This window comes from Chamaea fasciata, unplaced genomic scaffold, assembly GCF_029207755.1.
Source record: "Chamaea fasciata isolate MVZ Bird 193981 ecotype frontalis unplaced genomic scaffold, bChaFas1.0.hap1 SCAF_6, whole genome shotgun sequence".
Classification (NCBI taxonomy): domain Eukaryota; kingdom Metazoa; phylum Chordata; class Aves; order Passeriformes; family Sylviidae; genus Chamaea; species Chamaea fasciata.
In genome coordinates, this window is record NW_027094091.1 from 49,298,441 (window position 1) to 49,423,252 (window position 124,812).

General features: G+C 44.0%; 6 protein-coding genes across 8 annotated transcripts; 4 read left to right on the plus strand and 2 right to left on the minus strand.

Annotated features, from left to right (window-relative positions):
- Positions 1-3,329: 3,329 nt before the first annotated feature.
- LOC136290670 (uncharacterized protein HI_1625-like) lies at positions 3,330-8,080 on the minus strand. The gene is made up of 5 exons (XM_066185008.1): positions 7,330-8,080; positions 7,035-7,176; positions 6,832-6,877; positions 5,199-5,285; positions 3,330-4,118 (listed from the first exon to the last, which is right to left on the minus strand). The coding sequence occupies exons 1-5, from the start codon at positions 7,462-7,464 to the stop codon at positions 4,022-4,024; spliced, it is 507 nt and encodes a 168-aa protein (XP_066041105.1). The 5' UTR covers positions 7,465-8,080; the 3' UTR covers positions 3,330-4,021.
- A 10,515-nt stretch (positions 8,081-18,595) lies between these two features.
- Positions 18,596-20,795, plus strand: H2AZ1 (H2A.Z variant histone 1). Its single transcript, XM_066186313.1, has 5 exons — positions 18,596-18,751; positions 19,081-19,158; positions 19,549-19,662; positions 20,116-20,245; positions 20,398-20,795. Exons 1-5 carry the CDS (start codon positions 18,749-18,751, stop codon positions 20,457-20,459), a joined length of 387 nt encoding a protein of 128 aa, XP_066042410.1. The 5' UTR covers positions 18,596-18,748; the 3' UTR covers positions 20,460-20,795.
- Positions 20,796-21,927: 1,132 nt separating this feature from the next.
- Positions 21,928-48,224, plus strand: DNAJB14 (DnaJ heat shock protein family (Hsp40) member B14). 2 transcript variants are annotated; one of them, XM_066186314.1, is made up of 8 exons: positions 21,933-22,253; positions 27,860-28,034; positions 37,057-37,202; positions 40,190-40,375; positions 40,715-40,809; positions 41,463-41,572; positions 42,782-42,954; positions 44,614-48,224. In XM_066186314.1, exons 1-8 carry the CDS (start codon positions 22,121-22,123, stop codon positions 44,736-44,738), a joined length of 1,143 nt encoding a protein of 380 aa, XP_066042411.1. In that variant the 5' UTR covers positions 21,933-22,120; the 3' UTR covers positions 44,739-48,224. The 2 variants fall into 2 exon arrangements, 1 of the variants encoding a protein (XP_066042411.1); XR_010721499.1 differs by lacking the exons at positions 40,715-40,809; positions 41,463-41,572; positions 42,782-42,954; positions 44,614-48,224 and adding an exon at positions 37,918-38,027 and having other exon boundaries at positions 21,928-22,253; positions 40,190-40,279.
- A 2,726-nt stretch (positions 48,225-50,950) lies between these two features.
- Positions 50,951-55,471, plus strand: LAMTOR3 (late endosomal/lysosomal adaptor, MAPK and MTOR activator 3). Its single transcript, XM_066186318.1, has 7 exons — positions 50,951-51,035; positions 51,273-51,329; positions 51,520-51,554; positions 52,208-52,266; positions 53,071-53,204; positions 54,284-54,347; positions 55,057-55,471. Exons 2-7 carry the CDS (start codon positions 51,321-51,323, stop codon positions 55,128-55,130), a joined length of 375 nt encoding a protein of 124 aa, XP_066042415.1. The 5' UTR covers positions 50,951-51,035; positions 51,273-51,320; the 3' UTR covers positions 55,131-55,471.
- A 1,406-nt stretch (positions 55,472-56,877) lies between these two features.
- Positions 56,878-112,543, minus strand: DAPP1 (dual adaptor of phosphotyrosine and 3-phosphoinositides 1). Of its 2 annotated transcripts, none has more exons than XM_066186316.1 (9): positions 112,266-112,543; positions 69,421-69,543; positions 66,101-66,234; positions 63,316-63,446; positions 61,954-62,001; positions 61,651-61,713; positions 59,656-59,741; positions 59,042-59,129; positions 56,878-58,078 (listed from the first exon to the last, which is right to left on the minus strand). In XM_066186316.1, the coding sequence occupies exons 1-9, from the start codon at positions 112,541-112,543 to the stop codon at positions 58,028-58,030; spliced, it is 1,002 nt and encodes a 333-aa protein (XP_066042413.1). In that variant the 3' UTR covers positions 56,878-58,027. The 2 variants fall into 2 exon arrangements, with proteins under 2 accessions (XP_066042413.1, XP_066042414.1); XM_066186317.1 differs by lacking the exon at positions 112,266-112,543 and adding an exon at positions 78,094-78,173.
- A 10-nt stretch (positions 112,544-112,553) lies between these two features.
- On the plus strand, positions 112,554-120,241 carry CUNH4orf54 (chromosome unknown C4orf54 homolog). The gene is made up of 2 exons (XM_066185086.1): positions 112,554-115,276; positions 119,777-120,241. The coding sequence occupies exon 1, from the start codon at positions 112,554-112,556 to the stop codon at positions 115,266-115,268; it is 2,715 nt and encodes a 904-aa protein (XP_066041183.1). The 3' UTR covers positions 115,269-115,276; positions 119,777-120,241.
- Positions 120,242-124,812: the final 4,571 nt, after the last annotated feature.

Consider the following 124,812-nt stretch of genomic DNA (forward strand, 5'->3'; position numbering starts at 1 on the left):
AGTAAAGAGGGCTACCTGGATAGGTCACTCACCCAAAATACAAGACCATGTATACCAATAAGGAAATTACAGCTGATATGTTATATTCCAAAACAGCTTTTTTTGAGAAAGCGAACAAAAGAATTACACCTTGTCACTGAAGCGAAGGCAGTATGAACCTTGAGGCTGACTTTTTGCCTGGTAGCTGCAGAATCTTATGGTTGGTGCTGATGCCCATTTTGTTGCTGGGTGATGATGTGGTTCAGGTGGGAAAATGGATCAGCATACAGAAACTTGCTCTCTCATTTTGGCTGGGGGACTGAAAAAGGTGATTTCTTAAGTTATGTGTAGACTGGGTTTGTGTGGTCATATTTTGATAGTAAGGGGGGTTATGGGATGCATTCTGTGAGAAGCTACCAGAAGTTTCCCTCATGTCTGACAGAGCCAAAGCCAGCTGGTTCCAAGGAAAATGTACTGCTGGCCAAGGCTGGCCTAGTCAGGAATGAGACTAATGCCTTCGTGATAGCATATTTAAGAAGGGGAAAAAGTTATTGCACAGATGTAATTGTGGCCAAAGAAGAGCAGAAGGTGACTGCACCCTGTCGCCCTGATTCTTTACCCTTCTGATGATGTTTAAATATTTCTAATGGAGTCTCTCATGAATGTAACATAAACAAGTAGATTGTTTTCATACCAGTCTGTGATGGACTGGTGAACTGACCACTAGGGTCAGAAAGGTGTTCCTCTCATCTACCAATCCTTGATCAAACTCCAAATTCTATTTAAATCCCAAATCATAATAAACTTCCTCCTTCTCTGCTCACCTCTGAACCTGAGTGAGTGTGGCTCTTTCATGTCCCTACTGGTGACAGCACCCCTTGAAAAGTGACCCACATTGGAGCAGCTAATGGAGAACTTGGTCCTCTGGGAGGGACCCCACACTGGAGCAGGACTACTCTCCCTGAGGTGGCAGCAGTGGCAGAAATACCTGTAGTGAACTGACCATAACCCCCATTCCCCATCTCTATGCACTGCTGAGAGGAGAGGAAGGAGGGAGGGATGAGGAAGAAGTTGGTTTTAAAATTTATTTTCTTTCTAATTATTCTCCTCTGTGGAGGCCCCTAAGGAAAACTGAGGGGGAGCAGTGCTCCCAGCCCTTCCATGGAGGGCATCTAGTCCCTAATGCAGTTGGTCACGCCTCTGTTGCTCAGCCATCTGAGTCTGTTAGTATGCAAATGTCTCGGCCTGTGATTGGCTGTTGTAGTACCCATTGGTTCTCCCCTTTGATTGGTTCAAGTTCTCTCCCCTGATTGGTTCATTTTGGATCCTTCCCCTGATTGGTTAGCTTTTGAATCCTTGTCCCTATTGGTTGTTTTGATAAACCCTGCTCCCTTTTGTGTTTATATAACCCCGGCTCTCAGGAGCTTTGAGGTCTTCAGCGTTGTCGGTTCCTGGGAATAAAGAGGACTTCTGGAGACCATTCTGCCTCCCGTATTTTCTCCTGCACCGCCTGAGAGGAGCCCTGCCTAGAAGATGCTACAGAAGCAGCAAGAGCCTGAAAGAGCTGACAGGCTTGGTTGCTTCGACAACCTTCACAAAAGAGCTGGTTACAGGGCAGGAGTGCCTGTGCCCCTGGGATGGAAGCCGTCATTCTCAGGGCGACTCACCGGGAAGGTTGTGGCACCCAGAAGACCCCCGCCAGGGCCTGGGTGGTTGGCAACGCTGCTCTGATTTTTTTATTAATAAATCTAGTTAATATCCCCAAGTTCAGTCTGTTTTGCCCATGACAGTATTTGAGGAGTGTTGTCTCTCGGTCCTTATCTCAACTCATGAACCTTTTGCTATATTTTCTCTCCCCAGTCCAGATGCAGATGGGAGTGAGAGAATGACTTTGATGGGTGTCTGGCATCCAGCCAGGGGCAATCCAGCACACCATGAAATGCAACGACCCTGCTCACCAGGCCCTCAGTGTATTTGCTCCTCACATATCCAGGTGAGCCTTAGCTCACTGGGCTTATGTCATATCTGGGCCACTAACAGCATCATCCTGGACCCAGTGGTAATAGGAAAGGTGCATGAGTTTGGCCATCTGGTTGGCAGAAGTGTGCAATAGGATTTGGCTCTCTGCAGCCGTGTCTGGATGTCCCTCTGACATTGGCTGCTGCAGTATGGGAGGATGGAGGAAACAAAGAGGATGATTTTGGGGGTAAAGTGGCAGCACACACTGGTTCTGGGTTTCAATAGGGTTTTTGAGACAGCTCCTCATGTTACTCGCCCAGTGGATGCTGTTTTGTGGAGACAAAGACAAGGTTTTCCTGCTCCCAGGCACAGAAAAGAAAGTACCACAGGCCTGGAAAGGATGCCTGGTGCACTTAATTGGTGCATCTCTCTATATATGAGATGTAAAGCATAGGTCTGGTTTCTAAATCAGGAGCTACTGTTCATGCACGTTTTGTCTATGAGAAAAAAAAGAGCAGGGTATGAAATGTGATGCAGCACAAGCCTCACGTCAAGGAAAATATTCCCCTGCCTTCAAAGGGTCCTAGTTCAGGGCATGGACCACAGAGGCCATGGAAATAAGCCCCCTTTTGAGTTGGCAAATAGTGTCTTGTTTTTCTGCTTGAGGAGTAGGAGACAGAGAAACTCACCTGGAGCCCTGCTCTGCTGTGCAGTTCGTGGTACCAGATTCAATAAAGGGCTGTGTAGGAGAGAGCACAGAAGGGAAAGGAGACAAGGGAAGAGCAGGCAGCTGCACTGCACCAGAGAGCATTGGTGTGCAGCATGCTGACAGGGATGAGCTGAGGGAGGCAGGAGAGCCTGGCCATAGGCCTCCTCTCAGTCCTCTCCTGTTCGGAGCAGGATATAGATCTGGCCCTGAGGAGCCCAGCCTGGGGACAGCCAGCTGGAGAAGAGGCAAACCCTAGCCATTCCTTACTTAATGTGTAGCCACCACACCGCCTCCATCAGTCTCCACTGTGCAGGGTGCTGGCATGCTGTGCCTGTGGGATGCCCCCCAGTTGTTGCCAGCATCACTATAGGAAGATACTGAGGCTGACATCCAGGAGGGGACAGAAAAATGGGACCCTGGATAAAAACCTTCATACCTTTGCCTACAAGTCATGGCACAATAGCAATTCTCAAAAACCAAAGCTTGGACCCCTCCATGGGCTTGCTGTCCCATTTGTTCCCTCAGTGGCAGCCCCTTGTTCTCAGGCTCACCACTGTGGCCTCTGGTACCCAGGGGGAGTGCACAACCTTATGTCATGCAACAAGTGAGCTGAATAATCATGGTAGGAGGAAGGGAAACATTGCACACCAGCCAAAGCCCTGGGAAACAATTTTATTGCTAGCAAAACTCTGCAGGTCCTTATTTAGTGAGTGCACCACCCGTGAAAAGCAATTGCTCACTGTGGTTTTAAACTGAGACCACCCTGAAAATGAATGCAATTTCCATTAAATTGAATTACTTTTCCCCAGAACTGTCATGCCAGAGGTAATGTTGATAAGAAACAATAGCTATTAAGTGAGAGCATCATTTATATTTTCTATTAAATCACTGTCATTTCCAGTACAAATGGATCATGCATGCATGTCATGCGGATTTACAGTGATAAAGCCTTAGTCGGGATCAGTTATCACAATGCCTAAACAGAGCATGAAAGGTGGAACAAACATGCAAGCAACACTGCAGATCAATATTTGGATCTTACTTAGCATTAACAGATGAGTTGATGCAACAGCAACGGGAGTTTTTCAAAAATATTCATATGCTTTTCATCAGTATAACCTTGAAGACTATTGGTCTCCTCCACTTCACTTTTCCAGTGGTCTTCAGAACTGGCAAGCTAGGAAGAAAATAGAGAAGGAGCAGCAGCAGCACATGACTGGCATAGACCTGACCATGTAGATGCAGCACAAAGTGAATGGAATGTCCAGTGAATGATTCAAATTTCTGAAGACTAGACACTCAGCAAGGAGAAGCTGGGCTTGCTGAGTGCAGAAGGCGGCAAGGTTGTTGCAGCATCGGTGTTGCAGCAGTCATTCAGGGAAGGTTTCTGCTCTTGAAGATATTTTCCAAAAGTTGCTGAGCTTCTAGGAGCCCATGGGCTGCTGCCACACTGAGGAGTTTCTCCACTTCCCTGAAGGACATGAAACCTTCATCAAGAAAGTCTAGGAGGAAGTCCTAAATTCATTCCTAGCTAAATTTTAATTACACAGGCTTTTATGAGAGGAACACAGCCACTAAGTATGAAAACATCTGTAAAGTTAACTCTCCCCTATTCAGAAAATTATCTGATTTCCCTTCTTTTTCCTGTGGTCTGAGCACTCATGTTCTAGATTTGGTGATTTTCTCATCTTAGTTGAAGGAGAAATGGTTTTGAAGTTTTGAAATACCACCAAATATGTGAGTCTGATCATGCAAAATGCAGTGGAGACTGAAACAAAATCCACTGGCTTCAAATCAGTAGGTTTGTCCAAGCAATGCTTTTTTAGCTTCATTTAGCGTACAACCACTCTCTCCAACCAAAAAATTTTAATTTTCAGATTTGAAGCAAATGAAAAGAATCAAAATGAAACAATACCCCAAAATCAAAAAAGGGCTGGGTTTCACTGTGATGGGATCAGCTTCACTTAGCCCCAGGACAAGTCATCACAGTGACTGTACGAAGCACAAGGCAAGTTTTCTTTATCTGTGGGCCTTGCTGGGAACACTGGTGTGCAATGTGCACATGCACATCAGGGAGAGAAACTCATCCCAGGCAGTTTCAACCCAATCCCCAGAGAGTCAGTAGGAACCTTCTCATCAACCCCACTAGATGGAAGGAGAGTGAAAAGGGAACTCCCTTAAAAGAGAAAGACAGGTCTTTTTAGCAGAAAATTCACATGTCAGTTCAATAGCTGTATACCAGTACAGGTCTTGTTCCTTGCCTTCTTTAAGAAATCATCATGCAAAAACATATGCAATCAGACCATGGGTGTTTTAGGTACTGTGACACCTAATTTTTAAAATGTCATTGGACTAACGGTGTTTTTCCATTTCCCTGCTGCAGGCAGGGCTGCATTACTGACAATACAAAAAGAGGGCATTAGAAATGCTGGAGTGGATTCATGCATGGAGTACCCACAGCACCAGGTTTTCTGCCCCCCCCCTCCGCCCCCCCCCAAGAGAAACTGGGAATTAAGCTGTAATGGGAAGGAAGAGGATTATCTCAGGTTACCCTTCTTCAAGTGCCACGGTCATGTTTCTGAGTGTCCCTACTGCCAGGTTGAAGGAGGAGTGGGGATGGCCCTGCCCCGCAGCCTGCCTACAACCAGGAAGAGACAAGCATGGTAAGAGAAGTACAGAAGAAGAAAACCAGAGTTTGAATATTTTCAAGCAAGGTAAGAGTTGGTTTTGACTTAGAGTTACTTTTCTTCCAAGCAGCTGATACAGTCCTGTGCTTTGGATTCAGGATGAGAATAATGTTGGTAACACGCTTATACTTTGGCTGTTGCTGAGCAGTGCTTACCCTAAATCCAGGATTTTTCCATTTCCCTCACTTTGGCAGCAAGCAGGTGCACAAGAATCTGGGAGGGAGCACAGCCAGGACAGCAGACCCAAATTTGTCAAAGGGATATTCAATGTCATGGAGCATCTCGTGATCAGTGTATAAACTGGGGAGGTTGGTCAGGAGCTGCCAACTGCTTGTCAGGGACAGGCTGGGCTTTGGTCAGTGTGGGGAGCAATTGTACTGGGCATCACTTCTTTTTCTTGGGGTTTATTCCTCTCTTTTATTACTATTGTTATATTTTACTTTATTTCAGTTATGACACTGGTCTTATCTCTCAGCCTATGGGTTTTACCTTTTTCCAATTCTCCTCTCTATCCCACAGGAGAGGGAGAGGAGGGGAGAAACCAGTGAGCAGCTGCATGGTACTTGGCTGCTAGCTGAGATGAAACCAGGACAGAGCAAATAAGGGAAAAGTTATGTATAATTCACTTTTTGAAATGTGACTCCTTTGAAATTTTAGGCTCTGATTTGGGAAACATTCTTATTCAGAAAAGCATGAAGGCTTCAGCATGTCTCAAGGTATGGATATCTTCAATGATTCCTCCTTTATTTACATCTCCATCTGTCACAGCCATAGTTCCATCAACCCTAAAAGTCCTGCAGCTCAATACTCTTCTATGCATTGGGCAGGCAGAGACACCATCCAACATGCCTACTCCTCTCCCCTTGCATTTTGGGTAGCACAGTAAATTTGCCTATCCCTAATCCTTTCCATTTCTCACCAAGAATGGTAGGATTTCAGGGGACACAGGCCAGGTTTCCACCACAGGTGTTACTACTATGGGTACCACAGCAAATGCACAGACAGGCATGGCTGTGTCACTCGTAGCAGAAGCCTCTCGGGAGGATGTGCTGAGAACAGGAAAATAATACTCTGCTATAGCTTGATTTCCCATTCCCTCAGTAGCTCCTGGCTCACTCCCCTCCTTCACCTGTGCATTCTTCCTGCTGCCCACCTGCAGCTCAAACCTCCCTAAAAGGCCATACAGCAGCACCAGCATCCTTCTGCACTCATGCTGTCAAGATACTTCCTTTTCTCCCATTGATTAAAAAAAATTAGCAGTAGCAGGTGGGGAAAGTGGAGCAAAGCATAATGCATCCCACAGAGAGAAGTCAGGAGCTCCTGCTGTCCCTGCTGCTACCTGTCAACCTCCTTCCCACCAGCACAGGACAACTCAGTGCAGGTTTCAATCCCCAAAGCACTGCCAGCTTTTTCTTCCTCCCATACCACAAGTAGCCTTTCCCCAGAAGAAGCCAATTTCCCATGGCAGGAATTGCTTGGGGGATTTTGGTGCCTCACCTGAACCAGTACATGGCCACGTCCTCATTTTTTTCCACTCCAGTTCCTGGGTGTGAGACAAGGTGGCAAAGTCATGGATAGGTAATAAAATACAGTGTCCAAAATCCAGCAGCAAGTTGGTGCCACAAAGCCACATCTGTGGTTCTGGCTTATAAGCATGCACACTCTGGCAGCAAGTTAGCCATAGACTAGAGAAATGTTACCTTGCAAATACCTCTGTCCCAGGATGTGCTGGGCACTGGGGTACCCCAGGCAAGCATACACATGAGCCACATGGAAATGAAAATCCTTGTAGCACAGCGGGATGTAGAGCAGGAGGAGGCCAGCAGTGATTACAGCTGCCAGCTGTAAAAGGGAGGAACAGTCATGATGCAAGGAAGAAAATAAGCTGACGGCTAGCTACAGCAAATATTTCATCTGCACTCTGAAGCCTCCCAAAGCTATTTCCCATAGAGAAATGGGAGGAAAAGCCCACACACCGCAGAAAATCAAAGTCACCTTTGATAGAGAGCCGGTTCCAAAACTTCCACTGAAGCTGGCAGAAAAGGCCTTGCTGGATTCAGTGAGCAGTGTATGAGCTCCCAAGTTAATTTCCCCTTTAAGCTCTGCTACAGCAAAAGAAATTACAATCATGTACTTTTCTAGTGGTGCTCTTGTAGAAAGGGAAAAAGGAAACCCTAAGGTGCCATCAGGCTTTTAGAAACAATTCATCAAAGACACTTGCCAGAAGAAGCCTCATTCTCCAGGCACCTGGGGACTTGTGGCCCACCACTGCTCACATAGTTGTCATACAGATGTGAACACTCACATAATCACAAAAAGGGTCAGGCTGGAAGGGACCACAGTGTGTCATCTTGTCCAACCTCCCTGCTCAAGCAGGGTCATCCTAGAGCACATTGGACAAGATTGCATCCAGACAGTTCTTGGATATTTCCAGGAAAAGAGATTCCACAGCCTCTCTGGGCAATCGGTTCCAGGTCTCAGTCAGCTGCACAGTAAAGTTCTTCTTCATGTTTAGATGGAAGTTCCTGTCCATCAGTTTCTGCCTGTTGCCTTTTAGCCTATTGCTTGGCACCAGTGAGAAGTGCCTGGCTCCATTCTCTTGACATCCTTCCTTCAGATACTTACTTACTATACTTACTTATATTCATGACTTCCCCTCTCAGTTGTCTCTTCTTAAGGCTGAACAGGCCCAGCTTCCCCAGCTTGTCCTCATTCCTTAATCATATTCATTGCCTTGCACTGGACCTGCTCCAGGAGCTTCATGTCTCTCTCCCTTTGAACATCCACAGCTCATAAACCCTTTCATTCTGGGTTACAGTGAGGACATGCCCACACCTGAGAGGAGAATAACCTTGAGTCGGAAACTCTTCTTGTATCCGAGGTATAAATCAGTGAAAAGTCTGATGTAATGAACCAGCAGGGAAAAAAGATGAGAAACCAGAATAATACTGTTTGCTTTTTTTGGTGCCAAATTGGATTTTCTTTGTTCAGTGAGCTAGCTATTAGCTTCCAGTGAGAGAAGCTGGCAACTTACGTAACCACATCTTGGCAGAGTCACATGTTCCTGGCTGGGGGAAGAAGAACATACTTAGGAAAAGGCTGTAGGAGACCCATGTGGAGCCTCTTGTCTCCACAGGTGATCAGAAACCCTTTGCCTCCCTGGAGGGGAATGCAGCATGTCTCACCAGTGGTGCCAGCCCTGCAGAAGGTTAGACCTTTCCCTACTACAGGGAAAGATGGACTAGGTGCAGTCCTGAGCGGAAGACATGGCTTTTCGAAAACATCAAGGAGGCAAGTGCTGATCAGTGTCTCTGTGCTACTCTGTGCTGAAAGAAACCATGTTGATGGTGTAGGATCTGCAGAGACCACTAATTCCTTCCGCTCTGTAGCTTTGGTGAAACAGTGATGGACTCTTGGAGCTAATGTTCACGGGGACATGCTGAAGTGCCTGCAGGTGCTCTGTATGCCACTGTCCCTCCCTTGCGCACACAGAAGCAAAACAGACACAAGTAGCCCTTTTTAACAGCCAAGTCAGAAGCGAGCCCCAAGGTCTGTCCAGTTGACCACAGGTGTTGCAGAACAAGTTCACTTTTTCATCTGGGCATAATATCTTGCTTCAGCTACTTCTGCCTAGTGACTACAGCATGTGTGTGCCTTCATCATTGCGTCATGTTCAGAATGAGCCAAGGGGACAAGAAGCAGCTGCAAAGGATGACGAGATAAAAGAGCTTTAATAGTCAGGGGCTCTTCTGGCCACTATGAATGGTTTGATGCAACCGATACAGACAGGTGCAAAAACCAGCTCTCCTTCACTTTTTTAGGGGGTAGGGGGAGAGGGTGTAGTGCTCAAGATATATGCAGACCACTGCAAAGCAAATGATGCAGTTAGATCCTGATCTGCTGCTCAGTTGTCTTTAGAGCTTGAGCACAGAGGTGATGTGGGTCTGCAAGTCCTTGCTGTTGCGTGGGGGCTCCTGTACTCCCACACATCACAATCAGCTGCAGGGATTTCTGGAGGCAGCAGATTGCCAAGAAGTTGTTATTTCCTAATTGGGACCCAGATCCTGGTTTGGGCCCATCTCTAATTGGGATTAGTGAATGCTGAGGATTAAATTAGCCTAGTTAGATAATTAGGATAAATAGATAAAATAGGTAAGCAACAATGGCATGCAAATGCCCCGACATCTGATATTCTGACTGATAAGTTTAGGGATGTAGGAAACTTGGACACACACATACGCATTCAGCCTGTGTGGTGTTGTTCTGAAAGTGCTGATGGGTATGTAAATCCCTGAAAGCCAATGGCAAGCCCAAGGGAAAATGCAAGTCATAGATCAAACTGGTTATTGTTGAATGCTTTTGATCTTATTTAAGAGGAGGAAATGATACTCCTGGTAAGAAGTGCTTCTTGCTGGAGATATGGCTGATGTTAAAGGTCCAGCTCAGGCAAAGCTGAGTATGGATCCATGGTGAAGGGTGGGACAGTGTTTCTGAAGCAATGCAAAAGCTGATGAGTAAGAGTCTGGTTTCACACAGTGTCTGTGGGCTGTTACTGTGCTATTTTGTCACTGTTGCAGTGGCTGGGGCTGGAACACATCAGGGAATATTTCATGTGGCTGCAGGAGATAGAGTGCATCATACTGCAAGAGGCAGTGACAGTGCTCTTATAGGCGCAGATCTGTGACCAGCAAAATGCTCACAGCTCTGGTGTCTCCTTTGTGCTCCATGATAGGTTGCCTGAAGCCTCAGGAAAGGAGTAGGAAATGTAACATTTCGGAGGACCTGTTTCTATTGCAAGTCTGGTACATCCAATAACAGCAAACAAATGACCAAGTAAGCGAAAGGGAAAGGATATGGTCAGAAGCAAGGTCACAGGGGAAACCTCTGTGACCATGCACCAGTGTCATGGGGGTTCATTCTGGCATATGCTCTCTGTGGCACACCACCTTTCCTCAGCAATATGCGTAACGATCAGCCAAGCCCTGCAAGCAGGCTCCACCCTCAGTACTGCAGAGGCACTGTGCCTGGCTTCTCTGAGACAGGCAGTGTAGCGCAGGAACCTCTGGATGTTCACTTCTTGTCCCAAGCTGTTTTTTGAGGGGAGGCCTTCAGCTTTTTGCAGTTGTGTAGGCACTGACATGTATGGCAAGTTCACATTTCACAGGGAGTTCCTTTAGAACATGGGAACATGGAGACCCTGTTGCACTGTCCCAAGCAGAGATGTGAAGCAGATCACTGCACTGAAACAACCTTTGTCGTCTTGGGCTGCACTTCTCAGTTGTTCATCACACTCCTTTCTGTGGTGACACATCAGAAACTGCTTTGAATGTTTTGAACCCTGCATCCTCGGGACTGCTCTAAAGCATGGGAAGCCCAGTGCTGTTGTTAGGGCTTTGCTGGGGAACCAGGCAGTGACGGAGACAAATCAGGCTGTGCATATGTATTTATGCAACCTGGTTCCTACACAGCAGCCTCAGCATCCTGAGTGCACCATCACCCATGTGCCAAAGCCAGGTGAACAGGATCAAAATGATGACCAAGAGGAATGCCTAAAAATCCCACCCATAATCACTGCATCTGAAGATGCTACATTACTTTGTGCTAGTAAAAACCTCTGAGAGAGGCACTGCAAGCCTTGCAGTTTGGAGAGGCTGTTGTGTGCGAGCAGCTCCTGTGGCTTGACCCATTCTGGCACCAGTAGCTATCAGAGGCAGGGTGTGACATAAAACCCGCTGCCAGCACCCCCGCCCTGAGCCCATCCCCACACTCACCTCCCAGCTGCTCCATGCCAAGCTCGAGGGATGGGAATTCCCAGTCTCCGGAGAAGGATCTGCCCCACAGGTATCAACTCTGCCCCTTCCCTGCCATCGCCACTGCGCTGCAGGCTTCATGTCCCCCATCTCTCCCTCCCGCAGGAGGTCCAAGCACCTCATTTTATGCTGCTCTCTCCCTCTCACCAGGCACCACCACCACCGCCCTGCCATAACTCTTACCCATCATCATCCCTTAGTTTTGCTCCTGATTTACAGCAGCAGTAGCCCAGCTGCTTCGCTAAGATAAGAGGGATGGATACATATCCCCTTGAAGAGTCACAGAAAAGATGGTCCTGATGAAAACCTTCCAAACCACCAATGTTTAACTCTCTGTGTGCTGAATATTTCTCTTCTTTCAGACTGCTCTCAGGTATTGCAAGGCCTCACCAGTAAATCATTGTATTTGACAAACTTGTTTACATTTTTTTTGCTTTTTACATGCATGGATTTGGGACAAATGCAAGACCACGCAGGCCCAGGCTGAGGTAAGGAAATTAGAAAAGATGCAATGATGTATAATAAAAAGTTATCAGGACCCCCCCCCCCCAACACCCCCCACAAAATTTGACAGGATGGGAGGGTTTCTTTAAGCTAGAAAAGCGCTCACTTGTTAAAGTCAATTGTTTTATAGCTGCGTAATTATGCCTCTATTTATCTGCAGTGAATCTGCACTAAACTTCACCTAGTGAATTTCACGTGCTAAATTTTGTTTTGCTTTCACATCTAAGGAAAAAAATCCCTTTGTAACACAAGATCCCTAATGCATGTTATCTTTCCTGCTCTGAAGTCTTAGCAGAGGATCTTAACCAGACGGCAGCCAGGCAAGGTCCATCTAGCATGAAATGCTGACCTTGCCTGGTCTCCTGACCGCAAAAAATAAAATGTCTTTCTTTCTAATTTTACAGGAAGATAAGTGCTGTGCTTTGGTTTTAACGGCAACCCCACCCCCAGAGAACAAGGATACCTCTTTGGTGACGATGACTCAGCCTTATTGAAGAGGAAAAAGAGGAAACCCTTTATATTTTCGTATTTTATTTCTTATGTTATGCTGCCACCATTGGGACAGTTTCATTTGGTCAGTCACAGCCCCTTTACAGTTGAAGAGATTCATCTTTATAGCCCTGGTCAAAGTGTGACTCACACTCATGGTATATCCAATTTAACTGGGCAGTAATAGTCATGCTGCAAGATGAAATGCTTCCAAGTGCAAACCTCTGCTTTAAGGAGACTTGGAAATTTCCAAAACAAGTCCAGCACAAAAGGCCCTTCACTGCAGCAATCAGTAAAGAAGAGATGAAAGAAGGTGAGGAGCCTACTTACCTTTTTTTTTTCTTCTTTAGGTACAATCGCTAAAATTTAAAGATAAATTAAAAAACAAAAACAAAGAAAAAAAAACAACCTCTCTGGGAGTTACTGTTCTTGGGAATGAGATGCCCTTAGCTATAATCCCAAATTTTGGTAGAAGTGAACTCCTGAGTTAATCTTACTGTTGTTTGTAAAGGTATGTTGATAACAACCCCCTTGATCTTCGACCTCTGACCCCTCACCTTTGATCCTTAACCCTTACCCTTTACCCCTTATCCCTGACCCCTGCCTCTGGAGCCTGGACTCTGACCTGGACCCTCATCTGGTCCCTAACTACTCTGCCCTGTCTGTACCCAGATCTGCTGCTGTGTCCTGTAACCCTGAACTCCTGCTCTATAACCCTCTCCCCATCCCCTGCCTGTCACTCTGCAGCCTGTACATGTCATCCCTGCCCTTTTGGTGTGGTCTTGTCCTCCTGTGAGGGTTCTGGTGTTGTCCTGGTGTTAGGATTGCTGCTGCTGTTGCTACGAGGGCTAAAATGGCATCCTTAGGGACGGTGTGACTTTCTACTGCTCTTTTTTTATTTTAAACTGGAGAGAAAAATTACGATCCGGTTTAAACACAGAAGAGCAGAGGAAACTAAGTCTCTGCAAATAAAGTGGATCAAACCCAGAAAGGTTTGAAATACACCCAAAAAACATGATTAAAACTAAATAAGGTTGGATGTTGGTGCCAAAATATTGATATGTTTTACATAATAGTAAAAGAAGCAAAGAGGAAGGAAGGAATAGAAAAAAAAGTGTGCATGGAGGGTCAGGGAACAGGGAGAGAATGACAGGGATTAGGCAGAAACATACCACCCTTCCAGGGGTCCCAACAACATCTTGTTTCTCCCCTCCATCTAGTCGTCTTCTTCCCCCACCACTGGGGCTCTGCCGAAAAGTACAGAATCCAGTGGAATTTGTGCTTACACCTCGACCGGCTCTGTGAAACTGGTAATTTCTCAGTATAAAACATGCCCTGAAGTTTGCAGTTCTTTGTTGCAGATGACTAAAAATGAGAACATGTTATTATTAATTATATACTATTCAGTGTGGGCTGGGCTGTCTGTGTCACAAGCCAGGTGTGGTACAGGATCTCATTCCAGTTGTGAGCTTCAGTTACTTCTCTACAAAACCCAATTTACACCATGAGGAAGAAATGATAGCTATAGTAGCTGCCTCCTGCCACCTAAGAAGAGCTGGATCCCTTCTACTTGCAATGACTTTGGCAAGGAAAAAGCAAGACCCTTGATGAATTTTCTCTCCAAACTTCTGAAGGGTAGGTGGCATTTCTTTGTTCCTTTCGTTTTCACAGAACAAGTCGTGTAGAACCATTTCCAGCTCCTGCAAGGGAGCCTTTTGTTTGAAAACCTGGGAAAAGCCACCTTCGGGAAAAGCCACCTTCAGGAAAATGCAATTTTCTTCTCATTTCTTTTTCATGTTTTCCAGGTTGCTTTCTCAGGCAAAGAAATGGGTATAACGAATTTTCTATAGCTGGTAAAAGCTTATTTGATTACAATGTCCTCGGAACATAGGTATCACAAGGCAAATTAGATTCACCCAAGAGCTTCTCAACTTTAACATCATTGGAGTAGGTGCTTTCAAATTACTTTGTAGCCAACCCAAAATATCATGTAAATATAGCTTCAATTACTATATTGAACAGGGCTCAGATATGAGGAAGGGGGAGGACCAAACAAACAGCAAAAAGAGAGTGTTGAGATATAAATTTCGGTGTAAGACAATAGGAAGGATGAGGTTAAGGAGTTCTGGCTGTCACTGTCTCTGACAGACTCTCATTTCACCTTGCCTAACTAGGTGTAGTTTCCTTTCAGAGCTGGCTAAACAAGAGCAAGATAAAAATCTATTCAGGCTGGTCATTATGACACTACTAATGGCAAATACAAGGGTGTACCATGAACAGTGTAGATATAGGGGTAGTTCAAGTCTTTCTGAAATCAGTATGCAAGTGCTATCTGCAGAACTATTACAGAGACTTATATTTTGTTACGAGTATAGAAATTTGTCAGAAAATAAACTCTTCTGCTTTCCAGCTGGTCCTCACAGGGGCTGGGTGCCGCTAGGTTTAATTTTTTTATTACAACCAATTCAGGACTGTAAATTCAGTTGCATTCAGTAAGATCCCCGAGGCACCAATACAGTGGGTCTCATTCACAATTACAGATTCACAAATAGTGCAGCTTACCAATGAGACACTGTAAATCTGGTTGGGTTCAGAAGAACTTTCAAGAACTCAGACTCACAGTGTAGGTTTATTGGAACAACAGATTGTAAATTCTTATAGATTGGCAGTGATGGATTCACTAAATGTGCAAAATACAAATATATAGTACTATGTACAAGTGTTTCCAGGTATGTTCTAGAGGTGCAAACCTTACCAGAGGCATCTCAACTGAGAGAGGAGTAAGCCCTTTGACTTGTCTGCAAGGTGGTCATATTCTCAACCTCTGCCACGGAGGATTAAAAATACGGAATCACCTTTTTGTAGAAGTGGAGGTGCGAATGTAGTCAAATATTATGTTAACTGCTATCACAAAGGGGAGGAGCAGACACTTTATACCTAAATGAGGAATACTGAGAGTTACAAAAAGAGAGATTACAAAGGCTGTATGTCTTGGGCGAGGGCAGAACAGGACTGTTACACCTGAGCGTTACTCCCTCTTCCAGCTGGATTGCAGTGATGAGAATCACCTACAGCCTATAGATAAGATAACCTATCACCCCATCGGCAGGCCATCATGCCCATGGTAATCCCTCCACCACTATCTCCCACCATATCTCATTCTTACATGGTGTGAAGCTGTTTAGAGAAAACATACATCCGTTAAGCTGAACAATCGAATTAATTCATCACAACAAACAATACAGCAGTACAGCCAGAGAGGGTGCGATTTTCCTGAACCCAAATACAGCAGCCAGCAGGTAGACCCCGTTGAGCAGATCCCTGTTATTTGATAGAGATCCTGGAAAAGGGCACATGGGAAGCCCCTGCAAGGGAAAGAACCCTGGGGGCAAATACAAGTCATACTGGAATTCAACTCACCACAAAAACTAAAGCCTAAATTATTTAAGTGGTGTCTAAAAAAAAAAACCCTAACAAAATATATTACTCACCTAAGAGGAGTTAGTTCAGAGTATGGCATACTAAAACCTCTGACTAAAAACTGGGTACTAAAAACTGAACTGCTTAACTGTCGCCTTAAAAAAATGAATTTCTCAAATGCCTTTTGCTGCCTGGATTTTGAAGTTCCACAGATATCCAGATTTGTATCCATGGCAGAGCTGAGAGCCTTGACATGTATTTCTCACCTAAACTTATGCAGGATCCAGAAAATGTCGGGTTCTGAAGGCTGTGGTACAAAGAGCTTTCTGGGAATGCTTCATCAGTCTACTAAAGACGATCTCCACCACTTCTGCAGAAACTAAGATCATGCAAAAAAATGAATTCAGGAAAGTCCAAATAATACCATGCTCATAGCCCAGTACTTACTGAGGGGTGAGAAGTAGCACTTGCTTCAGAGAATTTGTCTATATTTTTGAGGCAATTGGAAGTAAGTCCTTGTTTCTAAGGAAATAATACCAAGTAGTAGGCAGAGTAGAAAAGAAAGCAACACTACACCCCAATTCTCTAAGGCTCTGAGAACATAGCCTTCAGTACAAATACCAGTACAAGTATCTTTAGGAAGATGGAGGTGAAAAGTGCTCCCTTTGTCTCCTTTTGTGCATGTGGGATTGAGGTTGAGTTTTTTGTGCTCACAGCTGGGTCTGAAGTTGCTTTGGGATTGTTCCTGTGTACCTAAGTTTGCTTCGATTTATCTCTTTACATAGCAGAGAGGGGAGTTCAGGTCGTGTTAGCCGGCAAAAGGTGATCTGAGGCTGGTTCCATGTACTCCACCTGCCACGTCCCTAACCTGATCTGTATGGCAAATATACACCCTTGCTTTAGCTTAACCTTCGGTGCTAGGCTGCCTTGGCTGGTAATCCCATCTGTAAGGGGCTCCGAGCAGCTGAAAGCGTGCAGCCGAAGTGAGCTGTGTGGAAAGTTCGCGTGTGAACCAGGGGATGCCGGTGGCAGGATTGTCTCCATCTGATAGGAGGCCTTCTTGTTTCTCTTCCTAGCACTTCTGTGGACAGAAAATAAAGAGGGTTTTTTTTTCTTCCTACATCTTGAATGGTGTTCCACAGGGGTATTATGGCCTGCAACTTGGTTATCTTTTCCTGGAAGGTGAAGGGCAAATTGATCCTTGATTTTTAACAGAAATAGTTTTTAAACAGCACGTTGAATTAAATCGTAGGTTCTGCAGGCTTTTGTAGTATCTTGAGGTTTGTTTTTAAACGTAACCCCTCAACCACCCCCACCACCCCCCCCCCCCCAAATCCTTCAAATCGTCCTGTCTTCTTTCTTGGTGAAGGAGAGCATAAACAACGGATGCTTCAAATAGAGAGAAGCACCAGACAGTTACATAAAAACAAACAGCCAGATCCCTGCATGGAGGAGTGTCTGCTCTCAATTCAGTCCTGCCTCTCTGTGAATGCCTGGAAGTAGGTCTCCCCACCCTGAGGCGACAGCAGCTGGGACTAGATGCCCGAACTGAAACAGGGTGTGGAAGGCATTGATGATGTGCCTTAGGCTGTGTAGAGATTCAAGCAAAGGGTCCTTTGTAGCCAGGGGACCAAGTATTTGCAGTCTGACATTGGAGAAGAAGAGACACGAAGTTTTAAATCTTTATTACTTGCGTGAACAGCTCGAAAGACTTTTAAGTGAAGCTCTAGGGGTCCTCCTGTCTTAGAGCTCTGAGAACTTCGATTATTGTAGACCTCAATAGATGGGGAAAGTTATGGGCAGGAGAGAATCTTCATGAGAACTTTATGCCCTCAGCTCTACCTCCCATTAAATGTCTGGCTGTAAGAGTGTTCACTGTGCTCAGGACCCTTCAATATCAAGGTAGAGGATTTTGTACCTTGTATTTACAAGCTACACCTACCAAAGTGGTGAATTTGTGACCAGATTGGTAAAGTGCCTCACAGATCCAGCTCGTCTTCCCTCTAGAGCTATTCAGCCATCTTAGAGCCAAGTTTTCTCCCTGAGCTCATTGCATGCTCACAGTTGAACAGCCTGTCTCTCAGATAATACAGACTTCGAGTGTTCTGGAAGAGCACAGTGAATTGTTACTTTTTTGAAGCTGAAAGAATTGGATTAACCAAGAACACCCTCAGCTGAGCTCTTCGGTTAAATGGTAACATACCGAAAATGGCACCCTGAAAAAACAAGCGGGTTAAGTCTTCATTTTAGGGAAACACAGGCAGGGATTAGAAGTTCCCAAGGTGAGGAAATTTGCACTGCATTAATTGTTACATTTGGAACAGAATTAATGATAAACTGCTTTTAACTGTGATTTGTGAAATCCGGCGACACAAAGGGGGTCTGAGGCTGGGTGGTCCTAGGTATTGGCGCATCCCCTGATTACGACAGAGATTTAAAATAAAAATCGGTGCACGTGTGTAGTTGTTGGCACTTCCCCACCCCCGGAATCTTGAGGAGTTGATGCGAGCTTTATTCGACGCCCCAGAGCGTCGTCGTGCCCTCGCTAACGCAGTGTAATAGCCCCTCATCCCAAACCCGGGACGTAATCTCCTTCAGGCTGCTCCTGAGGCGCCTTGCACGCAAAGGCAATTAACTCCATTGTGAAAAGAAAGCCTCGCCGGCAGTGCGGCGGCTCTGGAGCCATGTGAGTACACAGGCAAGGCTCGGTGCCGGAGCGGGACCTGGCGATACAGAACCCCGGGAAAATAACTGGAGTGACTCTGGGCAGGGCCTGTCCCGCCGGTAACCCCACGGAGCTCCATCCCCAGCACAGGCTGCCGGGGCCGAGGCGAACCCCAAAACGCGGGCAACATGACCAGGACACCCCCACCGCCACCCTCTCCTGTCTCTTTAAGTGGAGGCGGGGCCTCGCCTGCCCCCCGCGTCTCGCGGCTGGCCCCGCCCCGCCTCTCCATTGGTTGTCGCTGGGGCAGAGCGGCCGCCCCGCCCGCAGCCATTGGCTGACGGCGAGGCCGGAGTTCCCGGATGCGGCCGCGCGGTGCGGATATAAAGGACCGGGGGAAGGCGGGAGTGGGCGCAGTTTGAATCGCGGCGGGTTGGGGTAGGTTGGTCTTGTCGCCCGGGCTTGGTGCGTACGAGACACTCTCTGGTTCAGCCTTCCCCTCTGCGACACTGCGCTCCGGTTCGCTATGGTGAGGAACCGCGGGGGCCGCTCCTGCGGCGGGCGGCGGTAGCTGGGGCCGGGGTGGTTCCGTGCTGCTGATGGTGGGGGGGAACGCCGCGGGCTTAGTGGGGGGAGGGCGGAGGCGATTGGGGGGCCGGGGGATGGTCGCACGCGCAGTGGCGCCCCTCGGACGGGGAGCGGTGGCCGCGCATGCGCGCGGGGAGCGGCCTGTGCCGCGCGGTGCGGTGGGCGGCGCGCACGCGCCTTGCAGCCGCGCGTGCCGCTCTGCGCGGGGTGGGGGTGGGGCGCGTGTGCGGTGGGGGATGTCAGCTCCTGCTCTTCTCTTGGCATTGCCAGGCTGGTGGGAAAGCTGGGAAAGACTCCGGGAAGACCAAGACCAAGGCAGTGTCCCGTTCCCAAAGGGCTGGATTGCAGGTGAGCAGGGGCTGAGGAGTGGGTGAGTGAAAGTCAGGCTGGCTGTCTTTTGGTTTGATTGTGGGAAACCTTCACACTCTGTTGTCTGGCTGTTGTCTGGAATAATGTAAGGATCGTAAATCAGAAAATTTAAAATTAATAAAATATTAGCACACCTGACTGGTTTTAGACCTTTGCATGTCTGCAGGGAGAAAAGTAACTCCCTTGTTGCCATTGCTATTGCTGTTGCTGAGAATCGTGATGTGAGTTTGGCATGCAGTGTCTTAAGCGGATTCTTAAATTCTGAAATGCAGCCCGTGCTTTTGCCACTGGGATTCCCTTGCCCAGGATGCGGTTTTATGCAGAAGCTTTCTGTTGTCACAGCCTGTTCTTACTTCTGTTATTTTCCAGTTCCCTGTTGGCCGCATCCATAGGCACCTGAAGTCTAGGACAACTAGCCATGGGCGTGTAGGAGCCACAGCTGCTGTATATAGTGCTGCAATCCTGGAGTACCTGACAGCTGAGGTAAAGTGCCTGCAAGGGGTGCTACCAAGTTGGTCAACCCCCAAAGGGCATAATGACCAGCGCCTCCTGTATTTGCCAGTTTGGACTGGATTGTGAGCTCTTTGTGTGCTTTGAGACACTATAAGCACATACATCAACAAAAGGCCATGAAATATAACTCCTCCATTTCATGCAAATCCTCCAGTGTGGCTTGCAGGAAAAATGCAGTCTGTGAAATAATTTTTAAAAATTATTTTGGCATTGCATTTCATATCTGCTGTGGAGCACTTACTCTCTCATTGGAAAAACTAAATGCAGAGTTCTAAATGAGGAGCCCCTTCAAAAGAGACACTGTTTGCTGTCTTGGTCTCACTAACAGTGATACTGTACTTGGAAGAGAGAATTAAACAGCTAAGACTGTGCTGTTGGTCTCACTTGATTGTCTAACTGTTGAAAAATGGTCTTATTTCTCAGGTCCTTGAGCTGGCAGGAAATGCATCCAAAGACTTGAAGGTGAAACGCATCACTCCCCGTCACCTGCAGCTTGCCATTAGAGGAGATGAAGAGCTGGATTCCCTGATCAAGGCAACAATTGCTGGTGGTGGTATGTCAGTTGTTTGTTGTTCATGGGTACTTGGGTGGCATGAACTGTCACAGACGTGAAGTTCCTTAGTGTTTTCATTTTATTTGAAGTATGAAGTTTAGGAAAATGGTTAAAGAGAAAATAGCATGGTCTTAACTGTTGTTCTTTCTTAGGTGTAATACCACATATCCACAAGTCCCTCATTGGCAAGAAAGGACAACAGAAGACTGTCTAAAGGATACCAGGATTCCTTGTTATCTCAGGACTCAAAGTACTTAATTTGTCCAGTGTTGGTGATTCCAGTGGACTGTATCTGTGAAACACAATTTTGCCTTTTTTTAACTTTGAGAAGCTAAAGCTCCCTTGAGCTTTCTAACAAACCAAATTTCTGCATTGGAGTCTTAACCATATTTAAGTGTTACCATGGCTTCAAAGAAGCTATTGTGTTTGTAGTGGGTTGTAATTGAGCTGACTGTTTTTAGATTGGTTTACGTAAAGGAAATGTTTGGTTTTGTACAGACTTTTCATCTACTAGAGTGGAAATGCTCAATAAATGTTATGTCAAGACTGATTTGTCTCTTTTCCATTAACTGGGAAATGTGGTCTCTGCTGTGCAGCTCTTGAAGTTTTTTCCAGAGCATTAATTGACAGCCCTTCCTGCTGGGCTTGGGGCATCTTAAAATACAGCCTGAGAATAGTGCAGTTAGTAAATACCATGTAGTGAAAAGGGGCACAGGGCTTTGTCCTGTAAACTTACATTCTTCCTAACTGAACCTGCTGTGTCATGTGCTGAAGTTGTCTTCAGCAGGGCCGATAAAAGGCCGATGTTATTTAAGGCCAGTTTTACTCACTGTCAACCCCCATCGAGGGAGAGGTTCTGTCATGTAGGAGGCTAAGATAAGCTGAAGGGATGTTGAAATTCCATGCTTCACAAAACCCTCTTACTCTTTCAGCTTGCAGAAGTTTTGGACAGACATCCATGACACCAGGGATATGCTGCAGTAGCCTTTAAGTTGTGTCTTGCTGTAGAATTCTCAGTAGCAGTGGAGTACAGGGGGCTGTGGGCACACCTTCAGCTGTCTTCCACTCTGCCAGTTCATTTTGTACAGCAAAGCCCTGTCGGTTGTGGTAAGGGAAAGCTCCTTTTGGTAAGGAGGAAGGGAATGGTTACTGCGTGTGGCTGGGGATAGCAAGCTCCCTGCCTTCCAGAACTGCAGTCAGCAGTGAAATACTGCAAGCAGAGATGCTTGTGCTGAGACGGTAATCTCTACTGCAGCACTGTCGCTGGAAGACGGTGACCTAGATCAGAGAGGATGGTGAGACCTGTGCTAACTGTACTCCTCTGCCGCTGCGGTGCTTCCCTGGATGAGCACCCGAGTGCTTTTCCTTCGTGGCAAAGCAGTTCTTGCCGGGCTGTAATTGGTGTCACTAATTGCACTGAGCCGTTACGAGGTGCTACTGAGCGCCTTAAGGCATAGTCAGGCACGGGAAGCAGTGGCACCGCGCGGACTGCTCTCATTTCTGTGCGGGGCCGCAGTGCTGCGGCAGCGCGCACGGTACCTTCCCATCGCAGCCGGCTCCCTCGGCTGCGCTCCCGGCTGGGACGATCCCAGCGCTTCCAGCCGATCCAGGCCGGGCAGCGGCGGAGCCCCGGGCGGGCGGGGCGGCGCATGCGCGGCGTGGCCCGGAAGGGGCGGCCGGGCTGGCGCCGGTACGAGCGTCGCGCTGGGGCTGCGGCAGCGCCGGGGCAGCGGCGGGATGAGCCCTGCGGAGTGAGCGCAGCCCCGCCTGACGCCCCGCGCCGCTCTCGGCTCCTCCGCCCCGCCCGCCTCCGCTCTGGCTTCGGGCCCCTTCTCTCTGCGCTGCGGCGGGCGGAGGCGGCGGAAGGAGAAGCCCATGGAGGGGAACCGGGACGAGGCCGAGAAGTGCATCGGGATCGCGCGGGAGGCGCTGGAGGCCGGGAACCGCGACCGCGCCCTCCGCTTCCTGGGCAAGGCGCAGAAGCTCTACCCGACCGAGACGGCCCGAGGTGAAGCCCGGCCCCCTCCCCGCCGCCCGCGGCCCGGCTCCGTCTGTTCTGCCCGGGCCGCCCGCGGGGCCCGCAGGAGGGCGGGCGCAGGGGGGGCCCTGCAGGCTGAGGCGAGCGGGACCCGGCCCCAGAGGCAGCCCGGGGCTGTGGCGGGGCGCGCGGCTCGGCTGGGAAAGGAGGCCGGAGTGCGTGCCCAGGAGCAGCGCTCGGGGCAGGTGCCTTCCCCCCGCCAGGGCATGACTCTGGCGTCAGGCGCTGCGGAGGAGTGGGTTTATGTCCCCCGGTGCCAGCGGGGATCTCCCAGGGCCGACCCAGCTCCTTGCCTGCATTCCCCCTCCTCCCTACAGCCATCAGTAAAAGCGCGGCCATACAGACGAGGCTTAGCCCCGATTAACATCAGGACATCTCAGGCCCCAGGCCGAGACAGGCTGGGTTGGCTTCTTTTCTGTCACTGTGAATCACCCCCTCTCTAACAGCTTGCACTGAGAGCTGCAGCTACAGAGTGGACCACGTCTTCATTCTCCCAATATACTTGTGGTTTGGGTTTTCTTGGGTTTGGTTCCCTATTGGTTGTACAGCAGCCACATCGGAATTGCGCACGAGTTTACATTTCCTAGAGAAAATGGAGTATGTGGCTCCCCCCAAGATGTAGTCGGCTCTTCTGACTATTCCATACTAAACACTTGAAACCTTTTAGCAAAAGATGTTTAGAAATAACTGTTTATAAGGAACAGTAGTAAGGTTTCAGTGTATGTAGAGCTGTTACCTGTCTTGGAGCCTTTCTGTCACACAGTGCCAGAAGTCAGCTCAAGACACCTTTGGGCACAGCAGGGACTTGTTACATTTCTCTGGTTCTCACTGGTTTGTGCTGTGGAAGGAGCTACTTCAGTGCTCTATGCCACTTAAAGGCCTCGGCATTTGCCACTTCTGGAGTATAAGTTTGAGGCAAAATCTTGACTAGAAGTTGCTGTGAGGAGATGCATTGAATATTTTTGGGCCATTTATCTCCTGACTTCTTATTATATGCAAACAATAAATGAAGATTTCACTGGCACTTTTTTTTTTTAATTAGTGTTTAATTTTTCAAGTGTTTGTTTTTTCTCCTGCAAGACAGGATGGATGTTGCCATATTCCCCTAAATTTCTATGTCTTGAGAACATGACATGTATGAAAATACTTTGAGCTTTTTGGAATCTGTGTTGGTTGGGAGGCAGGAAGGCAGAGGATTTCAATTCAGCTTCTTCCACCAAAGAGAGGAAATAGCTTTGTCTGCTTCACACAGCTTGTTATCATCTTACATCTCGAAGATAAGACCTAGAGTAGCTTTCAGGAAAAAAAATCTTCATCTGACTTGTTTTGAGCATTTGGTTTTGGTTTTTTCTTTAAGTAGGACTGTCACTACATAACCACAACTATCAAGTATTCAGTGCAAGAAATAGATGGCTAATTAGGCTATTGTCTGTAGGACACTTGTTTTATTCACTGTGGAAATTAGCAAAGTCAATCACAAATGAGGCACAGACCTGGGGAAAAGAAGATGGCCTTGTGGTAGGTAGTGGGCTGTAATCTGAGGAATTGTGTCTTTTAAACGAAAAACTTCACAGAATTTCTCTGTGATGTTAAATAAGTTCACTCTGTTTCCATTAGTGACTAGCTAATTGTTTGTACTTCATTTTTCAGGTATTCAGCTTGAAACAAGGGCCTGATTTGTGGAACTGGTGGGCTGTTAAAACCCCACCTGAAGCTAAAGAGAATTGCAGATGCCCTAACACCACAGAAAAAGCCCTAGGCCTGATTTGAACTAGGTAGTTAGATATTAGGGGACTCTGTAAACTTCTGATATCTCTGTGCTTCAGTTTTCCAGGTGTGGAGGTTGTTAAATCTTTTAAACTCATCTCATTTCCTCCCAAAAAAACACCAACTCATTGAATTTTTTTTGGTTTTAAAGTTTGATGCACTTAAATGGTCCTCTTAAAAGTGCAGTAAGGTGCAAGGACACAAACTTTTTTTCAGGACAGGTTCTGGAAGAAGTGCAATAAATTACGGCTGGCATTTTACACTTAGAACAAATTAAATTGCTCTCGTTGGCATCCTTTAGTGGGGGATCCACTTGAAGAAAAAAATCTAACCCGTGATTCATAATTCAGGTAATCAAAAATCTGTCATAGCACATACCAGAGAGAAAGAAGCACTTAAGGTTTTGTGAGCCTAGTTAGTTCAAGCACAAATCCTTATTCTACAGTCATAATGTGTTGTGTTTATATGGTGCTAGGACTATGTGGTGCAGCCCCAGATGTCACTCTGCTCACTTATTTTTCTCTGCAGTGTGGGTTAGAAGGTAGTTGAACTAATTTCTCACTAAAGTTGCAGATTCTTCATGTGTTGTACCTTTAGCATCATTTTGAGAACAATTGCCCACCATTTCACAAAGTTCTGTCAGTCATAAAAGCAATGAGAATGGTAATGCTGAATCGTTTACTGGTGGGAGCTTCTTCCTCCTCATGTTAGAGTGGATTACAAAAGGACAGAGAATAGGTTTTAACTCTTGTCTGCGAAACAATACTATGTGTGATCTGCTTTTGGCAACATTTACATTTAAAGGGCATTCAGCACTAGTTCAGTCATCAGTGAAGTTTAGTTTTGCCAAACAAAGCTTCTGCCTGAAATACGCTGACTGCAGCAGTGCTATTTTAAGGCTTTACTAGTGTGAAGTGTAAGGTCAGTGCTTATTTAATGGCACTGAGCTAATGACTTCATAGTAGCAGTGTTCATGTTGACGTCACTTTGCTAGAAAATTGTTTTACCCTTCAGCTGTTCAAAAAATGGTTTGGTTTTGATTTTTGCTAATGATTCATCGTGCAACTGAACGGAATCTAATGTCTTATCTGGAAAATATTTTTAAGAGTGGGTTCAAAGACAACAAAGGACAGGATGTCCCTTTCAAACTTAGGTGCCATTCTGTTTGAAGGCAGAAAAGAATGTTAAGAAAAACTTTATTTTTCAGTGCTTCTTAAGATTTTTTTTTTGCCCATTTCTGATGCTGCCTTTAAAAACAATTTTTTGGGAGCATATCAGCTTAGTTTTTAGGCTGTTGCGTTAGGACAACTTCTGAATTACATAGAATTCTTCCATTAGTGCAACTGTGTATGTAGGGGTCATGTTCAATGCATAATGGAATTAAATATTGTCCAAGGATCTTTCATTCGACAGCAGGTAATAGTACCCACAAGAGAGGCGTCAGAGACATTCAGAGATAAGATTCATTGTCTTACCTGCTAACAAAATATGTCTTTGGTTGGCTGTATGCCCTGTTTTGAAATAGTAGATGCACAGTGAAAGTTTTCTTTAATGCACTGTTAGTACTACAGTTCTAACAGCTGATTTTACCACCAGCAGTTCATGGAAGAGTCAGAGGTTTTTTTCTGAATGTCTAAACTATATCTTTTCTTTGAAGGAAACAATGGCCCCATACCCTTTGTGTGATTTTCTTTTTCAGTGTAGGACAATATCATGTTTGTATATGTTGTGTCCTGCTATTTTAAGAAGTTCCCACTGATACATTTGAATTTTATTTTTTTAAGCATCCTGCATTGTATTCTCAGCAATGCAACTCCATTATGAGGTCTGAGAAGGGGGTTAGAATATAGTAATGTTTCAACTATACTGCAGCCAGACCTCTTCATTAAAAGACTTAGAGCCACACTTGCTGTGAAGAAGAAACACTGGATGTTGAAAGTGCAAACCATTGCCCATACCTGTGTTTCTGCCATTTCTGCTCCCACAGGTTCTGCATTAATGTTGGTGCAGGGATGAGAAATTCCTAGAGCAATACCGATATAAAAGGAGGAACTGCAAAACTTTGAATAAGCAATTGTTTCAAGAAGGCGACATGTTCAATAGGATTCTATAGGATGCCATTGTTAAATGTCATATTCACTAGATAGAAAAATAATTTTTTTTTGGTTTGTTTTCTGGTAGCACTTCTTTGGAGCACATTCAGACTGAAACACTTCATTCTGAGGGCACTGTCTGTTCAAAGTTCTGTTCTTAATGGTTCTTAACCGGCCGACCTGGTCACCTCGTTGGACTTGTTATTACTTCATTTACCTCAGAACTTCATATGCCACAACGGAGGATTTAGAACAAAGTATTGCAAATATTGAATGTCCTTCAGTTTTCATCCATATAATGCAACTGTAGCTCTCCTGTTTTCAAACTCCAGATTTCACTTCGAGTGAAAGCATCTCCTCAGTTACAATTAGACATCTAAAGCTTAGTTGTTTCCTTATATCTGCTGTAAGAGCCTGATCTGATAAATGAGACTTGCTGAGGCAGCTGGAGGGCAGGACCGGCTCTGAAGTCAGCTGACTTTCTTGTTCAGGCTGAGTGTAGCTATTCACTAATAAGTGAATGTAAAAGTAAATACTGGGGAGCTTTCAAGAAGTGGTGGCTCTCCTTCTCAACAAAGCTCCACTTTCTTTTCTTCCTGTGATATACAAACTATGATGTGTAGGATCCCAGTTTTCTGCTGCTCTGAGAAATACCATGCTAGGCAGAGGAGAATATTTTTTTTTAATTTAGCAGAAAATTCTTAAGGATTCTTCCCACTGGCTTCTAGAAGAAAGTGCTATGCTTTCACAGGGCACGCGACACTTTTCCTTAGCAGTTTTTATTAGTGCATTTTTTAATGTAGATAATAACTCATTTTCTTTATTAAACAAATTTAGCCTATGTAGTTTTGCCATGTTGCTCTGAAGGAATCTGTTTTCAGGAGAGGTGGACTGTTTACTAATTTGATCTATCCTGTACTTTGTGTGCAGTCCCTTATGTTAGAACGGTATTGGTTCTGATTCATTGCTAAGACAGATACTCCCAAAATACAGGATTATATACAGAAAGAAAAACCAGACTTTGTGTATAATGTTTATTAAAACTGCTAATTTTGAGATCCGCTGGAACATGGAATGAAAGAGGATTTCCAGAACTAGCAGAAGCCAACTGGTTTTCAAGATTCAGGTCTTGAGTTGGGTGTACTTGGCTGATCTGGAGTTTTTTGTGGCATTTTAACAGTGGTTTAAATTTCAGCTGATATTGCCCGGAAGGAATAGACATCAGTTTGTGGCCACTAATGACTCAGGTTACAGATAGGAATGTCGTATAGGAACTGAAATGTGCTGGAGATGGACTTGATGTCTGTGTGGAATAATTTGCAGTTTCTATAGAGTGTAAGGTTAGTTCCTCTTCTTCAATTTACAGTTGCAATTCAGGTGTTCAGATGTTTACACCCCAAGGCACAGGTTCAGTGCCTCTGAAAAACATCTAGAAATGAAGCACATGGAAAATTTCTCTCCAGTGTTACCTTACCTTGGCAGAGATAGATGGGAGCAGTCCAGTCACTAATTTTGCAACACTTTTCCATAGTTTTGCCACGAAAAGGAATTGTTAGACTGGCTGCAGAAACATTTGTGGCACAAAGTGGTAATCGATGAGGAAGGAGGATGTAGCAGCTGATCTTGTAATGTGCTACTCTCATCTAAGATACTTGAGAGCCCTGACTTAATCACTAATACCTGTAATGATACTATGATATACTGTTGTTTTTATAGTTTTGTTGGAAGCTATTATGAAGAATGGAAGTACTGCTGGGGGAGGCGCTTACTGCCGAAAACCAGCCAATAGCAGTGATCAAAGTAAGCCCAATAGCACGAAGGAGAACAATGCATCTGCTGCAGGTGAAAGTGGAAAAGGCTACAACAAAGAACAAATGGAAGGAGTATTAAGGTATGGCTTAAATATGTCACTGCTTTTCATTCTGTGTGTTTTGTACTTACCCTTTCAACTCTATCATGTAAAGGAGCCACAGGAAGTTTGAGGTTAGCTCAGCAGGGTTACTTGTACTGAACTTTGACTAGAAGGAAGAGGAGAGTTTTGCTGGTTTTAAACATCGAATGAGACACTGTCACTTTCTGCAAGAAAGATGCTACTCCTTTCTTCAAACTATCAAGGTTACTTTATGGAAAAATAATAATCAAAATAGTTATTGAGTAGATCTCATGGTAAATCAACAACTTGCAGGAAAGTAGTTCTATTCAATATTTTTATACAAAAGATACATGCTCACTTCTAAAGTTTATTCTCAAGATAATCTTGCTGTACAGACTGGTCTTAGACAAGTGTTAAAATGATTTTGGTTTGGATATAAAGGTGTCTGAGAAACAGTGGAACACATAGTCTTGAGTTGCAGTATAAACTCTGCTTAGTGCAGCTTGATAGTATTAAGATAAGAGGCATCAGGTAAGGATGTGTGAGAAGAAACAAAGGTCAATAAAAATGTACTTTTGAGGCAAGTAACTCTTAAGTCATGTTATCACTGCACACTTGCTGGCTGTAGGAGGAAGAAAAATATTGTTTGATTTGTGCCCAGGTTTCTGCTAAAGAAAGGAAAGGAAAGGAAGGAAAGGAAATCGCGCACCTCAAACCCTGGTATTTTCAGATATGTCTAGGCCAAATATTTTCAAGGGAGCTTGCAGGGAAACCAATAGGTCCCTGTCTCCTAGTTTCTGTATGTTGGATGAACTGTTGTGCACAACAGAAATTTGTGGGGGATTTTTTTATGTGTGCATCTGTGAAATGTATGTTCCTGTTGATACTATCTTGGGATCTTCCTGAAGTTGAATAATTTGTTCAGCTGTGCTAACCAGTGAGGAAAGGAGTAGCTTTCCTTTGTTGATACAGAAGCTCTGCATTCAGGCAGCAGCAGCTCTCACATGGTTATCCTCTTGGTGTTATTTACTAGAGCTTTTAATTTACCATCATCTCTGCTTAGTTAATGTTATTGCCTTTTGTCATACATCTAAACTAAAACCCGGATAAGCTTGTACCTTTTTGTCCACCTTATACCAACTGTTAAAATGAATGCAGAATGTGTGTGTATGCACACGTGTGTGAGACAAAATATCCAGAAAGATGTCCTCTGTAAATGCAGCCTTGGTCAAAATAAGACATGTAACATACTCCCAGAAAGCTGCTGCAGGGAGAGCTGTATTGGTGCCAGTAGTCACTCACCTGTGACCTGCCATTCCGAGCTGCAGTCTGCTTCCACTTCAGGCTTCCTGCAAGATCAGTCTGTTTGTTTGTTTTAGCAGAAGGTATGTTGCCTACTTTGTATCGACTGAAATGCAGAGCTAATGTTTTGCGCTGGTAGGCTTTTGTGGTATTGGGTATTGCTTTCTTGAAGGGATTTGTTAGATGCTATATAAGCTTAATCCAGTTTGTTGAGATCAGGACCAGAGTTAGGGGTATTTGAGAACTGCACATTGAGAATAATCTTGATGCAACATTGCTTCAAGAATATTGAATATTCAATATGGAGTTTTAAAACCTACCAAGATCTTTGCAAAATAAGCAATTGTAATAACTTACAGAACAACCCATGTTTGCTTTACATACCACTTAAAGTCATGTGTTAAAGCAGCATCTTCACCTTTGCTTGTGGAATGCTGCCGCCCTTTAATACAGCAGTTCATGAACCTTTAGAGGGAGATGGAATTTTTTTTTTAGATGTGCAGCGATCAACAGAGCAAGTTTCTAGTTCATGTTGGAAGTTTGGAAATGTTTGTCATGTTATTTGTTAGTGGCATAAACAAACCACTTAAAAAATTTGTGGTTAAGAATTAAAAAACGTGTTTGCCTTGCCAAGGAGAACAGAATTAAATACAAACAATGGGCTAAAACTAAATGGAAAAATATAACACATTCAGTGATGATAACTGAGAGAAAGTTAACATTTAAACCACCGTGAGAATGAGCTTTCTAGTCGGAAACCTAACGGGCAGCATATGATATTGCTTCAGTCAGGCCCCAGATTTTTCCAATTAAATGAAACATGCCCCTTTGGGGAGGGTATTCTTTAGAGAATAGAGTTTGTCATCACCATATGCTTCTGCTGTACCGCAGTGGAATGGTTTTCAGATGTTTGAATTGGTTAAAGAAATAGTGTGTGAAAAGAAGTGGTTTTAAACAGTGTTTCATGCATGATTTTTGTCTTTTTTCCTGTAAGGGAAGAAGTTTATAGACAGCAAGGTAGCAAAATCTCCAGTCTTCAATAAATTCTGACACTTAGCATGAATTTGACATTGGACAAACAGAGTTGCTTTGCATGTGCATGATTCGAAAGGTCATTATCCTCAAATATCCTTCCCTTTAGGAGTTTTTGGTTCAGTAACTGAATGTAGACATAGGGAAAACGTTTCTGTTTTCAACTACACTTCCATGCCATTTGCAATGCTTTTGTTACAAGTTTTAGTGAGCTGTCAGACAGGGGGACTGACTTTGAGCTCCCTGGCTTGGATCACTGATTAAAGTTCCTGGAGTTGTACAGCTATCTTGAATAAGCTTGTGACAGCAGATTTAAGAAGCGTAGTGAAGACATGCTTGGAGCAATGTAACTAATTTAGCTGCATTAATTTTCATCAGGGTTACTCTAGTAATGTGAGTAGGTATGAGTACAAACAAGCACCTCTGTGCTGGCTTCATTTTTTCCACACACACAGGGGACACTGGTCACTAGCAAGTTACCATAACAGTTCTGTAGAGTATTACACTACATATTGTATTACTACAGAATTACTCTACATTCTGTAGGGTATTCTGTAGAGCTTGCAAGTTGCTCAACAGGAAGAAGCGTAAGATGTAACTTATTTCCTCTGATTGCATAAGTGCTTGATAATGATGCTCTTTGTGGGAGCCATGCTCGCTATTTCAGTGTGACAGTTTGAAGCTTGAGAGATACCACAGGACTTTGTTGCTTTTAAATGGAAATGCTTTGAAAATCCCATCTGTAGTACATGCATCTTTTTCTTAATGATTCTTACCTTGTCACTGAGAACTGGATCAAGTTGCCTTATCACCCTTAGATGACCTGCATGTGGGAGATACTGTCAGGAGACTAGCAGAAATATGCTAGGACTCACAGTAGACTTAACGTCTTTTTAGAGCAAGTGCCCTACAAGTCTCTGGGCAGCTGAAAGCTACCCAAGCAATGTCAGCTTAAGACAAATGTGTGAGAATCATGTGCACAACAGAGAAAAAAAGGAAGTGTTTTCATGTTGTATGTTTTATACAGGCTCTCTTTAAATTATATTAAAATGCACATGGTGTTTGATGTCTTTGGTCTCTTTTTTTTTAGTCAATAAGCTATAGCATGTATTCCCTATTGCCTTTTTGACATCTGAAAGAAAACTGCCGTGACTAGTAATATGCTAAATTTGCATTGTTGTCTTGTGAAAACCATGGTGGAATACTGCTTTTCCTGCCTTGCCAGTGCTTGGTTCTTGGAAAAAAGCACAATAATCAAATTTTGTATTTGGACCATTGAGATAGAACCAAACCAAACAAATAGAGCAATGAGTTCTGTAGAAACCTTGCAAGGCAGGATTAAGGGCCATTGCGTAGTGGTCAGGAATAATCAGTAGCTTGATTTGAATTCACATAGTGAACCAAAATATTGCCTCTACACATTTCATGGATCACACTAAGTATAAGCTGTGTGACTGACTTTTTCAAGACATTCTGCTGACACTTTTGTCAATCCAGGAAAAAGATATTGGTTCTTTTCTAGCATGGTGTCAAGAAGATAATTAACTGGAAGTGGATTAATAAGAGCAGTCAATATATGTTAAAAAAAACTAACAACCAAAGCAAAGAAAATCAGGACATGCCTTTAATTAGGCTGTAGAGCCACCATGAACTGTTGAAATATCCAGTTGAATGGTTGAGAAATTAAGGTGGAAATCATAGTCAAAGAGCCTTTCATGGAAAAGTGGCAGAGAAGACATGATAGACTTTGTCAGAAAGCTCATAACTAAAATGAAAGCTTAAATAAAATCTGGAGAAAAGTATGCTGATGTAAACACAGCCTTGACTATTTCACGTAATACACACAGTAGAAACAAACTGATCAGGTACATCCAAGAGCAAGGTAGTAAGACAAGCACCCTAATGTGTTGTTGAATCTATCAGTGCAACAGAGATCTGAGACTTCTGCTGCATTTGTTTCAGAAGCTAGGGATATGCTGGTACCTATCTTGAGTTCCTTGACAATGCTGTGACTTTCTCTTCCCAATCTAGAACACTTCTTTCAGGCCAAATTTATGTCACCCAAACTGTGACTGGCACATTCCCAACTCAGCTGTGAGATACCATTTGCATCAGGCTCTCTGGCATAATTGGAAATTTGACCTGCATAGATTTTGGTCTGCATTTTACTGTGTTTTTCTGCTCAACTCTGGGATCAGAAGTCAGTATAGCTTTCTCTTGTTGGGTTCTTTGTCACTGACATTCACATGGCTGCTCACTGCAGTTCAGATTGCCATTGAGAGAAATAATTGTGGCTCCCTTGATATGCTTCCGATTGAAGTATTTGTCTTTTGGGTTGTTCCTGTGAGGCTTTGGAAGACCCTTTGAAATACATCATACTCCAAATTTCATGATTTTGCATTGCTGCAAGTATTTGATACAGTAAGGCAAGCATCTCTGATAGGTTTTGTTAATCTGATAAAAGCTGGCAGTGCTGACCTAATCTGAATTGTAGATTTGAAAGGTGATCAGACAAGCACAGCAGCAGGATCTCATAATTTTGTAGTCACAGGAGAACCAGTGGTGGTAGCCCTAGGGTTTCTGCAGGTGAGAAAGAGACATTTCAGGACCTTAAAGGCTTCTTCTGCTGTCAGCCATCAGAGCATGGAGAGGAGCCCAGCATCCAGCAGAGTTGTTGGTGCTGCAGTTTGAAGCTGGCTGACCAGTTCTACTGCAGGTGCCTCGTCAGCTGCAAGCTGAGGTAGTGGAGCTTTGCAAGTCGTGAGGAGATACCTCAGTCAACAGACTGGGGATGAATGTAGGCCATCACTTGCTCTCATGCTGTTTGAGAAGTCTATTCTGTAAAAGTCAGCTGTTACTTCAGGAACAGCCAGCAAATCTGTTAATCAGAAGGACAATGCCAGGGTGTTGGCAGGGGACTAACAATTCAACAAAGAAAGAAATTACCTAAACAACAGAAATAATTTGATAGTAATTCAGATACAGAAGTCCAACCAGAAATTAAAAGTACAAGAAAAGCAATTCACAGAAAACGAAACCCCCAAGCAAGGTATCAGTGAAAACCCCAAACTTTAAATATGCCAGAAATAAAGAACAACGAAAATAACCCGTTCAATACAAAATGGGCAGTTAGTAAGCAAGTGATGTGTACATTAGAATTTTCAAAAGAAATGCCTGCGTGGAGTTTACGTATGCAAGAAAATTAGCAGTAGGAACTGCAGCACCTTAAGGGCAGCAAGGCCAAACAAAAACCAATTTGAAATGGAGCATTCAGAAAGTTGTTCATGCTGAGAGTGTTGCAGGGGTTTCAGGTGCAGTTAAAAGACAGCAGTAACATCAGTGATGGGCCTTTTCCAAAACCTCCACTGGTTTTACCCTTAATTTTTTCCCTGCCTTTACTGGCTGATTTGTGTGCCCTGTAATAACAGAAAAAGTGAGAAAGGAGTGGTTCCTTCCATCCACCTGCCTTCCCATGACAATTCTCCACAGTATAATTCAGTGGTGCAGTGATGAGGGATCCTGGCTGAGTGAGGATTGTCAGGGGTCAGTCTACGAAAGAGGTGAGGAATATGTCCAAAAAGGTCTGCATCTTCCGAGGGACAAGGATTGAGTTGGCCATGGCTTCTAACAGCTTCCAGCACCTGGAGACAAATTTCTCATCAGGACAGTGGAGTTTTAGGGGAAGAAGACTTGGAGCATCTCTAAAAGGATGAGGAGGAATGGAGCATGTGAGGCCCTAGTGTGGTGGGCTGCATGCTCCAACAGTGTTAGAGAAGCCTTGTGGCTGCACAGCCATGTATGACCTGAGTCCTGGTGACCCCACAGTTTGTCCTGTGATAAACTGACTTACCAGGTTCAGTTTGTGATGCATTGCAGTTTTGCCACTCAGGAGTACATGACAAACACTGACAACTTTGTTTAACTGGAAAGCACCTTCTAATCATCTCTGCTTGTCCCATCATCCCCAGTGCCAAGTTTTGGTGCAAAACTCAGATGAGCTCAGCTGAGGGGGGGAAAATGGAGGTGTTATCCTGTCATGGTTGCCCTGAACTGTGCTCTGTCAGGAACCTCCTGGCAAGTCACTGACTCCCTCCCAGGAGAACACTGCATTAACCAGATGCTAGCTACTTACAGTCCAGGTGGTTTTTGCCTTGAAGTGGGCAAGCAAAGGTGTAAAACTGTTGGCTAATGGCAGAGTGTGGCAAGGGCTTCATAGCATAAGGTCACTGCTGAAAATTCCAGGTTTAGGTATGGGTTTTGGCCCCTGTGCATTTGTAGAATCATTTAATGTTTTTAGCTTTAAAGCTTGATCTGCCTAATCCAAAGGCTTGCTAAACTGCAAAATTTCCATATGAATATGCATGTTCCATATTTGTGTTTGTAGAATTTTTCATTTACCACTAGGAAAGACGTGCAAAGAAAAAACAAATGTGTTATACCTCAGCTGAACACAATTTTTGATAATAACAATACCTGATCTGTGGACCAGGTTCAGGATAGCTGTTGCATGGAGGTGACTGCATGAATCCTTTAGATCTTTTGGTTTATGCCCACCATTGCTGCTTCTCCTCTGAGGGTTGTCCACTGTGGAACATCCACTGGTTGTGAACAGGGGGGATGTCTCAAGTGGGTTTTGGGGAGTTAAAAGGACAGGTTGGCATCTATTGTATTGTTCTTTTTTGGTTTTTTTTTTTCATATTTCTCCTCTTGGCATCTTAGAGTTGTGAAATGAATGTATATTGGGTCTGCAAATAAATAAACTTTCATGTTAGGGTTTTTTTCATGAAAAATGACAATATGCTATTGAGGGAGAAAGTTGTTCAGCAGGTACAGTGCTTAAAAACACTTGGATGAATCTTTAACACCAGTTTTAATGCTAGAAAAATAAAAACTTTGCTAAACATTGAGGGCTTGCTATGTAATTTTGTATCAACCAAAGTTCTGAAGAGTCTGGCCCACAGACAGATAGCTCAGAAACAATTATTGAAGAGAACATAGATGGGATGCTGAGATAGCAATTTCATGAAATAAAAGCTTAATTTGATACTGTTACACATTTAAATAAAGCTACCTGCTCTTGATACAGTTTTTAAGTTGTCCAGGCATTGAGGCTATGCATTACGGGATTTGTACACTACCACACTTCTTTCTGCTTGTACAGATTACCAAAAAAAAAAAAACCACCCCCCAAAAAACCCGCTCCCAGTACTCAAGAGTATAATTTAATGTATTTTCTTTCCATCCTTTCTTGATGGATTCACTGTGTTCTTTTCAGTTAGCTCTATCAGCTTCCTAATTGAAGCTTATTAAATGTTACTTCAATATAATGAGCTATATTTATTTCACAGGATGTTTGTGTTGGCAGCTGCCTGCATACATTCAATTCAGTGCTCTTGTGAGCATTACACTGAGGCTTCCATAAAAGCTCCTGTATTTGAACACAGGAAACAGGATCCCTCAAATGAAACTTGATTTGATCAATCTGTGAAGTAGGACGGGCCACACATGGTGGTGTGGTTGTACTTGTACTTGCTCACATTCCCTTAATTACGGGATACCCATACTTCTTCCATGAGAATGCCAAAGGCTTGCTTGCCCCCTTTTCCATATGGCTGCCCTGTGTATAGTCTTGGAAACATTAAACCCAAATTCACATAGAAATTTGTGCATATAAGAGAATGCAGATACAATTACAGCCATGTGAAGAGACTCACATGAAGCTTTTAAAATATTTATGGATTTAATTTCTATGTCTTGCTCAGACCAGCCCATCCTTTTGGCATGCACTCAGTGTCAGTGTGCCTCATTTCTGCAGTGCAAGTTTGGGATTCAGCCCTTTTTTTCTGAATTCTTACCAAGTAACGTGGTTTGATTGTTAAGCTGTATTTACTGGTTTGATCAGTTCTTCCTGCCCACATAGAATTAACATTCTCTCTTTCCTGTAAGTGCTCTTTCTTTCTGCTGGGGTATTGTAAAGTATACTAAATCATTACATCATTTCCACATTCTGCTTTTCCTGTCTGGGTTAGACAGCCTACAAAAAGAATATTTCTGAGGTTTCAGTTTTAAAAAATGCTACACTTGTTTATGTGAGATGAGCTAAATGTGTAATTGCTGGAGCTGCTACTGTGACTTTGAATTTACATAAATACTTGCAAAAAGATTATTAAGATCCAGGTGCATTCCCAGCAGAAGTAGTCTCACATGTTTTATTCCCTGAAAAGTGAATGCTTGAGTGGTGATATGATTTGACTTTTGTTTGGAGAAAGGGAGGTATTGTTTGCTTTGTTTCATATCCTTCATACTGAAGTGCATTTGCTGTTTACAGTCAAAACAGATTTTCCTACCTGCTAGTTATACACAGTAAATTTGGGACCCTCTTTTTATGCCTTATTAACAGCAATATTAATGTAGTTGTGGATGAGGAAATGCTCCAGTAATTGCAAACTGAAATCCTTTCTTACAACTGTGGTAGTTCTACAGTAGAAGTAAAAGAAATGTATGTAATTAAGCTCAATAGTGAGTTTATTATGAAGAAATTACATTCTTTATTTCTAGAGTGGATACTTAAAAAATATTTTATATTGAAAGCAAAAGATATAATGTAATACACCAGTGTAGTGTATGACCTCATCTGCAGCTGTGTGTTAACCCATTATTTTTACATCTTTTTGTTTGCAACATTTTGCATCGTTTTCTTTTGCAGTATAAAGAAATGTAAAAATTATTATGAAGTCCTTGGAGTGTCAAAGGATGCTGGTGAAGAAGACCTAAAGAAGGCTTATAGAAAACTTGCTTTGAAATTCCACCCAGACAAAAACCATGCACCTGGAGCAACAGAGGCTTTTAAAAGTAAAACACTATTTTTACTTTAAATTTCTTTTATGATTAAACTTCATCCAAACAAAACATATTTATCTGCATTGGTCACTTGTATTTTTACAAATGTAAATGTATTTTTTAGCTATTGTTAAACTGACATTTTTAGTCAAGAAAATATTTGACCTTTGTTATATTAGAAGTATAGATAAATAACATGGACTTTGGCAGTAGGGCTTGGTTTCAGAAAACGGACTGTAATGTTCAGTACAGGGAACAAATACTTGATCTCTGAAACCCAATTGCAGTTTTTTACTGTTGTTGACTTAATGTAGCCTTTGAATTTTACTACCTTGGATCTTTACTGTACTTGAGCTAGAAAAAAAGAAAGCAATCCTTGATAGCAAAATGCAGTTTTTACTGAATCATGTGCCACAGTAAGTTACCTCTTCCTTGGAATTTCTTGTATGTGTGTACTTTTACTACGTTTTCTGCACAAAACCACCTGAGTTCAATCATGGATTTACTAGTAGTTGCCTTTGACCATTTTTTAGGTAAAATTTACAGTCTGACTTGACCTTATTTAAGGCTGTCCAGCTTAGCCCTGCACAAGGTAAATTGTTGAAGAAGAGCTTTTTAAAGAAAACGACACCTTCATCTCAGATGAAGAAAAATGTGAATCTGTAAGAAATGATGATACATAAACAATCTGATTGTGGTACATCTTTTTATTTTTTTCCTGTGTGAGGTTTACATGCAGATATTTGAAAAAATCATTCGGATAAAACACTTAAATTGGGGAGGGAAAAAAAGAAAAAAAAAAGTCCTGAGCAAGACTTCCGGTACAGACTTGAAGAGGTAATTATAATAATATATTAACAATTCCAGGTGAAAAGTAGATACAGCAGAGCAGGAAAGTTGATGGCTCTTGATTCATTTAATACAGCTAAGTGATGTCTTTATCTAAAAGATGCTATTCCTATAAAATTGTCTCAGGCCTTAGGAATAAAATACTTCTTCCTTGTTAACAGCATTTCAAATTATCTTTAAAATGTTAAAAATCAGTTTCTTAATATTTTATTTAACATGAGCACTTTGTACAAGTCTGATTTCTTCAGCTGATTTTCACTTTCTGGTTTTTAACTAGATGAGTAAATGAACAGAAAACTTTGTAGGTGAATCTCGTTGACCAAAAATTATTTAATGACAATTAGCATTTTCTTGCATTGAAATGATCATAATCCTTTTGTATGGCTGAGTAAATTTATGGTTTAGTTTTCCTGTAAAGGTGTCTGATCAGTTTTTGATATCTACCTGAGAAAAGGAGTTCATAATAATAGTTTTTATTTCATAATAATGCTTTGTTTTAAGGGAAGGTCACATTATGAAACAGAATTGAGTTTCATGGTAGGTAAGGTACTTAGATCTTGACCTACCTAGTACTACCCCTCTATTATATTGAGCACTCTCACTGAAGTGAATTTTAAATCAAAAAGTTTGTGCAAATATAATAAGTTCTGCTGTCTTATACCAATCTAATCATAAATCTTTCCTTTGAAACTTTTAGGCAGTGGCTTTTTTTCATTTTTATGTCCTTTTTTGAAAAGAAAATTATATTGGAATCAAATCTGTTGTGAATTAGCTCCAGATAATCAAGAGCAAGTAGCAAACAGGCATATTGTGACAGTATGGTAACTTCATTTTATGTGCAGTCACCTGATTGATTTCTCTAAGTTTTTAATTGTTGGGAATATCTAAATTACTCCAAATTTTGTCCTTGTACTGAGCAACAGAGCAATGTTTGATGTCAGTTAATATCATGCTTTCTGGGCAAAATACCAGGCTTCATTTTTTTGGGGTTTTCTCCTCTACTTAAAGGAATTGCTTATGTTTTTTCCTAAGGGCATCTTAAAAGACACATAGCTAAACCTCATTAATTTTTTCTTGGATTGGATAATGCTTAAAATATATAATTACAAAGCCACGGTCTTATTTGCCTGTGTTGAGGTTATAGTGTTGCACCTTTCACGAACTTTTGATGACTGATGGCTTTTCAACACTGAAAATGGTAATGCCTGTGCCTTGGGTTGGTTGGCTGCAAAAGAAGTCTTTTTTTGGAGGGGACTGGAGAAGTGAGTAGAAAGGAAGACAGAAAGGGTTTAATGAAGGAAGGACTGAGTGAAGACTGTTCATCAAGTGACAACACAAACTTTCCATCAATCTGCAAGATCATTATGTCTGTGCACAGCAAGAAAAAAGCTTCTAAAGTCAGCCGAATATGTGGGTCTTCTTGCTGACTTTTTCCATGCTTCCCTAAGTGAGGTTTTTTTCCTTTCTACTGCCAAAATTGAAGCTGTTAATTTGTGATACCATAGCATAAACAAGGACAAGCATCCAGGCCAGGCTCTCCAAACACCGCGGTCATATTGACCACCCGAGGATCACACACATTCCTGTCATCCATGCATGTTGTACTCCTCATGTTACATCATGCAAAACTTTGTGTTACTAATGTAATCCATAAAATACCTTCAGAAGCATGAAGAAAAATACATTTACACTCTGTTAGACAATGAAGTTGGTGCATTTCAAGAAATGCCCACTTACCAAATGAAACCAAAGAAAACCTGCCAAGTCTATGATGGTTTTTTAACCTAGGCTGCTAGAGCAAATTTCAGTTACCCAGCCTCAGAATCTCATTGTAATGCTTGATGCTTTTTTTATAACTGCAATGAGTGAGAACATTTCCACAGGTGTAGGTGTTCCCCCAGAAAAAGAAACAAAGCTCTCCTGCCTTCTGCCTTATTTAACAGGATGAAAGGCCTTTGAATAGTGTTGGTGGGAAACTTTGTGGAAGCTATTCTGCAGATGATTCTGGACCTTGTTCTACTGTATGTGTTTTGTAACATACAGTAAATTACATTGTTTGCTGCCTATTTTTGACTTTGAACTTGCAATTTTCGTGCTGGAATAGCTTTTATCATGCATTTATGGGAGTTGTGTTTTATTCCTTGCTTCAGAAATCGGAAATGCGTATGCTGTGCTGAGTAATCCAGAAAAACGAAAGCAGTATGACCTTACAGGCAGCGAAGAGCAAACTTGCAATCACCCTAGCAACGGCAGATTCAACTTCCATAGAGGTTGTGAGGCAGATATTACTCCAGAAGATCTGTTCAACATGTTTTTTGGAGGAGCCTTTCCAACAGGTATTTGTATACATCAGTCTAATTGTTGAGATGTACTGTCAAGTGGCATTAGAGTGTATGACATTATAAAATAGTAGAATTATTCCAGCCAGTCTTGAACCCCAACTCTACAATCTGCATTTTTCTCTCAAGTGTTGCTAAATCCCAATAATGTAATTTCTTTGGGCTTACTATCATAGAGCTTAAAATACATGTTTTAAGCAATTTTGAAATTGTGAGATATCTTAATGTCAGTTTATGTGCCATTGTGTGGTAATGTAAAGTGCTTTATGTTGGTTCTGTACTGACCACTAAATAGTATTTTTGTACATGATTTAAATGTGGATGTTCCTTCCTCAGGTAGTGTACACTCATTTTCTAATGGTCGTGCTGGCTACAGCCATCCGAACCAGCACCGTCAGAGTGGGCACGAGAGGGAGGAAGAGAGGGGTGATGTAAGTTTAAGCACCATTGGCTTTAAACTATGAAATTTGCTTTCAGTGGTGTGATTGTACAGGAGCTCTGTACTGTAGAGGAGGATTTGTACCTGCCAGTTGGGTATTCTAAACTTAAGTGGGTGGTTGGCTTCGTGACTGGTAAATAGGCATGCAAATTTGAGAAGGTAATAGCCTGGTTTTGTAAACCTGTTGTTGTAAGTCACTCTCTTACTAGTGACTGGTATTATTAACCTAAATGTGCCACTAATTCTGGCCACTAATCCTTGTATGTATTTAAAAATTTATTTGGGCTGAGGTAAGAATTGAACTTACGGCTCAATATTCACCTACATGAATTATCTCTAGTCCTGTATAACCACGTATCACTGTATAGATGAGACCAAATCATGGCATACAATGTAGCTGAATCCAGCTTTTATTTGGTAGTTGCTTGTGTGTATGCACTAACCCATGAACTCTCACAGCTTGAGCACTCTGAATATTGTGCATATGCATTTGAAAGTTCAGATAATACCACAGTGCTCGCAGTTACTGTTTGCCTAGCAGCTTTTGAGGCTTAAAGCAGAAAGTCACACTTGGCATTAAGTATTGTTAAATTTACCTGTTTGCATGATGATTTATGAAATACCTGAATCTGTTTTGTTCCTTAGGGAGGTTTCTCTATGGTCATTCAGCTGATGCCTATTATTGTGTTGATCTTTGTCTCCTTGTTGAGCCAGTTGATGGTATCTAACCCTCCTTATGCCTTATACCCAAGATCGTAAGTAATGCTTAATTACATCACCTTAAAACAGAGGGGAAGGTATTGTAATCACCATCTCCCACTTAGAAACATTGTGGAGAGTCTTCCATTAGTTGACCTTTGATTTCCCACAGTGAAGAAAGGAAAGGAAGGTGTAGATGAAGCAGAACAAAAAATTGAGGTGCAAAGAACATGCTTTAAGAATGTAATGGAGAAAAGAGGTCAGCAGTACTTGGAGTTTAGGAGGTCTAGTACAAGGCAGTGGATCCATGCAACGTGGCATGTTGCAAAGGTGTTTACATCTCCAACACACTTAATCAAAACCTGAAATCTGCTAAGGCTCATTACTCTTTTGGGGATACTCTGTATTTGGAGAAGATGAAGAACTTGAAAGCAATCTTCTCATCCTTATTTAAGTGCTAAACTTGATGACAGCTGGCAAGATTGTCTGTTCTTCATTCTAGGTGATGGTAAAATCTTCATTTTCTTGTGAAGAATTCTACTTGTAAAACTTACCTGTTTTGTACAGTAGGATATTTAAACCTTTTCTTCTTGTGAGAAATAAATAACTTGAATCAAGACTGCAGCTAGCTGATAGACTTAGCCCACTCACCACAGTGGTTTTAAAGGTCCTTAGTTCCTTGCAGAACTCTTCGCCCCACAACAGAAAGGTTTCTTTTCTCCTGTTTTTCAAAGTTCTCTATTTCTGGAGTAGGATGTTTTTCCCTTCTGCAACTAAGCTGTTGTAAGGCTTAGAAAAGCATCTCTGCCAAAATGTTTGCATCCAGTCTTTGATTTTTAATCTGTGGAATGCCAGCAGGAAAATGAATTTATCAGGACTGGCAGCAAACACTTCAGAATGGAGATGCCTGCACTGGGTTGCTACAGAATAGTGACCTGTTTCTGTGGAGTTTGAATGTAACTTTCTATTATTAAAACTTAAATTTGTCTAAGGAGGTATGAAATAAGTGTCTTAATAAAGTGGAATTTTTTTTTGAGATCAAGTGTTTAAGGGGCAGAAGTTTAATGATCAGGTAAATGCAATAATTTTATTCTCTAGCAGATTATTAGAGCCATTCTTTTCATTATTTGTCTCAAAATGGCAAATTTAGGAATGTGCTGGTATTATTCTGTAATGGCAGTATTGTTTTTAAGTCTATTTGTGGTGTAAAAAAAAAATTGAATTAATATTTAGTCTTTCTCTCTCCCCTGCCTCCTTTTTTGCAGAAGTACGGGGCAGACCATAAAAATGCAGACAGAAAATTTGGGTGTCATTTATTATGTCAATAAGGACTTTAGAAATGAATACAAAGGAGTGTCATTACAGAAAGTGGAAAAGAGTGTGGAAGAGGATTATGTGTCCAACATTCGTAATAACTGTTGGAAGGAGAGGCAACAAAGTAAGTTTGGTAATATGTGTAATCTTATTAAATCATGCATTACTATAAAATAAATTGCCTTGGACAAGAAGGAAGTGCTTGTATGATTACAATATCTCAATGCAAAAGTAAATATTAGGTCTCCTGCTATTTCTCCCTTTAAAATTGTCCCCAGAGTCACTTAGTTCTTGAATTTTACTCAGTGATCTAACAACCATTTGCAAATTATCAGCAATTTTAACCTGCTGCTTTATTATCTATAGCAGTTTCTCAGAAAATCAAACTACGCTTAATTGATAATGACAAAGCTTTTGTCCGTAACTAACTGCAATTTCTAAGAATTCTTTTTATTGAGGCAATAGCTCATTTCCCTAGGTGCTTTTATATAAGTAAATAAATAGACCAGAAGCTTACATAGGTGTTTCCAGAGACGAAAACATAATCTGCATTGGACAACAGTACATACAAACACTGCTTTTCCAGGCAACTAAGGACAAGGCAGCACGTCCTGTAAAACAAGGGGGTTTAGTTTGCCATCTGTTTCTCCAGTCTAGTATTACACAATGAGTTACTTCTTCTCAGAAACCTAGAATTCAGTGTTAAAGCATAAAAATACTGAAGAGCACCAGCCCTTTCTAATCAGCATCAAGTTTAACCAGTTTTTCTGTTATACGTGACCATTTTGTGAGCTATGTGGGAACAGCACTGCTAAAATTACATCAGCGTTGAAACCAGATGGTTTTAACTTTTCAGGTGGTGAACTTCAGTCATAGCTAACTGGAAAAATAATTTGTTAATGAACTGTCAGTAAACTGATCAGAAGCAAATAGAATGCAGTTCTCTGAGTCTGATCACACGTTCCCGCCCAGCTTTAGTCTCTGCAGTTTAGTTGTTTGGTACTTGTAATTTATTAGCTTGTGAAAACTACCCAAACTAATTTTGAGTAACTGAGTCCTAATTTAATTTTTTTTTCTGATTATAGAAACGGCTGATCTTGTGGTTTTATGGATTAAAAATACCTGTTGTGTGTTAAATCTCCTTGGCAGTTAAAATCTGTCTGGGATTGACTGACATTTAAAGATGTCTTGCCTTTTGAGTTGAAGTGACAAAAAGGATTTTACAGAATTAAAATGCTCAGCAATGTCAAGTTGTTGAGCACCAGTATAATACAGAGAGCTCTTAAGTATTAATAGCTCTGAACACTGACAGTCTGAATCAGCATCAGTTGGAGTAACGGGCTTAACATTCAGATTGGATTTTTGGAGGCACAGACAAGATGCTAGACCTATCAATAACAATGCAGGATCACTGAGAGTGGCCTATATTTGTAATGTTTAATGAGGTCTGACAGAAGTAGTAGGGGATTTTTTGTTATTTTGTTGTTGTGGGGGATTTTTCTAGGGTGTGGTTTTTTCTTTTTAATCAGATACAGGTGCATGAACTCTGAGGAAGCTGGAAGGCTGATACAGTATTACCTGCTCAAAAAGATAGAGTTGTTACAAAGATCCAGCAAAGGAAAACGGTAGCGGTGCTGTTTAGGTGGTGTCTGAGGGAAGTTAGAATAGAGAGAAGGAAAACCTGGCAAGGGTTGAAACCTGAGGTGTTTTGTGCAACTCTTTCATGTGCCAAGTATTCAGTTTGTAACCAAAAAAAAAAATCTTTTCTCTTTTCTCCTTAAAGAAACAGACTTACTTTATGCAGCAAAAGTATATAGAGATGACCGCCTCCGAAAGAAAGCAGAGTCCATGTCCATGGAGAACTGCAAAGAGCTAGAACGGCTGACCAGCCTCTTCCGAGGAGGATGAGCTACAGTTACACACACATCTTACCTATTCTGTTATCTCTCCTGTAAACTGACAAGAGATTTAGTTTCACCATGGATGCTGGAAAAGAGGGTGGATGTAAAACTCTACTGTGTAGCTGTTTCCAGAAACCTTATGCTGAAATATCATTTAACGGCTTCTTTACCTACTGTGAAATATAGGTAACTTTAATTGTCTAGATTTTACTTCAAAGCTTCTGTGAATTCTTTCAGCAGAGAGAATAGCTCAGAAAGGATGCTATACTTGTAGAGACTTAGTCATAGTGGTTCTCCTCTAACATATTTGCCATGTAAATATCTGTGGAAAGAACACTGTGTATATACGAGTTAAATGACTTTCTATTTAAAAATCTCAGAAATTTAGTTCCATACTACATTTTGTCTCACTGATGGAATAAATAGTATGATTACATCACTCCTATTCAGATGTCAAGTGTGTGGAGTTGAAACAATAATTTTTAATATTTTATCTCTAACTCTATGTAAAATCTTCTAGGTTTACTGCTTAGAGGAACTTGGTATTTTTAAATATAATGCTATATATTCCTAAATAACTGTTGGGGTATATTGATCTGGTGTAGAGTAGCAGTTTAGCTGTTGTAGTTTTTTAGCATTTCTAAGCAATGCTGAGAAAAATAAGAACTACACTAATCTCTTTCAAAGTAAATATTTGCAAATGCTGTACAGACCATTATAAACATTGCTTTTAGTACTTGCAACAGTTTACAGCAGCTCTACCATTTGGTATTCCAGTAGTAGTAAATCCATACATATGGTTAACATGCATCCATAGCTTCCTTAATTTTCACTGGAAAGGTAGAGGAAAACATGCAACACTAAAATCCTAACACTAAAATAAAAAGGCAACCTAATTTTTTTTTTCCTGGCAGGCTTCCATTTTCCTACTTTTTTATTTCAAGCTAGGTCCCAATACTGATTCTTCAATGGGCACCACAAGTGGAACAGGGAAATTTTGCTAAGGACAAGCTATGTGCCTTTCAACCCTTTTGCCAACTATTTAAATGCTTTGCTGCTTTGCAGTGTGCTCCTATGGTCAGAACCCTATCACTTGTCAGAAGAGGTAGGGTATGCATTTTTTAGGACCAGAATGTAGCTGGACTGACTTCCTAGAAATGAGCAAGCCTACTGTTTGGCTGCTACATAGAAGATCATGTAACTCAGTGGCCTGGAAATGGAAACTATATGTAGCCACACCTGCTGATGCAAAGAGGTGTCCTGAAGCAGCTAAGTACAATGTACTTAAAGTTTATCAAAGTGTGTTGAAAATGTTTTTAGGTTCAGTAGCTGATGTTTTTTACATTTTAACAGTGTTATGCAGGGGAATGTTTCTTGTATTTGACAATGACAGATAGCTTGTATTATGGGCAATATATTTTGTTTGAGAAAACTGCTCTTTCAACAATGCTGTCAGTTCATGTGGAGCCAAATATTTCTCCTAAATTGAAAATTTAAATACTCTGTCTGACTTCATTGCAATTCTTTCTGATCTAGAGCAGGATATGACTTTACAAATACACTAAATGCTATTGCTCCAAGTAACCCAGAAAACATTTTGCATATATCCCTTTTCTAAACTGTCCCAGTGAAAATGACTTCTCTTGACATGTAACATATAACAAGAGACTGGCTGCAGGCTTTTAACTGAGCAGCTAAACCAGCATTCAAGGTGGACATAAAAGCCTGGGGCACAAAACAGAACTAGAGGTTCCTGAAACAACAACAAAAATAGGGTTGCTGTACTGAATGTTCTTGCTAAGACTACAGTAAAAGGGTTCAGATGTAATAGAAAGACATCCAGTTGTTTGAAATGTGCAATCAAAATCTGTGGAGAAAATGAGATTCCCCAGATTTTGTAACTGTCCAGAATGTATTGTAATTATATTAACGAAAACAAACTATCGAAATACATCCTGGTACTCCTGTGTCTTCTTAAAGGAAGAAAATTGTTCCAAAGGCTTTAAAAAGTACTTGGGCCTTCCTGTTTACAAATGAGTCTGAGCTTTCAAGGGATCTTTTAGTTAACAGGAAGAAGGATATATAACACATTTATCAAATATTGGAACTGTGAAATCAGAGTGAACAGATGGTCTTAGCAAAGCTGCCTATAATAATCCCATGGGCTGTGTCTGCCCTGCAGCCACTTGTGCTGCAGGTGAGAAGTGGGGAAATGGATGGATGCTGAGCTGTCTCAGCTTGGTTCCATTGCTGTCAGTTCCTCTGTAAACTGGAATAATGTGGTGGCTGTGCCCTATGGCAACACAGACATCCCAGGAGGTTAAAACTGAGACCTAGACTGCAACATTTCATTTGACTACCTATTGCAATTGGCACTTTCTGAGAAGGAAATAATATGTTTATACTGGTGGAGGTATGCTGCTTGGCATTTAACAGATTAAATAGTTGCACACTTTGAAATATGTAGTAATGTGCAAAAGGATGCTGTGATTTCCTGTGGCTTAAAGATTAAGCTGCTCTAAATATGGCCTGCAAACATTCTTATAATATTTCAAGTAGGTGTTTTTCTCCTCATGATTGTTGCTTTTTTTCCTCAAGTCTGAAGGGTCTTTTTCTTCAGAAATGTCAATATCTTACCTGGATTTGTTGAGGGAATCTGCTGGAAAGTTCAGAATTCATTTTCTCATGAGCAAAATGCAAATTGAAGAGGGTGGAGTACTTAAATCTTTTCAGATGACCTTTCTTCAAAAGGCGAAGTTCTCATTAAAATAAGATGTTGGGAAGAAAAGGGGAAAACAAAACTAGTTTTGAACAGCCTGACTAAAAATCTCTCAGTGTTTTAGCTACCTGCTCCTTACTGTTTTTATTTAGTCATTACCTTTCATTTAATCTAGAATTAAGGATAGCACAAACATGGGTTGTTGGTTTTATCCTTTAAAAGGGCAGGCAGAAAAGCCCTGCAAAAAGAGAAAAATCTTGGCATGACTCTGACAAAGCCTAATGAAAAAAGGAGATGATTTGCATCTGCTGAAATATAACATCAGTATGTGTTCTATTTATGGAGCATCCTGAGTCACAAGCGAGTTCAGTGTTCACATCTGATGAACATTTCCCTATAAGTTCTCTGATTGGGTAAAATAAGTCTAAATTGGATTTTTTTACCTTTTTTAAAATGGTCTTTTTTCTTTTACAAGTTTCCAAGAAATGGTAGGACATTACAGCACTAAAAATGTAACAGATGCATTTAAATAGACAGCTGAGACAACTTCAAATTATAAATATTTTTAATATAATTTTGTAACAAATGCTGTAAAAGGATTAAAATGGGAGAGCAAGAATATTTTTTAAGTTTGTTTGTTCATAAATTTCATTTGCCATTAAGTAGTTGTTATTCTGACTTCTTGTAGCTCTGTCAAAGAGAAGTGTAATAGTAAAAGCATTTTGTTTTTTAAAAAGCAGCTAATATTAAATAAATTCTTGAAGCTATAACTTACTTACATGTAATGTAATAAATATAGGAAAGAACTAGGCCATTTGTTGTGGTTTGGCCTCAGCCATGAACTAAGCGCCGTGCAGGCAGCTGCTCTCACCCCCACAGCGCGACAGGGAGGAGAATGGAACTCGGGTAAAACCTGTGGGTCGAGATGACAGTGGTTTAATCATCAAAAAAAAAATCAAATATCAGTGATCAACAGCAGTGAAAAGGGAGACAAGAAGGGAGAGAGGAATAAACCCCAAGAAACAGAAGTGATGCCCAGTACAATTGCTCCCCACACTGACCAAAGCCCAGCCTGTCCCTGACAAGCCGTTGGCAGCTCCTGACCAACCTCCCCAGTTTATACACTGACCATGAGATGCTCCATGACATTGAATATCCCTTTGACAAATTTGGGTCTGCTGTCCTGGCTGTGCTCCCTCCCAGCTTCTTGTGCACCTGCTTGCTGCCAAAGTGAGGGAAACGGAAAAATCCTGGATTTAGGGTAAGCACTGCTCAGCAACAGCCAAAGTGTAAGCGTGTTACCAACATTATTTTCATACTGAATCCAAAGCACAGCACTGTATCAGCTGCTTGGAAGAAAAGTAACTCCCCTATCCCAGCTGAAAGCAGGACACCATTATAAACTATACTTCCCATGCTTCTCAGTCTGGCAGGAATTAGAGTTGAGTATTGGGCTTCTCTACATTTTTGGAAATAATATTAAAATACACTGTTTAGTTACAATGTTATCCCTCATGTAGAATACACTTCTCCCTTCAGTACTGGTTTATTCCGTATATAGAAAGATTGTCATTGGGATGGGAGAATAAATTCCCATTAACGGCAATACAGGAGTCATCTCATAGATGCTTTTGCATAGCTTTTAATCAAAATGTGACAGTAAAATAGATCACTGAGCATCCTGTGCTCAGTTGCATTTTTTAAACATTTTTATTATATAGTAGGGACTATTTTAATAAATGAGAAGACCAAAGTTGTCCCAGCTAGCATTTTCAAAATACTATCAGAAGCTCACGTAATGATTTTGTGGGGTTCTCTTTTAAGTATCTCTCAAATATGACCAAGTCCTTACCAAATTGCTGTGTGTGCATGGCTTGGATTAAGAAGGAGGTATGAATTCTCAATATTCAAATAAATTTGTTCTTTTGAATGACCTTTTCCTCTGTTACTTGCAAAAACTGGCTTACCTCTGTTTTGGGCTTTTTGGAAACGTCACTGGACCTATATGTTCAGAAACATTAGCAATTTCCAAGTGAATATATAAATTTATATATATTTAATTTACACTTTTTAAAATTTTGATTTGATGCTGAAATCTAAGCAAAATCTACAGGTATCAACAATGCGCTAGTTACCGGTGGTGTCCCCTGGGCTCAGTATTGGGCCCAGTCCTGTTCAGTGTCTTTACTGATGATCTGGATAAGGGGATTGAGTGCATCCCCAGTAAAATCATGAACAACACCAAGTTGGGTGGCAGTGCTGCTCTGCTGCAGGGCAGGGAGGCTCCGCAGGGGATCGGGACAGGCTGGATCAATGGGCTGAGACCAACGGAATGAGGTTCAACAAGGCCAAGTGCCGAGTCCTGCCCTTGGGTCACAGCAGAGGGGCAGAGTGACTGGACAGTGCCCAGTGGAAAAGGACCTGGAGGTGCTGGTGACAGTGGCTGAACGTGAGCCAGCTGTGCCCAGGGAGGCAAGAAGGCCAAGGGCATCCCGGCCTGTATCAGCAATAGTGTGGGCAGCAGGACCAGGGCAGTGACTGTGCCCCTGTGCTCGGCACTGGTGAGGTCACACCTCGAGAGCTGGGTCCATTTCTGGGCCCCTCACTACAAGGACATTGAGGTGCTGGGGAGTGTCCAGAGAAGGGCAACGGAGCTGGGGAAGGGTCTGGAGCACAAGTCCTGTGAGGAGTGGCTGAGGGAGCTGGGGGTGTTTAGCCTGGAGAAGAGGCAGCTCAGGGGTCACCTCACTGCACTACAACTCCCTGACAGGTGTTAACCAGGTGGGGGTTGGCATCTTCTTCCAGACAACCAGTGACAGGATAAGAGGAAATTACCTCAAGCTGTCAGGAGAGACTCAGGTTGGACATTAGCAAGAAATTCTTCACAGAACAGGTGACTACATACTGAAATGGGCTGCCCAGTAAGGTGACAGAATCACTGTTGCTGGAGATATTTGAGGGAAGACTGGAATGTGGCACTCAGGGCTATGGTCTGCTTAACCTGGTGGTGTTCAGTCATAGCTTAGACCCAATGGTCTGGGAGGTCTTTTCCAACCTAAATGATTCTGGGATTCTGTGCTTGGCCTGTAGCAGCTCTCCTTTTTAGAGAAAAAGCATTGTTACGTGCTGAGCAGGCTTGGGGGTTTGTTAGATCTACCACGAGGGTCCTGCATTCTGATAGAAGACTTTAAAAACAGATATATACAGTTACCATTGTTACACTGTAGGCATCTACTAAATTAAACTGTTTTATTTCTTCACATTAGCTGTTAAATTATTAGCCTGCAGTTCCATGGTTTGATGGGCTAGATCCAAAAGTAGGGGAAATAGGCAGCAATGGAAGAGTAAAACCGGCAGTAACTCTTCGCGGTAGAAAAAGACATTTGCTTTCTGTTGTTAATGTTCTTTAACTGAAACGCCACGGTTTGTTTTGGTTTAGGTTTGTTTTGCTGCCGGGGCGGAGCGGGGCGGAGGCGCCGGGGAAGCGGTTCCGGGGCCGGGAGGGCGGTGCCGTGCCTCATGTGACAGCGGCTCCAGGGGGAAGCGGCGGCGGAGCCGTGCGGGGCGCGCCGGGGGCGCGGACAGGTACGGCGGGACGGCAGGGAGCGCCCCCCGCCCCCCCCTCCCGCTGCGCGGTGGTCTCGGCCCAACCGCGCGCCCTTCCCGGCGCGGCCGGGAGCGGCTCTACCATGGCAGCGGGGCGGGGGGTGGCGGCCGGCCGGGCCTCGGGGACGGAGCGCGCCCCCCCTTCCGGCTTCTCCCCTCCTCGGAGGCGGTGGCCGCGCCCGCGGTGACGAGGTGGCCTCTCGTCTTGTCTCGCAGGCCCGCGGAGGTGGCGGCGGCGGCGGCAGCACCGGGCGGGCCCCAGCCATGGCCGACGTGAGTGCGGCTCCGGGGGGCGGGCGGGACACGGGCGGTGGCTTCTGGCGGGGTGGGGTCGGGGGATGCCGAGGTCGGGCCGGGGCCGCCCGGGCGGGCGGGCAGTGTTTTGGGCCGGTTCGGGAGCTCCGGAGCCGGCCCGCCCGCTCCGAGCAGCCGTGAGTAACGCGCCGCCCGTCTTTGCCCGCAGGACCTGAAGCGGTTCCTGTACAAGAAGCTGCCGAGGTACGCGGGGCCGTACGGGGCGGGCGGCGAGGGCCATCCCGTGCCGACCCTCTGCCACGGGCGGGGACACTTCCCACTAGATCAGCTTGCTCAGGGCCCCATCCAGCCTGGCCCTGAATAGTTCCAGGGTGGGGTGTCCACAGCCTCCCTGGGCAACCTGTTCCAGTATCTCACCCCCCTCAGAAAATTTCTTTCTAATATCTAACGTAAATTTCCTGGTTTTCAATTTGTGCCCATTACTCTTTGTCCTGTCACCGCAGTTCCTGATGAAGCGTCCCCCTCCAGCTCCCCTGAAAACCCCCTTCAGATACCAGAAGCTTGCTGTGAGGTCTCCACTCAACCTTCCCTTCTCCAGGCTGAACAGCCCCAACTTCCTGAGCCCGTCTTCGTAGGGGAAGTGCTCCAGCCCTCTTATCAACTTAATGGCTTCCTCTGGACTTGCTCCAGCAGTTCCGTGTCTTTCTTATTATTGGGGTCACCAGACTTGTACTAAACAGAGCAAATACTAAATTAGCGAAGGCATCAGTTTTTTTCAATGTTTTCCCCTTCCTGTTCACACAAAATACTGTCTCCTGCTAATTACTGTGTTTTTAAAATGGTGTCTCTTTTCTTTTTTTTTTTTTAATCTTTTTTTTTCTATTTTTTTTTCCCAGTGTTGAAGGTCTTCATGCTATTGTAGTCTCAGATAGAGATGGTGTGCCTGTTATCAAAGGTAACTTCAGCTTCTTGCTGTGCTCCACAGCTGAAATCCTGGTTGAACAGCAGGGGGTGGAGAAGTACAGGAAAGTCTTCCTGGTTATGCCAAGTACCCAAATATTCCAAGTGGTAGAATTAAATTACACTTTAAATAAAAGTTCAGTAGTTGATTATGTACCTCTTTAAGTATATCCTTTTGTTTGTGCCCTCAGGAATTGTAGTCCATGGAAATTTTCCTGAGTGATAGGGGTTGGAGTGCTGTAAGGTCCTTGTGTCTTCAAATCCCTCACAGGCTGATTGATACTAAGTAGTAGAGAGAGCTTGGCAGTGTTTTGGCTTTTTTGGTACTGTAGTTTTCTGCAGTCCTTGTTTCAAATGTTTTTGGCTTGTGTGTACAATAGTCTAAGGATACAAACATTCAAGTATTGCAGATTTATTTTGTTCAGTGCCCCAGAGTATTCAAACACCCAGCAGAACTTGCACATCTTCAGCTGTTTGCAATCAAGCAGCTGTGTGCCAGTAATCAGTTCAAAGGCTGGAATGGGTGCAAACATTGTGGACACCAAAGGGACATCAGCACAGGCCGTGCATCCTAAAGTAAAAGACCCTCAGTCTAGGAAGGATGCTGCTGTACCGAGCTTTGATCATACAGAGAGCATTAAATGATGTACCGCTCGTTGAAGACTGTCTGGTGTTCCTGTGGGAGTACCTCAGTGTCTTGCATGTTTCTCTGCTTTTGGCAGAGCACTAAGCTGGATGAGGGTTTGGGATGCAGTCAGAGACACCACGTAAAGATAAGGATTTTCTTGTTTTGTTCTAGTTGCCAATGATAATGCTCCAGAACACGCACTGCGACCTGGCTTTTTGTCCACCTTTGCCCTTGCCACAGATCAGGGCAGTAAATTAGGACTCTCTAAAAACAAAAGTATCATCTGCTATTACAGTACATACCAGGTGAGTAACCTCAAGTGTGCCCTGTCCTCAGTGACTTGAGCTGTTCCTGCATTACATGGAGCAAGAGAAAGAAGGTTGTGTAAGGTCTAGTAGATTTTCACTAGGCTGCTATTGATGTTATTTTGGTTTATTTCTTACACAGCTCAAATGGTTAAGCCAGACTTTCACAGTATTTATTAAACTTCTGTTACATTTCTCAAAACTTGAGATTTACTGGTTGACAATGGGAAAGTGTAGTAATTCTGAATTTGCAGGGGCTGTTGCTCATATGGTCTTCTGAATCTTTTATGAAGGGTTTATGTTCTCTTTTATAAACAATGTTTATAATTAGTGACACCTAACGTTAATTAAAGCAGATGCAGCCTACTTCATAGCTAATCTTGCTGCCAGCATGGCTCTGAGGTAAGAAAGCTTTGAAATACCAAGATTTTTCACAAATAAATTGATTATTTGTGTCCAGAAGTCCATCATTACTACATTTCTGCTCCTTCATGAGTTCTGGTGGTCCTGAGAGCTTTTAATTGTGACTGCAGTAAACTGACCAGCTGTTTAGCCTACAGTGTGTCAAGCTTTGTTTGGAAATTAGTGGGTAAATGAGTTGGTTTGCCCACATCAGTACATTGCTTTGACTCTGCTAGCTTACTGTTGTGCACAAGGTGCCAGTTCCCTGTTAATGGAAGAACAGATACTTCCTTACAGGGAACAGTATTTTAAAGTAATGAACCTGCTTGCCCTCCTGTTTCCTGTGGAGGATGTGGTCTCCACAGTGTAATCTGCAGGATCTGCAGCTGAGGTAGGGTTCGGGTGGACAGCACACTGTAGAATGTGGAGGTGGAGGAAAACGTCAGGTTTTCCATGTGCAGCTCCCTGTACTGTAACGTAAGTTCTGTTGGTGTTTTTAACTATGAATCTTAAGAAATAGATGTGCTGAAAAGTCACCTCTGTGGCTCTTGCTCCTGCTTGTCCTTTAAACTGAGGAGGCTGCTTGTTGCAGAAAGAATTTATGTGGAAAGAATTTATCAGAGCCCTGACATCCAAGGTGTGTTAGCTGCTGGCTGAGCACTTCTCTCTGCTTGCAGGTGGTGCAGTTCAATCGCTTGCCTTTGGTAGTGAGTTTCATTGCTAGCAGCAATGCCAATACAGGTATGTCTGCACATTTGTTTTAAAGATGGCAGTATTTTAAGGCCAGGATATTTTAATAATTCAGAATAAATTCCGTGAATTCACTTCAAGCTATGTTAACTTTTCTCTTGCTGTGAATTTTGTCAGCATATTGTGAAAGGTGAGAACGAAAAGGTGTGAGTAAAAATCCACAGATTTTGGGTGGCTTGATGGAGTGGTTATTCTTCTTGAAGCATATTTCTCCTGTGATTAACCTTGCCCTTGCTGCACAGTTGGGTGCTGTGCTGTACAAGCCAGCTGTTTGGTCTCTTTCTGTCAGTCAGGTTAACATTCTGCAGGAACATGTGCAGATTTGTCTTCAGTTCTGTGGGGTGGAGAAGTCCTTCAGCCAGACCCTAGCCTTGCTCGTGAGGACATTGGCTAATGAGTATGAGCAGAAGGGATTTAATTCTGGTACAGCTTCTTGGGCTGCAGTAGCTATGGGAAGTGGCAAGGCAGTAGTGGGAGAGAGCTGTGCTGCACTGGGTGCCTCTTGTAGTGCCAGAGGCTGTAGACACCCTGCTTGGAGGTGTTGCCCACTGTTCACAGGAAAGTGGATGGCTCACACAAAACATTTCAGGCTTTGAAAAACACTGCCTGTGACTTGGGAGAGAAGGGAGCTGCAGGCTTTGGAAAGAGGCTTCTTGGTGATGTTGTTTGATGGAATATTCTGTGTCTTCTGTCCTTCCAGGGCTGATTGTAAGTTTGGAGAAGGAGCTCACACCCCTGTTTGAAGAACTGAGGCAGGTTGTCGAAGTTTCTTAACCTGATGGTATTGCCAGAGTGCAGCATTCCTCTGCAGCCCAGTGGACAGAAAGATTCAATAATCGTCAGTCAAATAACACGTCTTGGAAGAAATACCACAGCTCCTTAGTATACTAAGTAAGAGTAAATTGTACATAGTACTGAATCTGAAATGATCTACTAGTGTGTTGTAGGTGGATGTTACTTTAGGCCACGCTTCTTGTATTGTGCAGTACTGGAGAGCCCACCAAAATAGCTCCCATGGAGTTTAGCTCAGCCAGCTGAGCCAGGTCGCTGCAATGCCCTTGGCTCAAAGGTGCAGCCCCCAGATCTCTTCCTTTACAGGGCACCAGGCACATGGCAGGGTGTGTCCTCAGGCCGGTCACCACTACATGTGGGAAAGCAGATCAGGTGGAGAGGGTGAGCAAAGATGTGGTTGGAGGCATTGTGAGAGCAGGTGTGTTAGCGGTGATGTGTCGGTACAATCAGTCCATATCCCAGATTTCTTACACGGTGTACTTTGGCAAGGGAGTGCTACTAATCTGGATGCTAGCTGCATCCTGCTTCCACTAGAAAGAAAACTGTTTCTATGGAAGATGTTGCTTTAGGGATTTTCATGATGCCTAGTTAAAAGCACCCAAACAATGTCTCACTTCTTCATGGTTTTTTTTTTTTTGTGTAATATGGTTGTGAAGATCTCATGTCTCATAGTCTTTGTGTGGGTTCATCACTGGTGACACTCTCAGCTTATTTACCCTTAGGTTTTCTGAAGTAAATAAATATAAATAAAATACAGTATTTTTAAATGACAGAGCCTGGTCCACTCTTCTGTTGCACTATAATACCCCACAGCACATCTACATGTCTCTAGAGAGAACAGGTCTCTTAATTGTTTGTAAATGTCCAAAATGCATTAATCTGTAGGCAGAAAACTAACCAGTGTGTCTCTCAGTTGGGCAGTAAGGATACCAAGTCGCAGGGCAGTGCAGAGATCCTGTTGCTGGGGACCAAGCCTGTGCTCTTAGCCCCACCCTGTTTTTCCCTCCCGTGTCCCCTTATGATAACTGTCAAGCACAGCAGGTCTGGGGGACAGCTCTGGGCAGGTCTGTGCCCCAGGCTGGGAAAGGGAATGCCATGTTCACGCCTCATCGACCTTTGGTGCATCAGGCAGGTTGGGGGGAAACAGCAGTGCTGGAAATGACAACTGGGAGTTCTTGGCTCAAAAAGAGATTACAGCTTGTCAGTCAACCCTTTTCCATTTAAAATAAGGTGGATTAGGACTTCTGTAGCCAGTCATTACAGAAGCAGCTGGAAGGTGTGTGTATTTCTGGCAAAATGTGCTTGTGTTCCAGCAAAGGCCTCCCCTTGCTGTTTGCTTCTGCTCAACCTGTCTGTCACAGCTTCCAAGGCCACCCAAGCACCATTTCTTTCACTGGCTTCAGTTTGTGACACCATGTGCTGAACTTGTTTGCAGTGTTTTGTGAAGCAGCCTATTGCTGTGAAAAAGGGAAGGCTACCTTTGTGGTTTCCCTACAAGCTCCATTTCCGAGCCATGTTCAAAAGACAGTGATGCTGTTGGAGAATATAATCTCTGGCTTCCCTTTATGCTGCCTCTCTCTCACACAAATTTAGCCAAGGTTTTTAACTAAATGGGAGATGCCAGTTTGTTAAAGCTTCATTAAGGGAAAAAGGAGGACAAAGCTTTAACAATACAGTACAGGGATATAAAAGACCCGTGGTAGTTTTATAATGACATTTTATTCAGAAAAGTCTGTATAAAAATATTTACAAATACTTTGAATTTCTAAGTTGAAATAAAATGCTATTTATATGTCCAAATGTAGATTTCCTTTCTTCTTCCAATGTGCTTTTGCCTTTCTCTTCTGCACTCTTCTCCTAGTAAAGGCAATTATCAAACACCTTCTGCATGAGCAATACCAAACACAGACTGCAGTGTTGCATAGCAGGAGAGGTTTGCAGATGCTGTTTCAGCATAAATTTGATTGTTACGCAGGGAGAGAGAGTCCCCCCTTTTTGCCCACGCCTTGAGGAGGCACAGGAGTGCTCAGGGGATCTTGCAGCTGGGTCTAGCTGGTCTTGAGCCTCTCCTGTGTGTCAAACTTTGCTTCCAAACTGTAACATCTATTTTGAGTACAGCACCAATATCATGGCGTTCCACTTCTTGTCTCTCTAGTGAGCCACAACGCTGTTAAATGTGTGTCCTGTGAGTGCCAGGAAGCAGCTACTGTTTCCCATAACCCTGGTTTGTATACAAGTGTCCTTACATGATGCTGCTCACCATTACCTACAGATGCTGTTTGAAACAGACGTCCCCTTGTAGCCGTCACTGTGGTATAAAGCTAAACCAGATAAAAATTTGGTTGCCCAGAACTGTGTCACACATCTGTCACTTTGAAAAGGGCCTTGAAACACTACTCTCTAGATTGCAATATAGATAATATTTACAAGATGTAATTCTGTCATTTTTCTTTTGGTTTAAAGCCTAAACAGGCAATTAAAAATATTTAATGTTTCCAGAAAAGACATATTTTAAATAAAAGGTTCAAAGTTACAGAACATGATACTGATGCTTAGTTGTGATGGAACTTGCAATAAATTATTGAATGCTCTGAATAACCACAGAAGTTTTGAACAGTGACCTCTTCTGTGATTAGTTGGCAGGTGTTTGAATGAAGTGCATTACAGGCACACACCAGAGGTATCAAACCCACACTCTGGTTCTGCAGCCGTCCCCATGCATGACTCAGCAGCCCCAGGGCTGCAGGATCCCATGTGTGAAGGGCTGGGTGACGTCTGGGGACACAGCACTGGAGATGTGAGGCTGCCCTCTGGTGAGTAGTGCCTTTCCCTTGGAGAGAGGCAATTCCTGCCAGTGGAGCCGGAGGGCTGGCACACAGCTAGGAACTGAGGGTGGCATTGCGCTCCTCCAGCTGCTTCCGTATTTGTGACTGGAACAGAAAGACAGTCCATTACTGTTTGTCTGCCTGCATGTGGATGTGGGTCAGTACAGCCAACCCAATTCCTGATATTTTGAGGAAGTAGAGTGCTTTCAAGCCTACGCATTGTCTTCTCATCCTGCCATCATGACCCAGGACATGATGATCCATATTGTTTACCAAGCACGTACAATGACATCCTTAGAGATGGGAGTAATTTTTTCTTACTAATGAGTATGCCTATTAAAAGTGCATCGCAAAAACACTGAAGTGGGTTTGCAGGCAGATACATTATGCCCCTGTGCATGGCACTGATGAGGCCACACCTCAACTGCTGTGTCCAGTTCTGGACCCCTCAGTTCAGGAAGGTGCCTGAGTCCAGAAAAGGGCAGTGGAGGGGAAGGAGTTAGGTCATAAGTTCTATGAGGAGCAGCTGATGGAGCTGGGAGTGTTTAGACTGGGGAAGAGGAGGCTCAGGGGTGACCTTATCACTCTAGCTCCCTGAAAGGAGGGTGTAGCCCGGTGGGGATTGGTCTCTTCTGCCAGGCAGCCAGTGACAGGATGAGAGAGCATAGTCTCAAGCTGTGCAAGGGGAGGTTTAGACTAGACATCAGGAGGAATTTCTTCACAGAAGCGGCTAAACATTGGAATGGGCTGCCCAGAAAGGCACCATCCCTGGTACTTAGGAAAAGGATGTGTCTTTAGCACTCATTGCCATGGTCTAGTTGACAAGGTGGTGATTGATCAAAGGTTGTACTTGATGACCTCAGAGGTCCTTTCCAACCTAATTGATTCTATGATTATGTGAAATCTGCAGTATTCCAATCTAGCTGGCCTGACAGCCAGAACAAGTAATAATCCCTGGTTGCAGGTGCTGAGAGCTGTAGCACTCAGGGGCCACAGTCTTGGGGGGTTCTGATGGCAGTACCAGGTGCTGCTGCCCGGGGCGCTGTGTAACAGCACACATCACCTTACCAGTTTCCACCGCAGGATTTTAATCCACTCGTCAGCTTCTATCCCCGTTTTTGCACACAGGTAGTATGTCCTTAGTGGGAACACTAAACTGTAAGCAAACAAAGCTTCCTTAAATTGCTAGAACAACTGGCAGTTTGCCCCAAAACTGAGTTCCGCTGGCCTGTACCAACAGTTGCTTAGACAGAGCAGGGCAGGGAGGTTGTGCTCCGTTCAGCCACCAGGAGGAGGGTTAGCCAAGAATGGGTGACAGTCATTCACAGCCCAGGGAAATGCCACCCCAGGTCCATAGGGATAAAAGATCTACATCTGGGCTCAGAAGAGGTCACCATGTGACCTGTCCCAATGTCTGACTCCAAGACCCATGAGTCTAGGTGACAATTAGAGATGCTTACAGAATTAGATATGCCCACTACACATGGGCCCACCTTTTGTCAGGAGTAATTTGCCAAAGCCATGCAGCATTGACAGAGACTGGCTGACACAGACTTGTGAGTTAGAGGATGAGCAGGGTCACAACCACCAAGGGACCTTTCAGAAGCATGCATCGTTTACATTTCAAAATTCCCTTTCTATTTTGAATTTCCCAAAAACATGGAGAAAATCCTGCAACCTACCAGAAACAATTGACTCTTTCCTGGGAATAGTCAAATTGCACAGCTGAGCATTCAGTTAAGTCAAGTGCTCGAATTGGTTCCGTAGCCTTGAAGAGAAAATGTTTTTAAAATGTGGACACATGAAAACAGAAGATAAGGCTATCTCAGTTCATCTTCGGTGCATCTGGACCTTTACAGGCACCTCCACAGGTTTTTCTAGGCATAGTTAAAATTGCTGTAACACTATAAACCCAAACTAACAAGCATAACTTCAGTGGTATCATGATATGAAGTGAGCTTAATATGAAAAACACAGGACAGTTTACATCTGGACAAACAACAGAGGAGATCTCTATTGCAGGAATGTTTGAGCTACATGGAGGCTGCTGAGGGTTTGGCTGATGCCTTGTAATGTAACTGACAGCAGCAAATCTGGTACCACTTTCAGCTAAGGTTTAGAGAGACAAAGGCATGGGTATAGGTCTTCTCAGACTAGCCAGCTGTTGGAGGTTTAACTAATTCCTAAGTGCCTTAAAAGGATGAATCTGGGTAAGGAAAAGTGTAGAAGCAAAGCCAAAGTAGTGCTTGCAGCAGAAGTGATATGTTTGGCTGCCTGAGAATATATGCATGTATGTGAACACAAACACATATATATAAAAGTTTCTTTGGACAGATTCAGATGCAGGGACATGGATTGTGTATAACAGAAACCCATCTCCTTAGGAGTTCATTTTCCCTAGGTGTGAGAGTTCTTCCTCCATTTGTTTCAGCCTCACACTGTCAAGACCTCAGAAGAGGCAGCTTAATTGCTTTCTGCCCAAACACACTTAGCTGTTTCCCTGGTCCTTCATCAGGTGTATGGATTCCCTTAGTATGTTTGCTGACTCAGCGGCTGTTAGTAATACCCTGCGTTAGAAGAAAGCCCCTTGTGCTATGATAGCAAATGCTGTCCGAGGCTCAGCTGCAGGCTGCTCACGTGCAGGTACCTGCAACCCCACGGCAACAACAGGGGTGTCAGGAGACACTGGAGCTGCTGCCTGGAAGGATGTCCTATTCCTGACAAAGACAGGAAATCTTCTTGCCTGGTAAGTCACTAGCGGAGTGCTGCTCTTTGAAGTGCTATCCTACAAACTTAATTCAAGTTGTCCTGAACTGAAATGAAAACTGATGGAAAGCCCTGCAAAAACATAGCTGTTTAGAAATGGTAATGTTTGGTGAGAGAAGGCAGTTGTGTCTGCTCTTGTGTAAAAATCTGTTAGAGGCTTGAAACAGGGCTTGGCAGAGGTGAACAGTTTGGCTGTGCTATGAAGTAACCTTGAACAGAGGCATTGTAAGGGCAAATAAATTCCAGAGGTGTTTCTTATCTTTATTCAGATTAAGATAGAAATGGAGCAGCAACTGTAAGGATTCTGCAAGTTAATCTTTGTCAGAAGGAATTTTTAAATGAACAGTTTTCTATGTATCCCGTGAGACCACTTGAAATAAAAGGATGAACTCAAAAGAATGCAAAGGATACTACCAGTATTTTTAGAACTATTTTAGCAGCACGCTCTCTGTCAGGTTGTGTCTAAGTTACAAATAAAGGTTGTGTTGTGCTGGTAGCTTTAAATCCACTTAACAAAGCAACACAAAAAAGTATTCGAGGTCAGGTTGGACAGCGCTTGGAGCAACCTGGTCTAGTGGAAGATGTCCCTGCCCGTAATGGAGGGCTTGAAAGAAAAAGATCTTTGAGGACCCTTCCAATCCAAACTATTTTGTGATTCTGTGTAAAAAAGCCCTGTAAACTCTATCCAGTAGCTAAGACTAGCAGAGCACAGTAAATGTTTTCCAGCTGTAAAACATTCTCTTGTTGAAGTCATCAGCAAAACTGACTTTACTTGACAAGTTTGACCCTCTGATAGTTTGGGGAGCTTTAGCTTGGAAAGCTGTGATACAGATGTGAGAAGCCAGAGATACAAGGAGGCTGCAGCTGCCTGTGTAGATGTTTAAAAGGTAGAATTGGTGTTTGCTACTTACTGTCTGGTCTTTGAAGTACTTAAGTTCATTCCTATGCAGTGTAAACCACCTAGTTTTCCAGTTCTGAAAGAACAAGAACAAATGGTAATGGTCTTGGGAGAATTTAGTCTAAAACTTCTTAGGAAAGAAAAACTTTCAAAGCTGCTGGCTTGCTCTGGTTCACAGTTGTGCTTTGTTGTTGCTCAAAACACAAATTTTTCCTCTCTGCAGGGAAATAACAGGTGGAGCAATTTCAGCTCCACATTGTCTTTAGCTTCTGTGGGTGATCACAGAGTGAAAGCAACAAGTAAGAGTTTTCCTTACCTTGACTATTTTGCCTTGTTTTATCAAATATCCTTCCTTGGTACCAAGCTGTGAAGTAACAAAGAAAGGGATTAGGGTTAGAGGCTGAGCTCTGCTTTTTCCCACATCCCCCTCTTTGCCTACATGAGGAAGATGGATCGGTTCTTTGGGAAATTTCCCATAGCCACTTGCCCTCATGTCAATGCTCCCCTTGGGCAGATCCAGCCATCTCAGGGTAAACATGGAGCTGTGCTGGCTCTGAAGGCAGCCCCCTGACTGTGCCTCCCTCAGGGAGCTTCTGGCCTGCACCTTCTCAGCCAAACACCGCAAAGGAGCTGCAGTTACACTTTTTGAGTAAACTGGGTGGTTGCCTCAGTACATGTTGTGACCAAAAGCACATGGGGTTTAACAGACAGTGGAATCATCCCCAGAAAACACTCCTCAAACAGGGGAAAGTGCTGTTTTACCGAGCTGTTCTCTTCTCTCAACCAGGCCCATGCTTGAGAGGAAAAACCTGTTATGTGCAATGTGCTTTTTGAAAAATTGGAATTTGAACAGTTTCTCTGGCATCATGAGTGACCCTTGGGCGTTATGACTTCTTAGATACTGAAACTCTGTGTAGGGACCTGGCTGTGAGACTGCAGACCTCATAAAAATCAAAATCTTGCCAAGTTACCACTTGTTCTTGAAAAAATACTACCTTTTTATTGGTGGTATGTGAAAGTCAAGCTTCTTTGCAGGTTAAAGTGTAACTCAGTGATGAAGGGTTTGTTGTGAGACACATCAGAGGTGGTTCCTCTAGCAACTTCATTAACCCATATTAACATAACTCTTCCTCTTTTTCCCACAAAATACAGTATGTAATTAAAATACTTTCCTCTCTGTTCAGACTAAATTGTTCTGGAGAAACTACTTGTCTCACTTAGATATGAGTTACAAGGGATTTAGAGACTCTAACTGCTGTTCAAATGACTCTCAAATGTCAGAATAGGTGGCCCAAATGTATATGATTTCTCTGTGTGTGTGTGTGTGCATTTGGGTTTTTTTTTAAATTTATGATAATGTTAATAATGATAAATTATTCTAAAAGATAACATAAGAATGAAACTCTTTAATATAGTCTTTGTTAGGATAGTCAGACTCACCCTGGTCAGCTGCAGACAATGTTTTTCCAGGGACATCACTGAAGTGACAATGATAAAAGCCTTTATTTGCCATGGGACTGTATTGAGCAAGTCTGTATTTGTTTTGCCTTGCCTAGCAAAGACTTCCTGTATTTACAAACTTGTAAAGGGATTAATAACCAGTCTTACTCCATAGCTCACTCCAGCAATCATGCTAGAATCAGGCAAGAAGCACCCCTGCCACCAGAACACAACTTACTGAGGGAGCATTTGGGACAAGGTCACTTTCTGTCCTTCCCGTCTGCATTGCAGTGTGAACTCGCACGGACTCATAAATGGAAGGTTCTTCCACTTGCCGTGGGTAGGGATGCTTCAATACAATTAAAGTTCCTGGAGAGAAAAGAGCAGGAGTAAGTCATCTGGCAAGTCCAGCTTAGAAAATAACTTGTCAGTAGCTACATCTCTGAGGAGTGGTTAACTTCACCTTTTCCTAAAATTAAAAAGACTGCTGTGAAAACTGTAAATATATGTATACCTTTTCAAAACCTTTACCCTGGCAAATGCTTGTATGAAATCTCTTGACCATTAAATTCCTTTCCTGCACAAGAGGCTGGCTTGGAGGGTAGGCAGGTTGCTGAACTAGATAGGAGGTCATAAGAGTCATTGGGTTTGCCAACATCCCACTAGCTGGTGCTTAAATCACTTAATCTGTGAGAGCTTTGGCTACAGGCTTCCTAATCACGTCACCATCGCCTTCAACTGTTTTTACTACAGCTCTTCCCAGTTAAATCTTTTCATTATAGCCATCCTTCTTTGTCTCCAAGTGAGTCATGTTTATAGCATGTTCCCTGAAAAAAAGCTGCATTCTCAATAGTGAATCTATTGTACTTTGCAAAATAGTGAAGAACATCCTTAAAACAGCAACTGCTCCACCATCTAACTCCATTCTTTAAAAATAATGTCACAGCATACCAAATGCTGCTCCATTTGCATTTCATGCTGATATTGCAGCTCTTTAAGAGGAGGGGTGCTAGAACTGGTAACAACTTGGACTTGAAACCTACAGATGTATGAGTAATTTAAAAGTATTCTGTAATGGGAAGGGCTAAAAAGAGAAGTGGAAAAGTTGTATTTGAAGTAACCTGTTTGCAGGCACAGGGGTGTATGCAAATGTGATCTGTTCAACTTGCTGTAGGTGGAAAGTCAACATTGGTTTATTTCTATCTGGCCTTGCAGAAAATATATGCTTTACCATTTAAAATAAAATTGAGAACAGCTCCATCACCATTCCAGAGAAACTACTTCCAAGCTGTTGCATAGAATCAGGGTATCATCATCTTTATACCATGGATAAAAAGCCAATGGCAGAACAGGAATGACTAATAAAACATTTTATATAGTATTTGTTTTCTAATTAATTTTCTGTGGATTTTTTTTTCCTCCACAAAGACAATTGTACAGAATAATCTGGTAATTATACACAAGATCTAGCAAAAGCTGCACTGTAGCAAGACTATTCTGCCATGCCTGCATCTGCTGATGCTTGGATTGGAGTTGACTCTGAGGAGGCCCTATCCCATTTTTGACAAAAGATGGTTATGACCCAGGAAAAATTTGACGCCTGTATCTGAAGGAATATTGCCTGAGTGTTAATTTTTTTTTCCTCTCTATTGTTTTCCATAGTATGGTAAGGTGGAAGGTTTCTTGATATGATGTTCAAATTTAATTTTTTTTTATTATTTTATTTTTTTTCTGTAGCACATCTGACTTAGATGTTTCACATAGCCAGTAGAATCTGATTAGGAAACCTTAAGGTGACAAGTGTTGATCCCATCAATAGAGATCAGATAAAACCAATGTCTCGCTTATTAATATCTGTAACACATGCAGTGAAGGAGTGAGGAATGGGGAAATACAAGTTTTATGTCATTTGAAATCTTTATAGAGATAGGCCTGTGGGTGCATGCCTGATTTCCCTGGAAAAATATATCACTGGCACAGAGGATACCCGTAGGAGCTCTGTATTTAAACCACTCTTGAAAGCAATTTAAAAAGAGAGTGTCTTGAAAGATACAAGTGCCATATTGATTGTACAACTGCATTTTTCTTGGGGGAAGAAATTGGCAAAGGAGCCCTTTAATGTTTGTGTTAGCAGAATACTGGTGCATATTTAGTGTGTGACATATTACAGTTATTGCATGTGCCAACTATCACTTAACTGGACTCTTGCATATATAATTAGTTCTTCTCTGAGTTACTTGCATACACTTGCCACAGAGGATACAGGAGGTTTTGGCATTAACTTGTACTGACGTGTCTTCAACTGCTACACTTGAAGCTAAACATAAAACTGACATTTTCATGGTAATATCCACTTTGTTTCTACAGGGATTCTAGTCTGATGGTGTTCAATTCACATGTAGGAATCAAGTTTAATATTTTGACACTTAATTCAGACAGCACATTGGTTGTTAAAGAAACTTATGTTTTTCTCTCTCCTCTTAAAAATGAGAAAGATCACTGTGATAGCAGATGGCATCAACATGGTGATGCACACCAGGCAGAACAGGAGAGCTAGTTAAAAACACATTCCCTACAGGAAAGAGGAGCATAACACTGCAGACTCCTTCCTGGGACAAAGAATAGTGAGATGAAACAATTTCAAGTTGCTTTTCCAATTATTCTTATTGGGGGATTTCAGCTTCATAGATGTGTATTTATTTCCTCACTAACACCATGCTTTGGTTTTACCATTTTTGAGAATGTTCTAATCCTCCCAATATTTTGAAATGATTCCTCCTCTGAGAAACTGAAAGGAGCTCATAGCCCTGGTTAGCAAAAGCCCAATAAGCTTATGTGTGGTTTATCTTCAAAGAACTGGAAAGTTTTTTTGAAGTGGAATATTTTAGATACAAATGTGAATTTATGAAGATGAACACTTCAGCAGAAGATCTATTTGCTAGCACATCAGAAGCTCCTTTTAGTTAGAACTTTGTGGAGCATGGCTACAAATGTGTTCAAACACACAATATGGCTCTCCTTACCTGTTTCACTTCCAATTAAAGGCTGGTTTGCAAAATGCATGACCATTTCCTTCACGCTAGAAAATTCATTAAATCCAAATTTTAATGAAGTTCCTGTATGTTCAACATGGAAGTGTTTCACAGAATCTTTTCCCCTAAAATAAAAGAGGAAAATTTGTCAAGACATAAATGCCAAAGGCATTTGGCACGTACAATCCTTAAATAGCAGCTTTCACTGCAGGGAATCTGACCCAGATCACAGGCTGACAATCACTGTCCTAGTGTAATGCTACTACCATTACTGTCCCTCACTAATACTCAACATATCTGAAAATCAGATTTTAATTGCTGATTTACAGATATGAGATGATGAAAGCCTAGAAAGGCCAAGTTGGTTAATTTAGCTCTTTCATCAGCAAAAAGACTCAAAAAGAGATTTCAAGCCTTCTGCCTAAATAGGGTGAAACCCCTTCACTTAGTGGACTTTAGTCTTGATGGTGTACTCAGTATGTGTCTTGCTTTTCAAGTAGCATCCCAATGTCATTGAAATTGTTTTCTGTTTCCCTTTGAAAAAAAAGGGCTCTCTCCATCTCGCACCCAAAGAGGGGTTTAATAACCTAGTTTTAAATACCTAGGGCTTTAGGATTTGTTTGCTTTGTCTCTGTACTTGGGTGATTGGTTCCACTAGGGTGGGCACTGACAAACGTGAACCAGGGCCCTTGTTCTGTAAGGGAAGTAACAGCTTTTGTTTATGAAACCTGATGGCATTTAGAGAAGTGTGCAAGGTCTCACTTCCTGGGTAGGCAATTATTTTGACTTCAAAAGACAGTGAGGCACTTATTGCAAGTATTTCTCCAGTGAAAAAGTTATTTTTGTTAATGGTACTAGCACCCAAAATAGTTGAGTAAATTTTGTCTGAGGAAAAACTTATATAGCAAATATACTGAAAGAATGTGAAGAAAATGAATTATAGCATCTCTTTCATTGTTTATTGCCACTTCCAAAGAAGATTATTATTTCAAACAGGTATTTAAATATTTATCTTTGAACAGTATTTATGATACTGTAGAAGACACCACCTCTATGGGCCTCCCAAGTATTTTGTGCTACAGTCAGCTGGGGCACAACAAGCCAAGTGCAAATGCTCCTCACCAGGGAAGAGCTGCTGTGACTCTGCTGCAATTACAGGGCTTTCCATCTTTTTGTCTAATTTCTCAAGACAACGTTGCAATGAGAGCAAATTCTACTCTGCTTCCTACTTCCTTTTCAGAAACTGCTTAATGTAGCTGGGGGAGGGGATTTCAGGCAATATGTGATCTCTCTTCCTACAGCTGTCAATTAAAACCTCGAGGGATGGCTAAGCATTTTTTCCTTGAAAAACCTCAAACTATAATCATGACCAAAGTTCCTTTGTGAGGCTGAGGCAGAAAATAAAGTAAAAGCTACAGAAGGTATTTTAGGATAGAAGGAAAATGACAACTAGAATTGCTGAAGTTATCCTTTCTACAGAAATGTATCAGAACAAAATTGAATTACTTATTCTATAATTAAGTTTCAATGTTAGTCAAAAAACTGAAAGAAAATGTAAAATTAACCACTAGAAAAATGGTAAAACATTTTAAAATCAAAATCAGTATTCAAAGGAGATGTACCAGCAGAAACAACAGAAACTAACAGAACAGAATAAAAGATCAAACTTCAGACTGGGCTATTCAGTTCATATGGTAATGCAGTAATTCTTGCTAAATGAAGAGCTGAACAAGAGATTGGAATACAAGAGATGGGCCCAAAATAAACTTCTGTAGGTCTTCTAAGGCTAGGATCTATTAAAGCAGCAAATTTATTTTCATTAACTAACACTTCTGTTTCCTATTAAAAGAACTATTTAAATTTTGGGTTATTACGATAAATTGTTTCCTGAATGCCCTTTCAAACTACCTTCAACATACATTTTTTTTTAACTGTCTGAGGTAGTTATCTCAAATAATGCTTAACATTTTAAAATTTAAAAAAAAATATTTACCAGGAAAACAATGATTAATTTAAAATTACTTTTTTTTTTTTTTTAAGGAAAGCTATTACTTATAAATGCCACTATTCTTTTTGGCAACACTTCTACTCAATTCAGTCATTGCTACTCTGAATGCTCATTTTGTAACATCACCTTCAGATCTGTTGGGCACCCTTTGTATAAATGACTGCCTGTAGTGGTAATAATTTCAAAAGTTTGTGTATAGGCACACTTGCTCCTAGATCTTCTGTCAGAAATGGGTGAAACACCTCATCATTGCGTTTCCTGGGGAACAGGGTATGTGCAGATTGGACTTTCCTCAGTTCCCAAGCAACTATTCTCCCAAATTGTAATAGCTCCTGGTACTGAATATGCAGAAAGCCACAATCTCAAGGGCATATGCTGTGCTCCTGTCAGGGCTGTAAATAACCAGCAACATTACACAGATCAAAGTGACTTTATAAAGTTACTGTGATTCAGCTGAGTTGTGGCCACGACTTGTTCAGAGGCTCAGTTTGCAGCAGGAATGGGCTTGCATGCACCAGCTTAAAATTTTGCTCTAGAGGCTGCTCGTATCACACAGTTACCAAAGGTTACCAATGTTTTTAGGACTGGTTACCCTCGCCCAGCTAATGTGCAGGAGCTACCTTGTGTGTCTAATGCATGTGTTCTTAGGTTGCCTCACTAAAATGTTGTGGCTTCTCTCCTTCTGGAAGATTCTTTAAATGTGATTCAGCAGTGAAGTAACCAGGCCAGGCTGCCTCTGCTCAGGTTGTGTCCTGAACAGTTGTGTTCTACTTTGCTGTAATTGACATCAATCACTTAAAAGGTGCTATTCAATTTAGTCACACAGACCTGGCTAAGACTGAATCTTAGCACAGAACAGAGGAGTAAAACCAGCCAGTCAAACACTGGATCATCCTTCAGAGATGGTGGTTCCTATACAGGGATTCTGAAACTAGTAAGGTTAGCACCTGTCAAATGTTTGCTGCTGTCCTCATCATAAAACTTTTCTACCCCCACTGACTGTTTCTTAAGCTCTTTTAACTGACATGCGGATTTTTATCATGGAAGCTGAAAATTTACAGCCCTTCTATAGAATTATGTTTTCTACCAAAAAAGATTAATCCATCATTTGGAGAAATGAGAGCAGTGGTCAAATCAAATCCATTTTTTTCCTCTAGCAAAATGTCATTCAGTGGGATTATACCAATAGGAATATATTTCAAACTAGTTTAAGTCCTAGGGAAAAAAAACCCTGTAATGCATGGGACATTCAAACATGGAAGTAAGTGCAGCATTAGATTAGTTCACTCTGTCCATAGCCTACCTTACAGAGAGGGAGTACAAATCTTCCCTTTCATTACTCTTCCTCAAAAGGTAGCTCCCATCCTTCCCATTGGAGAGCAGCAGTGCTTCTGCTGCATGTCGGGTGAGATTGTCATGGTACCACCTGGGGAGACACAAGGGATTAAAGCATCTTCCACTCTGCTCTTAACAGGCTGCTGCTGCTGTCTGGAGCAGGGTTAGAAAAAGCAGCATTAGATTCAGTTCTTCCTCTGCAATTTAGAGTTGTCACCCTTCTCACAGGCACTCACAGTTTATACAGATCTGTGCCCCTTGCAGTGGCCTCCATTTAACACAGTCAAATAACTATTTTCCATTAGTGCAAAGCTGTGTACAAACAGCTGTTTGGCTGGATCTAAAAACCCTGCAAATTCTACTTGCATGAGCAACAAATTAGCCAGGTCTGTGCTGATAAGGTGAAAGCAGTTTGGGGGGTTATACAGAATCCTTTGTCTATTTTCAGAAGCTCTACTTCCTGACATATGTATATTCTTTGGTACACTTCCTCTTCTGGGCAAACAGACAGCACTTAAACTCCTCATAAACTCTGTATTTCCCTCAATGAGTCTTCACTGCCAAGATCTGCAATTAAACATGCTTGCCTAAGCTTAGAATTAAAGGGATCAAAATTAACTGACAGAATTTCAGTGAAAATTAAGGTATCTTGCTATTGTTGCCTCTTGGCCAGGTGTGATCTGAGCAATAAAGGAAAATATCTAAGCACTGTTTCAATTTATCTTCAGTGAAAATTAACTTCATTTTTATCCAAAAAGTTTTGCTAAGACTTCACAGGAAAAAAATCCTGCAAAGAGGTCCAGGAAGTGTAGTTTTAAGTGTAGTTTATGGGTTTGTTTCCATTCAAAATGTTCCAAAATGGAAACAGCCAATTTTTTACAGGACACAAGGATCTCACTGGAAATGAACCTGAGACTGAAGACAAAAAGCTGGAGCTATAAAAGGTTGAAGCTGCAATCCTGCAAGGCACACAATGATAACCATAGCCATGCACACACACATGAGGTTTTGGAGCAGAAGGAAGGAGGGAGACTACTCCCAAGGCTCTGCTGGGAGAAAGCTTCCCTTGTCTGTGTGTGGAGTGGTGCCAGGTCACCTTGCCCTTCCTTTAAAATGCCTGTAGCATTGAGATCAAAGCTTGTCACTGCAGCAGCCAAAGAAACACAGTTTCACTGAAAGCAGAAGTGCCATTGCAGCACTTTCCAGAACTTGTATCCTGGCAGTCTTCTAAATGAAGCCAGGTGTAATTGTAATTGTATCCTCTTTCTCCTTAGTTGTTCATCCCAACTTTCCACCAAACTTGGCATCTCACACAAAGCCTTAACTCTGAATTTGGACGACTGCCTATTTGAAAGGCCAGCTGGCTGATAAATTGCTTTATGGAAGTCTCCAGACTGTTAACCCAGAGGAAGAGAAGATCCATGTGAAATTCAATACAGGCAGGGTATTGCTGCTTTGGCTCTAGACTGTGGTCCATTTACACAGTAGAATAAAATAATGAATATTTAAGGAGCGAAGTGTCATGGTCTGAAACACCTGTTAGCCAAAATCTGCTTTGGGATTAACTGCCCAAGTAAGTAACAGGCAAAGGTCAGAGCTGTCCTGGTGTGGGAAGGATCATATCAGCATGGCCAGACCTGCAGCAGGGAATGCAGCACTGTGTTTTGGGTGGGACTTCAGAACACTCTCTGGCTCAGTTCTGTGCAAAAGAAGCAGATGTTGAGAAAAATCTGTGAGTGGTTATTGTCACGAAGGAGGCAAATTTAGTTTGAGGTTGCTCATAACTGCGCCATTACCTTATTTCCAAGAAAAACTCCTTATACTAAATTTTGAAAGAGAAGTCACTTAGAGTAGATTTAAACACAGCATTTTTTATACTTTTCTTTACACATAAAAGGCCAGTGACTAATAAAATGTTACTACTGCACGCACATGCGCACACACACACACACACACACAAAAAAAAAAATTAAAATAAAAAAAAAAAAGATAAACCAACCAGAAACCAACAACAAAACCCTTAACTGGGAAAATAATGTTGTTTGAAAGTGCACTTCTAAAACTTTGCTGACAAGGCTGCACCAGTTTATTGCCTAAATATTCTGTCTCAGACAAAAATCCCTCAAATGTTACTGTGTTCCTCTTGTTCATCTCAAAAAATAGAAGTGGATGGGAGACAGTAATGCAGAAATTGATGTCAAAGGGACTGTTAAACACAGTTTTGGGTTTTTTTCTCTTCCTGACTGTGACAGATGGTTCGATCAGGTTACTTCGATGTTCCACTGTGAAAATGGTCACAAAAACTTTGTTCCAATTGCATAAACACAGGTAAAATATTAAAATGCTGTAGAAAATTTACAATTTGTACCAGAGACCACCAGGAAGGTAACCAAATACACACCTATGCAGTCTGCTCACACAGTCAAGCCTGAGCTGACAGTACTAGTTGAAATCACCAGGACTAAAAATAAACCCAAACAGTCCTGTGGTTAGACAGTATTAAGTATACTTCAGGTAAATTTAAATATTTTTCACAGGGAGAATCCTTCTGTTTATCTGTCTCAGAAAAAAACTTTTAAGCAGTCCTTTGAAATTGGCAGGCAAATCAAGATGGGAGTTATGGCTAATTTGGCAAAACTGTAAAAGGCAGTTCACCTTCAGCTGAAATTTTGTTTGTCTTCTGAGATACACCTGGGGCAGGAAACTGTTGATACAAAACACAATATTGCATCTACCTTCATTCTGTCTTAAAATGAGACATTAGGGAAATTAAAATGTTCTACAAACACCCATCTCTTTGAAGACCCTAGAAAGTCCTTCCTAAAGCTGAATTGCCTTAAATCTTCAGTTTTGAACATGGTGGATAATGTTGGGTAATCAGGACATTTCTGAATGTCCTTCCAAAAGTCATCTTTATTGAGTCTTGTATTCACTGCAAAACAAGTCCAGAAACATGCTCTGTACTTTGACACCTTTCAGACTGAAAATCATCAGTAGTGTAAAAATTGCCTGAGGTTCTTGATGGAGATTGATGTGAGAAACACAAGAAAAAAAGACAGATATAATTCATTCTCTGCTTCAAAGGCACTTCTCCTGGCTGCCCTTGGCTTTGTACACCCTCCTGATATGTATACATACTTCTGGGCGGTTTCTCTTTTCTAACTATTTCATTTCTTCTATTAAAAAAAAAAAAGCGTGGTCAAATTTTTGGGGTTCCTTTTCTACAATTTGACTAGCAATCTCAGGTTCAGAGGTTATAACTGCTGTCACTTACCCATTCTTGTTACTTTAATGTCATCCTAAATGACATTAAATATCTGTATCCTGCCCATGTAAGCATGTTAGTGCTGTCAGTGTGTGTTGTTGAATGACCATGCCATCCTTCCCGCTCTTTGGAATAGCCAGTGAAAGCATGTCTTAGGGTGGGTAAGCACAGCCAGTGAGATCACTTTTGCTGCACTTTGAAAAAGAAAGCGTTTTCAGGTATCAGTCTAATCTTTAGGCCACACTGCATTGATGAGAGCAATGAGGAAGGACTTTACTGACAGTTTTTACAGGAAGGAGAAGGAAATGAGACACCCAGTGCCCCAGAATGCTCAAACTCATCAGAGCACACAGCCTTGCCCTGAAGGTCTGCCCCTCCAGTCCCCAGTGGGGTTTCCCCATGGAATAAGCTGGTGCCTACTGCAGTACAAGCCATGTCTGTGCTGACCAGGTGTGCCCCTGCAGCTGTGCTAATCATCACAGCTCCAGAACTGGATGCATGTTAAAATCTCTTCCTAAGAAGACCTCTGTGTAGTTAATGCAGCAACTAGAGCTACCTACAATATGGTGAAGATCAGGAATATGTTACAGCAAAGTCTGGGGTGGGAAACTTCCTGTTTGGGTTAGAACATCATCCTCAAAATGTTCATTCATTCTTTAAAAACCCAAGCTGTTCCAATGAAAAATGCTAATGAAACTTCATTTCTGTGTTCCTTGTGGATGAGAGCCCTTAGGTATGGCATCTGTCATTTCTGATAATGCTGTTTTCAAAGAAATGCTGTGGATATTTTGCAAAAAAAATCTGCCTGTGTAAATAGGGGCAACTTGTAGATGGCATCAGGTGGATAAACTTTTTAACAATAATAGAATACACACGGAACACAAACACTCATCCATGAAAGGCTGAATGCTGAGAGACTTGCATAATTCTCTTCTGAGCCATTTTTATGTGCAAACTGTGTAACATCCAGTAGAAACATTTGCTTTCCTTCCTCATAGAAATGAAAGCTATTAGCACCAGAAGAGAGCACAGCTGGAAGTTCTGGCTGCTATTTGGTGTAAGTGTTTGGGGTGATAACTCTGTGGTATGCCCAGCTACCAGATAATTGCAGTAGGCAGAGGTCACACTTAGTTTTGGTGTCCTTATCAGATGTTCTCAGGCAGGTGTGGCCTGGATAGAATTAGGAACTGTGTGCATGTTTGGCTTGCTTTGTGAAAAAGTCAGGCAATTCAGAGTTCCTTCGGTGAAGCAAGAAGGAGATTCTTGGTGTTCAGCTGGGTGAACTGTGCTCTCTTCCCAGAAGCTCCCTCCCCTACTGCAGCAGGGGCAATAGTGCTGGTGCTCTCTGAGCTGCAGAAGCCAAGCAGAAACACAGCAAGTCTAATTCATCTCTTGCCCACCTCTGAAAGGTAACAATGACCCATATTACTGGGAAGGTAAGCCACATGTGCTCCCAGTAGGACTTCACTCCAATATGACTCACAGCAGTTATTTACCCTCAGTTGGTTGATTGGATTTTTTTGTTGTTTATTTGGGGGGTGGGGGTGGGGGTGGGGGGTGGTAGATGTTGTCAAGTTTTCTGTTTTGTTTTGTTGGGGTTTTTTAATTAAATATATCTTCTACCACAAGGAGTTGAATTTGCTTACACTTTGAAACTATATCCTAGCCTCAAAGATGCATTCCCACTCTTAGGTTAAAGCAGTAGTACACAGTACTGCTCAATGGAGTGCATGGGAAAGCACTGACTTATCTCCTCTGGCTGAGTGTAATGCTCTTCACACACTTGTGCTCCAAAAATTACTGTAAAACTGACTCACTAGTTCTCTATTTTTGGCCCTCTGTATTTCAGCAACTTCCAGCTCTTATCTGTCAAGTTTAGTAGTTTTGGATTTTTAATTTTTTTTTTCCAAATATCACACCCTAGAAGCATTGCCCATCATCTGAAAATTGCAAAAGGGTTCTCTGTACCTCACATCACTAAAGTGAAGCTTTGGTCATGTTTTTAATGGTGCATAAGCTGACAGAGCTCTAGACAATCTCTAAAAGGGCAAGAATGCTAAGACAGAAGTTACAGGTGTCAGGCAACCAAATTGGTATTTATTAAACATTCTTTCAATGTGTTACACTGAAACGCTTAATAACAAACCTGTGTAAAGTACTTTGCTGGACCACAGAGATGTCGTTATATGGGGGAAAATAATTTTAAAATGGAAATAAGAGGAAATAGCATCATTGTATCCAGTCTTAAGGTTTGTCTTCTAACTGTAGACTTTCACTAGTTTAGCTTCTGCTTTTCACTTTCATTTTTCTCCCCCTTCTTTCAACTGCCTTCATCCTCATTTTCATCAGTTATTTGGCCCACTTTCTAGTCCCATTAATTCTTATCTTGCTTAAATTAGAAAATAGAGATTAAAAAATCCTATGACCATTTACCCTGTTCCAATCTAACATGTTCCTCAGTTCCTTCATTTTATTATCTGATCTAAGCCTGTGGCTTAATTTCTCCTCTGTTACTAAAACTAAGCATGAAGTGTAATGTCCAGCCTTACAAATATCACCTGTCATGGTATTGTGAGACCTAGAAGAGCATAAAAGCTCTGCTGCAAGGGGTGACAAAGAAAGCTTGGACCGTAGAAGGACAAAAGGACACAATAGTTTGTTTCCTCTTGCCCTGGGCCTTTCACTTTCGACAGACAAAGAGTGTCACCCAAACTATGCTATATTGGGATGCAAACCGTGCTCCCAGAGCAGCCCGTAATTACTGGGATGACGAGATACTCCACATTCTCCTCTCTTGCTCAAGGAACCAAGCGGAATTCCCCAACCTCACACAGTACGTGCCCAGCCGCAGGAGCTCCACGCTGCCGTGTGCCGGCTCTGCTTTCAGATCTAACAGCAGCAAAAGCAACTGGAAAACGGATTGACTCCAGGAATAACCAAAGAGGCCTTCAGAGAAGAATCCTGAGTGTTTTCAGTCTCCTTTTCCTTTCAGCCAAGGTGCTTATGTCTCTCTTGGCAAACATCAGTGTTCCCTTTTAAATATTTTGGTAGATTGAGGGACTAAGTTTATCGGTGAGGCATCGACTTCTTAACAATGTGTTCTGCTTTTGATCTTCCTTTTCATTAAGCATTAGGGAAACCTATATACACATCAATGCAATGAAGCTGACTGTAATCTGAATTTTCACTACGTTGCTGACAACTTTCCATTCTGTTGAGCAGCCAACCTGGTAAACTCTGAGCATATCCTGGTACTCAGCCTTTTCTCTTAAGAGTGAAGTCCTTCCCATTTCCCACTTCTTTAAACCTTATCCAACTTCTTTGATTTTTGCACCAGAAAGCAGAAGCTTTAAAATAAACTGCTTCAAATTCCACACACACCTCCCCCCCCTCCAAAGTTACGTTAATGTTGAAGATACTTCTCATTTGAATGACCGCGGTCTCTGTTAGACACACACTCCTCACCACAACTGGGTCTCAGTTGTGCTGGATACTGCATCAGTTGTCAGGGGAACTCTGCACTGTGAGAATATGGGACTAAGTTTAGGATGGAAAACCCTTGTGATGACTGAGAATTTCATTTTACAGTCTGGAGAGTGACACACCTACTTGTCACAGCTGAAAAACTATTTACAATAAGAGATCCTTCAGGTTATGCCACAAGAATGTCTGCTGCATGAGAACTTCTTTTTCATATTTGGGGGAAAAAAAGAAAATAAAAGTGGCTTTAGTACTAGCTGAAAAGAAAGGGCCTTGTTTAATAATTTGAAAGGACTCTGCCTGGCGTTACTTGTTTACCTTTAATGCATTTAACTCAACACACTTCCATGAAGGAGATGCTTAGCATTCTGTGGAAGAGTGAAAAGTTTAGGTTTTCCATCCAAGTGGAAGTAAAATAAAGAAGGTACAAGTTCAAAAATGCATATTTGTAGCCTGCTCATCTGTAGTCCTTCCTTCTGATGGATATCACTTTAAGTACCACATCAAGCTGCATTTCTTCAAGACTATGTGTGAGGATGGACTCCTTGCTGTTAATAGGCATGTGTTACTGGCATATATTAATTCAGACCACATTGTGTAAATCAATAGAAATCTGGTAATTGGGAATCACGCTTCTCAATAGCTGCAACTCATTTTCTTCCCTTCTTCCCTGTAAGATACTGTTTTAGGATGAGCGTAATCTTACAGATGTAAAGAAAAATTATATAATGGCTACTCTGGGTATAGCTGCAAAGTGACTTTACTTAATTTCATACCTGTTAGGTGCTTCAGTTAACAGGCATTTCATTAAAAGGTTCTTTTCAATATGGGAAAGTAGCACCAGTGTGGAGATAGTAATTCCAAGCTATTTTGTTGCACTCCAATTTGTTCACTAGGTGAATGAATCACAAAAATAAGCAATGCATTGGTCCTAATCCACAAGTGCTCAGGAAGCAAAACACCTTTACTTTTTTTTCTTCGGTTCTTTTTGAATGCAGAGGCGACACCAGAGCCTTTTTGCTTTGTCAAAATGATCACTGGCCTTTCTTATGCTTTGGCTCCCCTTTGCATTGCTGCCGCTGCTCCCACCCCGCCTGCGCCCACCTATGCTGCTCCAGCAGCCCGTGTTTCCTCTTGCCCACGGCAATGCTGCCGGTGACAAAATGACCCGAGCCTTCCTCCCGTAAAAACCAAAACTAACTGGCAGAAAAAATGGGCGAGTCACATCGGACAGGGAGCGAGGTCTGTTGCAACCTTCGGCCTTCCTTTTTGCCCCTGGGGTTTTGCTTTTCAGTGCGATGTCCTCGTGGCGGCTGTGTATTGTCCGCTGCTCTCCCTCCTGAAGCCCCGGGCACCTTTGGGAATCCTGCTGCCTACCGGGGCCCAGGAAGGACAGTGGCTCCCCAGGCCAAGCTACAAGGAGGCAGCTGAAGGGATGGCTCGGGGAGGACAGGGATCTCAGGACAGGCTTTGGGTTTGGTGCTCCCTGGAAACTCAGGGAAGTGGCGCGGCACAACCTGGGCTCCATCCCATGGCGATGCCTTCAAGGCCGCAAAGGTTCTCCGAGGGAAGCTGCACCCCTGCCACCAGCTTTCCACTGCATCCGAACCGTGTGTCCGCGCTCTCGGTTCTCTAAGTGTTCTTTATTTGTCCCGCTCCCCTGTGCCAGCGTCTCAGCCCTGCCCCCGGGACGAGGCGCTGGGCTTCTCCCGGGGTCACAGCACGCACGGAGCCCTTTGACAGCTCCCCTCAGGCAGACCCCCGCGTTCCCTCACCCCTCCCTTCACCGCCGCAATCCAGACCCAGCAGCTCCCACCCTGCCAGCCCCGCCGGGCGTCCCGGCTGGCCCGGGGCTGGCACTGAGGGCGCCCTTGGGGCTCCCCGAGCGCCGCTTACCCGAGCGCCATCAGCTCCCGGTCCAGCGGCGCGGCGGGACGCGGCTCCGGGCGCTGGGCCATGGTCCCACGGCAGCTCCGCCGCCTCCGCGGGGCTGAGGAAGTGCGGGCCGGCACCTCCCCGGGCGGGGCCATCCCCTCCCGGCCCGGCCCGCCTCGCCGCCCCGCAGCGTCCCAGGGGGATACCCCCATCCTCGGCAGGAGCCCTCCGGCTCCCAGCCGTGCCCGGTGTCGCTCCCATACTGCTAACGCTTTGGTTTTTCGCCAGAATAATTCATACTTCCCGTCGCTTTAATCTGTCCCTCCCAGAAGTTCGTAGTTGATACTTCCAAAGGGTTTCGTTGTCCTCTCGTTTTTCTCCCGCAATCAGTGAATGCCCCTCGCCTCTTCTGCGTCCGCCAAAGTACCCAGAGAGGAAATCTGTGGAGGTGAAATTTGTGGATTATTCTGTAAGTCCAGCTGATTATTCTGTCCCCAGCCAGCCCTCAGAGCCCAGGGGGTTTGGGGCTTGTCCCTCGGAGAGCAGCTTTCCATGGCCCTGCGGCTGGATTTGCCGGGAAGGGGGATGCTGCTTGCCCGGCGTCTGCCTCGCCACGGCCCCGACTCCCTGACCCGCTGCTCTTTGTGGTGATCCTCCGTGCAGGCTTTGAAGGAGCCACGCTCTCTTTCTGAAACAGGAATAGGAACATAAAGTGCCAGATATTTACTATTTCATTCCCTCTTTGGAAGTATCAAGAGGACTGAGCTTTGTGGACGAGGAATTTCCAAGCGTTGTCTGCTGTCTGTTCTTTGCAACGCTTAAACGACCTCCTGCAATACTAGAGCTTATTTGTACTCCCCAATACTTCTTAGACAGTAATCATTATAGGTGTGGCAAATTCCTTACTAAACTTTTTTGACAAAAGGACAGCACTCCACTAAAAATAATAATAAAAAAAAGACAGAATGCTCCTTTCCAGTCATACTGAAGTTTTCACCAGGTATCCAGGACTGAAAATCAGCTGTTTCCAGAAAAACTGGTATTTAAAGAGGATGGAACAGGTACTTATTTTCCCACAAGCAGTCGTATGAACTGCATGCTCAGTGTGAAACAAAGAGTAATTTGGAACAGGATTTTTTTTAGCCTGCAGGTCCTGATTGTCGTGGGGAATCAGTTTTGAAAATGTTTTTCTAGCCTCCCAAATGGGAAAATCTTCAGAGAGGTTCCGTGTGTCAGATCAGACTGTCCTTTGTTTGAGCTTCTAATTGTGGCTGCAAGGTGCTTTGCTTTTGTACTTACCTGTTCAGGTCAACAGGCAGACATTCAGTTGTAGATAAAGATTTTGCGAAGAGGCTGGGGTTTTTTTCTTTACTAGGAAAAGATAATTTTTTAGTGGGGAAAAATACTTTTTTCCTTTTTCTGGGTTTACCCCTTCCTCTATTGCTTGTTGAAAGCTTGTGATCTGATACTCTCTTTGGTAACCTGACTCTGAAATCCACACCATTTGGTTAAACAGATGCTTTGATGTCTCCACTGTTTGCTTGTATTTGCTGGATAGGTTTATTTATTATTGTTCTCCTGTTCTGGAAGATGCTGTGTTTGATTTCAGCAGTGGTGAACCCATTCCAGCTTACCTTGTCTGTCTTACTGGCAGAAGCAAAAAAGCACCTATGAAAATTTATGGGTTACAGATGAAAAGGCACAGAAGGAAAAATTAATTAAATTCCAAGCAACAAAGATCCACAACTAAATTTTAGTGAATTCTAATTATATCATAAATAGTCTTAAAAGTTCAGTGGTTGCAGGCTCAAAGGTGGTTTCCAGCCCTTGTGTACACCATCGTGTTTTGTGCACCAGTGTGTTGTGGTGGGAGGGGGTTCCCATCTGGGAGAAGATGCTTCCTCTTACTCTGCACCTGAGAGTGCAATGTTTCCTCTTCATTTGTAGAAAAAAAAAAAGGCAGAAATTGTACTGTCATGCAGCAGAGGCTGTCTTTCCCTTTAATGAAGTCTGCTTGATTTTAGGTTTTTGACACAGGTTAGCCATTGGACAGAAAGGCTACAGATTGCCACCTTGCACTTCCCCAAAGCCAGAATACGGTAGTGTCTGCTTTTTGGTCCTGCTCCCAAGCACAGGCATCCTTGTTGGAGGAGTGCTTCTGTGTGCGGTGTGAGTGCCGTGTAGAGCAGACCTGTAGACAGCAGCAGTGCTCTGCTGCTCACAGCTCAGCCCCAGTACTGCTGGCCACAGAGCACCCCCAAAAGACAGTTTGGATCTCTACTCATCCCCTCACAGCTGTCAGTTAAAAACCAGAGTGTGATTTAATTAAAAAGAGCAATCTCTTCAAGTCTTTCTTGAATAACTGCACCATCTCCCAGGAAACAAACACCAAACCCCTCTTGTTTTAAATTTAGGTCCTGAAAAACAGGAGAACTATGGCCTTCAAAATGGGGAGGGTCAGTAATGATCAATACATGTGCAATTATTCCTTGTGTTGTGTTACACTAGGTTATTCCAGAATGCCATATTTCCCATATTTCAAAACCCAGTAAATGCTTTACAGTGCAGCCAGCAGGTGTTTGCTTTTATGATAGTGTTTCTGGAGATTGTGTGTTCTGATTGGGCAGAAATTGTAGGATTGCTAGGTGACCTTATATCACATGCATCCTGCAAATGGTCAGATCCCAGAATCATGATGGTTCTTCAAGGTTTTCCAGTTTTTATGCAGCAATTGTTTAAAACTGTTTGAAAGTTTTATTTTTTTTCAAGTAGCTGTAATTTTGTACTTTTAAATATACTAAATAAAGGAAAAATTGGCTTAGATAGGCATGTGACTAATAAATAGACATGATTGCTGCAAAAGTATCATTAAATAATTCCAGTTACTTGACAGAACTTGGCAGGAAAGAATACAAAATTGAATTTCTTTCCTTTTACCATTTCACCTTCCAATAACCTGAATAGATTATAGATAGCTGTGAACGATCCAAGTAAAGATGGTCAATCACAAAGATAGTGATTTCACCCAAACAAACAAAAGTAAAAGAAACATATTTTAGAAAGCCATTGTTAACACAATTGGGATGAGGGGCAGGTTGGGGTGGAGCACAGTGGGCACCAGCAGACCACAGGTTTTGTACACAACAGAGAGCTGGCCATAGATTTACTCCTTTTAAGGTGACTGTATCTGATAATTTTACACTGCCCAAGACATCTAATCCCTATTACACTCAGGTATGACTCCATGGGATTCTGTGAAACTCTCTAAAGCAGCTACAGAAGTCTTTCCACTGTGCTCAAACACAGGATGCATACTAATATCATCCTCTGAAACTAACCTTATTCTTCCCTTCTGAATGTGGTACAGACTGCCTTGGAGTGTTTATCGGAAACAATTTTTATGCTGGAAAACACTTCAGATACTGGATATCAGCATAGTGATGAGCTTACTTTGTGGATTTTGAGCCATCTAAGGCGTGTTTATTTAATGTGTTTCTAATGTCTACAGTAAACACATTTCCAGAACATGCCAGCTAGCCCTGTGTTGACTGCAATCTGTTCAGATAGGAAATACAGAACAGGGGTGAGAAAAGGAATTTAAAATTACCCAGGTTCCTAGGGGAAAATGGCTTGAAGACAAATTGTGGAAAAGGAAGGGTTTTTCTTGCCCCATTTTCTCCACAGTTTGGGCAGGACAGGGCTTCTATATCTAAGGATCACAATAGTTGTGTTGCTGTAAGGGTTCATTCCCCAGACTTGGATTAGGAACATGTCTCCACCTAAGCACAGCAAGAGGTGCAACAGCCACGCCCTCCAAGCCTCTGTGGAGTTTTCTGCCAAGTAGGATAGGCCCAGCCCTGCCACAAAGGAATATGATTATGTATGGGATCCCAGAGATATTAATTTAATAATTCAGCTTTAAAAGTCTCTTAACTTTGCTCTTAGTAAAAAACCCTAGCATTCTTCATACTCTTCATGATGTGACTTTTGGGAGCAAACATAGTTAACATCTCCAACATAATACACTTTCTCCTCTTGTTTGCTGTAGGAAATTCAGTTACTCCTCTAGGGCTAAGTACAGGAGGATTTTTTTTTTCTGTTTTCTGAACTTAAACAGGGGCATGAAAATAAGTACAGGAACTTTCCCCTGATGCTTGCTAAATTTTTTCCAAGCTCTTGATTGCTGTGTGCATAACCAGGAGCTGGACCATGTATATTTTGAGATGATGGTGGGAGATTAAATCCCTCTAGCTAGAACAGCTGTGTTATTGCACATGGTTTGGTTTTCACAGTTCAATAATGCGGATAATAATGTGAAGATTTCATGTTTCCAGCTTCAGTTCTACAAAGAAAACTTTCTAGGAACTTTGTCAATCCACTGTTTAATGTTCATGTGTGCTTGAAGCCTTCAACACATTTTTCATGTCTTCTTAGACACAGCCAAAGTCTCCTTAAAGCTTCTCACTTTTGAGCAATGTCATTGTCGTCTAAACCAAGACAGTCATGCTCTCTGAATAGATGATGTGAAAATGTTTTTCCTGTCCAGCCAAACCCCAGGATTATCTCCAGAAATAAAACCAAACACCTATAAATTATCTTTAAATTGGAAAATGTGGGTTTCAGTGGCTGTTAGTGGCAGCACACATGGAGAGGTGGGGGAGAGTGTGTCTTGCTGCCAAAGGCCAGGGTGAGGGGCAAGGTTGGAGACAGGCAGCTCTTCTTGTGGGCCATGTGGTGCCTTGAGCCAAGTGACCTGCTGGCGGTTCAGCCTCTGTCCAAGAGGAATCAGACCTGGCTGGCAATTCTGTGCTCTGAGATCACCCAGTAATTAAAGATGTAGTGAGGAGGAGCCTCTCTAGACTCCCTCAAAGATGGCTCTTGGCTGCAGTGGTCTGGGGTGGGAAGCACCCTCAGGGTTGCAGACCTGAATGTCCTTGCACCCGGAGTTGCTCCAGGGATCCCTGCTCACCTGTGAAGCCAATGCATAACTCCATCCTGCAGCAAAGCCCAGGGTCCCAGCTCCACCTCTGTTCTGGCTCCCAGCTCCTCACAGATTGCATTACAGTACCCATGGCTAAGCCTAAGGTAGAGACTGCACCCGGAGCAGGACTGACCACACACACCGGTGTACACCGTACACAAACACTGATGGAGATGCAGCTTTTGATTTTAGGCTTTGGTAAAAGTCTCATGAAAAGCTAGGCTTAGGTAAAAGTGTCATAAAACACAAAATGAAACTGTTTAAACTGGAGACAGGATAAGGGAAGAAAAGGCTGAGAACAGTCATACTTGCTGTTTTGTAAAATTGTTTGTTGTGCGATCTTATTACAGGTCATAAACTAGGTTTTTTCATTTTTGCTTTTTGAAACTTCAAAGTTTACCTTTAAATAACATATAATAAATAAATTATATATATAATAGGTAACATATAAATACAATAACCAATAATAATATATAAATATATCTGTGCACTATCAAACTTGATAGCCCTGTCACCTTATGCAACTGTTTATGGATACAGGGATAAGCTTTAGGAGTAATACCAAGACCCAAGTAGAAAGGAGCTCAGGAGAAAAAATACCCAAATAAAATTATGTCATATCCGTAGCTCTGAAAACATTTGAATGTCACATCATTTTGCATTTTATGGCACTGCTGATGCAAAAGCAGGATACTGAGAATCTGGGTCAAAAATGTGATGCAGCTTGCTTTCTGAGAATAGTGATTGCAATTACAGTGCCTTTTCCTTGCAGAGGAAGCATGGGTTAATATGTTAACATTATGTGAGTGTAATATGTTAGGGTTATGCCAGAAGACATCTTGCTGAAATTATAGACGTCTGGCATTTTCCAGTGCCTTGTCAAAAGCACAGTTCACTGCCAGTTGCTAATTTAAAGATGTGTATGCCTTGTGGCAGGTAAATTTTTTCTAAAATGAATAACAGCTTAACCTTAGAAAGGGTGCAGGGGTTTTATAACTAATATTTTGTGGACTCTAACTGGTCTAATGGGTGTTCAATGCACTGCAAATGCCTGGTATGGATGGCTGCTTCTCCTACCAGCACATGGCATCAATGATCATTTGCAAGCCGGCTGCAGTTTCATCTTCCATTCCATTCCATATGCTCAGGCATTTCAGCGACTTTAAAAACCAACACGCTGTCACATTAACACCCAAGAGCAGTCTCCTGGCAGGGTCCAGGTTATAAATAGAGATCCTCTCCAGAAGCCTGGTCTTACCTGAGATGTCCATCTGCCCGTGCTTGCAGGCATGATCTTTGCATGCCCATTTCTGGGTGATTGCAGTGGATCTCTCCTGCAAAGGTGAGAGAGGCTGTGCACAATGCTGTGCCTGGCACATTCTCTCTGCTCAAGGGGATGAGAGTACGGTTTTTTTGGTGAGGGGAAAGCCAAGCTTGGGTCATCTGTGGAGGGTTGTGCGAAAAGAGCAGAGGGCAGTAGATGCAGGCAGGCAACCATGCCATGCTTTCCTGCAGAGCCTTCAAAAAGCACCAGGACTGTTGTGTTTTGGTTTGTTTTTTTCTTTGTTTGTTTGCTTTGTTTTTGTTTTTGCTTTTTTTAAATTTAAACTGCAGATAATGCTTTTTTTTTTTTTTCTTTGCAAGGCGAGTGCATTTGGCCAAGTAGCACAGTAGGAGGTATTAAAAAATCCTGCCTGACTGCACCACTTCCCTTCCCTATAGCTATTTATTGTACCACGGAGCACAACAGCTGCACTGGGCACCCACGTGACACACAGCTCTGGCCTGTGCCAACATCCAGCCCATCGAGCCCCCTTATTTATACTGCAACTTTCATAGCAGCAACCTCACCCCACTCCACGTGTTATAATTAGACCTTGAAAACCAGTTCAGATAAACATAACTCGAATGTTAAAAATCTCCAAACTGATTGACATAAACAAGTAAAATAGTGAGGGGCTGGAGAGTTTGCTCAGATGTGTCCTTGTCACCTTGATTTTGGCTCTGGTTTGAATGAAAGACAGCTTTCAGGTAGTGGTCTTTGGTTCTGCTACCTTAGAGCAGAGCAGGTGCACTCATGTTTAACCGCTGTAAAGCTGATATATCTCAGACCTTGTCAACACTGTGGGTGTGCTCCAAGTCCAGCCACTGATCTGATTTCATTGTAGGTAGGCCAAACTCATCAAAAGGCAGTTGTATCCTGCCGTACAGGTGACTGAAATGCAAGCTGTAATTGAACAAAGAGAGAATTTGTGGATGACCCAAGAATGAACCAGTGAGGATTTTTATGGTTGAAGGTGAAGAATTAAGGAAATTGAGATTTGAGAAACAACCTTGATACTGTAAAGAAAGTACAAAGAGGAGACTCTTAGAAACATGGGGCTTTCATTGTTACTATGGCCTGATTCTGTTTCAGGAAGTTAAGAATCTCCTCTTTGAACTCAGAAATTCAATTTGCATGTTTATTCAGTGTGTGAGTCAGCTTTTTTCCTCAGTTCTGAGAGACTGTAGGTTGTGATACCTGGAACCAGAATTTGGGACTTCTTGTAGGTCACCTTTATTTCTTGACATTTCTCCAGTTTTTACATTTAGGGCATATCATGGGTTGGAGGGGGACTGGGCTACGTGTGATCTCTCAGGATATCCTAGGTTTGAAACATGCAATTCATAAGGTACTAGCTCTCTACATCATTATTTTTATGAAGATTACAATTTATTTAACTTCTTTCTTGCTTTGAAAGGATTTGCTAGTCCAGGAGTCTTTTTGCCAGAGCTGGAATAAAACCAAAACCCCATAGTCTGTAGTCTATTGAGAAGTGTAATTATGAACAAGGTCCAAAGCCCCCACTTACATCCAGGAAACTTAAGTTATTTAAACTACATTTCTTGTCTATAATAACCCAGACCTTTGCAGCCTTAAAAAAACACATAGTGCTGGCCAAAGTATATGTGCTATAACCACAGAAAGCATTTTACTAACTGGTGTAAAAATTAAATATTGCACAAATACAAAAATCATAAGAGCTTCATGTATAAATCAGGTTTCCCTGCCGTATTTCTGTAGGGATCATGAGATCCTGCTCCTGGGAATGATCCTCTCAGTCCTGCAGACCAGATAAAAGTCACACCCACCAAAACAAAGAGGCTTTACTACAGATCGGCAGGACCCTGTTGCACTTCGCCACATGTATGTTGCTGTTTCACTTCAAACATTCAGAAATGTGCCACCCGAGGGTTTCACAGCATGTGCCAGTGTCAGACAGAGATCTGCCAGCTTTTATGCTCTGACATGGCTCCAAACTGGGAACAGGATAGCACCAAATATTGGAAATACTTAGAAGCCCAGGTGGGCTGCATGGTTTGATAAATCCAAGCAACCTGTACCACAGCCAGGAGCAGAACACAGGTGTTTTTACAAACAAATCCCTTTCTGTATCACTAAGGAAAGTTTGAAAGTCGTCTTTTGGGATGGAAATGGCATGGCAGAGAAAAGCATTGATCAGATTAAAACTATTTTTAAGATGCTAAAAAGAAGCTCAGTTGTTTGGGAAATGCTGCTGAAAATAAAGGTTGGTTTAGTACAGGTTTAATAGCAATCCTGCGGCTGACAGAAATAAACTGAAATCCTGTAAATGAAAAGTTCATTGAACAAAACCACTCAGTATAAAAAATGCAAGTTCAACGTAGAGATCTCAGAATATAGCAAAATGTTTATCTGCTTGAGTTAGTGAACATTATTTTGACTTCTGTATTGGTTGCAAGTCATGTCAGAGTGTTTCTGGGAAAGCTGCAAGCAATAACTTCATAGCAATTCAGCTGGATGTAACAAAGCTCCAAGAAGCTGAACAGCAGTTACTCTGTAGTACATTTTGCGAGTGATAAAAATCCATTTAAATAACAGTTGCATGTTCCTAATCATGTTCATCGAAGGGGAGCTGCACATGCAGCATACCTTGGGGATGTCTCACTAGTGCACAAATAGGGATCTTAATCAGCATCTCCAGAAAAAAATTTTAAAACCCCCAAACTGTGGAGTCAGGTGCGAGGGTGAAGGTGGGGGAAGTTTAGTTGATGCCAAGAAGTAAAATGTCACTTTGATTCTTCATCTGCTATCATGGTTACAAGAAATAACCTAGGCAGCAGCAGCCCCCATCAGTACTTTGAAAAATGAGCTTTTGCTTGTTTGGGATTCAAGGTGAAAACTGTTTTTTTTATTTTTAAGTGGCAGGTTCTGCTCAGATTTCTGGGCTGCTTCACATTGTTCAGCTGGCTGCTCTCTGCCACCAGCATGTAGTTAAGTACTCTATGCTTCCTTTAGGATCTAAAATACAGGGAGTGTGAACAATTCTCCTTGCAAGTTTAACACCTTGACACCAGAAAACTCCTTTTTTTTTTTTCCCCTGCAATTTTGCTTTAACCTTAGAAATGTATAGAAATACAATACATTGAAGCAGAGCTGTTTCAGGGATGTCCTAATATAAACATACACTCACACTGGTGAGTAACAGCAGCAGCAAGGGAAGAAAGAGGAAAAATTATACATAACTCGTACTGCGGGTCTGTCAGGCCCTTCAGACTGACTCAGGAGCAGATGGTTATCTACAGGAGCACACACTGCAAGGAAATAAAGGCTGCATCATCTTTCATGATCAAACTCTGTGGCTTCGGGGAACCCTCATACTGTCAGGTTGATAAATAGATTTTTCTTATTACAGATTTTTGTCTTGCAAAAAAGGTAACATCCACAGCAAAGTCACTGTGGAAATTGCCTCTGAAGTCTGCTGCAAAACTGGGAAAAAGATGTCTAGGACTGAGATATTTTGGAAAGATATCCTGTACTTGAAAAATATTATTGAGCATGCATTGCAGTCAAGCCAAGGCAAAGCAAGCTGGTGCTGTAGCACGTTACTCAGAGAAGTGGGCCAAGGAGGCATCTGTCAAAGAGTTCTTCCCAAAAGCTCTCCCAGTACACATGGAAACAAGGGCCTCACATAAAGCTGGGCTTGGTTTAGACTACCTTGGTGACCTACTAAAGAGTTTGGAGTGCCAAATTACCAGACAGGGAGAGTCCTTAGCCAGGCTGTTAAGTGGATCAGGCCAGGACAGAGAGAAAAATGCTGCTCATAAGAGGTAATGTCCATATGCCCTTCCGAATGCAAAGAGGTGAGTAATAATTTTAGTGTTTTTCAGCAACATCAAAGTAGAATATTTCTTTTGCAAGGGCAGAAATAGCTCAAATTAGTCAAATGATAATAATTCTGTAAGCCATAGGTAAGTTTTGCACTGTAAATGCAGTCCATGCATTCCCCCATTTCCACAGCTGCAGGAGGAAAGGGACTTCCAAATCTGATCTCACTCTCCCCAATCTGATCTTATTCTTAAGAACAGCCATTCCAGCCTTTCCATCTGTACAAGAGGCTCTGAAGGAGTGACAAAAAGTAGTTGCTAAGTATTTAGTCTGTGCACCAGGGCCCTGCTGACAAGTCCAGCTCCCTGCAGAGCAGCTGAGTCCAAAAAGAAACCCTTCTTGTGGGAATTGCAGCAAGTAGCTAGGCTGCTGTGGCAGTCACATCCCTTCAGAAGAAAATACAGTGTCCTGAGTCAAAAAATAGAGCAAAGTGCCTTTCCTTCTCTAGCAAGGTGTACTCAAGTATTGTTAGACTAGATGTAGCATGCCAGCTACGTGCTTGCAAATACCTGTGGCAAATCCCTTGCTTGTATGAGGGACTCTTCCCCACCTATATTTTATTTTCTTTATTTCAAAGCTTTCCTTTGAGAATAGAGAATTGTAATTTATTTATAGAGAAGACAGAAATCACCATGCAAAGCTCATATTTCAAATTCTCACTGATTTTACTGCTGAAAGTCAGCTGTTCAGACAGTTGAAAATAGTTGTCTTTAGTATGTGTTGGGAAGGAACTAAACATGTGACAGAGAGATGCACATCCAGGAGTTTTTCCTTGAACAACCATTTTCTTTTCCCCTGCATTTCAACCCATTTCTACCTGTTGTCTTAAAAGCCCTATGACTGGATTTTTGAGTGAGATCATGAACCTCTTTCCTTTGAGCAGAGCTACAGGCCTTCTGAGGGAAGGTGCTTTCTGTACTTTCCTTTTGCATGGATTTCCCCATCTGTAAGGCAGGAATGACAACTCTGACCTCACCTTTTGCGTGCTGGCAGCCATGAGCCAAATCATCTCCTAAGGAGAAATAGTAACGTGTTTACTTTCTGTAGGAATGCGAAGTGCTGTGGTTGGAGACTCAAATGAAGAACCTTGTGGGCTCAAGTAAAGAGTGAGAAAGAGCTGTTAAAAGCAGAGGGGAACAAAAGAAAGATCAGTTCCTTCCATCTTCCCAACTTCTAACCCATGGCAACCTGCTGCTGAGGACAGCTGAGGGAGATGCACTTAAATCAGCATGCCTCTCAGCTGTCCTGGCCACTCCCCCTCCTCGCCCACTCTTTGGGCTCCCCTGGCTATTGCTGGGTCTGTATTTATACCGCACTCCCCAGATACTGCAGTGGTGGCTGTGGGATAAATACTGCCAGACAGCTATCTGTCACTCCTGTCACTGGCAGGCTCCAGGATGGCACAAATGTGAGTTAGCAATGGGTTTCTATGGTGGGAGAATTTTGAGCTGCTTTCTGACGCCATCAATTCTCCCACTGCTGAACTCCCAGCTTGGGACTCAGTGCCTGCATGTACACTCAGGGAAGCTGGGACAAGCCTGGGTCAAACCTCTTTTGTTGATGACAGCATTGTTTTGAGCTGTGCCATGACAGACAGGAGCTGTAAGGCTTGTGGCTCCTATAGCAGTGAAGGAGAGTACAAACCTTCATGGGCCTGCTAACATACTATTAATTTTGGGCAGAACTGGCTTCTCTCCAAGTGGTACAGAGCACAGGATTGAGGCAGTCATGCTTCACCCACCTCTGCTTTTGCAAACAGGCATCTGAGCAGCAAAATCAGTCACAGGCATCCCTGGAGAGTGGCCACAGGCTTCTGGAGGTGTGATGGTGGGAGTGGTGGTGATGGTCAGGAGCTCTCTCAGCTCCTTTTTGGGGAACATTAATCAGAAAGGTAAATGCTATAAGCACAAATGAAGGCACTTGTTATTCTGTGAGTAATCCTGAATACATCTAATATAGTCATATGAAATAAAGTGTAAAGGGAGTGGACGGAGAGTAGAGACAGTAATGACAGTTTGTAATTTCTGAGGGCTGTGAGCATCCCAAAACTCTTTGAGGCAATACCTAGTAGTTAATCAATTCCTAATAGCTCTGAACCCCTCCCCTTCCACTTGGGATAGACTTGTAGCTGTCCAGATGAGCCATAAAGGTGGCCTGTCACATAAATTTAAAGACCAGATTTGAATTTCTGCAGCTGGGGTTAATGCATGAAGTCTGAAGCCAGAGGAGTGGAAAAATGGATTTGTCTTTCTTGGCAGGGCTTTGTCTGACAGTTAGAGTTGCCCAGTTTTTCTCATCACCTAGTCAGGATTGGTCTTTTGTTCGTTTTATGTTTTAATGAGGAGACAAACAGGAAAAAACAGGATTTCAGGTAGATGTTGTGCTCTCTGTATAGCTGTCATATCACAGCATCCTTGCCTCATCTTAGCAGGAAGAGAAAATAAAGGATGCATACTGCAGACCAAACAAATGTAACCCGACTGATGCTGCTCTTGACTTTGCACCTAGACTTCCAGGCTGCCTTGCTTTGGGGCACAGGAGGTGAGTGGGAAGAATGAGAGCTTCAGATGGACACATCCATATTTTGGGGATTAGCCAGGGACTTCTGGTTTGCCTTTTTAATGAAGTGTGAGCAGTTCTGTTTGCACCAGGCTGTACCCCTTCCTTCTCACTGAAGACAGAATAAAAAAGGCCTTTCAAGTCAAGCCACCATTAAGTCATTCATCAAAATCAAAGACTTTAAGCATTTCTGTGGCACTAGGAAAAGAATAATACCATGAGAGGAAGTAAAAGAGTGCAGAAATGATGAGGACAGAAAACAGTCTTCCAAGCACACTTCTTTTACCTATCTTTTTAATTTCATAACCTACAAGTCCACGGTATTTTAGGTGCTTTTACCACTTGCACTAAAGCAGCAGTGAAGGATTAAAAATTGTTACCAAAAGAAAAATGCAGGCAATGTCAAACTCAGATGCCTTTTATAAAACTAAGCATGAGAACGGTATTTTTTTTTTAGAGTAGATAAAATATATCTAATTCTGAATCGTTAGGTAGAAAAATTATGTGCATTTGATACATGCTTTGACATACCACTGGGGAAAAAATCCTTTGAGATACCACATGGAGAAAGAGCCTTTAAATCACTGAAGCTTTCTGTGTTGAGGGGTGGAAATGATGCTCCGAACAGGTGTTTCCATAATGCCAGCAGAGGAAAGATGGATGAGAGTAGCCCCAGGCACTGAAGCAGCATAATAACACACTTGGGGGGCTTGGTTGATGAAAGCAGTTTGTGAACTCTTGGGGAACACGAGAGCAAAGGAAAGCTCAGATGTTTTCTTGCAGCACAGGACATGCACCATCAAACTTGCAGGCAAATGGTCAGGGAGCCAGACAAGTTATCAAAAGAGCAATGACAGGGTAGATAGGAACTAGAAGTAATGAAGAAGGAAAGACAGAAGAAAGAAACAGCCTGGAGTGGAAAGGTGAGAGGCAGATAATAAAAGAGAAAGCCCAGAGCCTCATTGTTGGTTGTAGTTGTAGTCCTAGCAATTACTTTTTGCAGACTATATTTAAATAGGTTTCGTTACCTATGGGTCATGGTATAAACAGCTGCTCCTCCTCAAAGCAAATGTCATTGAGGAGAAATAAAAAAGGGAATTTGTAAACATGTGTCAGTCTCGAGGATCCTAATGCAACCTATAGGTTAAGAATATCTGATGAATTTGCTCCTGGGTTTAAGTAGAAAATAGTATTACTCCTTCAAGAATGGTGGTAGGGAATACATATTTTCATTAGAATGAGAAATAAAATCTTAATCTTTAGCTTAATTAAAATCATATAGTTCTTTAGCCTTAACACTAAGTGTCTCTGGATCATGTGCAATCTGTGGTAGAGAAATTGAGGTTCCACTGCAATCTGTAGCTCCCAAAATGACATAGTATAACAAAGAAGTCCCTGTGAGGCATTAATGTGTATGTGTACCCAGGAGGGAAACACCAGCAGGCAGGAGTTGGAGAAAGCTGTCTGAGGAAGAAGCAGGGATACCAGCCTACCTGTAAAGTGCTGCCTGGGTGCTGGGCAGGTAGTGAGCTGGTGGATATTTGGAACAGGAGAATTTGCTATTTTTATAGTTTTGTATCCAAGATGGACTGTGCTTTGGAAAACACTGGAACTAGACATTGCTTGCACTGTTGGAAAACAGGATAGGGATGGCATTCTCTGAACACAGTGCCCACCATTCTCCATATCATGCTGCAGAAGGGCCTGTTTGGGAGAACAATTTTAACAGAGGGAAGTGACCGTCTTGCTTTTCTCAGTGCCAAAGCACTAACGGCTTATCCCTGCTGTTTTATGGGCTGGGCCAAAAGGACCAGGGATTTCAGAAACGTGAGACTCCATCTCACATTTCCTGAAGCAGGGTCAGGAGGCCACTGACAGCTGTGAAGTGACAGAGACAAAGGTAGAAGACAAGAGGTGTATGATGGCAGGGGACAGGCTGGGGAGACTCTGCTCAGTGCTCCTTATCCTGAGCATCCCCCATGCGGGAGAATTTCATCCCAGGGGATGTGACGATGCACAGCAGCGCCTCATCCTTGCCCTGCAAGGAGAAAGAAAGGCCTGGTGTCTGGAGGAACTGGCTTTCACTGCAGGTCTTTTCCATGCCAATAGCTGCCAGGTCTGTGTGCCCATCCTCCCGGATGCCACGGCTACTGGGCTCCCCAGGGATGTGGCCCATGTGGTATTTAGAGAGCAGCACAGTACCTTTCCTCAGAGCTTGGTCTGATCAGGCACAAGAGGAGTGGAGCAGTGTCAGCCTCCAAGGCCTGTCTGCCCTGTGGGAGGATTTCTGTTTGGATGAACTGAGGTACAGAAGGGTAATATTAAAGGTTGGTATATACAAGCATATAAAAATATTAGGGAAAATTAAAGCCAGAACAGCCTGCAGAGATCATCCAGTCAAACATCCATCCATAAGTCTGTTGCCCACTCTCTGTGCACCTCTCAAGGGCACTTGTATGAGTTTATACAAACACTTTTTGTCAATGCAGTAATTGCATCAAAATTATCTCATTATGTAGCCATAAAAAGCAGGGATGATGATAAAAATTCAGAGGAAAAAGAAGAAAAAATGACATCAGAGCTCTTAGCTCTTAATCCCCCCAGCATTAACATTAAACTACAACTATGAATCCTAAATGTTACCCATTGATATGTGTGGGTTTGCATCTGGTCTTTTGGTTAAGTATTCAAAATAAGTTATATATTCAAAATTCTTTATATAGTCAGAAAACATATGGCCTCACTGAATTAAGTTGTGCTTGTTCACGTGGGGTTTACTGACCTAATTTTCAAAAAAGTGAAGAGGATATAGAAAAATGCTAATTTTTGGTGACAATAGTGAAAGCATAATTTCAAAACCTTGCACCATGAATGCTATGGTTATTTTCAGAAAGAACTGAGGGTCAAACAGCCTTTTGGGACTGGAAGCATGAGACAATGGATAAACATTGTACTGGTACTGTCAGTACTGTCAACAGCATATGACACAAGAAGAAAAAGAAAATTTTAAGGAAGTCTTTCAGAAAGTTCTTTCTTTTGACATAACCCTCCTCATTTGTATACAAGTAGATTCACACATCCTTTTCTAAGACTCATGCCTGCTCTGTAGCACAAGCTTTGTTGATGATAAAGGAGATGTTTGGGGTTTTTTATGATAAAAAAGTGTAGGAGAATTTTTATGATTAAAAAGACAAAAGTGTGGGATAGAAGGGTGTCGAAGAGTAGAGGGCTGCAATCCTGCTTTTCATAGTCCCTCTTCCCTGCCCAACACCACCATCCCAGGGAGTATTTTACTTCCTGAGAAAGCAGGTAGTTTGAGACGTAAGTTAAAGTTCAGATACTTTGCCATGTGGCAAGGAAAGAAATAACCTTGGCTTTGGGTAGGCGGCCATTTCAAAAAGCACCGTAGTAAATGCTGCGATGGTATCAGCAGGTAGCTCTTATTTATATGTGACATAACTGGTTGTGGTTTCTTCCTGGATGGATATCTGCACCTAAAAATAAATGTGACACAGTTTGTGTTTTTAGCAAGATGGCACAAATACTTTTCAAATTACTCTGTTGACTAGAAAACAATTGCACTTCATCCTCTGATGAGTGCTGGCATCTGCTGCCTCCTGAAGTTTATTTGCAGCATGAATCATCAGCAGGGCCTTGAAGTGCCATCAGTCCATTTTAGGCTCTGAAGACCTGGAACACATGAAGACCTGGCCTTTTATGGACTCCACCTGGAAGTCCATCTTCTGCTGTAGTATCTGAATCTTTGTTTTGTTCCTTGTCCTGTGTCCCTCCTGTGGGAAGGGCCTGTAACCTGCACATCCAAAACAATGGAGTTCATGCTGTGTGGCTGCAGTTTCTGTTCACTCCAGGGCAGTGGGAGCTCCACTTGGCTCCACCGATCCAAGTGCTGAGGACCTCGGTTTCCAGATTGTCATCTCACTGTGTAGAAGCCAAGCACCAAGCAGTCTTTGCCACCTTGTGGCCTGTAAAGGAAATGAATGAAATGCGATCACATCCATAAACTGCAAGAGAAGTGAAAAGGATATTTCTGTACAAAGACATGGAAGCTTTTCTCATCAAAAATGTGGTCAAAGCTGGTCTGTCCTGTTACTTTCAGAGAACTCCTATGTGTTATATTCTCCCCCAAACTGCTAGTGACTTTATAGCCATAATCTTTTTAATGATTTCTGCTCACATTTTGCTGTATTCAGAAATTATTAACAACCTAGAGATATCAGGATCATAAATGTCTCTACCTCAGCACTGCAGAAACTCAATACTTTTAAATGCCCTTGGATATGAACAGTGCAGTACAGCAGGCATGAGGTGTTATTATAGTAGCATTTACTTAGCTAGGCTAGGCTGCCCTGCTGAATGCTGAGGGGCACGTTAGGAAATATATTGGTTCCTTAGAAAAGGGAGTGGAAGGCAAGTCGTGATGTGGCATGGTTTCCCAGGCTGTAGGGAGAAAAGCTGCATGAACTCCATGTCTGTGTGAGCCTGACTGAAGCTGTTTGCACCGGCAGTAAATTCAGAGTTTCCAGTGATGAAGAGCACACGTGCAAGGGAGCAGGGTGTTGAGGGGCCAAAGTTAACATCCGGTAAGCTGGCTCTGGAGTCAGCAGCAATGTGGGCACCACACCCAAGCACTGTGCAGGAGGGAACTGCCTTGGCTGAATGCACGTGGTCAACCGGGGGATCCAGTCCTTGCCCCTGGGGTCTATGCTGCTGCACAGCAAGGTCACGAGGTGTAGGAATGTGTCAGGATGGGAAGATACACTCATCCTGCACCGCCCTATAGGGAGTGGGCACGTTCTGGGTGTCCTTGTGTACCTCTTGCCACGCACACTGTTCCCGTGCCCAGAGCCAGAGCCTCTCAAATAGCTCCTGCGGGCTGCACAGGCACCCCCGCGCGCCTGCACTAAGACAAGACAGCTGCAGCTGATCTCTCTTCCCCTTTGCCACCTACTTCAGCCAGGCACGGCTGGCAAGGGTTTAGCTTTCCTTAAAATTCCCAAATGTCTTCTGCCTTGAATGAACATGACCCATGCAGAGCTTGATTAGACCGTCCACCGCCCACAACATTTCAATATGATTGACTTAGACCCTGAGGGCTTCAAACCTGCTCTTCCTGACCTGGATTAGTGCTGCTAAAATATGGGCACAACAGATGTCTCTTCTGTCCCACAGGTGCCAATCTGCCCCTTAGGTGCCCCTAAATACATCTCCCTTGTTGCTGCTTCACAGGGGACTCTGCAAGGTCCCTGCAGACCCTGGCCCCGTCCAGGAGAATGTCAGGAGTTAGGTTGTTTAAAATGTGGTTGCATCAGGGAGTATTACAATAATTTGCCTGCAAGAGGCAAACATTGAAACTGATCATAAGCCATAAATTACAGCTGGGAGACCAGAAGGTGTTGGAGAAATCCACAACCTGAATTTTTCTGGGACTTTCCATGAGACGGTCAGATCAGCTTGAAAATTTTCAAATAAAGCAACTTCCCATCCTTACCCTGCAAAAGCTGCTCAGCTTTGCCTCATTTTAGGCAAAAGTAGTCAAGCATTTTGGGCAGAGGTCACTTCTAATCCCTCAGTGGGAAACTGTGCCTTCCGTCTCTTTGTACCATTTGGAACCTTTTAAGGCAACAAGGACTGTAATTTAGGACCAGCACACCAGAAGGAGAGTGACCACCTGATGAAGGCTCCTGAAGCCTCACTGGGACCTCCTGGACATAAACTTTTCATCTGCCTCTCCATTGTGCCACTGCACAAGCAGACCACGCAAAGGCCCCAAGCACAGCTCGGTTCTGGGCTGCCTGCAAGGCAAGGAGGTGAATTTTATCAGGATGCCGGTAGAGTTGGCTGCTTCTGGCTCACGGCTCCCTGAATGTCTAATGAAGGTCAGAGTATTCTCCCTGATGGTTGTCCGTGCTGCTGGTCAGATGTAACGAGAGATGTGTGAAAGCTCAGGCTCTGTTCTGCTCAACAGGCTAAACTGAGAGCAGGGAAGGTATTGTAGCAGATATTTCCTCCCATCTGGCAGCTCTGAGAGCGCGGTCTGTATGGAGAGCTCACTTTCCATATGGAAAGGTCAAATGAACTTCACACTTACTAAATTTTATTAGCCAATTTTTGACATCCTTCCTGATGGCTCTACCACATGGTTAGCTGGAGCTCTTCATCCTTCATTAACAGTGATAATGATGATCATTTTTACACTTAGCTCCCAGTCCCGATATAAAAGCCTTGAGCACGTAGATGCCTGAGGGCTGCTCAGCGTGCTCTACCTATGCTCTGGTGCAGACATGGTGCATTTACTTACCCTGCAGATTAAAGCACTCTGAAATAACTTATTGCTTAGAACAGCTCACCCTGCAAATTAGGCAAGAGTCTTTAGCACTAAACAAGACTGAGTAAAATAAACCCAGAGAGAAAGAAGTTCTCAAAGAGAAAACAAATAATTATGCATTTGTACTGACTTAGCTGAAAGTTGCCTTGGAAGCATTCTGCAATCAGTCTGCCACCAAAATGTGCTGTATTTTGAACGGGATACTTTGTCCTTACTGTATGATTTTAGCGAAACCCCACAGCTGCACTGCAACATTGCCAGGACGTGGTAGAATTGGTGCTGTGTTCTGGTATGTAGGTTGGTTTTCAGCGTCAGCTCTCATTTAAAAATTACCTGCGATTTAATAGCAGAATTTGACAATGACCAATGGATGCTCCAGATGAGTACGTCTATCTACACAGTTTTTAAAAAAACTGATTCATTTTCAATTTTAAATATTTGGGATTGGCAACAAAATTAACTTCTAATCAAGAGCCGAGAATTTAACGTGTACCTTGGCTGACATGTTGCTGTGATTATTGACAGCATCACAAATTTTGGCTTGCTTTTTCTACACTTCCATGTTTTAAACCAATATTGATCAAAATATTCAATATTACAACAGCAATCAGCCTAACAACTGGTGGATCCTCTCAAAAACATCAAAAATTCAGGGCTTTTACTGCCACTTTCTGAATTACTTTTTTTCTAATGCATTGACCTCACAAGTAACCTTTGAAGTACAGGGCTGTGCTGAAAACATCTGTTGATCTTTATACAGTGCCTCTATAAATAGCTAGTGCAGCTATTGCATCCCCACCTCAATACTTTGGTGACAAAACCACATTAATGTGACCAAAAAAAAAGACTGTCTGTGGACAATACCAGGTTCTTAAGGCAAAACAAAATTCATATGTCTCACATATTATTATTCCTATCTTCTACTGAGATATACTTTGGTCCTGTTCAGCACAAAGGAGATAATGGGGATTCTTGCTATGGTACACTGCATTTAAAATTAGACTGAGGAGAGCTGCCAAAATGCTGCCTGATCAATACAAATCCAACATGGTACAGTGCCATGCTCTTTTGTTTAGAAACTTAGGTCAGGTAATGTCCAGCTGGGTGGAAATCTCCACCTGGTCCCTGGTGAAAGTGTTGGAGCAGCCAATGCTGCAGGTTATTTAGCAGGTGGAGCAAGCATTCAATTGTGCTTTCTTGCTGGTGTAAATCTGGACATGTGCTGTAAAACCAACAGAACAGCTGTTCCTCTGGTCAGAATGGGAGAAGGTTCACATTCAGGGACACCTGATCGATGGAAAGTTCCCAGATAAGAGTCCAGGATACCATTTTATTTCTCTAGTTTGCAAATACAAAAAATCAGATAAACTTTTTTATTTTAAGGACGTTGCATTTTACTTCTGTAAATGATACTAATTTTCAGGGAGACACTGCACAAAAAGAACAGCAAGGTCATACAATTGCAGAAAACTTTGGACTCGATGATCCTTGTGGGTTCCTTCCAACTCAGAATTTTCCATGAATCTGTGAATCAGAGCATTATAAGGAATACGAATAGCTTTGCTGACTTTTCTGACTGCTAATGGAAGAGGGGAATGGTGTCCTCCTAAAACAAAGCCACAGTTTTTGGCTCCAGTCACAGTTTGTATCATCCTCTGACAAGCACAATAGAAAAAGCTATTTCTTGAACTTTTAGTGGTTTCCTTTTTGAGATATTCTTTTAACACAAGTGCATTTTTAATATGCTCTTACTAAGTATTTTTTTCACTACTTCTAGTATTAAACTTTATAAACATGACATCTGAAAATAAGATCTGGGCAGAATGTGATAAAGGACAAGCATGTCTTTGCCTTTTGCAACAGCATGCTGTGACAGTACTGAATATTCAGTTCCCCAACCATTTCCTGACTAACCAAGCTTGGGAACCAAACTACTTCCCTTAAAACAAGAATGTCATGACTTTCTTCCACATTGGTACCCAGAGAGCTCTCTGTGAAAGCCCAATGTGACTCCTCTTCAGCAGGCATTAATGCATGTTGGGGACAGAAAGGTTTTGTACGTGTGCCTCTGTCTTGTCTGTTTGGCTTTTGTGCCAGCTGCAAAACCGTGTGCTGTGGGGTGGGAGAGCTGCCTAACAGACGAGGGCAGCTGCCAGGAGAGCTGCTGCTGATCTCCCAGCTACTTCCCCCATAACCTTGGATGACCATCTTTTCTAGGTAGAGAACATGAACCTGTGGGTTGGGATCTGATAAACCGTGCCTTTCCCCCAAACACACGTGATTAGTTCTATCACGCCCGGTGAGCAATGCCCTAAACCGTGTAACTTGAGAGCCTGGCCACGTACAGTAGAGATCAGCTTTGGTCTGCTCGGCTCAGTCTATGGGCTCTACTCTCTCCATGGCTGCACAGCTCTTCTCAGGTTGCCATCATATCCCTGTAACTGCTTTTGGCTGTATCTGATCACTAAAACAACTGTACAGCCGCAACAGGATACGTGTTAAGTGAGGCTTTATTGTCAAGTGATGCTGGATTTTTGCCCAGCCACTTTAGGTGCCCATCCTCTTCAACATATTCACAGGAGGAGGTATGGAGGTTTCAGCTGAGAGCAGTGATTTGTCCAAAAAGATCAGCATGTGCTTCCTTTTATCAGCCAGGGATAAAAAATCATTACACTGTGTTCTCTGCTTGCTTTATATATTCAATTCATGTGACTTACTGCATGGAAAGTTAAGTGGCTAGAACTGCTGGTGCACCAGAATAAGACCTTAATGGACTCCTCTTTTTCCAGCATGGAGAGGAACATGCCCTAGTTGAATGCATTTGAACCAGGGCTCAAGAGTTCATACAAGCTAAATATATCCATGCAGTTCTGTCAAGGTATCAGGGACTAAGTTTATATATAACTACTTTATTTCCATACAAATCCACTTCCGTGGTTTTATACTAACCAATAAAACAGCCCAAAGCACAAAGAAGATTTCATTTGCTTTCCCTTTAACCACATAGGCTCAGCCAGATCACTGATCCTAGCTGGGACAGAGCTACTCATCCGGCAGATCTTTTTATTGAGACCCCACAGTATACATAATTATGTATACAATACATGCCTTTATGCAGCAAAGTGACTCATCTGAAGTAAAAATGTTAATTGCTGTCTGCTAATGACAGATTAGCTGGGACTTTAGGTTGGGTTGAACTCTCCCTTTGCTGGCTGTTCTTTAAGTTTTGGTGAAAAGTTATACTCTAGAAGCATTTTCTTCTTTCTGGGCTTAGTCCTGGCAGGGTCAGGACATAGGAATGGAAATACGTAAAGTAAAGGGATAAAACTCAGCTAAAGTTCTAGTTTTCCTATCTTCTAAGGTACAGGGTACCAGGTGTGAAATAGATTTTGCGAAGAAAAAAAAATCCAGGCTCTCTCTTTTTTAAAAATTATTTTTAATCTCTTTCCCATCACAAGTGCTAAAACAAACAAAATCTTTCTGACAAGGAGCACATTCTCAGGTTTGGCCCTTGAAGGGTCTTCACTGTTGCAGAAGGGACTGTGTTGTGATGGTGAGGAAAAAGTGCCCACATAAAGATATCCAAAGATGAGATACCCCAACTTAACTGCTCTGCTTTTGCAGGTGAACAGATGGCCAGCACCCCAGCTAGCCAATTTAAAGCTATCTCAAGAATCTCTGTGCTACGTGCTGCCCTGCAGCCAGCAGCTAATACAGTTGTTACTTGTGTCACTGGGTAGCAACCTTTTGTGCCATCCAGGCCTGTACTGGTAGCAAAAGATAACAATTACTAGAGTGTGGCCAAACACAATCTCCCTTTGTCACTTTACTAACTGAACACCTCAGACCTATCTGTTAATCTGGCTTAAGTTCAGCAAATGGTTCATAAGAGGAGAAAGAGCTGTTAAAGGTTCAAATTTCCTGAAACGGAGAGGGTCTTTTGCTTGCTTTCCCCAAACTTGATGCACAGAGAGGTTTGGAAATCATTCAGAGACAGGAAGGGGGAAGCTTTCCTTCTTGTTTCCCTCAGCCTTGAGAGTTATCCAAAGCAGAATACAATCCATGCTCAGCTCCATGATCCCCAGGCATGGTGTGCTGGTGCGGGTGGAGGGATAAGAAGCCCCTCAGCAATTGCAAGAGCCTCTGAGCAGAAGAGGCTTCTTTGGAGGAGTAACATTGCCCCATGGGGGTTGGTTTGGCCTTGGGCTCTGGGGCTGAGGGAAGAGGAGTGACCTGCAGCATCCAGCTGGGCTCTACAGGGAGCCCATCACCCCAGAGGGTCTGCACACCAACCCTCATTGCTGAGCAGCTACAGACTTTAGGCACAAAGTGGACAAATACTTCTGTATTTTGGCAAAATGATCTCCACAGCAGCCAGTATTTGCCCAAAATTCACCCTGCCTCTTTACCAGGATGATCAATTTATTAATGGAGAACCTCCACAAGGCGACACTTGAGGACGAGGTTGATGCATGCTGCAGAGAGGATTCCCTGGAGGGTGTCGGGAGAGATGTGCTCAGTGTTTGCCCAGCCTGGGGATGTAAGTCACAGGGATTTCAGAGAGCTCATCGCTTCCTGGGAAGCACTCAACACCTCACAGGATCAGGCCTGCACGCTCTGTGCAGAGCACCCTACTGAACTCCACACCCCTGGGTGCCGAGACACCATCTGTGTTCTCATAATGCTGTGGTAAAGGAAAGTAGCAGACCTGGAGAGAGAACCTCAGCCTCCTTGCAAAAAAGAGAATACACAATTTTTGTGTCAAAAGTATTTCTATTTTTCCTATTTTTTAAAATACTCCTATTTTTCTCTGTTGAGAGAAAAATGTTTCCTATGTTTCTCTGTTTCTGTGGGAAACACAGAAGTGGATATGCATATATCTAGCATAGCTATAGATAGATATTGTATGTTTTGTATAGCTGTAGACAACATGCTATAGCATATCTATAGCTATGTTTTGATTAAGAGATATTGTATGCTATGAGGCCAAAGATGAAACTGCAGTTTAATGAAAATTGCATTAAGCTTCAGCATGACAGGATCTGCTCAGCTGATGAAGGATGTGTTCAGGTGCTTGCACTCTTCTAGAGGGTGAATTAACTCACTGCACAAGGTAAGAAAAAAAAAAAAAAAGCCAACAAATCATCCAGACTTTGTGCTGATCCTGATTTTGGGAGAAACAGTATTAAGATGAGAGAGATTTTTATATTGCAAATGAAAAAGTATATTTGCTCTGGTTAGATTACACAAAGGCTTATGCTTACGGTGCATATGCACCTCTGTTAAACGAATATATTTGACGACAAGCTCTTCTGGACAGGTTGTGCTCCAGTTCTATGGAGAAATTAGTTTCTCTAAGTAAAACTGTGTTAAAGTTCTTGTAGAAACTCTTATTTCTGTTTCTGAGGCTAGCTATTAAGAGTTGATGTTATATGTAGTTTTTGCAAAGTACAGGCATTAAAATTTGTATAACTTTCAATAACATATTCTGCAGAAGAATATGTAAAACCTTTGGAGGGTAAAATTACAGAATAATGCCTCACATAAATAACCTTTTCTTACCTCATTTGCCAGCTGAATGTGGGGAGCTACTTATACATTTTTCATCTCTGTGAGATCTGGAAGGATCAAGGACAAAATAAAAATATAAATAAAAAAAAGTAGTCCAATTTAAATAAATCCCTTGCTCTAGGATTACTCAGCTTCTGCCAAGCTATCATTTTCCAGCCTCATAAAACTGTCATGTCATTAGCATTTTGGGATGGTCTCCTTATAAACCTGACCTTTACAATGGATTTTACACGTGGATTTAAAAATCTTATTCTTACTTTGCTCTGCAGTTGCCTCATGTACCGACTAAAAGCTTTTGTCAGATGGCAACTGGCTGGATTTATAACACCTCATTATGTAGCCAGCTTCTCACCTGCAATTCTTTAATTTGTAAGCCAAGCGAGCCAGCGGAGGAACACCCACAAAAGCATGGATGTGACCTTAATTCCGGGCAGGCACACCGCATGCGGATCAAAACGGTGTTTATTGAGCTCCCCTATATATAGCCCCTCCGTCCCGAGGGAGCTTCTCTCCGGGGGCTGCCTGATCCCCCTGCTCACTGCCAGGCGGTGGGAGGCACTTTAGCTGGCTTTTACTGTAAGCCCGGTGAGAAATGCCGCGGGACGGTCGCCGCACGCACCCAGCTCGGTGCCCAAACATAGCCCCGCGGCAGGAGCTGCGCCTATCCAGCGGGGATCGCTTTCCACGGGGCCCTCCCGACATTATTTATTGAGCGCTGGGAGCAAATTAATCCCAATCCCATGCTGGCTGCTCTCCAAAGCATGGCAATTTCATGTTACAGACTCGGAGCAGATTTGCAATTGACTGCTCCAGTGCACACTCCCCTGCAGGAGCTCTTCTTTGTCAACAAATTGTTGCCGGGGTTCAAAACCCCCTCTGCAAAGCAGCTGATTGCATAAAGCAATGGTATTATCCCATATAAAATCCAGACTGACTGCTTGCATTTTTAATTCTAAAGTGAGTGGGGAAGAAAATGGTACCGCTTTATGGTTTCATGTGATGGCCCCTGGCCAGTTAAAACAGATTTTTATAAAATATTAAGATAATAAAACTAGATTGAACAAAATCTAGCAATAAAAATAAGAAATTAACAAACCGTAAGAAAATTAAGAAAAATAGCTTGAGTATAAATAAGATATATTTTAAAATATAACACAAAACATCATAAAAATATAGTCCATTTACATTCATATTGCTTCAAGAGATAATTCCTAGTTTTCTCATGTCCAAATACCCTGAACTGTGCAAGCTGGTTTTGAGCATGAACTTTTCAGCTGAAATCTACGTCTATAATCAGTTTTTGTGTAATTTTAATGAATGGTCACAAATCACCTCTTTCCCCCCACCAGCTGGGCTGATAACAACTCAAGGAAAGGTCATGGTTTCAGGTTTTTTGGCAATCATCTCCACAGTTCCAATGATCAGATACATGTGCAGTTCTCGGGTTACCCAATAATACTGTACAAAGAATAGGCTCACTGAGGAAAGTTCATTTTCAAAGCAGGCCCATGACTGGAGATTTGAACAGACCCAGCCACCTGGGAGAGTTGCTCCTGTGGAAGAGGGACTTTGAGAGACCTGGGGGAAGGAGCAGCAAAGCTGAAATCAGTTAGTGTAACTTTAGTTCCTGGAGAAATGTGGGCTTAAATTTGCACTCTGTGGGCAAAGAGAGAGAAACATAATGAACAGATAGATAGCAGTGTGAGTTTGATGGGATTTGTTCTTGGTGAGTTCTTCTAAAATGGGGCAACGGGCTTTGCAGAGTGAGCAGAAATGGTGTTTGCCTTTCACAGGACATGATTCTCTTCTGTTAGCCAGGTAGGGAAGCACTGTGCTGCTGAAGTTATGAGGTGAGAAAAGACTGTTCGGATTGTGCTTGAAGGTCAATTACAAATACTGCATCATTTGTGTTAGCAGTGAACTTATGGGGGTCAACACCACTGTGTTTGTTCAGTATTTTCATTAGTATCTGGCAGAAGAATGGAAAACATGCTCAGGATAGGGCCCAAGCTGAAGGACAGGACCATGCCAACATGAAAACAACGGATGTTACTCAGGGATGGATGAGCAGGACACAAAATTATTCCTTCCCTATTCTCACCATGGGTGAGGCTTCACCTGGTATCTTGTAGGCACCACTTCTCACTGGGCCTACAGATGGGCTAAAGGACATCTGAAGAGCAGTGATGGGAGCTGGTATGGCCCACGGGTAAAGCTGAAGTGAACCTAGGCCTAGTGAAAGCTGGAGATCGAAGGAAGCACACTTGTCACCCTTAGTTAAGAAAAAAACACCTGTAGCATAGAGTAGCAATCACCTTCTTCCTCCATCTGCAGGAGAAATAATGGATTTCCAGCAAGGAGAAGCCAGAAAGACCTGAGGACCATCTTTCTGATGGTATACGGACAATCAGGTACCAGGGAGATGGCCTGTGGAAGCCATGAAGCTTCTGCCAGCAGGAGTTTGTCAGTGCAGGATGGACAGGCACCTGCCAGGATGTTTGTTAAAGCAATGAAGTGTTTATAATTAGTCTTATTCAATAGATTCCCACAGTTTGCATGTGCTATTGCTGTCCACATGTAATAGCCACCAGAATACCCTCCTGTGTCACATTGTAGACACAGTTTAATCTGACATGCACAAAATTCAGCAAGTATTTGATTTATTTTGTCTGAGTAGCAGACACCCCATAAAAATACATGAACACATATTTAGACTGTACTTGCACCACTGGCCGAAATCTAAACTCGTTCTGGGATTACGTTCCTGCCTGTTTGTTTTGGCGTGAGATTTTGGGGTCTGGAAGAGAAGGATGGGTAGCAAGGGGGAGGATATGTTTTAAAAAGATACATACCTTCTGCAGCCCTTGTAAGGCATCCAGCAGGAGCTGCTTATAGCAAGGGCCAGAGGGAGCTGTGGGGAGGGCGAGGGTTGTTGTTTCACCAGCACTTCAGCCACTGCTGCTCACAGGGGCTCAGTTACACGGGAATGCTCTGCTGAGCGTAAGGCAGTGGCCAGAACTTGATCCTATCTCATCCTAGGAGGAAAAGTGGCCTCCCATTCGGAGAGCCATGCCAAGGTCTTTGAATCCTGCAAGCTCAAGCACTCAGGTTAGGGTCTTGAAATCCACCCAATTCTGGAGTTTCTTTTGAAGGTTCTGCCTCTCTCTGCCAGGAAGGCGCACACATTTGGTTTACATTTGCAGGCTGAGTGTTAAGAAGAGCCCCTCGATCTCTTCAACAGGCTCCGGATGGAAAAGGAAAGATCCCCTTGGTTAGTGTAGTCTCTATGAGAGAAAGGATTAAGCCATCCAGGTGTTGGTTTTCACTTAGTTTTTGCTTAGTACTTTTTCAGTCAGTCCCCTGCTAAATGCCATAAGAAAGACTATTTTAGTGCAAGCCACAAAAATCTCATTTTATTTTCACTTGGTTTTGCTCGAAAGCTTCCATGCCAACACACACGTATGGGTATTCTATTTCCTTTCAGTGTACCTGGTAGCACTTGGAGATTTATAACGTGTTCTGGGTTTCACTGTTTATTAATAAACCACAAATCCACCTTTTCTTTCTCAAAGTGGCATTGGCTCCCTCCTTCTTGGGTGCTGTTTTGTTTTCCCTCTCCTTAACACACGCACGCACAAAGACGTAAATCTAAACTCCAGTAATGTAGGTTTTTGCTTCTATTTCAAAGGTGAAGTTTACCACAGAGCTCACTTTGACAATGTGGGATGTTACCAGAAAACTAGTGAGAGAAAAATTTAATCCAGCAGTATTCAAATACTACTCAAGAGAATAATCATCCAAAAATTAAAGCTCCTCCCTATGACTTTATCATTCTTCATCTCTCTCTGAACCTATAGAGGGTGTCTTTTGTTGTATGCACAGAATTCAACAGAATCCTTGTGCTGTTTCCTTACTTTCTGTGAAAGACATTGCTTTTCATGCAAGAAGCATAGCCTCTCCTGCAGACCATCTTAGTTACTAGAACAGTGTTTGTCTTCTCCCTGAAAATAATATTTTTATTTTTCTTCTGTATGGGTCTGATTTTTATAACTCCTTTCTGATGACAACATTGTAAGAACTAAAATATGTAAAGTGGTATTAACATTTCCTAAGGTTAAATTAACAGATTCATATTTTACCTTTCCCTAGTCAGAGAAAGCTCAACTAAATACTCCTCCACTTGTTGTTCACTTTACTGTCTGTCTCAGTTAAAGGGAAAAAAAAAACCCCTTATTCTTTCTTCTGTATGTAACTGTATACTTAGTCTCCCTAACCTCATTCTTCATCTCTTGATTCTGCTTTTAAGTGCCTCTTCTTAAATCCCTTTTAAATCCCACTTCCCTGCAACTTCCATGAGTAATGTGTTTTAAGGTGCAGAGCTAATTCAGCCTATCTGCATTTTCCCCATCACCTTTACCTGTCTGACCTAACCTCTATGGGCAAAGGACACTTTTACCCTGGCCAGAGCATATGTTGTTATTTCTACCAGAAAGAGTTTAAAAGTAGAGCGTCTACTACGTTACAAAAGGCATTAAACATTCAGGGTTTCTGTGGTTGTGAGGACAGTCTTCAAGACAGATTTGGATGCAGAAATCTTAGACTTTGGTACCTTTAGGGAGTGAGAGAGATTTAAAGGTGGAAACGAGAGAGTAATTGATGCTAATGAATGCTTCAGCTGAGTATGGCTACAATCATAAGGATGACATTTTAGTTACTTATATCCCACATTATTAACCAAATCATATTGATCTGATTATTAGTCAGTGGAGATGTCATGTCAGCACAGAGAAGGAAATTGCTATTTGCAAGAAGATGTGATGGAGCTGCAGCTTTCCTGTGTACTTTTGACTGTGACCAAATAGGTCTATCACTTTGCTTGCCGTAGTTTTTCTGACAACTGTAATAGACACAGAAAAAAAGTTAAACCCAAAATCATCTACACCTTTGAAAAGCTGTTGAAGCACTCTGATCCTTTGTGATGTGGCACCACAGGGGAGTAGTCCTGGGGAGTCAGCCCTGGGTCCAAGCTGTGCACCCAAGCTTGGGATGTGATGCATGGAGGCTATTAGACACCTCCAAAACAGGCTTTATAAAAGCTGACACTATGGTAGCTAAGAGGAAAGGCTGGAGAGAAGGCATTAAGCCTAAACCCCATGGAATTTTACGCTTTGCTCGGGGCCAGACTCTCAGCAAAGCATCTCTGAGGAGCTGGTGCCGCATCAGTGCACAAATTTGTGATACAAGAAAAAGAGAAGGAAATCCTTCTCATTTTTCCCTGCCCTTCTAACACCATACAGCGATTAGAACACTTAAGCTGTGTGTCAGAGATTCGCTTTTTACAAATGGCATTAGGATTTGTGTGGCTCTGTACCCTGTGGCAATGTCTTACTGCTATGGGAAATACCCTGATCTGACAGCCTAAGGCATGCAGGCCTCCAGGGCTAGCCACGACTGAAAGTGGAGAAGAACAGGTGTGGATTTTATGCATGTATTTTTGTCACCAGAGGCATAAATTCCCTGTGCTGGAGACATAAGTATGTTATAAACATACACGTATGAGTGCTCCATTGTGGTTTCTGCCTCAGTTGTGACAGTCATTGCCTGGGTTTGTAACATTGAATAGATTAAGTTCAAGATATCACCAAAGGAAAAGGGCAAAAAAAACCATCTCAGGACCACAGCTAGAAACTAGACTGTAAAAATAGATAAATAAAGAGTCAAGTTTCGATGCTCTTTTTGGTGGGGATCTTGTCTGGGGATCTTGGCAGGCATATACGAACAACTGTCACTCAAAAAAAACCCACCACTTTTAATTGTGCAGGTTTGGGGAGCAAAGATCTGGATCATTGTGTACTCTTAATGCAGGAAAACCAAACAGTAGAGGGGAGAGTAAGGTGTGAGAGACTGACACCCGAGACCCTGGTTTGGGAGATCAGAATGTGGGGGCACTGAGAACTTGGTGTGGAGACCTTATTTGAGAGGAGGCATCTGGTAGAAGGCAGAGGCAGAGCAGAAGGCCAGGCTGCCACAGCTGGCAGCAGTCACCCAAGTACGATGAAGGATCAGGATTTAAAATGCATTCCTTGGCATCCCAGGCATTTGGAAAGGACTGTATTTGAAGGTATACTCTTAGCCCATCATCAATTAAAACTAAGATGTCTCTTAAGAATGTGCTAAAATATTCTTTCTCTAGTTATGTCATGATTTTATTGTGGTTGCTTGAGACAGAGGGACAAGCCTGTAATGCATGTGGATGGGACACAAACCCCAGTGAAGGTGTTTAGGGATGAGGATGCCATTTACCACAGCTCTGTGGAGAGCTGCAGTTGCTGTGTGTACCGGGGGAGCTGAAGCTACATAAACCTGGGCTAAGATTAAGGCTGAGGAAGCCTAGTACTCATAAAAGCTGGTGCCTGGCTTCTCATTAACAGCACACTGGAGGCAGGACAGACTCAGTAAGGATGGAAATCAGTTACCACTGCTGCCTGGGGAGAGCCTCACTGCACGTGACTCGACTTGCTCCAAATCCTCCATGTTTGAAGGATGTGTCTTTCTGTTAAAATATCAGTGATGCTTCAGTAATACTTTCCATCCTGTCAATCTACAGCCTAAGAGACAACCATATACCTATGTAGAGTACTAAAAACTGGAGCCACATCAATTGCTTTCCTCCCAGCAGCAGAGCAGCTTATCTGAGACAGGCTATGAACCTGCCCTTGCTGCAGGGAGCCTCACAAGGCTCCGCCTGGGTTCAGTAAAGAAGGCATTTTTCCTGGAGGGAGCAGGAACAGTGCAAGCCCATGGGGAGGATGGCAGCAGAGCAGCCTGGCTACAGGGTGAGATGAGGAGCTGGGAGCATTGAGAAACCCTTATTCTGACATGGACAGTGCTGGGAAGATTTCTGGGATGGCATCAGCTTTGCATCTTGTCTCCTCTGTTCCTGTGGCATCCCTGGCAGAGCTGCACACCATGCCAGTGCATGCAGCTGTAAGGTCCTGGATCCTGGTAATTGCTTTAGGGATTTCCACAACTCTCTCCCACCTCAGTTCAGTGTTACCAGCCCAATGCCAGCTTGCTCACCTAAGTGTTCGGGTACCGTAATTTTGGGATGTTGTTTTTTAGGCTGGGAATTTAGGACGTTATCTGCATTGTATTGCTGAGGGCTGCTCCTCAACATTGCTCGCTTTCCTTTGTTTCTCCTCCTCCCTGTTTAACAGCTTGCCTTTTCAAAACTTCCGTGGTGATGGACTGATTTTTGGTTTGTCATCTTGGGGACCGCTCAGCAAAACTCTCAGCCACCAAAGGTCAGGCATGCTATAGAAATGCCTATTAATAGGTCTTGGGTGCTGGTTGTGTCTAAACTGGCATTTCTTGGAAAGAGAAAGATTTCTTGGAGACCAGTGGCTCTCTGGACTACTGTAAAGGTGCAGGGCCAGGCTGCCATCCATAGGGTGTCCCTATGCAATCACACCTCCTGAAAATAGGGACACAGGGTGCAGGGCGATAGCTTAGAAAACAGCTGTTTAGCCACTGCTGCCTGTAGACCGACGGTGCACTTGATGTTGACATGCTGCGCGCTCACCCGGTGCCCTGGGAGTTGTCTTCTGCAGCCGGTGCCGGCGGCTCCCCGGGAAGGTGCGTAGCGGCAGCATCTTTGTAGGCATGAACAGCTCTCCCCTACCAAGGGGTGTCCGGGCGCCTTTATTCCGGCAAACACAGATGTTTAAAATAGGATTTCATTCAGCCGGCCTAAGTGACGCCCGCTCTATGTATAGTCCGCGCCTGGGGCCGCCCAAGTGAAGACCATCTCGGAAAACCCGTAGGAGCTGGGCCCGTCCCGGGATGTGCAGGGGAAGCTCCCCCGCGGGGGCCGGACTGCCTGCCCTGTGCCGCGGGGCGCAGCGGGGGCAGCTGAGCCCCGCCCGACCCCTCCGCCCCCCGGCGGCGATGCCCGCCCGGGCCGGGAGCCGGCGCGCCGAGCGGAGGAGGGGACGAGAGAGGAGGGGAGGGGAGGGCAAGGAGGAGAAGGGAGGGCAGGGCGTGGGAGGCCGCTGCCCCCCCGTCCCCTCCGGCACGTGCCTGCCCGCCCCCGCGGGCCACTGCCGCGCCCCGACGGCCCCGGCATGGACGCGCCCGGCCAGCGGCCCGCCAGCCCCCGAGCAGGCCCGGGGGGCGCGGCGATGGAACGGGACCCCAGCACAAACCCCAGCCCGAACCACGGCCCGGAGGCGCCCGTCCAGGAGGAGGAGGCGGCGGCGTACGCGGAGATCCGCGGCTCGCCGCAGGAGCCGGAGGAGAGCCACCAGAAGCCCGAACTGGCCCCGGCCGGCGGCGCGGAGGGAGAGGCCGATCCCGCACCGGACAGCGGAGCCGGTGGGACCGGGGATGGCGACTCGGCGAGCGGCGGACCCCCGGGGGAGGGAGCGGGACCAGCATCCTTGGACCACGGGCGGGATCGCCCTCCTTCCCCGGTGGCGGCGGAATGCGGTGCTGACACCGGCCCCGGCTCCGTGGAAGCGGCGGGGAGCGGCGGGACGCCGGAGGCGGGGGGCTGCCCGGAGTCCTCCTCCTCCTCCTGCCCTTCGCCCGTGACCAAGGCGGATGACTTTCCCGCAATGGGCGACCCGGTGTCGACGGAGGGCAAAACCTCCTCGTCCTCCTTCGGCTACGAAAGCGAAGTGGAGGATGAGGTCGCGGGGCGCAAGGCGACTCCCCCCGGCGCCCCCCCGGGCACCCCTCCCGGCGGCGGCCGCGACGAGGCGCACTATATCAGCACGCAGGAGATCCAGCTCAGCGAGGTAGACCACGACATGGACTTCGACGCGGGGCTGGCCGCCCGCTGGGACTTCGAGGATAACAACGTGATCTACTCCTTCGTTGACTACGCCTCCTTCGGGAGCGACGAGACCCCGGGGGACACGCTGACGGAGGAGGAGGAGAATAGCTGCTACCTTAGCACGACCACCAGCGACCCCAACAACCAGACGGACAGCATCGACAACACCAGCAGCACCGAGATCGTCAGCCTTACCTCCGAACACGACACCCCCGGCGGGGACAAGCGCGCCAGCTCGGGGGAAAGCCGGTCCAAGCAGCCCGGCCGCCCCGGCGGGAGTCCGGGCGCCCAGCTTCTCCTATCAATCAAAGCCGCTTCCCGGGCTATAAATGAGTCTAGCAACGTGCACGGAAAGCAAAACACTGTTTACGCTGCCAAGCATGAAGGCGACATGAGTCTCCGCGTCGCCGCGGCTCCCGACCGCAGTGCGAGTTTAAAACAGGATGCGGTCCGCGACCACGCGAAAAAGTTCATCGCGGTGCCTGCGCGGCTGCAGACGCGGTGCGGGGCCGCCAGGGCAGGGGAGCACTCGAGCGGCGCCTCCAGCGCCGTCAGCGAGCTGGACGATGCCGACAAGGAGGTGCGAAACCTTACGGCCAGAGCTTTCCGCAGCCTGGCGTACCCCTATTTCGACACCCTGCGCCCCGGCTCCCGCGCCTCCTCCGCCTCCCTGTCCGACAATGCCCTGGGCATCAACCGCTGGTCCACCTACCTGGACCTCAAGTGCGGCAGTCTGGGGCCGAGAGCCGAGCCCAGCCTGCTGCGCTCCGGCCGCTCGCAGACCAAAGCCCTTGAGTTCGTGGTCAGCAAGCTCGACGGGGAGATCGCCCACGTCGAAACGCCGCGGAGGCTGCGGGCGGGCTCCCGGGTGGTGACCCTGCTGGACCTCGGCGATGCCGCCGAGGCCGGGGAGCCGCCAGCGGCGGAGGGCGGCGGGAAGGGGTCCAGCAAGAAGTCCAGGTTCGCCTCCAGCCTCCTCAAAAACGTCATCTCCAAGAAGATGCAGCTGGAGCACGAGTTCAAGATGGAGCGGGGCGAGATCACCGACACCTCCTACACCGGGCCGGGCGCGGGCCGGGAGCCGGAACCCACCGGCGGCAGCGCCGGCCGGGAGCGGCAGCGGGAGGGAGGCGTGCAGCGGCAGAACTCCCGGCACTCGGAGGGCGGCTCGGACTGCACCGCGGCGCCGGCCGAGGATGCGGGCGAGGGCGGCGGGGGCCGGTCTCCGGCCTCCAAGGCGTCGACGCCCCGCGAGGGGAACCGCAGCCTAGACCGGGCGCTGTCGGAGGAGCTGTGCGAGGTGAAGCGCAGCGCCTCGGAGGCCATCAAGGCCACCTTCCTCCGCAGCCAGAACAGCGCCTTCAGGTCCTGGAAGGAGCGGGAGGCGGAAAGGAAGGAGGAGAGGGCGCCCGTCGGTAAGCTGAAACTCTCTCCCAAGCACGACTGGCGAGCCGACCTGGGCGAGATCTCTGCCGGCAAGCCCACCAAGATGTCCCGCCTATTCGTCCCCGCCATTCAGCACACCCCTCGGGAGAAGGAACCCGGCAAGAAGGCGACCAAGTGCTCCGCCGCGGCCCCCGCCGTGCCCTCGCCCGCCGCCGGCGCAGCCGCCACCTCGCCCCCCGCCGCCAAGCCCAAAGCCCCCGAGATCAAGATCAGCCTGGGCAGCCTGCAGCAGCCCCGGGACGCCGCTTTCAGCATCGCCCAGCTGCTGACGCCGCAGATCGCAGGCCGACCGCCGGAGGAGGGCAGGGGACAGCCGCTCAAGCCTCCCAAGGCCGGCGACGGCCCCGACAAAGTGCCACAGTTCCTGGTGCGCGACGTGAGGGAAAGCAAATACAGAGCCCAGGGGATCCTCCACCAGGTGCGGGATGTGCGGAAGCTCATCAAAAGCTCCTACAGCGCTGACTCGGGGGATAACAGCAGCGACAAGGGCAGCGGCGCCTCCGAGCAAGGCGGCCCGGAGCAGAAGCCGCGACAGCAGCTGGTCATCGCCGGTGTCCCCCGGTCGCTCTCCCCCGTGGTCATCACCTGCCAGGCGGTCGGCCACACCGGCACCAAGACTACCGAGGCGGGGGCCAAGGCGGCGGGCAGGGCGCCCGCCTGTCCCCCGGAGGGCACCGTCCTGGTGCACCGCACTTCGGGTAGGCTGCCAGTGGCCACCATCGCCCCCAACAAGAGCGATGCTCGCCAGCCGGCGGTGCTCAAGATCGTCTCCAAATCCTCCGCGCCCTGGCGGCACCAGCCCCCGCCGCCGCCCGTCGAGAGGGCCCGGGGACCGGAGGAGGACCCGCGGGAGGAGAGCAAGGCAGCGCCCGTGCAGAACGCGCTGGAGAAGCTGACGGCGGCGGTACGGAGCATGGAGGAGCTCTACAGCTTCAACAAGCGCGAGTGGAAGCGCAAGAGCGACCCTCTGCCCATCACCGACAGCCACGTCCTCTCCCTTATCGCCAGCCAGGAGCGGGGCGCCGGGTCCCGACCCGCCGCCGCTCCGCCCCCGCCGCCGCCGGCAGAGAAGGCGGAGGAGCCGTCGGGCAAGGGGCCGAGCGGCGAGCGGCTGCCCCGCCGCCCCTCCAACAGCGCCGCCGACAAGGTCTCGGCCAAGGCGGCCGCCTTCGAGAGCCTGGCCCGGCAGCGGCAGCGCGGCCCGCCGGCGCCCCGCGCCGAGCCCGCCGCCGCCCCCCGCGCCCTCCTGACGCTGCGCGGGGCGGGCGGAGCCGCGGCCCCCGCGCCGGCCAAGGTCCCCTCCGAGGGCGGCCTGCGGGGCCCGGCACCGCCGCGCTCCCCTCGGCTGCCCGCGGGCGGCGGCGGCGGCGATGCGGAGCGCGGCCCCGACTGTGGGAACTACCTGTCCCTGCCGCTGAAGGCGCCCGCCGAGCCCGGCTCCCCCCCGTCCCCGGGGACGACGGCGGGCGGCGGCGTCCGCCCCAGCCCGGTGTCGGCGTCCGCGGCGGCGGCGGCGCTGTGCAGCCTGCAGCCCTTCGGCACTGCCAAGCCCTCCGGCAGCCCCAGACCGCCGCCCGGACCCCCGTCCGCCCAGGAGGCCCCCGCCGCCGCCCCGCCGCCCGCCGAGGGTCCGCCCGCCGCCCTGTACCGCCCGCCGCTGCCCTTCGCCTCCCTGCCCGGCGCCGCGCCGCCGCCGCTGCTCTGCTTCTCGCCCTCCGTGCCCTCCGCGGCCACAGCGGCCGAGCCCTTCCCGCAGACGCAGCGCAAGGTGCTGCTGGACGTGAGCACCGGGCAGTACTACCTGGTGGACACGCCTGTGCAGCAGCCCCTCAAGCGGCGCCTCTTCGACCCCGAGACCGGGCAGTACGTGGAGGTGCCGGTGCCCCAGCAGCCGGCCGTCGCTCCCGTCCCGCTGCCTCTCTCGCCCCTTGCCCTCAATGCCGGTGCTTATGGCGCCACGTACATGCTCTACCCCGGGCTCCTGCCCGCCGCCACCGTGCTGCCCGCCGGAGCCCTGCAGCGGCCGCTGTCCCACCCGGGCAGCGAAGCCAGCGCCCCGGCAGAGCCTGGCAGCCCCGCCGCGCCAGAGGCAGCTTTTGCCGAGAGTCCCTACTACGTGGCTACCAGCAAGGGCCCGCCGCCGCCGCGGCACGGGGCAGCCGAGGCGAAGCCGGTCATCAGCATCACGGCGCCGGCCACCGGCCCCCGGCTCGTCGCGCCGCCCTCCTTCGACGGCACCACCATGCGCTTTGTGGTGGAGCACCGGTGAAGAGCGGGGTGAGTGCGTGCTGCCCGTCGGGCACGGCAGTCGCCGGTGACGGGTCAGGGCAGAGCGGGTTAATGGCCAAATGACAGCAGTGCCACAGCTTCTCCTCAGGGGAGAGGGTCCACAAAGGGGCCCTCACCAGGGCGTAAAAGATAGAAAGGTCAGGCACACCCCTTGGTGCAGTTCAGTATTCCTTGAAGCTTCTTTTTTGGCAGTTTTCAGAGAAGCACACCATAGCTGCTCATCCCACAGCCTGTATTTGTGCAGCCCCATGGCTGGGGCACCTCCCATCGCTCCCGGGGATGGCAGTGTGGTTGGGCATCTCTGGATCCATCAACTGGACCCATCATGAAAGCCATGAAAGAGCCCCTTCACCCTGGCATCACATCCTCCTCTTGTCTCACCTCTTCCTCCCAGGGGGAGGTGAGCACCTCTCTCCTGAAGACCTGTTTCTCCCCAACCTCAAGAAGAGAGGGAGAGGGGTGTGATGGAAGTAAACCCTTATTTTGGGTCCTTCCTGTTAGTGGGGTGAGGGAGCAGGATGCATCGAGCAGTCCCAGGTGTGCTCTCCTGGAGCCTTGGGGCTGCTGGCAGGGGCAGAGGTGCCTTCAGCTGCCTGTGCTGCAGGAGGGCTCCCCAGGGCACTGCTGCAAAGCACAGGTGTACACAGCAGCTCAGCTTGGAGTGCCAGAGTCCTGAGAGTGTCTACCTACCTGGGGCTGTAACCCAGGGTCAGCCTCCAAATTCAGGGATGTGTGTGCAGGGACACTGAATACCCATCCTGGAGCAAGGAGGGGGGCACAGGATTGGGCATACAGCGTGCACTGAAACCAGCATGGGTGCAGGATGTCATCTGAAAAATAAACAAGGAATAACGACATTTCATTTTAAAAGACATGCAACATTACAGAAGTGCTTTCAGGATTGGGATCACTGCTCCTTCTGCCTCTTGCAATGGAATGCATGGCTCATCTTTAACACGTGCAGTATTAGGCAGAGCTGCCAAATCTTCTGTGGCCTACCAAGAACTCACAGAGTCGTTTTTTTGGTGTATATGAAAAGGCAAAGAGAAAGAGTGGAAGAGTGGCAACAGTCAGAAGTTTGGGTTTGTCACCAGTTTGTGCTTTGTCCAGTTGCGTGCTTGAGGGTAAATTTTGTCTTCCAGCACTTGGGTTATTATTTTGCTTTAATTTTTTTAAAAATTTGCCTAATCTACTACATAGTAGATTATTTGTTGAATGAAAACCTTTTCGATGTGATTTATACGCATACTTCTCTGCTTGTAATTATTTTATCTTGCAAGTGCCATTCTTTTATCCTGGCTGTGGATGAAGTTGTTTTCATCGGCCCTTATGGGTCACCCAGGACAGACAACATGCCAGTTTAACTTGAGCTCTGCTGTGCTACTTGAGTTCATCTTGCCAGTAAAGAGGACCTAGATGAAATGGCAGAAAGTAGTCCATTGTTTTCCATTTGGTCTGGAGGCTGCATTGAGACTGCTAGCAGAAGGCATTTGGTAGATTTCAGATTAGAGACTTGACGTTTTGGGCAAGGTGGGGTATACAGTAGATGCATTTGTAACAGTACCTATTTAAACAAAAACTTCCAGCTTTTCTTGTGTCACTCTTTAAAAGTGAAAAACATCATATTTCTTGGTGTGCCCTGCCCCTCAGTTCCCAGAGGGTTATCCTGTTATCATGTATTTAGCTTGCCTTCAGTGCCTGGTGAGGCAGGTGATCCTCTCACCAAATTGCTCTTTCTCACTGGTGAAGTTAAAACAGAAGCTCTGCTTTGTTGAGCTGTGTCAGAGCTCTACCACTGCAAAACTCTGTGACAGCTGCCCCAAAAAGACTGGTGATGCAAAGACTTGCATACTTAGTACAGAAGGCCATTCAGCAGCGTGCAGACTTTAGCTTCATTTTACCATCCTTTCAATCTTTGATTGTGCCAAGGTGCTCACTGTCTAATACAGACAGGGATGTCCCCTCTGGGCTGTCTCAGACCTGTGGAGGGAAGTGTCCTGCTGCTGGACTATGGATGCACTTTTTTCCCTTGACTTGTTCTGACAGTCTTAAAATAAATAATTTTAACTGCATGCTGCAGGATGTGTTTAACTTGTCATTAGACTTCGGTTATTCCTGTATCTTATATCTCAGTGGAAAATTAGGCATATGCCAGAGGGGAATCACATCTGTGGCCTTCTTCTTCCTGTTATTTTCATTCACCTACATAACTTTGATGTGCCTGTGGATAATTTTTCCTCTTCTTCTCTCTTTCATTATCTACTTTGTCTTCTGTTTTCCATTATTTTCCTCTATCCTTTGTTATTCCATTCCTAATCAAAAGCATTTGTTTGCTCAGCGTGGTTTTTTTTTCCCCTAACAAGAACAGCAGTATAATTTCATGTCAATCTAAGGATGAACTTTTTTCATCTAAGCATGAAAAAAGTTGTTAACTTTTTTAATTCCAGTTAGTTGCTTTCACACCACACCAAGGTTGGGGTTTTTTGGTTTTTGTTGTTGTTGGGGTGTTTTTTTGGGTTTTTTTGTTGTTTTTTTTTATTTGTTTGTTTGTTTTTATTTCAGCAATGCTGTGCAGATCCTAAAATGGATTTTAAACCAGCCAGATTTCATCCTTTGAGTGTGAGAGTTGAATAAAGTACTGTCTTTTCAGGTCCTTTTTTTTTTTTTTTTTTTTTTTAATTTTTTTTTTTTTTACTAGACAAAATTAGCTAAATAAATGCTCTTTTTCTCCATTCCTGAATTCCTTTGTGCACTGCACGTACTATCTTCTTCCCTTCTTTGCTCTATTTCTTTCACATCTTCACTCACACACTGTATCACTGTGTTAAGGACTACTCCTTCTTGGCCTATGTCACCTGCGGGAGGTCAGTGTGATTTGAAGTTTTGGTAATGGTCTGATGCCTGTGGTGGACTGACACCAAATCCTCTGCACATCTGCTGCTCTTCCAGCACTTCCCTTTGCATCTGGTGCTCTTTTCTGCATAATCATTGGATAAAATGATAAAATGGATCCCATCGATTTGTGTTCTGACAAAATCCAAGCTGTCATTTCTGAACTATCCTTAAGGTTTTGATATGCAGAAAATAGTGGGAAATATGTGTGTATTTCTGAGTGATATCATAAGGTTGCTTCTCTCCCTCCTCTTCTTCACTCACAGTAAATGGGGATTTTTAGCAACATCATCCTTGCCTGCTGCACTCCTTCCTTGATGCTGATTTTCAGTTCAAATAATCTTATATCCAAGCCTAGACAGAACCAACCTGTAGAGAGTGAACTGCCTGACAGGAGCTCATTCCCAGCATGAGTGAATGAAACTGTGTTTTTAACTTTTCTGTCTATTCCCACATCTTACTCTCTGGAGTTGCTGTCTTATGTTAGGTATATAAATGAGAAAAGAACAGGTAGCAAAGTAGAAAGCAACTGTAGTAAATTGTACTGCCGATATTAGAAGGGTATTTTTCATTGTTCTGTTTAAACCGTGAGCATAAACACCTTATAGGTACAGGAGTACATATGCAAATACACTTGTTAGTTGTGTTTTCTTCCTAACTGGTATCAAATAATCTATGCCTGCCTTTAAAAATTAATTTTGTGGGGATAGTGTATAAAAATGATTTTTAAAGGTTCATAAATTGATATTTTAAACTTAGTTTTATTTGTTCCCTGTTCAGCAGAATATATGTTCTACATTACTAAGTCAAGAAGTCAACTTACAGTGTACTATGCAGTTCATAGGATTTACTTATGCTGATGCCTTTGCTGAGAATTTGGGAAAGAATTTATCCCACTTTTGTGGGAAATACTGGAATATTCCAAGAACCAAACAGGCTCTAACATTTGATCTAGTAAATCAGTCTACAAATGGAAGTAAGCACGACCTTGTGTTCAGAACTGTGACTACTTAGGAAACACTTCAATAGTGCGGAGCCTTGGTGCCAATAAAACTTCATGGTGGCCTTAATGACTCCTCCTGCCCGGGTGATTTTCTGAGCCAGCATTTAAGTGTTAACTCCACAGACCTTAGAGCATGTGGGTATGGCTTGTTTCCCTTTTCTTGATGTATTCCACGTTGGATGCTGTGTTGGTAAGGAAAGTGCCCAGGTCTTCAACTGAGCAGATGGATCACTTAAATCCCACATAGGTCATGTTGCCCTCTTTCCACCTATGTCCATGGGCTTCCCCAGGAGCAGCCTGCTGGGAGCTGTGGACTTGTAAGGAACAGCATGTTCCACACCTTGAGCAGCAAGGATGGGTTCTGTCCAAAAAGCCAGGGCTGCCCGACAACTGACTGAGTTTAAAAAGTTGGGTACCCTTGTCTGATTGTTGGCAGTAGCTTAGGAAATTAGGGGCAAGGATAGTGTGACGACTAAGGAGATGTTTATGCACTTCTCTAGAGGAGCAAAGATTGTTCTGATTGTTGTGGCAGCTCTCTAACAATCTGTATTAATTATGATTTTCTGGTTTTGTTTGTTTGTTTTTTTCCACAGGGATAAAGAAGAATTATGCTTCTTTAATTTGAAATACACTTGGTAACTCTTCAACATTAATTCTAAAAACTGCTTCTACAGTTTTCTCAATTTTTTTGCTTCATCATACAAAACAAGCATGTAAGTGCCTTGTTTTCTCCTAAATGCCCCCCCGTTTTGGAGTATGCCTACATTTAATTATGTGAGCAACACTAAATTACTGCATTATTTTGTGCAAAGTTCTTTTTGTACTGAAGCCAGTCTGCAGGCTTTAGGCATTGCCTGTGTGCTGGTAGCTAATGGTAGTGATGCCACTACAGCTGTTTGTAAAATGCAGGGTGTAAATGCAGCGGTGTTTCAGTGTGGATCACCACACAGCTTCATTCAGGTCCCTGGAATGTGTTGTGATATCAAGTGCAGCCCTGCAGCTCTTCAAAAATAAAATAAAGCCCTCAGTTTTCTCCTATTGCAGTAAATGAGGGTCTTCCATATAGGTTTTAGTCACAAGTTGCTATCTGATGGTTTTTAGTGTTCTCTGCTTCTCACTTGGAATTGCAAATGAAGAGAGCTGTAGTGTTAAATTTATCTTTAGTGTTTATATTTTGGCATGGTTCAAAACAAACTGTGTAAATGTCAGAAAACACATTTGATTGCTTTCATTTTTTGTTTGCTCCTCTGTACTGTGTTGAATATCACAAGTTGCCTTAATTATGATAGCATTTAAATACTGGGAAACCAGAAATCGAATGTAGTATTTTAAAATCCTGCTTCTAAAGGAGAGAACAGCATTTCTTTTTCTTTAAGACTGCAGTCTATTCTTCCTTAAATTGCAATATTGTTGAAAACAAAATCCTCGTCACTGCCCTGGGAGAGGAATTTTTAGGTTTTACAGCCTCAGTACCATGTAGTTGTTTCTTTAGCTGTTTGACAGGTTTATCTGAGGGCCACAATTACAATTTGCTAAGAAAATATTTACTTTTTGATCAAGAAAATATACAATAAGATTACTGACAGTGCAGTGATTTATATGTCTAACTCTGCTCAAACTGATTATTTTGTTTCCAGCGACTAGTTTTTCTCAGGAAAAGACAATTGTCATTATGACCGTAAAACTAAAATTCAGTCTTCTGTTCCCTGCCCAAAATTTTGTTTAAGTGAAGCACTTGGGGAAACAAATAAATGTAAGAGAAAACCTAAATTACATAACATAAAACTTTCTTGAGGTAACAGATTATAATTTTAAAGTCTAAATGCAACCCCCCAAAGTCTTTATTTAAGCATTGGCCCACAGGCAGGATTTTCTTCCACCTGTTCTCGAGGTTTCCTGCAGCTAGGGAAGTTTCAGAGTTTCCCATTTTTAAAATAAGCCCTGGGTTTTCATTTTCCTGAGTAACTCACATGGTACAGAAAACTCAGGCAGAACTGTCTTTAACCATCTGTGTGAGATTGTATTTCAATGCAGTTTATTTGTTTACAGGCACAAATTGTAATCGCCCTCAGGCTGAAATGCACTACAAGTGTGCAGACAGCGAGTGATTTCTCACTCATTTTCATCATTGTGGAAATCCAGTGAATATTCTAACCCTTTCTAAAGAGCTTGGTGTGCCCAGCTAGAGCACGTATGATGTAAGGCTAACTCCTGTGCTCTTCAGCTGTACAGTCTACATTGCAAGCTTTAACTTCCCACTGGGATTTGGGCTGACTGCCTCTTAAAGGAGATGAATGCTTCTCCACCTTTCTCATGACTGATAAGTCCGTAGGTGTTGTGGTTAGAGTATCAGTGTTAAACAGAACAGTACTTGGGACTGCAGGACAGTGCAGGTACCAGAGTAGATGGTTCCCTGTGACACACAGGTGTGCAGGACATTCAGTATAATACTAGCATCCCTGTTCCAAAATGTTCCTGTCCTACCTTTTCCTGTATCGGTGCTCGAAGCGGAGTTTCACATTGCAGTTTACAAGATATAGGTTTGCATACACAACCTCAGGTTTACAGTTTCACCCGGTGTACTTGAAAGGAAAAAAAAAATGCATAGAAAACAAGTGCCTAGGATTTCAACATGTATTTGTTGGAGGAAAATTTTGCAGGGTTTTTATTTTCACTGCCTGTGGAGATGAAAGCAATTAAATGAGGGAATACCAACAGCTATTTATTTTCTCAGGGGAGATTACTTCAGTGGAATGTGTCAATCCTAATGTCAAATGGTGTTTACTTGATTTTGTCTATTACTAAAAAGACTTCTTGTTTGCATCAAGGGGTCAGTTTTGCAAGGTGCTTCGCTTCGCAAACCCAGCAAAGCCTTCACATGCATCTCCAACTTCAGATATCTAACAGATTCCTGGGGACTTCAGTGGAAGGATCTTTTCCTTCACCCATCTATGCAAAGCTTTGCTGAGCTCATCCCAGAGTGTTGAGAACCTTGCAGACCTGAGCACCAGGTTCTTCACTTCACAGAACCCGAGCTCTGGGCTTGAGTCAAGCCAGACCCAGCAGCTAATGCCACAAAAGGTCACCAGAAAAATACTCTGGTAATATGGTGCTCCTCCATGTATAACCAGTGGTGAATTTCTCCAGTGGATGGGGTGCTGTGTAACCACATATCTTGGATTAGAGTCAAGCCCTCCAAGTCAGGGCTCACAAGCTGCTAGTATTATATGTTTCACGGTGCAGTCATAGTATGTTACAGCTGAAATTCACCCCATGTGCAAAGCAGGGCAAAATCCTGTGCACCACTCAAGTTCCCTCCCAGCCATGCTGTCAGGGTTTGAGGGCTGCACCAGCCAACTGTCCATGCATTTTAGGTCAGGATCCGATTGAAAGTTTGAGTGGGACTGGAGTGATGCACCAGAATGTTGTTCTGTTCTTTTGCAATGGGGTTGGTTTCACTCGGTATCAAATTTAGCCCTTGGTGAATCAATTGGTGAATGATTTGAAATGTATTTATGGGTTGTGTGGGGTGTTTTCCACCCTTGTCTGTTTTCAATGCTACCTTTATTCTTTAGTGTTGATGGCCAAAGTGTCATTCCTTATGCTTATATATTGCCATTAACTTGTGGCCTAAGAACCTGAGAACACATACTTCAAAAATGCTTGTGCTTTCTTTTCATCTATTTCTTTTTTTTAATTTCTTCTTTCCCCCCCCCCCTTTCTTTTTCCTCTCATTTTTAAAGGGGTGGGTTAGTTATCGGTGTAAGATATTTAAAAGTGCAAATGTGAAGTAAGGATAATGACTGTTAAGAGGATGTGGGTGGTATGTCTGATGAGAGAGGGGTGGGCTCTAAGGCAAGGGGGAAAATGCCATGAACGTATCGTGCTGATGATTGTTGCCTGTGGAGGAAGAATTAAGAAACAGAAGATGTGTAACTGGAGAGAAATGGACTCTGAGCTGCTCTCAATGGAGACAACACTGTGGCAAGTGTGTAGCTGAAACCCAAAATGATCCCACTGCAGGGTGCCGTGGGCCCGGGATTGAAGGACGGCGGAGTCGCTCTGGGAATTGCACAGTGGGAACACTTCAGTGCATCACAGCCACAGGAGAACAGACTGTCTGAAACTGCCAAGTACCAAAGTTTGTCACTGAGTGAGTTGGCATTTGTATTACGTTGGGGTTTGTTTTGTTTTTCTTGAATGTTATGATAAATAAAATGTATTTTTCAGTAAAAGACACACTGCAAGTAAGCCTGCAGTCCTGCTTGGTTGTATATTTGCAAAGTTACCTTGGCTGTGGTGCAGAACACGTGAAAACAGAGGCATTACTTGGTTCAACATGTAAACTGCAACAGAAGAAAGGATTTCACCAGAGAGCAGATCAAAAACCCCACACTCAGAGTCTCCCTGAGTTTGTCCCAGCGTTGAGACTCTCTTTCTGATCCAATCTCTCTTTATTCTTTCCTCTTAGGACAAAGGAAAGTTGGCATTGCTTATTTTTTTTACCCAAGTATAAGAACTCCCCAGTTTCAGCGAACTAACTTTGACTGGAGTATGGGTTTGGGTATCCAAAGAACTGCATCTTTGTCTGTTGTAATGTGTTCTGAGAGAGCAGCTGGTTGGGTGAATAGCTTTTTCCTGCTCACTCTCTGTGTTATTTCCATTGCCTTAAATTGCAAATATGAGTTTATTAGTGGATAGCATTATTGCTTAAACTATTACTAGGAAAAATCTTTTGCTGCTTTAGTGTGTTCCTTCTATCTTCATGGAGATTGAGAAGGTTTCTGTTGTTAAGTCCAAGTGTTTAGAAAAGCATGAGTCAAACACCAAAAAATCCCAAAATAGATTTGAAAACTAAATTACTACTTTTGCAGTTAAAAAAAAACCACTTTCACTTCTCAGTTTTCAGTATGTAAGGGGCACATTAAAATGGTCTTTCCTTTTAATCATATGCCTGAGATACATAAAGGAAAACTGATTCCCACCTCATCATTTATCTACAAGCAATACAGTATGAAGACATCTGCTGTGAATTTGCTTACAATTCCGAGACATGGCTACATGACCTTCCCACTTTGCTGAAAGCAGAAGTTCACTGGTAAAACACTGCTTTGGTGTTTGTGACTTTCTCCCTCCCTCTCTTTCCAGATTCATCGGTATTTGTACCTTAGCACTGCATCCACACTAGATATCATTGGTGGCTTCACTGCTATTGTATAGGCAGTGATTCCCGTACAGAGACACACGTGGCAGCCCCAAAAGACTTAAGATTGGAATGAGAACAGATGTTGAAGGGAAGAATGGGGAAGAGGGAGGAACGAACTGGGAAGAGCGCAGCCACACCGGCTGAGCTGAACAGGAGCAAGCTGAGTTACCAGGAGATAAAGGGCGACCGAAACAGACACAAAATAATAGTGGGTGTGTAGAGCAGAGAGAAAGGCCTTGGGTCACATTGTAAAAATCACAGAAGTCTGGAATTGCACAGGGACCTGGGGTTGTGAACCGGAAAATTTGGGAACTCTATACTTTTCTTGAAGGAGAGCTCCTGGAGCCTGATTTCAGTGGAGCTCTGTTACAAGATCTTCACAGCACTGCTGGTTTCTCACAATAGATGGAAAATTTAAGCTGA

What these genes read in the sequence shown, in the direction of transcription:
- LOC136290670 (XM_066185008.1), bottom strand. Translation starts at nt 7,464, where the DNA reads ATGATTGTAATTTCTTTTGCTGTAGCAGAGCTTAAAGGGGAAATTAAC. An exon ending in GTGGCCATGTACTGGTTCAG is followed by an intron (nt 5,286 to 6,831) that starts GTGAGGCACCAA and finishes TCCTGGTTGTAG; the next exon opens with GCAGGCTGCGGGGCAGGGCC. An exon ending in ACCGTGGCACTTGAAGAAGG is followed by an intron (nt 4,119 to 5,198) that starts GTAACCTGAGAT and finishes CATGTCCTTCAG; the next exon opens with GGAAGTGGAGAAACTCCTCA.
- H2AZ1 (XM_066186313.1), top strand. An exon ending in TGGAGTACCTGACAGCTGAG is followed by an intron (nt 19,663 to 20,115) that starts GTAAAGTGCCTG and finishes CTTATTTCTCAG; the next exon opens with GTCCTTGAGCTGGCAGGAAA. An exon ending in GGCAACAATTGCTGGTGGTG is followed by an intron (nt 20,246 to 20,397) that starts GTATGTCAGTTG and finishes GTTCTTTCTTAG; the next exon opens with GTGTAATACCACATATCCAC.
- DNAJB14 (XM_066186314.1), top strand. Translation starts at nt 22,121, where the DNA reads ATGGAGGGGAACCGGGACGAGGCCGAGAAGTGCATCGGGATCGCGCGG. An exon ending in CAAATGGAAGGAGTATTAAG is followed by an intron (nt 28,035 to 37,056) that starts GTATGGCTTAAA and finishes TTTCTTTTGCAG; the next exon opens with TATAAAGAAATGTAAAAATT. An exon ending in TTGGAAGGAGAGGCAACAAA is followed by an intron (nt 42,955 to 44,613) that starts GTAAGTTTGGTA and finishes TTCTCCTTAAAG; the next exon opens with AAACAGACTTACTTTATGCA.
- LAMTOR3 (XM_066186318.1), top strand. An exon ending in CTGTACAAGAAGCTGCCGAG is followed by an intron (nt 51,555 to 52,207) that starts GTACGCGGGGCC and finishes TTTTTTTCCCAG; the next exon opens with TGTTGAAGGTCTTCATGCTA. An exon ending in GCTATTACAGTACATACCAG is followed by an intron (nt 53,205 to 54,283) that starts GTGAGTAACCTC and finishes CTCTGCTTGCAG; the next exon opens with GTGGTGCAGTTCAATCGCTT.
- DAPP1 (XM_066186316.1), bottom strand. Translation starts at nt 112,543, where the DNA reads ATGACGTTTTTGAGGAGGCTGGAGGCGAACCTGGACTTCTTGCTGGAC. An exon ending in TTTAATTGGAAGTGAAACAG is followed by an intron (nt 63,447 to 66,100) that starts GTAAGGAGAGCC and finishes TTTTCTCTCCAG; the next exon opens with GAACTTTAATTGTATTGAAG. An exon ending in AACAAGGCAAAATAGTCAAG is followed by an intron (nt 61,714 to 61,953) that starts GTAAGGAAAACT and finishes TTGTTCTTTCAG; the next exon opens with AACTGGAAAACTAGGTGGTT.
- CUNH4orf54 (XM_066185086.1), top strand. Translation starts at nt 112,554, where the DNA reads ATGCAGCTGGAGCACGAGTTCAAGATGGAGCGGGGCGAGATCACCGAC.